This window comes from Cryptomeria japonica, chromosome 11 (assembly GCF_030272615.1).
Source record: "Cryptomeria japonica chromosome 11, Sugi_1.0, whole genome shotgun sequence".
NCBI classification, from domain to species: Eukaryota; Viridiplantae; Streptophyta; class Pinopsida; order Cupressales; family Cupressaceae; genus Cryptomeria; species Cryptomeria japonica.
Window position 1 is genome coordinate 569,151,870 of NC_081415.1, and position 144,179 is coordinate 569,296,048.

Consider the following 144,179-nt stretch of genomic DNA (forward strand, 5'->3'; position numbering starts at 1 on the left):
GTTATTGTACCCATTTGCATGGAGATAAGACAGTCACAAATAAGGAATGCCCCAGTTCACACTAGACTCATAGTGTCCTCATATCCTTGGACAAGTCATAGCATTACTAAGAGACAATCCACAGACATCAGAAGAAGAAGAGGTGACGATACCTCATCCTTGCCTTTCTAGTCAAAGACATCCTAGAGATAGAATCCCTAGTCAGAGACATCCCAAAAAAGCTAAAAGACATGTCACCAAAAAGATAAAATCAAAAGAAAACCAAGACTCGACACCAACATCCATTGTAGTCCTCAAGTTTAGTGTCTCTTGTCACCAGTATAAGTCTCATTTGATTGTGGTCACAATGTTTACTTCCACAAAAAGGATAGATAGCACTAAACCATAATTTTGTCCGAGTCTATTGAAAGATTTGATTTGTTCAAGCCCATTGTTACTGTTGTGTCCCATCTGAAACTGACTGAATCTATGCAACTAATACCGTATTGCGGAGAAGACAAAACTTTATTGCGGATCTATGATGCAAGTGTTTCTTTATTGCGGATTGTGCACGGATAGACAAAAGAAAATTTGGAAGAAATTGTACTCCTCAGAACGTGTGATGTTCTTAGTTCCACACCCATCACTAAACGTAGGATTTGCCTTAGCCATAGATAGGAGCTGATTTATTATGGATAGAAAGGGGTGAAAAGGGAGGTTTATTATGAATGGCTAATCAATCTTAGATAGATCAATAACAAGCCACGATGGGAATGGGTAAGTTTGTTATGAATGAATAGGTCATGATTGTGTGCAAAGTGAAGTGATGAAAGAGAATCCTGAAGGAGGGAGGAGCAATGTCTCTACACATGGCGTTGGTGACCCAGTTTTCACCATGGTACTTGCCCAGGGCGCCACCAAAGTGGTTTTCACCATTGGATGAAATATTTTTTTGTTTTTCAATTTTTATTTTTTTTTTGTCACAAGGCGCCTGTTTGCCAGGTTTTCACCAAGTAACAATATTTTATTTTTTATGATTTTTTTTTTTTTGTCTTTTTGATTTTTTAAAAAAAAAATTTTATATTTTTTGATTAGGATATGCTAAAGAGCTATGTGTAAAACCTGTGAAGATGCATGCTATTGATAGGATCCTCCAAAGGTTCACCCTCTATGGTTGAGAGCTGATATGCACCAGATCCATATACTGTTGTAATGATATAAGGACCATGCCAGTTTGATTCAAACTTGCCCTTCTTCTCTTTGTCTTGCTATTTTTTATGATTTTCTCTGACAAACAAGTCACCTACCTCAAATGTGCGAGGCTTCACTTTATGATTGTAGCTGCGACTCATTCGTTGTTGATAAGCCTTGAGATGATTAAAAGTAGATTGTCTTCGTTCATCCAATAGTTCAAGTTCTTGTAAGCGAGAGACCCTGTAGTCTTCATCACTGATAATGTTTTGCAAACAAACTCGTAAAGAGGGTAACTCGACCTCAATAGGCAAGATAGCTTTAGTGTCGTAGACAAGTGAATAGGGTGTAGCTCCTATAGGTGTGTGGACACTTGTGCAGTAAGCCCAAAGTGCGGGATTAAGTTGGATATGCCAATTACGGCCAGCGTCATCGACTATCTTTTTCAAGATTTTAAGGATTGTTTTATTAGACGCCTCAGCTTGACTGTTACCTTGGGGATAATAAGGTGTGGAAAAATGATGGGTAATATGGAAGTGGTCATAGAGTTCACGAACATCCTGATTTTTGAAGGGACGCCCGTTATCAGTGATGATGGAAACAGGAATACCGTATCGACAAATGATAGAGTTGAGAATGAATGTAACAATTTGTTTTCTAGTGACTTGTGTGAGAGGCACGACTTCGATCCATTTTGTGAAATACTCTATGGCAGTGATGATGAGTTTATGACCGTTGGAAGATGGAGGGTGAATCTTACCTATGAGATCAAGTCCCCACTAACAAAAGGGCCAAGGAGTCGCAATTGGTTGAAGTTCTTGTGTTGGCGCATGGATGAGGTCTCCATGAAGTTGACACTGCTTACATTTCTTAACAAACTGATATGAATCTTTTTCCATATTGGGCTAGTAATATCCAGTCCTGATAAGTTTCTTGGCTAAGGTAGGACCACTAGAATGTGGACCACATATCCCTTCATGTACTTCACGTAACGCAATATGAGCTTCGTCACTTTCTAAACATCTAAGAAGAGTGCCATCTAGACCTTGACAGTATAGGATATTAGCTAAAATGACATATCAAGAAGATTGGCGAATGAAAGTGTAACATTGGTTATTGGATAGGTCAGGAGGAAGGGTATTGTCATGAAGGTATGTGAAAATGGAACCATATAACTGGGACTCAAGACCGACAACACATATCATCTTAGTAGGAGTGATTTTATATGAAGGAGGCAAAAGGTTATCCACCAAGAACTCATAGCGGGTCTCATTCGGTGGTAGATCAATTAGTGAAGCAATTGTAGCCATGGCATCCGTAGCTTGATTTTGCTCTCTAGGTATCTGCTCAAAGTCTATCTTCATGAAATGTTGTTTCAGGTCATCCACCATTCTTTTGTAAGGCATTAATTTATTGTCCTTTGTTTGGTAGTCATTAGTTGCTTGACGAATTACAAGTTGAGAGTCCCCAAAAACACAAAGTTCCTAGATCTTCCACTGAACTGCAATCCATAATCCAGTTGTTAATGCCTCATATTCCGCTATGTTATTAGTGCAGGGAAATGATAATCGATATGATTTTTGTATAGAATCCCCTTGAGGAGTTATGAAGAGGATGCTAGCTCCTACCCCATGCTATGTGTATGAGCCATCAAAGTATAGTTTCCAAGGCTTTGCATGTGACACTGTTAAAATGGATTCATCTGGAAATTCTAAAATGAGAGGAACATCATCTAACATGGGAGCATCTGCTACCTGATCTGCGATAGCTTGTCCTTTTATTGCTTTTCTGTCCACATACTCGATGTCAAATTCACTCAAGAGCATCACCCATTTGGCTAGTCGGCCAGTAATTGTTGCTTTATTGAGAAGGTATTTCAATGGATCGATCCTTGCAACCAACTTAGTCTTATGAGTTAGCATGAAATGTCATAATTTCTACGAAGCAAAGACCACAGCAAGACATGCATGCTCAATTGGTGTGTAGTTTAGCTCATATCCCACCAATGTGTGACTGATATAGTATACTACCTTTTCTTTGCCCTCAACAACTTGTTGTGCTAAGAGTGCCCCCAGTGTTGTTGAAGTAGCTGATATGTATAGTAATAGAGGTTGGTCTGGAACTAGTGGCATCAAAACTGGTGGATTCAGAAGATAATCTTTGAGTGTCTGGAAAGCTCATTGACAATTATCATCCCATTTGAATTTGATGTTTGTATGTAGCAAGTGCTGAAAAAGGATTACACTTATCTGCCAGTTGTGCTATGAATCTTCATATGGACTAGAGTCTCCCTTGCAAAGATCAAAGTTGACTGATATTTCTTGGTGGTTGCATCTCTAGGATGGCCTTGACTTTTGCTGGATCGACTTCGATTCCTCTTTTTGATACAATGAATCCCAGGAGCTTCCCAAAGGTTACTCCAAAGACACATTTTTTGGGGTTTAATCTTACTTTATACTTTTCCAACCGATCGAAAATGACTGAAAGTATGTCCAAATGTGTATCTCTATCTATTGATTTACCCAAGAGGTCATCAACATAATCTTCCATAGTCACGTGCATGAGATCATGAAAGATAGTAGTCATGGCTCTTTGATATGTAGTGCCTACATTTATTAGCCCAAAGGGCATGACATTCCAATAGAAAGTTCCCCGAGGACAAGTGAATGTTGTTTTGTGCTGATCCTCAGATGCGATTTTTATTTGATTATAACCAGAGAATCCATCCATCAAAGATAACATCGCATGACCTGTTGTGAGATCAACAATCAAGTCAATATTTGGTAATGGAAAATCATCCTTAGGACAAGCTTTGTTGATGTCTCTGAAATCTATACATATTCTGATACTATGATTTGGTTTACTGACAAGCACTAAGCTAGAGATCCATTCAGGATAATCAATTGGGCGTATGAATCCGACATCCAATAATTTCTCAAGCTCTGCTTTGACTAATAATGCCACTTGTGGATGCATCTTTCTTAATTTTTGTTTCACTAGTTTTGCCCCCGGTTTAACTGTCAAATGATGCATTACCAAATCTAGATCCAATCCAGGCATATCAGCATATGACCATGCAAAGTTGATTTGTCGTTCTGTGAAGAAACTTATGAATTTTGACCTTTCTGACTCTGTCAAAGATTGAGCCAGGAATATGTTGTGTGAAACTTCTTCTGTGCCAATGTTTGTTTTGATAGTCTACTCTACCAACATGGATGACTTTTCCTCATATGATGCTGGGAGAATGTCGAGCCTTCCATCTTTGGGTGCCTCAGAGAGGTTTTCGCCCTCAGATACGTCCTTTCTTTTTACTTTTTTGGGGTTAGACAGCGCCACAATGTGGTTTTCTCCATAAGACCCTTGGTTATATTTTTGCAACTGGAAGGCTCGACACCCTCACCAAAATATGCCATGCTATTGAGTTCTATAGTGTATCCCGCTTTATGGTCCCTAGGGGGAAGATCATCTCATATGCCAAGATAGTCAATAAAAGCTTCATCATTTTGGAATGTGTCAAACTGTGCAAGTCCTTCTTGGTCCTAGTCAATAAGTTGGTGGTCAACAAGGGGAAGGCCTTTGATGTCTTCGAAGTTAGCGGGGCTAAGAGTGAAGATGCAGTTATATTCAGGTATGTCGAGGTAGTTATCAAGGTCATCATTGGCACTCTCCTCATCAGTCTCAATCGTGAACGAATCCAAATTATCACCACTAGTAGTGCATTCTGGGACAGGTGTTCTCATTCTATGTGATTTCAACCTAGGACCTAGAGGCAAGGACTATATGGGTACCTCCGAGGTTGTTTCTTGACCAACTTTGAATTTTCTATAAAATTCCTCTTCTTTTGTGGGTTCATCTGGTTCGCTGAATGTCTCGGTGAGCTCATAGTCACTGGCGGATTTGTCTGAACCCCATTCCCAGTCATTGAAGTCTGTGGAATAGCGATTCTCTTGTTGAATTTTGGTAGCTTTGATTTGTAATGCTTCTTCTATCCTTTGAGTGTGGACCTTGGAAGTCACAAAACCAAGTCCCTTCGAGCGTTCCTTTTTGAATGTCAATTTAGGTTGTAAAGGTTCAATGATGCCTTCCTTTCTTAAGCCAAGAGGGCTTTTGCCATCATACCCAATTTTTTGTAGGATCTTGAACCCTTTGCCATACTTATCACATGGTATGCTGATGTGATCTTGTGTATCATTTTCAGGGTCTTTGTAAAGAATTTTGTATAAGTCTTCCTCTTCCAGTTCACCCCATCTTTGAAAGATAGTAGAGTCCCATTTGAGTATAATGATAGATACCTGCTTATTAGGATGTGGTCTTCCATATTGTTTTGGTGAACTCATGACTTGTTGTAAGTACATGGTTTGATTCAAAGTGTATTCACCCATGCCCTTGTCCTGGAATTTGCCTTTAAGCTCACCTTGTTTTGAGGTCAAAGGTTTTAATGATTCAGGATCAATGTATGCAGAAGAAGGAACATCTTCCCTATTACTTGAAATGATCATTTCAGTTTTCGGTCTCAAGTTATTGCAGTATATGAATGGATTCGGATCTCCATTAACTATTATTTCAACTCCATTATGAGGAAACTTAATGCATTGGTGGTATGTAGATGGGATTGCCCTCATTTCATGAATCCAAGGACGTCCTAGTAATATATTGTATGTTAGATCTAGGTCTAGGACTTCACAAATCACATCCTTCGTAACTGGCCCAACTCTGAGAGGTAAGGTGACTATGCCCTTGGATGAATGTTCTTCATCATCATATGCTTTGATGGTAATTTTGTTTGTAGAACTCACAACTTTATCAGAATATCCCAATTATTTAATAGTGCTCAATGTACAAATGTTTAGACCTGCTCCTCCATCTATCAGGACTCATTTTATTCAATGTTTGTGTATGAAAGCTTCAATGTGTAAAGGTGCATTATGTGGTTGACGTACAGAGGCATCATTAGCTTCTGTGAATGTAAGGGAGTGTGGAATGGAAAGGTATCCCACCATGGCTTGAAATTGGTCCACGCTCAAATCAGTAGGAACAGCAGTGTCTCTCAAGATTTTATCAAGAATGGCTTTATGTGCGGGGGATATGCATAAGAGCTCAAGGATGGAGATGAGTGCGGGTATCTTCCCTAACTATTCTACAAGGTCATACTCAAGCTTGGTCAATGAGGAAGTGACATTTTTAGCTGGAGCACCTTGGAAAGTGAATTTACCTCAACGAGTTGTAACATTACATTCAGAGGTAGGTTCAGAAGAAGATCCAATGCCTTTTAGGACAATCTTGGGTCTTTGGGTAGAATTCTCAAACGTTTTGTCCTTGATGATAATGGTAGAGACATAATTGTCCATCGAGATGTGATTGATAGTTGAATCATAGTTATAAGATGCTCTGGTATAACTGGTTTGGTCATTTGTGGCTTTAGCTTTTCCCTTGTCATGTTTTGGGAATGGTTCCTTAAACATCTCGTGTTCTTGATTGGATGAGTGTCCTTCAATCTCAATGTCACCTCTATCAATGATATCTTGTATGATATTCTTCAGTCGATGGCAATTTCCTATTTTATGGCCCTTTCTCTTATGAAATTCACAATACTCATCGTCACTCCACCAATTTGGTTTGACCTTTGGCTCATATGGAGGTAGATCTGGAATTGTGATTATTTTGTTTGCCACTAGCTTTTTGAGAACTGACTCAAGTGGTTCTCCCAATGGGGTGTACTTCCTTCGTGACTTTGAAGTTTTTTGAGTATTCACTTGATTGTTTGTAGAGCTTGATCCCAAAAAAATGATTTTGGGTCGCAATGTATTGGCATCAACAACACCATCATTGACTGTGTTCTTGTTTTTATTCCAAAATCTTGGCCTATCTTTTCCTTTAAAGTCATCTTTATTTTCCTTGAATATCTTAATGACTCCTTGTTCAATTAGGATCTTCTCTGTTGCTAAGCCTTTTTCAATTACATCCTTGAAGGTGGACAAACAAGCTTTTCTTAGGTCATAACCAATGTCTTGTTGACATTCTGGGTGAGCATCTCTACCATTTGTTTTTGTGGAATTTCACAAGAGCATTTGCTGGCTAGATTTTTCCATCTTTGCAAAAATGATGAAAAAGATTCTCCATCCTTTTTCTTGGTGTTGCACAAGGTAGTGACTGATATGTCTGTCTCTATGTTGTATGAGAAATGTTGGCTAAATGCCTCTGCTAAGTCATCCCATGACTGAATTCTAGGTGGGAGTTGAGAGAACCATTCCATAGCTTGATCACCTAAGCTTTGTGGGAATAATCTCATCAAATATGTCTCTTCTACTACTACTTCAATGCAAGCTATGAAAAATTGTCTTATGTGTGCCTTAGGATCCCCTTTTCCTTTATACTTATCAAACTTAGGCATCACAAAGTGTGTAGGAAAAGGAGGCATTGGAATGCTTTTGTCAAATGGATAGGGACATATGTCTCTCATTGTGTAAGTTGGCTTCGGTATATTTATGTCCTCCATTTTCTTTTGTAAATCCTTGATTTGCTATTCCAAATTGTTCTTAGGTGGAGATCGACTTCTTGGACCAAACCCCATGCCTGAGGTGCCGGGTGGAGGAGGAGCGTGTTGCATATATGGATGATATTGATCATACACATGTTCATATGGAGGAGGTCTATAATGATGATGCGTATATGGACCACTTGGTATAGAGTCATGGTGAGGAATAGAGTATCTATTTTGTCCATGTATACCATACTCTATAGGAATGTCATGAGTTTGTTCTAGTGTGTTGCCCCCAAATTTGACACGGGGTTTCCTTGTGTCCAAATTTTGAGCATGCCTTTGGATATCCAATTGCTTTGGTGGTTGATCCTTAGAATTGGCATGTGATTGAGTGTATTTTTCTTCATAAGACTTCCATGATGGTCTATGAAGATGAGTATCATATGCTTGACCATGTGTGTATGGGACCTCTAGTTTTTGAAACAAAGATGATGGTGATTCAGGTACCATATGTGGTCCTCTATTGCCTCCACTATTAGGCCTCCTTTGATCCATGTTGGAGTGAGATTGTTGCAAAGGTCGATTTTTCATTATTTGAGACATGTCAAAATCATGAGGGATCTTGGCTCCACTTTGTGCCATCACTTGTAGAAAGTATTGTCTATCTCTCCTCATTATTTCCTCAACCAATCGATTGAAATGGGGATTCATAATGGTGTCTTCAAATTTTGCTGAATGTATGGAAAAATTGTCCATATTGTCATTGTGTGTATCATTGTTATTTGTAGTGTCCATGTTCTCAACATTTGGAATGTTTCTATAGGCATCCGTGTTAGGTAATGTGTTATGATCAGAATTGAAAAAGATATCATTGTCATATTCATAGGAACTGATGTTTGTGGACTCTTGAGCCTCTTTAGCTTCTCTCCTAGATTTTTGGGAACGATTTTCAACCATGAACTAGGTATTGACCAAGAGGTATGAGACTAGATGAAAATGGAAAGAGTATGGAGGACCAAGAGTTGGATGAAATGTAAATGAATCTGAGGTTTACTTGTAATGTCCAAAGTGTAAGACCAAGTATGTATGTAGTAGAGTAGGTGTGGCTTCCAAAGAGATGATAGTTTCTCTTGATGAGGTAAGTTGACCTTGACTCTAAGTAAGACCAAATGAGACCCAAAGGTGATAGACCTTGATAAGGGACCACTTAGCAAAATGTGGTATGTATGTAGTGTGTTGACAAAGTATGATGAGGACAAGCAAGTGACCTTTTTACTCAAGTTTAGACAAATGCAAATGTAATGCAAGATGTAAAGAAATGATGGACTTTGTGAAACCCATAAACAGGTTGAATGCTAGATGAAAACCTGAAGAGATAGCTTAGGAAGCTCAAAAAGTCTGAAATTGACTGTTCTTGTTTGCTAAATTATGAAAGTTTTCAATCCTGAACACAGATGTGCCTGTATACTTCACAGACGCACTTAAATGACACAGACGTCGTTCTGCCAGACACAGATGTGCTTAAATGACACAGATGTGGTTCTGCCAAACACAGATGTGCTTAAATGACACAGAGGTGGTTCTGCCAGACACAGATGCATTTATGAGATGCTACAATGTTGCTCAAAAGACATAGACGCATTTTTGTTCTTCACAGACGCATTTCTGCAAACTTTGTGCAATTTTTCTAATCTAGGAAGCTGTTTTGTTGTGACCAAATCTGAATGTTTGACTATTTTTCATGACAAGAGGACATAGTGTTGATGAGGACTTAATGTTTGCAAGTGTTTAGACTCAAAGACTCCAAGAAAAGTGTGTTGTTTGATGTAAAATTGTTTTGCATACACTTGAAGACACAAAAGACACAATGTTTTAATGTTTTGTCTTGAATGTTGGATTGTTCACAATAAGACAAGCACAATTCTTATGGCTGGCCAAGACAATAGTTGTTGATCCCACATGGAATTTCCCCCGAGGCTATGCTATTCAGAGTAGATACTTAGATGCTTGACCCCACTAGCTCCACCCTCGGCACTCACTTCTTGGGGTAGCCAAGCATCAGTCCCCATGAAAACTCCTCGTGGTGAACTTTGTATCTCTACTAAGAATCGTATGTGTGTGGGCTGCTACCAGAGGTCTGACCTCCTGCCCCAACAACTAGAAGGATTTTGGCTTCTAAAACAAAAAGGTGCTAGTAAGGGCATCCTCTCGTGTGGCCATACATGCATCACTTTCAGCTCTGTAAATAGAGAAGGCTCCTAGCCGGTAGGGGTTATGCCCTACAAATGATCAAATAAATTTGATCAAACGGGTTTATGGGGAGACATAGTATCGGTATGAACTAATCAACACATGTTATCCACAGTTTTCACCATGAATACAATTATTTATAGTGGTTTGGAAGAAGATGGATTTTCTTTTGCTACCACTTGGGTTGTTCTCTCCTCACTAGTAGTCCTAATGACCACACAGGGAGACAAGCCCTCTAAAGATTAAACAAAAAGAGTCTATTGCTCAAGACAAAAGATAATGGTTCAATTTTAGTGCACCAATTGAAGTGTTTGCTAATCTATGAAAATAAGGCACACAATGAAAGATCAAAAACCCTTGCTAAGGTCTTTCAATAAAGATCTATTAGTAGTTTGGATTGTTTGAAATAATCACCCCTTCCTGCAAGCACACAAGTTAGGTAAATTTTAGATCCAAAAGACTTTGTGGCATAGGGGCCTTCAACAAAATGATTTTGCTTTCAAGACAAGCTGCACCAATTGCGTTAGCTAGATCTAAAGATGTTAGCTCAAAATAAACCAAATCTAAAATCTGAATGACGCAAAACCGAATTAAAAAAAAAAACCCAAAATGTAACAAATTCATACAGACGTGGTTATCAGAAATACAAATGCTATAAAATTTCATAGATGCACCTAAAGGCGACACAGACGTGGTTCCAGAACACAGACGTGGCTCCTGGACGCAGACGCACTTGAAAACTCCATAGACGCGACTAAGGCACATAGACATGACTTTCAAAATTTGCAGAAAAATAAAATACTGTCGAGGATGCAGACACAATTCTAGATGTCACAGACACGACAGAAAATCAAAAACGTAATCCGAAAGTACGCAGACGCGAAAATATCAAAATATTGTCGAAAATGTCAGATTTGCAACTTCAAAACACAAAATTTGCAACAAAAGATGTTAAATGCAAAAGGGACAAGAGTCCCACCAGGCATGCCAAAATGTATATGATGAAAATGGATAACAACAATATTGAAAGGCTATAAGGAATTCAACCACAAAACCCTAGTCTAACAACAAGAAAGATCCACCATAACATATGAAGATTACCTAAGACAATGCAAATCAAATGAAATCACAAAGATTATACCATCACATGCCCAATAGGGTTTGGATCTCCATTCTTCCTATCTCCATTGATCTTGCTTGATATATTTGCTCTCAGATTTTATACGTATGCACAAGATCTCAACAAAGAATGGAAATGTGGTTGCAAGTAGGATCACATATGAAAGATTGAATGCTAGGATGCTTGATTAGAGTGTATTTGTCTAGGGGTTGAATGCATAGTGAGTTATTTTGATAATGAAGGAAGCATCTCCGTATATAGAAGACACTATAAGAAATGGAGGGATAAGATTGAGAGGTGTAAAAGAGGTCGGCTATGAAGAGAGTGTAGGTAAAGAAAATAATAAAATAATGAAAGGGTAGGTAGTGTATGAATTAAGAGATAAATGACATGTGTCATGGGTAGAAAAGGTTAATTAATTAATTAAATAAATAAAGATTTATTAATTAATAGAAGAAGTGGGATCAATTAAATAAATAAAATATTTATTTAATTTAGAAAAAGGATAATTTAAATAGATAAATGTATTTATTTAAATGACAAATAAGGCTAGAAGAGGATAAATGAATTAATTAAATAAATAAAGATTCATTTAATTAATAGAAGAATTAGGCTAAAATAATTAAACAAATAAAGATATTTATTTAATTAGACATGACAATTTTAGGTGTCTACACTAACAATCTGTCGATCTTTTGGCATCACTTCTAGTAGGGGAGAAAAGTATTTGCATGTAAACTCCCCTTAGGCTAGAGGCCTCAATCTAATTCCTGGAGGAATTTTCAGCACCAGAATCCAGTGCGGACCCATTTCTAGCATCTGAATCACTCTTCCTTACCCATTTCTTCTTCATTTGATCTCTAACTTCTTCCACAAACACTTTTTATTTTCCGTTATCATCTCTTAACAAATTCTTGTTTTTATCTTCCAAGCCCTTCCTGTTCACATTGTTGCTTCTACAAAATTTTGCAATGTGACTAGATTTGTTGCAATTATAGCACACAACATTTCTTCAATTTGGAAAGTTATTCATCATACTTCAACAGTGAATAGGTCTGAGATTTCCTTGGTTTCCTCTTGATCTACACTGATTAGAAACATGACCAAATCTACCACAAGCATAAAATATGGCATTTATTTGATTTGGAAGGTTATTCGTCATACTTCTACATTCATTTGATTTGTGACCATACTTGTTGCAATTAAAACATTGTCTAGAGTAAGATTGACCATTATGATACATTCTATTTCTGCATTGACTAGCCTTATGACTAAACTTATTGCAGATAAAATAGTTACCATTGAACTATTTATCATTAGGTTTCCTTACCAAAGACCTTTTAGCTTTGTTCTTCTGATGTTCTCACTTAGGATTGCTTTGACCAGATCTAGAGCTTTCACCTTTCTCAAATCCAAGAACTCTTCTATCATCCGCATCTTTCTATCTTTCAAGCATCTCATTAAGTCTGCAATATTCATCAAATTTATCTTTCAATAACTGAGCAAGATTCTCTTCACTTTTTTTCCTTCCTTCAATCTCCTTTGTCAACCCCATCACTATAGATTTCATCTCATGCTTCAAGGCTTCATTTTCTTTTGTAAGTTTCTGACATTCTTCTGATTTATCCTTCAGGGCTTCATTTAGATGATCATCTTCCATGCATTTTATTTCCTTCTCTTTTATCTTGTCACAAAGTTCCTTTCTCTTTTCCCTGGACTTATTCAATTTCTCTTTCAATGACAAAATTATGTTCTCAACATCTTTAAGGTTCCCTTGTTGTTCTCAGACTTCAACTTTGGACTAATCAAGATAATCAAGTGCAACAAGAAGTTGATGTTTAAGACTACAAGAATCCATTGAGACACCTTCCTGAATATTCCTCAAGATGTTAAACTTCTTCTAAGGAACTAGGCTCTGATACCAATTTTTTGAATTAAGGAACACTGAGAGCGGGGGTGAATCAGTTTCTACAATTTTTAACCTTATTAAACTGATCCTTCAAACACTTAATGCAAATAAACAAAAGAGAGATGCAAACACATAAAGTAAATATCCACAACACCATAACACTAAGATCTTTATACGTGGAAACCTGGTTAAGGGAAATACCACGGTGGGGATGAACCCACGATATAAATATACTATATAGAAGAAATATTACATTGGGAATTCACATGCATTCAGGCATAGTACCTATTGCTCACTGCTCAAGATGTCAAGGGATACAACCCAAGGAAGACTCACTGTCTTACAAAAGAATTACAACAGATTACCAAATTACATTAACTGAACAATAGCATCTATAAATATAAAATTATAGTTCTTGTTTAGCATAATAATTGAACTTTCCTCATTTATCTCGCTCTTCTTTGTCCCATTGATCTGCATCAATCTGGAGCACAAATTTCAAATTTTCTTATGTGAAACTACATGCAATCAATTATCAACACCTTTTACATACCCAAAATGATCAATTACATAGACCTTAAATATATGCAACATCAAAACATACTGGCTACATGTAGGCTCAAGAACATTTACCATATTCACCAAATGTGTATCAACAATCAGTTGAATCCAATCTCCAATGCATATGAGAACTAAAAGGAATTGTCTACATGCTTCCCATAAGTTAGCTAAACATCCTTGAACACAAAAACAATCACCAAATTGGCTTCAACAATTCTGCACAATGATCAACAACATAAGTTGGCCATACCACACTATTCAACCCAAAAACCTATACACTGGATCTTCTAACTCACACGACAATTATTACCGAAGGCTAATATTATAGAACAAGGTACTCTAGACATCTAACAATCTTCCTTTAGCTCCACAACACAAAATATTCAACCAAAATGAAATACCAACCAAAATACTACATTATATCAGATGCTTTGTTCTAACTTTTCGGACAATCAAATCTTCACTCTGACTTCTAGTATAAGAAAATCGTTCACTATGGATAAGATCATAGACTTGAGTTGCCTCTAGAAGTCATGCCTTTGATTTTTGCACTTATGTATAATGGGCCATTGGGTTCTTTAATGGTCTCACTAGTATCAAATTTTATGCACAAATCATTACGAGGTTCTTGTTGATTTAGAAGGTTCACCACATTATTAGATTCAAGGCCACGTCATTGGGAGAGAAAGCAAGATGATCAATCTCAATCACATTAGTGGAATGGGATGGTAAAGTACCAGTGAAAACTTGAATATTTTGATTAGGAAGAGCTATGGATTTGTTTCTTTTATCATTCACACCTGCCATAGATATGGTATTGTTATCAATCAATTCTTGAATCTTACTTCTTAAAGAGAAACATTTTTAAGTATCATGACCAGGCTAACAATGGTATTGACAAAAAAATTTAGCATCAAATTAAGGTGAACTTGTTTTATATGTATCAAATGGTTTGATTTGGGGAATTTTTAAAACATTGTATTAACTGAGACATAATATTATGCAAAGATTCATTCAAAGGAGCAAATTCTCTTTTAAAGTATCTAGATAAAGGAGCCACACCTGTAGTGGCTACTAGTTGACTGTTGTTGTTGTCATTGAATTTGATAAATCCTTTGTTTCATTTGAACTTTACAAATTGTTGTTGAGCACTATCACCTTTATCACTTGGAGCCGTGGAAGGAGATTATTGTTTCAATTAACAAATAGTTAGTTGATAATTGTGAAGTACTGTGCACAACTTTGGAAAGGAAGTAAACTTAGATAAGAGAAGTTTATCCCTGATATCTTTTTGTAAATTAGCAATAAAAATATTTTGAATATCTTGATCAAGAAGAGGAAAATAAATCTGAGAATACAAATGCTTATATCTACCAATGAAATCAATTACTTTTTCTTTAACTCCTTGTTTACAATGCATCAAATCAGTCAGAGTAACTTTAGGACCAATTTTATTGTGAAATTGTTAAATAAAAGAATTAACCAGTTGTTGAAAAGATGCAATAGAATAAGGAGGCAAATAACAATAAAATTGCAAAGCTCTATTCTTTAATGTTCTAGTAAAAAAAATTGCTAACATCCTTTGATCATGATCAGAGTCATTACACAAAGTTTGGAATGTTTTAACATGAGTTAAGGGATCACCTTCTCCATTATAAAGTTCCAATTAAGCGACTTATACATGTTTAGGAGGGATGGCTCTAACAATGTCATTGGACAATGTGCTCACTACATCAAATATGGGCACAATATACTTGGATTGATTCATAGAAGCTATTTGTTGATGTAAGGAAGACATTGTTTGGGGCAGACTATTGATTGTAGCTTCGGTAGAAGGATTAAAAGAGGAGTAACATTGTTGAATGATGGAAAAGATTGAGAGTAAGGAGGTGGCACACTATGATAAGTAGGTAATGGAGAAGGTTGGGTAACATATGGAAGACTCATGGGAGGGATAAAGGAATTTTTATTGATGGAGATGCCCCCTTGACTAACATTTATAGGTGGTGAGTGTGAATGGGTAACAAGGTGCATAGTCATGTTAGGAGAAAAGAAAGAACAGGTATTGACCCCATGGCTAACATTTCTAGGTATGAAATTTTGTGTAGAGGTAGCCATGATGTTTGATGTGAAGGTAGGAACACTAGTCATAGGAGTTGTTAAAGGAATGGAATGATTAAATTGACTAGGAAGTTGTGTATAACCTAGGTTTTCAACACAACTCTTCATGGGCATGATATTAGAATCAACAATATGAGAAATACCATGAAATATATCAACACCATGTTTATCACTTAGAATCCATATTTTTAATCCTTCAATCAATGGGAGAGGTTCACTTTCTGGTTATTCTTGACTCATCCATTGTTGAAGATTGTCGAATTGATTGTCCATCTTTGCTAATTCATCAACGAATACCCTAGTTAGTGATTCCTCCACATCATGAGAATTATAAAGAGGATAAATGAGAATATATATAGGATTGGAAGAACCACCAATATCCTCATTGAAAAAGCTAGCCAAATTAGGCTCCATTTCCTCGGTAATGAAACCTTTCGCAACCTTAATTCTACAACGTCTCCTAACGTGGATACTATTGGTAGGACTAATAGGAGTAAAACTCATGCACTAAGGGAGGGAAATCAGATTTATTTAAATTTTAGAACTCAAAATGATTGAAATAATAATGCAATCTCCTAGAAATTTAAAATTTAAAATTAGGGATTTGCAAAAATAACCTCTTAATTTTAATTTGAAATTATTCCTTAGAAGATAGAAATTTTAAAATTAGGGTTGAAAATTACCTCTTAATTTTAAAAATTTGAAAGTAGGGAAGATTAAATTTAAAATTAGTTTTGTGCTAACCTCTTAATTTTAAAATTTAAATTGAAAAGGGAAATGTTGAAATTCAGATTTGTTATTGACCATAGGGTGACCTAAAATCAATAAAATTTCACAAATCTCAATAATTGTGTAGTAAAATATAGTCAAAACAAGCTCTCAAGATTTGAGGAGAAAAAGTTGGGACTAAGTAGGTAGCAACTTGGTTCACTTAATTTTAAAAAATTTTAAAAATTGAACATGTAAATGAAACTTTGAATTGTAAAATTGAAGAGTTCTCAAATCTGAAACAATCAATCAATTTAGACAAACCACAAACTCAATTTTGAATCTAAAAATTAGTGTTTTTATGAATTTAACCTCTAAACTTTTGAAAATTGTAAGGAAATTAAGCTTGTAATTGGAAACTTAAATTTTAAATTGCATACTCTCAAATCTGAAAACAAAAATTAGAATTAAGGGTGTAAGGAGATAGGTTCACCAAAATATAAATTGGAAAATTGGGGGCTTAGCAAATTCTCCACATAGAAGGGAGGATTCACTAAGCTCAATTTTCACTTGAGGGAGACTTTATATTGAAAAGAGGGGGATGAATCTACTAGATCCAATCATGAATGATATAAGGACTGAATACAAAGTAGATTGATTGTGATTGGAATGCAATCGACCCTTTTTTGTAAGTTAATTAATTGAATTAGGACTAAGTGCTCGAAATGAAGACAAAGTATGCGAAATCAATGAGCTATAGATTTGGGATTCAATCCTACACCTAGATCTAAGAATTTTGAGATGATTCGAAGCTACTCTATGAAATATACTAAAAGTTGCAGGGACCATGTGTCCAGACTAGGTCAGACCCAACTTGGTCCTCCAAACTTTCTGCGCGTCGAAAAGGGTCTTTTTGTCTTTGCAAATAAAATTTAATTCTAGAAGTACAATTATGCACCTGGTTTCTGCATATAGAAGGAAAGGGAAATGTGTTGGAAATAGGGGTTTGCCTTTAGGTCAAACCCCAATTTTGGAATTAACCAAGTGATTGAAATAATGTAATTGAATTGGCTAGAAGTAGAAATCCTCCTCTTTGAGGGGATGTTGAATTTCTTGAAAGTGAAATTCTTATACCTCCTTGTGAATTTTTGCTTGTTTCCACATGGAATTATGATTAGAATTATGATCTCCTCTTTAATGCTTCAAATCTTGACTCTATTGCTACTCCAAAGCTTGAAGGAAGACTGAAAATGCTCAATTGCTCTTGATTTCTTGAATGCTTCATCTCTTGAATGCTTGGATACTTGATAATGATTGTGGATTATTATGTCAAATGAGAGGGGAAATCCCTCTAATGCACTTGCCTCTAGGATTAATTGACTGATTTTCTGACTTGAGCCAACATAGAGGGGATTTTCCCACTACAAATTTGAGATAGGTTAGGGGGAGCGGTCCAAGATAGGTCCCCATGAAGGGGGATCAAGGCACCACACCCTAGTCTTGCCCTAATTTAGGGTAGGATCAAGGTGCATGCAGGGTTTATCATTTAATTGCATGGTTTTTTTTATGTGTATGAGTATAATTAGGTCTTTGATCAAGCCAGAGGGTGCAAACACTAAGGCAAAGACCCAAATACAGTCAAAAATTGCAAGGGGGTTAATTTTAGTACATTAAATTTAGCCCCCACTTTAGGGAAAGTATGAGCTTATGCAAATAATTGCGGTAAAGTAGTAGATATTTAGATTGAAATACTTTCACTATGTCAAAGAGGCAAGATTCACAAAGCCCCCAGTGGACTTCAAGATCTTACTACTTCAATGATAAGGTAAAAGGGAAGATCATGAGAGAGAAAGAGAGAACCATGACTACAACTGGTAAGCTTCTCTTACTATGAGTCATGAAAAGAAGATACCAAAAATCACAAGGGAAAGATAAAGTTCACTAAGTAACTTTAAGTATTAATAGAGAGAATTATGAGTGGAGTGTATTCCCCCATGTTAAATCCATTGCACACACCTTTCTGGGAGAAATTTATTTAAGGTAGGATACACCCAAAGAAAATAAACATGTTATTGAAATAATTTAGCCCCCAAGAGAGGATAAATCAAAGAATAATGAACACAAAATATAAAGCATGAGGTGGTTTCATTGACTTTGGAGTTAGTATGCTCTTTACGATAACTCATGTATATCATGTATATATATGCATAGAATCATTATCATCCCCAAAGTAAGGAAGCCACCATGGAAGAAGGGAATACATGTGTCTTTTGAGTCAACATGGGAGAGACCAAAAGAGATCTCAATGCTCTGCAACATCCTCAAGTAGATAAGACTAGGGACAACAAATAGAAGAATAGGGAAAACAAATAGAAGAATATCACAAATAAGCAAGAGAGGAGAGAAAGAGAGAATCTACGATACTAATGAACTTAATCAAGAACCTATTCTCCCCCTGATATTGTTTATCACTATTTTGGGAAGGTATACAACACGTAATAGGAGCTGCATCGATCACAATAGATGGAGCTATCACAAGTTCCAAACAAGGACCATGCTCTAATGATGAGTCACTTTGTTCTTTACTAGGAGCCAGGATTAATTCATTTGAAAATTTTGTAGATAAATCATTCTCAAAATCAACATATTCATATTCATCATCAAAAATATTAGGATCAACCTTTTCATCATTAACAATATTTTCACCTATTTTTTCATCAAGATTTATAAGAATAGGAGCTCTAATGGGAATATAACTTGATCCATCATTTGTTTTAAGCTTTTTGCATCTTGGAGGATTATGTTAAACATCTTGTTTAGGATAAAATGGAATCATGTCAATAGTTGGTATTTTAGGAGAAGAAATGGTTTGGGAAATAACTTCACAAGCTCTAGCATGATGCATTCATTGGTGTTCTCTCGCACAACGGCTTTGTCTAGTTTTGGTTGAAGGTTGACAAGGGTTAGGATCATTAGGTATAGGCTTTGTCTCTTCTTTTATGGAAGGATGAATGGGTTGAGGTATTTTAGGTTGGACAATAGGAGAGGTCGGTCGCTTCTCTCTATAAGATGGAGGAGGAACCCCACCATATAAAGGAGGAATGGGAGGTGTAGGAAGGAGACCACATCCATCATGAGGAGGAGAGATAGGACTAGCCTTAGGAGGAAAAGATTGATTCTTAGGAGGAAACACTTTTCTACCTTTTGGAGGAAGCGTAGAATCATCCATAAGAGAAGGAATATATTCTTTTTTAGGAAAATTAATATCTCTTTTCTTAGGAAAAATGATACTCTTGTCTTTGGGAGAAGGAATAGGTACCTATTTGGGAAGAAGCTTATTTCTTTCCTTAGGAAGAAGAATAATCTTATCCTCAAGAAGGGGTATATGATCATCAAGAGGAATGCTAAGTCTTGGATTTATAGGTTTACTCAATGAAAAAATCATTTCATTTTTCCACTTTTGATATGATCTAAAGAGAGCATCACTTCTAGGTTGAAGAGGCTCGAATCATTCAGACCAAAAGTAATCAAGATGAGCATCTCCATGAATCATTAAAGGTTGAAATATGCTATTATTAATAGTTATGATTTCACCATTATGAGAAAATTTCAAACACTTATGAATAGTGAAGCGGTCATTTTCATGGAAGAGAACCAAAGATGTCCCAACTTCACGCAAAATTTATCTGATGTAGGAATGATAGAAAATTGAACATATAAGAATTTAGTGCCAACGTCAATAACAAGTGTTATAGAACCAATAGCAGGACAAGACAATCCATCAAAAACTTTAACTATCACATCAGTATCATCATAAATCACTTGATACAATTTCAAAGTATAAAGAAATTCTTTAGTTATCCCATTAACCATGCAAAGAGGATCAATAAGAACTCCTCTAGAAGGCATGCCTTTGATTTTCACACTTATTTATAATAGTCCATCGAGTTATTTAATGGTCTCACAAGGATCAAATATTATGCACAAATCCTTAGGAGGTTCTTGTTGATCTACTTAAGGTTCACCACATTATTAGATTCAAGGCCAACATCATTGGAAGAGAAAGCAAGATGACCACTCTCAATCACATTAGTGGAATGGGATGGTAAAGGATCAATGAAAATTTGAAGGATTTTATTAGGAGTAACTATGGATTTGTTTCCTTTATCATTCACACCTGCCACATATATGGTATTGTTATCAATCGATTCTTGAATCTTACTTCTAAATGAAAAATATTTCTCAGTATCATGACCAGGTTGACGATGGTATTGACAAAATATTTTAGCATTAAAGTAAGGTGAAGTTGTTTTAGATGGATCAATGGGTTCGATTTGGGGAATTTTTAACACATTCCTTTGTATTAACTGAGACATAATCCTATGCAAAGATTCATTCAAAGGAGTTAATTCTTTTTATCCTTTAAAGTATCTAGATAAAGGAGGCACACCTGTAGTGGCTACCAATTGACTGTTATTGATGTTGTCATTGAATTTAATGAATCCTTTGTTTGGTTTGAACTTCACAAATGGTTATTGAGCACAATTTCCCTTACCACTCAGAGCCATGGAAGGAATAGTTGTCTCAATTGACTCACAATCAGTTGATAATTGTGAAGTACTACGCACAACTACAAAAAATAAGTAAACTCGCTTAAGAGAAGTTTATCCCTAATATATTTTTGTAAATTATTAATAAAAATATTTTGATTATATTGATCAGGGACAAAATAAGAAATCCGAGAATACAAATGCTTCTATCTACCAATAAAATCAGTCACTTTTTATTTAACTCCTTTTTTACAATGCATCAAATAAATTAAAGTAACTTTAGGACCAATGTTATTATGAAATTGTTGAATAAAAGCATTAGCCAGTTGTTCAAAAGAAGTAATAGAATAAGGAGGAAAAGAACAATACCATTGCAAAGCTCTAGCCCTTAATGTTCTAGTAAACAATTTTGCTAACCACCTTTGATCATGAGAAAATTCACTACACAAAGTTTGGAATGTTGTAACATGAGTTAAGGGATCACCTTTCCATTATAAAGTTCCAATTGAGGGACTTCGAAATGTTTAGGAGGGATGACTCTAATAACATCATTGGACAAAGGGTTCGCTACATCAAATGTGGGCACATTATACTTGGATTGATTCATAGAAACTATTTGTTGTTGTATCAAAGACATTTTTTGGGCTAGACTATTGATTATAGCTTCGATAGAAAGATTAAAATTAGACATGTTGGATTGATAGGGAGGAGTAACATTTTTGAATGAAGGAAGAGATTGTGAATAAGGAGGTGGGACACTATGATAAGTAGGTAATGGAGAAGGTTGGATAACATATGGAAGACTCATAGGAGGGATAAAAGAATTGTGATTGAAGGAGTTTCCCCCTTGACTAACATTTATAAGTGTTGAATGTGATTGGGTAACAAGGGGAACACTCATGGTTAGATAAATGAAATAATAGGTATTTCCCCCATGGCTAACATTTGTAGGTATGACATTTTGTGTAGAGGTATCCATGATATTTGTTGTGAAGGTAGGAAAACTAGTCATAGGAGTTGTTAAAGGAATGGATTGATTAACTTGACTAGGAGGTTGTGTATAACCTAGGTTTTCAGCACAACTCTTCATGGGCAAGATATTAGAATAAATAATGTGAGAAATACCACGTAAGATATCAACAACATGTTTATCACTTTGAATCATTCCTTTTAATCCTTTAATTAATGGGAGAGGTTCACTTTCCTAGTATCCTTGACTCATCCATTGTTGAAGATTATCAAATTCATTTTCCATCTTCGCCAATTGGTCAACAGATACCCTAATTAGTGATTCCTCCACATCATGAGAATTATCAAGAGGATAAATGAGAATATCTATAGGATTGGAAGAACCACCAATATCCTCATTGAAAAAGCTAGCCAAATTAGGCTCTATTTCCTCGGTAATTAAACCTTGGGAGGCCTTAATTCTACAACTTCTCTTAACGAGGATATTATAGGTAGGACTAATAGTAGTAAAACTCATGCACTATGGGAGGGAAATTAGAAATTTAAATTTTAGAATGCAAAATGATTGAAAGAATAATGAAATCTCCTTAAAAAAATAAAAAATTTAAAATTAGGGTTTTGCCAAAATTACCTCTTAATTTTAATTTGAAATTATCCCTTAGAAGATAGAAATTTAAAATTAGGGTTGAAAATGAGCTCTTAATTTTAAAAATTTGAAAGGAGGGAAGATTAAATTTAAAATTAGGGCTGTCCTAACCTCTTAATTTTAAAATTTTAAAATTTTGGAATGTTGAAGAAATCAATTTAAATTCAAAAATTAGGGTATATGTTGGTGCAGGAGCACCTAGAGTTTAGTTGTTATGTCAGTTAGAGGTTTGAGTATTAGATGTTAGGGGTAAAATCATTATGATTCAATAAGGTCTATGGAGACCATTTGTAATGTCATTTCATGTTTTCAAGTCTGTATGTCAGAATTGGAGTCATATTTTGTAAGGTTGAAAAAATTGTCAATTGTTGCTATCGGGATAGTTATGTCGATCAAGTATCATTGCTGTAAAAAGTTGTCAAATGTCATCGGGATAGTTATCCTGATAAAGTGTCGTTGTTGTAAAAAGTTGTCAAAATGGTCATCGGGATAGTTTTCCCAATAGTGCCATTGTTCTAAAAAGTTTTCATCAAGATAAGGTATCTCGATAAAAGTGTCATCGGGATAGGTTTCTCTATCGAGATTGGAAATTACGGTTCAACCAACTTTGGTGGGATATCCCAACAGGTGTTCAATGACTTGTTCAATATAGCTATACTGAAAGGGGGACATTAGAGTAATTTTACCTTATCAGAATTGCACAAAAAGGTTATCCTATCGATATTAGTTATCTCGATGGGTGGAAAAGCCTTCGATGCAGGATTGTTATACCGACGATGGTGTCCAGCAAGGTTTTGTCAGTTCAGAATTATTATCCTGATGTCTATGTTAAATTTTGATTTTTTAAATTTGGTAGTCGAACGGTCATGCAATCCAATGGTCATGGTGGGAAAGTACAAATTTGGTGTTAATTTTATAGCAACAATTTTTTTTGAGAATTTGAATTTCTGAGTCTGATTCTGTAACATATGTTTGAATTTTTTTGTAACCACTGGTATCATATTGAAGGTTCATTTTCCTGAAATTCTTTTTTGTTTCCTATAAATATATGTTGTTGTAGGAATTCAACTTGATTGGACAATAGGAAACTTGAATTTTATCCACGAATCGATAATTCTCCCTCTCTATATTGCATCAAAGTGGTATCAAAGCTTAGGTTTTCATTGAGTTTTTTTTGTGTGTGTAGTCTGATTAAGAAATAGTGATTGAATAGAATGAGAAAGGAAAGATGCCTCCCAAAGGAAGTGAAATCCTCAAAAATGAAGTGAGGTCGGTCAAGGATGGTATGTTGGTCAAGATAGAAGCACTAGGAGAATCTTTGAGGAGAACTCGGGTTGCTAATGTGGATAGCGAATTAGAGTAAGAAGAACTAGGTGAGCAGGGGAATGAAGCTAACCAAAATGTACCTCAAGAAGAATGGTTGGTGTTGGAAGAGAAAATTTTTCTAGCAGTTCTCAAGGTTGTCAAAGGAGACCATTCTGACATGAAATTGGATTTTCCAGTGTATGGTGGCAAGATGGATAATGAGGAGGTACTAGATTGGATAGATGCCCTTGATAATTATTTTGACTTCAAGGTGGTCCCTGAGGACAAAAAGGTGAATTTGGCCAAGACTAAGTTGAAGGGGTCAGTAGTGACTTGGTAGGATTACACTCAGTCGGAGAGATTGAGAAGAGGAAAGCCCAAGATTAACACTTGGGACAAGATGGTAACAAAGGTGAACGCCCAATTTCTACCGGGTGTTAATGATGTTCAAATTTTTAGGAGGTTGTAGAACCTAAAGCAAAAAGAAATGGATGTGACGACATACACATAGGAGTTTCATAAATTGAGCCTCGAGATAGGGCACCATGAAGATGAAGTGGAGAAAATAGCAAGATATATAAATGGGATGAGACATATCATACAATATTAATTGAGTCTAACCACCCCTAGAGTGTAGAAGAATGTTTTCAGTTAGCCACAAGAGTAGAAGAGAAGGTTAAAAGGAGGCAAGAGCAACAGGTCAGGGGTAGAGGAAAGACCAATAGAGGAAGAGGAAACTTGGGAGGAGGTAGAACACAATTCCAAAAGAATCAAGGGGAGACTAGTGGACAACAAGAATAAACCAATGAGAAAAGAGGTGGATTCAGGGGCAAGAGATCTAACACAAGAGGAAGATTTGGAAACCAAGGAAGAGGATCAACTACATTCTCAGGAAAGTGTTTTCAATACGGCCAAATTGGTCACCCTGCTTGCAGATGCTCGAACAAACCAAGTACAAAATCATATGGAGAAGAAAAGGGGACACAAGTTGTTCATGAGGAAGAGGCAAAGAGTGTGAACTCACCATCATTTCTCGCAGAAATTGTGGTGGGGGAAAACTTACTCATGAGAAGGACATTGATCAAGGTCCCAACCATCAAGGAACCACCACAAAGAAAATGTTTGTTTAGGACCACATGTATGGCACAAGGTAAGGTATGTAAAGTGGTAATTGATTCTGGTTCCATTGATAATTTAGTTGCAGTAGAGATGGTAAAAATGTTAAAACTAAAGAGGATCCCTCACCCCACACCATACAAGGTATCTAGGATAAATAAGGGTCAACAAGTAGTTGTCAATCAGCAGTCTTTGGTAGAGTTTAGTATTGGTCCTTATGAGGATAATATTTTGTGTGATATCATTCTCATGGATGTGTGCCACATCCTCTTTGGTAGGTCTTAGCAGTATGATAAGGAAGCCCAATATGATGGAAAGAAGAATGTCTTTATAATCAAGAAGGGGGGAGTATCTTTTACCCTTACCCCACTAAAGGAAGATGAGAGTGTAGTCCATGAAGTACCTAGTGCAATGGTGGTGAAGGAGAAGGAGTTCACGAAGAACCTGGAAGAAGAGGAGTGTGGGTACTCCATTGTGAGGAAACCAATCTTAGAAGCAATAGATAATGACAACAAGGAAGTCCTTAAAATAGTGTAGACCTTACTTGATAAGGATAAAGGTATAGTAGTGAAGGAACTACCTAATTCTTTGTCTCCCATCTATGATGCGAGTCATCATATTGACCTAATTCATGGTGCAAGTATTGCCAACAAGGCATCATACAAAATGATACCTCAACAAAATGAGGAGATCAAGAAGAAAGTCCAAGAATTGCTTGATAAGGGCCTAGTGAGAAAGAGTTTTAGCCCATGTGTTGTGCCAACTATTTTGGCACCCAAAAAAGATGGAGATTGGAGGCTTTGTACAGATTCAAGGGATATCAACAAGATAACCATTAGATATAGATTCCCAATTCCTCAGATAAAAGATCTTATGCACACTCTGGTCAGAGCAAGGTACTTTACTAAAATTTATTTAAAGAGAAGCTATCACCAAATAAGGATCAGAGAGGGGGATGAGTGGAAGATGGCTTTCAAGACTAATGAAGGCTTGTATGAATAGCTTGTCATTCCTTTTGGGCTATCTAATGCCCCAAGTACATTTATGAGACTCATGAATGAGGTCCTAAGAGACCTCATAAATAAGTTTGTGGTAGTATACTTAGATGATATTTTGGTATTTAGCAAGATAAAGGAGGACCATTTTGAACACTTGGATAAGGTGTTAAGAAGGTTGGATGAAGAAAAATTGATGATCAATCTAAAGAAGTGTGAATGGATTAAGGAAGAGTTGGTATATTTGGGGTTTGTGACTTCACAAGGAACTTTCAAGATGGATCCTCAAAAAGTAGAGGCCATACTCAACTGACCAACACCTAAATCAGTTGGGGAACTCATAAGTTTCCATGGTTTAGAAATCTTCTACCGTAAGTTCATCAAGAATTTCAGTCATATTGTGGCACCCATGATAGACACCATCAAATGAGAGAAGAGGAGCAGCTTCCAATGGACCAAGGAGGCTGATTAGAGTTTTGAGTATTTGAAGATAAGGGTAGCACATCAACCTATCCTTACCTTACTAGATTTTAATAAGGTATTTACAATAGAGTGTGATTCCAGTGGCTATGTCACAAGGGTAGTGTTGATTCAAGAGGGGAAGCCAATAGCTTTCTTTACTGAGAAATTGAATGAAGCCAAAAAGAAGTATCCATCGTATGATTTGGAGTTGTATGCCATGGTGCAAGCACTTAAAAAATGGAGACACTGCCTACTACCAAAGGAGTTTGTGGTATACATAGATAACCATGCTTTGAGTTTTCTAAACAATCAAGAGAAGTTGAGTCATCGATACATGAAGTGGGTAGTGCAATTGTAGTCCTATAATTTTAACTATAAAGCACAAGAAAGGGCAGGCTAACAAAGTAGTTGATGCTTTGAGCAGGAGGACAATGATGATACAAGAGGTGCAATTTCAAAGTGTAGGAATTGATACCTTAAGAGGTATGTATCAGAATGATGCAAACTTTCATGAAGAGTTTGTTCTTTATGAGCAGTCACAGGGTTCTTTTCATAGTGAGTATGCAGATTATGTAGTACAAGGTGGTCTTTTGTTTAAGGGGGCTCAATTATGTGTCCCAAAGTGTTCTATAAGAGAAAATTTGATCAAATAGAAGCATAGTGGTAGTCTTGGAGGGAATTTTGGATGTGATAAAGACATTGGATCAAGTCAAAAGGTTTTACTACTAGCCTAAGATGCACCTAGATGTGAAGAAGCTTGTGGAAAGTTGTGGTATATGTCAGAAATAAAAGGGGTAAAGTTCTAATGCAAGGTTGTATCAACCTCTTCCCATACCCAATAGACCATGGGAAGCCATCAGTATGGATTTTGTTTTGGGTCTACCAAGGACCACAAGGTGATATGATAGTGTGTATGTAGTTCCAGACATGTTCAACAAGATGGCTCACTTCATTGCATGCAAAAAAATCAATGATGCCTCCCACATTGCAAACTTATTCTTTAAGGAGATTGTAAGGATCCATGGATTGCCATTATCCATTGTGTCTAATATATATTCAAATTTTATTAGAAATTTTTAGAGAACATTGTGGAGAAAACTAGGAAACAATCTAACTTTTAGTTCTTCCTATCATCCTCAAACAAATGGGCAGACTGAGTTTCTCAACAGGTCATTAGGCAACTTGTTGAGATGTCTAACTAAGGAGCACAATAAGTCATGGGATCTAATCCTACCACATATATAGTATGCATACAATGATTCAATCAAATAGAGCATAGGGAAGAGTCTGTTTGAAGTTGTCTATGGACTACATCCCAGAGGTATCTATGAATTGAGAGATTTGAGTAGAATGGATAGGAGTGCCCAAGGTGAAGACTTTGCAGTAGACATGCATGACATCCACAAATACGTCAAGGAGACACTTGAGGTGAATGTGGAAAAGTATAAGGGGAAGGCAAACTTGAAGAAGAGAGATGTACAATTCAATATGGGTGATCTAGTATTGGCACATTTGAGGAAGGAGAGATTTCCAAAGGGAATGTATACAAAATTGATGATGAAGAAGATAGGGCCATGTAAAGTGGTTCACAAGTATGTCAATAATACTTATGAGATTGAAATCCCACCTGGGGTTGCTATCTCACCTATATTTAATGTAATGAAGTTGTATCCCTATAAGGAATTTGATTTTGCAGGTCAAGGAGAAGAAGGAGTTGAATATGATGATATGGAATGGGTCAAGGACCTTCCATGCTCAGCCTATGTGACTTGAAGTCCTTTTGGACTCAAGAGAAGTGAAGAGGACAAGTAGGAAAGTTTATAAGGAGAACCTAATCAAGTGGCTAAGATTACCAAATGAAGATGCTACCTCAATGTCATAGGAGCATATAGCAAAGCACAGCGTCTCAGTTGCAGATCTCATTTCATCAGGAGCATGAAATGTTTCCTCTTCAGGTGTATGGTGCAAGAGCATCTAGAGTTTAGTTGTTATGTCAATTAGAGTTTTGAGTCTTAGAAGTTAGGGGTCATTCCATTCTGATTCTATAAGGTCTATGGAGACCATTTTTAATGTCATTTCATGTTTTTGGGTCTGTATGATAGAATTGGAGTCATAATTTGCAAGGTTGAAAAAAATGTCAAATGTTTCCATCGGGATAGTTATCCCGATAAAGTATCATTGCTGTAAAATATTGTCAAATGTTGTGATCAGGATAGTTATCTAGATAAAGTGTCATTGTTGTAAAAAGTTGTCAAAATGGTCATAGGGATAGTTGACCTGATAAAGTGTCCCTGTTGGGAAAAATTGTCATCGGGATAAGTTATCTTGTTAAATGTGTCATTGAGATAGGTTTCTCTATCGAGATTGGAAAATCTGGTTCAACTGACTTTGGTGGGCTATCCTGATAAGCATCCAATGCCTTATTCGGTATAGCTATGCCAAAAGGGGGACATCGAGTTAAGTTTACCTTATAGCAATTGCACAAAAAGGTTATCCCACTGATATTAGTTATCCCAATGGGTGGAAAAGTCTTCAGTTCGAGATTGCTATGCTGACAATGGTGTCCAGTAGGGTTTTGTTAGTTTGGGATTGTTATCTCGATGTCTATGTTAAATTTTAATTTTTCAAATCTAGTAGTTGAATAGTCATGCAATCCAATAGTCATGGCAGGAGAGTACAAATTTCCATTATAAATTGTATAGCAATGTTGGAAAACCAGTCGGGAAGTTTATTTTTATGATAATTTGAATTTTTGAGTCTGAGTTTGATTCTGTATAATAGTTTCAAATTCTTTTTCAATCACTAGTATCATATTAAAGATTCATTTTCTTGCAATTATTTTTTCTTTCCTATACATATATGTTGTTGTAGGAATTCAACCTGATTGGACAATAGGCAACTTGTATTTTATCCACGACTCGACAATTCTCCCTCTCTGTATTAATTAGTAATTAACCACTTAATTTAAAATTTAAAATTGAAAAGGGAAATGTTGAAATTCAGATTTATTTTTTGACCTTACGGTGGCCTAAAATCAATAAAATTTCACAAATCTCAAGAGTTGCAATAAAACACATTCAAAACAAGCTCACAAAATTTGAGGAGAAAAATTTAGGACCAATTAGGTAGCAACTTGCTCCGAACACACGGTTCGACCAACTAGTGTAGGGGCACTTAGAAAATTTTGGTAACTTTGTTTCTAGGATGTTGGAATCATGTTTTTAGTTTTGTACTAGGGCTAAGAGGCCATTAAGAGTTTGCTCAAATGATTGTAAGGCCCCTAAGAGTCTTTGTTTGGCCAATGTTGGCATGTGAGCTCTTAAGGGTACAAGGTAGAACACTTAATAGGATAAGTTGTTTTTGGGTTAATGTAGGTTGGTTGATGTTGTTTTAAGGTTATTAAGGTCATATGAGTCATTTTAAGGTGACCAAGTTTGGGTTTGAGCAAAGTTGCAAAAGTTGCTCATAGCAACTTTGCAACATTTTCATACATCAATGGTTAATTGGTTGACACAATCACTTGTGAGCATTTGTAAATACTCCAAGGCCAATCTAAGGCTTGGAAAACACTAATGATAATCAGTTGTCAAAGGTTGTTGAAGATTTGAAGCAAATAAACAAGTTTTGGTTTCCCATTAGTGTATGTTCTACCGAGTTTTTGTTGTTCTTTGCAAGTTTGTAGAACTTGTATAGATCGAGCATCCCAAAAAAAGGACATGGGTTATTATTCTAGTTTCTTAACTTTGTTATCTTTTTGATCTAGAGTCTTGAAGTGTTGTAGTTTGTGAATAAACTCCATTTTGTTGTAGGCGGGTCCAAGAGCCCTAAAAACCAGGGTTTTGAGAGCAAACTGGCTCCATCCTAATGTTCCAAGGTGGATTTCCTCCTTAAAATACTGTGGAAAGCTATGGTGCAATTTATTTTATGTTTTCTTTTTGGCTTTCAGACAGGGGAAATCAAAACAAATATTTGCCGCCATACCCTAATCTTGGCATGTTGAGTTGGCAAGCGTTAGGAATCATTGATAACATGCTCTAATTGGGTGAATCCAGTGGGTGTAGGAGAATTATGATAGGTTTAGAATTCCATATGGAAGAAAAAACCCCAAATTATCATCAATTCACTCAAGCAATCAAACTGGTGAAGGAGTTTTGATCAACCCCTATTTTAAAGGCCTAGAAAGGGGCAATTAGGCCTAGTTAATTGGTAAGGGTTAGATATGATAGTGACCAAACACACATATAGGTTTATATTGTATGTAAACCCCAAAAGGGTGTCCAAAATGTAAAAGAGTTCATAGGGTTGTTTAGGAAGTTTAACTAGTGAATGCAGAATACCTCACTGATAGGGCTACTATAACCGATTAGGCCTAAGTGTGTAGTTTGTTTGTAAGACACCAAACCAGTAAGTGTCAAAAGGTCTTGAGTAAGGAATAGGGCTGGGTATCCACCCAAATTAATCTATCCTAATGTGTGTAGTGTGGGGAATGAAGATCCTATGGTAGAGGGGTTGAACTCTCAGGTTGAGTGTGAAAGGGATTGGGAGAACAAGGTCTCTGAAGCAAGAAAACGGAACTCACAAAACAAAAAGAGCTTATCCTAACCTAAGGACCTTAGGAAGGTCAAATAGGGTAATTCTTGTAGACCCTTGGAGGGTGTGAGGTGTAGAATCATTAGATGGTTCTTGTGTATCTTGGAGGAGATACCTAGACAAGGTAGCACAAACTAGTGAGAGACAATCCATTCTACATAAAATTGGTATCAGAGCCAATTTATTGAACATAGTGGTGTATGTCAGACCTAGAGGTAGAGTTAGAAGTGAGCAGCATGCCACCAAAGGCAATAAGGCAAGAGGCCATCAGGATGTTGGTCCAAGATATGTTTAGTGAATCCCAGGAGCAAGAAACCAAGAAAGGCAAGGGCAAGGTCACTGAATGGGGTGATGAAACTGATGATGAAGATGCAAATGTGATAGGAGTCATAACAGAAAAAAATGAGTTGGACAAAGATTAGCATATATTCTTGGATACCCTCAAGTCACTCGATAAAGACAACATAGAAGGTTTACCTATCTACAGTGGAAGCCTAAATGGAGGAGTTATTGGATTGGATAGAAGCCTTGAACAATAATTTTGAATACAAGGAAGTTGTAGAAGAAAAGAGTGTCGATTTGGCCAGGTCAATACTAAAGGGATCAACCCTAGTGTGGTGGAACATGATGCAAGAATAAAGAGAACAAAATGGGAGAAAGAACATCATCTCTTGGGAGAGAATGAAGATCAGGATTAAAACTCAATTTTTACCTATAGATTATGAGGTGAAGATGCACAAGAAGTTGAAGAATATAAAACAAAGAGAAATGGATGTGAGTACCTATATAGAGGAGTTCAACAAACTTACCCTAAGAGCTAGGAAGCAAGAGGAAGAAGTGGAGAAGGTTGCAAGGTACTTAAATGGCCTTAGACAAAACATTCAAGATGAGATCAACATGATAGTACCTAACAGAGTCCATAAATGCTTTCAAATAGCCTTGAGAGCAGAAGATAAGATCAAAAGGATAGGTGAACATAATCAAAGGGGTAGAGGTGGAAGAGGTTATAGAGGAAGAGGCACCTTTGGAAGGGGCTATAATCCCAACAAGAATGATGAAGGCAATCAATCAGAGAATGGTGGTGATAATCCTAAGAAAGGAGGATAGTTTAGAGGCAACTCTAGAGGGAGAAATAACTATAGAGGCAGATTTGGCAATTCAGGAAGAGGAACCATAGTCTTCACTGGCAAATGCTACCATTATCATCAAGTGGGGCACACCATGAGCCAATGTCTTGAAAAGACTTCAAGCTCTCACATGGGAGATAGGATAAATCAGCTGGTGTGCAAGAAGAGGATTGTCAAAGTGTTACCTCACCAATCAGCAAGGCAGGACCTATCCTAGAAGGAGAGAACCTGATGCTAAGAAGGACCTTGCTGAAGGTACCATAGTCCAAAGAACCTACACAAAGGAAGACACTTTTCAAAACCACCTGTAGATCTCATGGTAATATTTGTAAAGTTATAGTAGATTGAGGGTCTACTAAGAATATTGTAGTAGTTGAGATGGTAGACAAACTAAAATTGAAAAGATTGCCACATACCACCCCCTATAAGGTATCTTGATTGAGTAAGGGTCCTTGTAGATGATAAAGATTGGGTAGATTTTTAAATAGGAGATTAGAAGGATAGTGTGCTATGTGACATATTACCCATGGATACATGTCACTTATTGTTATGATTCCCTTGGTAGTATGATGTCAAATCCATACATGATGGGGAGAAGAATTCCTATGTTATCACTAAGGAGGGTAGCAATTTTTGAATGGGTCTCTTGATTGATCAAGGTGAAGAAAGACATATTGGATAAAGTGCTATGATGCTTGGTGGGAAATATTTCTTAAAATTATTGAAGAATGAAGGGAACCAAGGATTTTCTCTCGTAGTGAAACCCAAAGAAGAGACAAGGACTGAAGCCAAACCGGTGATACTGCAAGAGGTGCAAAACTTACTAGACCAGTACAAAGACATAATTGTCAATGAGATACCAGATGCCTTACCCCCTATGAGAGATGTTAACCATCAAATAGACCTCATACTTGGTTCAACTTTGCTAAACAAAGCTACTTACAAAATGAGGAAATAGCAAAGCAAGTACAGGAATTGCTAGATAAGGGGTTGATAAAGAAGAGTTTAAGTCCATGTGCAGTGCCTACTATTTTGGAACCTAAGAAAGATGGTAAGTGGAGGATGTGCACTGATTCAAGGGCCATAAACAAAATTACAATTAGATATCAGTTTCCAATGTCAAGGATTGAGGATCTAATGGACTACCTCAGTGGAGCTTGCTACTTTTCTAAGGTGGATTTGAAATCAAGCTATCATCAAATTAGGATCAGACCTGGTGATGAATGGAATAAATCCCTTAAAACAAATGAGGGGCTATATGAATGTTTTACAATTCCCTTTGGGCTCATAAATGCACCTAGCACCTTCATGAGACTCACAAATGAGGTTATTATAGAATTCATTGGTAAGTTTGTCATTGCTTATCTTGATGACATTCTGATTGTTAGTAGGTCAAAAGAGGAGCATATCAAACATCTGAATCAAGTTTTGAGGAAGCTACATCAAGAAAAGTTGATGATCAACTTGGATAAATGTGATTTTTTCAAAAATGAATTGGTGTATCTTGGTTTCTGTAGTTTCTCAAGGTTGTTTAAAAATGGATCCATTAAAAGTGGAAGCAATAGTAAATTGGCCTACTCCTAAGTTAGTAGGAGATGTAAGAAGTTTCCATGGTTTAGCTTCGTTTTATAGGAAATTCATTAGAGGTTTTAGCTATGTCTGTGCACCTATCTTGAACACCATCAAAGGTGCGATAAAATGTTAGTCTAAGTGGACTAGTGCAACAGACAAAGGTTTTGAGTTGTTAAAACCAAATTTAGCAGAACTTCCTTAGCTTAGGATCCCTAATTTCAATCATCTCTTCATTGTGGAGTGTGATGCCATCAAGCTGGCTATAGGGGTCGTTTTGAGCCAAGAAGATCACCCGGTTGCATTTTTCTCTGAGAAGCTCAATGAAGCAAAAAAAAAGTATTCTACCTATTATCTAGAGTTATGTGCTATGGTGCAAGCATTCGAGAAGTAGTGGCATTATTTGTTACCTAAAGAGTTCATAGTCTACACTAATAATCATGCACTTAGTTTTTTGAATGGGAAGGAGATATTGAATCAAAGACACCTCAAGTGGGTTGAGTATTTGTAGGCCTACACTTTTTCCATAAAGCACAAGAAAAGAGTCACTAATAAGGTAGCAGATGCCTTAAATACAAGGGTTCTAACCATTCAAGAAGTACAACTACAAAGTGTGGGGTTAAATGACCTCAAAGATCTCTATCAAGGTGACAAATATTTTGGTCAAGCATATCATGTTTGCTCAAAGTTTTCTAATGCTTGTCATGTTGCCTATTCTGATTTTATGTTGTAGAAAGGCTTATTGTTTAAAGGACACCTACTTTGCATACCACAATTCTCTATGAGAGATGACAAGGAGAAGCATCAAGGAAGTCTAAGTGGGCATTTTGGTCTTGACAAGACCTTAGAGCAGGTTGGTAGGTTCTACCATTGGTCTAGACTACAATCAGATTGTAGAAGATTTATGGAGGAATGTTCTATTTGTCAAAGGGCCAAGGGTACCTCTAGAAATACAGGTTTATATCAGCCTCTAGCCATACCAATAAGGCCATGGGAATGTGTCAGTATGGACTTTGTTCTTGGTTTACCTAGCACTCCAAGAGGATATGACAATGTCTATGTCATAGTGGATAGATTCAACAAGATGCCACACTTTGTGCCTTGCAAATGCACTAATGATGCCTCCCACATAGCAGCGTTGTTCTTCAAAGAGATTGTGAGGATCCATAGTTTTCCTCTTAGCATTGTGAGTGATAGAGACACAAAATTTGTGACTCACTTTTGGTGAACCTTGTGGAAGAAACTTGGTACTAACATTTATTTTTCATCTTCATACCATCCATAGTCTTATGGTCAAACTGAAGTAGTAAATAGGTCCTTGGATAATTTATTGATATGTCTCATCAAACAACATGGTCAAGTTTGGGATCTAGTATTGGGACAAACAGAATACGCCTACAATGATTTTGTAAATAGGAGCACAAGCTAGAGTCCATTCAAGATTGTATATGGATGTCATTTTTTGCATTCTGCACTCTTATGAGAATAGTTGATGTTGTAGTTGATGGCAACCAACTGGCAATCATCTGTCAACCCATTAGTGGTTACCGACACCGGTAATAGACTTATACATACACCAACAACAGCAACAATGCATATCGACACTCAAGGCAACATGGAATAAATTTTTTTTTATTGTTTTATAATGTAATTATCTCTTGTATAAGCTGACATGACATATTGTAAAAGACTCATATATGTATGAGATCTTATAGATCATTTTGATATGATATATGGGAGAGAGAGAGAGAGAGAGGATAGATGATATTTTGTATAAGGTGATATAGTTGACAGTGAAGGTTTTGGTTATAGATTGAGCTTAAACCCGTACTGAACCTGGCATAGTTGATACTGAGCTGAAGTAGTACATTGTATTGGATTTTGATAATCTATTTTGTAAGTCAGTGAGACTTCTGTTTTGTAGTTGAGTAGTGAGCTCTATGCCGCTAGCCTTCCTACATGTGTAGGCCCCTCATTGTAAGTAATATTTATTCATTGGCCAATGAGTGAATATTGTGGGTCACAAATCCCGCCGAGGTTTTTCCCACACTAGGTTTCCTCGTTAATATCTTGTGTTATGGTGTGTTCTCTATGTTGTCCCTATTATTCTTATTTGTTGCATTAATTCTTATTTACCGGTACACTATTTTTGCATACAAAGTTCTTAATAAGTTTAAATATTCTACTAACCGGTTAGACACTGATTCAACCCCCCCTCTCAGTGTCTTTGGGACTGTCATTGATTCTAACAATTGGTATTAGAGCATGGTCCTCTATTTTCAAAATCCTAACATCTTGAGGAAGAAAATCTAACATCGGTATAGATGGAGAACTTAAGAAAACAATTGGAAGGAGCTTTTGTAGATTATGCTGCAGAGAAAATCGAAGAATATCAAACTTGAAGATGATCTAAGGACTGCACAGGAATTCATTAAAGGAATTCAAGAGAACTTTGCTATAGCACAAAATAAAAGAAAATAACTTAATGAGAAGATGCAGAAAGATGATGATGAAAAAGAAACTCTTAGAGAACTTGGAAACAAGTTGAGACAAGAAAACAGTAATATGAAGAATGAAATGCAAGATATGACTATGAGGCTATGCAAAGACATTGAAGACGTGAAGAAGAATGCAAAAGACTTGACTAGGAGACTCAATGATGTTGGAAATGAAAATCTAAGTCTTAGTCATGAAAATGATATGTTGAAGACATATCTGATTCACATGCAACATGATAAAACTAAGCTTATGAGACAAAAGGAAATTCGGGAAAATGAGTTGGCTACTGCAAATAAACATAAAGACAAATTCAAGAAAAGTTTAGAGGAGCTTGATGACATGCTGAAAAGTCAGAAACCTAATGGAGATACTAATGGACTTGGATTTGAGGTTGGAGAAAGTTTTGGTACTGCAAAGAATCTAGATCTAAACAAACTAGTAAGACAACCTAATGCTTATAAGTTTACTGGCAAGTGTTTCAATTGCAACAAATATGGTCATAGACAAAATCCATGTAGATGTAGAAACAATCAGAATATTAATGCACCCATCGGTCAATGCTCTAAATGCAACAAAGTTAGTCATAATTCAGAAAATCACAAAATGAATGTGAAATGTTATGTTTGTGGAAGATATGGACACTTATCTAATCAATGCAGAACACAAACCGGCATAGGATATGGAAAGGCTATTCAGAGGAATAATGTGACTTGTTATGATTGTAACAAAATTGGACACATTGCAAAATTTTGTAGAAACAAGACATCACTGAGAAAAAATAAATGATCCAGTTTGAAATGCAAAGAAAAGTTAGATGAGGTAAAGCAAGAACTTTCAAAACAATGGATGAGGAAGAGAGATCAGAAAGTTGATGAAACTATCTCTATACCGGTATAACAAAGTAATCCTCTACCTATTAGGATTCCGAAAGATACTTAGAGGGGGGGGTGAATCAATATCTGATCGGTGATATAATTTTCTTAACTTATAATATGAAAAGCAATTCAAAACTGTGTACCGATAAACCATAATTAATGCAATAAATAAGAATAACAACCACAACATGAAAGACACACCATAACACAATATTTTAACGAGGAAACCCGATGTGGGAAAAACCTTGGTGGGATTTGTGACCCACAATATTCACTTACTGGCCAATAAGAGAATATTACTATTACAATACGGACCTGCACATGCAGGAAGGCCAAGTGCCTAGAGCTCACTGCTCAGTTACAAAAGAAGTCTCACTGACTTACAAAAATGGATTATACAAATCCAATGTCATGTACTGCTTGAGATCAGCATCTGCTATGCCAGATTTAGTACCAATTTAAGCTCTGCAATAATCATAAACCCTTATCCAAATATCTGCCTTACAATTCGCATATTAGGTCTGCAATAATCCTTCCATCTATATATCTCCTAAATGATCTACAAGATCTCATACGTATATGAGTCTTATTACAATCCGCCATGGTGACTTACAAAAATATTTTACAATTAAATACAAAATACAATTAAACAAAATTCTTGTCGGCCATGGTGTCGGTAATCTTTCTTTTCGTTGTCGGTGAACTGTATGCCAGTGTAGAGTCTGTCGGTGTCGGTGCCTGCCAGTATCAAATGATTGTAAGGTTTCCATCAATGACAATACCTTCAATCACCTACAATTTCTCATTGGAGTGTGCATTTTCCAACAATCTCCCCCTTTGGCATTGATGGCAACACTCATGAGAAAAATCCAAAAAGTGTCCAAAAATGATTTCCCAAAATTGTCTTACCAAAACTATGTTATCAAAAATGTGTGCTCCCCGTGAGTTGATGATGTCTTTCTTCTAATCATTTTTCTCATCTCCACTACTCCCCCTTTGGTATCAATGAAAAAAGCTATCATTCACTGCCAGTGGAGTGTGGTTCCTGCCTAGATCCTTGTAACCGGTGGGTTACAATCTGATAGATGTCCACCAATGCAAAATTTTGACTGTCATTGAACCTCTCACTATCCTTATGGAACTAGACAAGAAAATCAAGATTGAGAAATTTATAGCCATTCACCCAGTGAAATCAGTTGAGGAAATTGATGAACTAATCAGTGGGTCCTTTGTTGTTTATCGGCGATGCCTTACTTCTACAAAATTTTGCAATATGTCCAATCTTGTTGCAAGCATAACAAGTCACATTGTTTTTCTGAATAGCTTTCTCATATCCTAAGTCGGTATGTGTTCTGCATTGATTAGACAAGTGTCTAAATCTTCCACAAATATAACATCTTACATTCATTCTGCAATTTTCTGAATTATGACCAACTTTGTTGCATTTATAACATTGACTGATGGGTATATTAGTGTTCTGATAATTTCTAGATCTACATTGATTTGCTCTATGACCATATTTGTTATAGCTAAAGCATTTCCCATTAAATTTGTAGGCATTAGGTTGTCTTACCAGTTTGCTATGATCATCATTGTTTGCAGTACCGAAGCTTTCACCAACTTCAAAGCCAAGGCCATTTGTATCACCATTAGGTTTCTGATTCTTCAGCATGTCATCAAGTTCCTCTGAAATTTTCTTGAATTTCTCCTTGTGTTGATTTGCAGTAGCAAACTCATTTTCCAAGAAATCTTTTTGTCTCATGAGTTCAGTTTTGTCATGTTCTAAGTGAATTAGATCTGTCTTTAACATATCATTCTCATGACTGAGTCTTAGATTTTCATTTGCAGCCTCATTGATTCTTCTAGCCAGGTCATCTTCATTCTTCTTCCGATTTTCTGTCTCTTCACAAAATCTCATAGTCATATCTTTCATCTCATTCTTCATTGTACTATTTTCTTGTCTCAGCTTGTTTACAAGGTCATTAAGAGTTTCTTTTTCATCATCATCACTCTACATCTTTTCACAAAGTTCTCTTCTCTTATTCCTTGCAATAGTGAGATTTTCTTGAAGTCCTCAAATGATATCCTGTGCAGCCTTCAGATCATCTTCAAGTTTGATATTTTTCACTTTTTCTGCATCATAGTCTAAAAGAGCTATTTCCAATTGCTTTCTCAAGTTTTCCATTTCTACCAGTGTTAAGATCTTCCTCAAGTTGTTAGGCTTTTGAAAATAGAGGACCAAGCTCTGATACCAATTGTTAGGATTCCCAAAGATACAGAGAGGGGGGGTTTATCAATATTTGATTGGCGATAGAATTTTCTTAACTTATAATATGAAAAGTAATTCAAAACTGTGTACCGATAAACCAAAATTAATAAAGTAAATAAGAATAACAACCACAACATGAAAGACACACCATAACACAATATTTTAATGAGGAAACCTAGTGTGGGAAAAACCTTGGTGGGATTTGTGACCCACAATATTCGCTTACTGGCCAATAAGAGAATATTACTATTACAATAGAGGTCTACACATGCAGGAAGGCCAAGTTCTTAGAGCTCACTGCTCAGTTACAAAAGAAGTCTCACTGACTTACAAAAATGGATTATACAAATCCAATGTCATGTACTACTTGATATCAACATCTACTATGCCAGATTCAGTACCGATTTAAGCTCTGTAATAATCATAAACCCTTATCCAAATATCTTCCTTACAATTCGCATATTAAGTCTACAATAATCCTTCCATCTATACATCTCCTAAATGATCTACAAGATCTCATACTTATATGAGTCTTATTACAATCTGCCATGGCGACTTACAAAAATATTTAACAATTAAACAAAATTCCTATTGGCCATGGTGTCAGTAATATTTCTTTTCAGTGCCGGTGAACTGTATGCCGGTGTAGAGTCTGTCGGTATCAGTGCCTACCGGTATCATATGATTGTAAGGTTGCCATCAATGACAATACCTTCAATCACCTACAATTTCTCATTGGAGTGTGCATTTGCCAACACCACTGGCAAGAGATTCTTCATCCAGCAAAAAAGTAATCCTTTGGCGGTATTGCAAGAAGTTGAAAATCATGCAAATGACCCTTGGTTGATGGTGAGAAGATAGATTTATTCCTTACCGGTAGATGTGTTAATTTTTCACTTAACTGAATAGCATTTACTACGGTTGGTGAAAGAAATGTCATTATAATTTAGCTAATTTCCCTCATTTTTGACTCACCGAGCATTAAAATTAGCAGAGAGCCCAAAAACTAAGTGAAGGCATTCAAGGCGAAGGTACAAAGTGATTTCTTCAGAATTCAAAATATTTTCAAGCAGTAAAAGGTTTTTTTCAATGGCTTCTTCTTCTACTCTCGATTTTATTCCGAACCCTACCATTGTGGAAAATATGAAATGCCCTAGGCCTGTATTTAAGATAATTCCTAAAATTACTAAGCAAGATGACTCTGTAGGGGCATTTTCAAAAATTCGTAAGGGTGTAGCATCCGTAGAAGACCCTAGGATTTATATACATTACAATATAGAAGAACTAAGTTCTGAAGAATTGATGAAAATATTTACTAAAGTAATTTGTGATGAAAATGGTGCCATTAAACCCGAACACAAAATTATAGAAACTATAGGTTTTGTGGAGATACTGAACATCCCTCAATTTCTAGAGGAAGTAGTAAGAATTGTTTTGAGTAGAGCACATGGAGAATTCTTATGGATGGATTTTATCTACAAAATAACCCGGCAAGCAATTAGGGTAGTAACTGGTTTACCCTCAACTGGTAGCAGACTTGATAAGACTAAGAATATTCCTAACAACAAAGTGATGAGCCTAACCGGAGCAACATGTGACAATAGATCACTAAGACTAAATGATATCAAGGACACAAATGTGAGATTTGTAAGTATGGTGTTAGGGTACAAGACTACACATGCTAACAGGCTAAATTTAGTTTCTATTCTTTGTATAAACAGTGCCTATGAGATAGTTAATAACAATGCAATGATAGATGTGTGTGAATGGCTAAAAGATGAACTCATTGACAATTTGAAAAAGATTAAAGGAGATAAGAAATGGACATTCCGCTTTGCAAATATTTTGGTATGTTTAATGTTGTATTTCACTAAAGAGATTCCCAGTATAGGTCCCAAAGACTTTGGATATGATATACCAGTAGGAAAATAATTACAGGAATCTTTTACCGGCATGGGAACTGCTAGAGACAACAACATAATTGAATACTTCAAAACTTTCCAAGCCAAAATGAGAACTTGAGAAAAGCTACCACAGAGTGTACTAGACAAATATAACAAATAAATCTGTTTTGTTATCAAAAGAGATGAGACATGGATGGAGGCAGTACTTCCTAGGACTATTTGGGTGACTGAAATGGGATATGAAGTAGATCTTACCATTTTGGAGACATGCCAAATCTTTACTGGATGCACCAAGAGAACCATCAGAGAAGGTCTTTGGTAGTGCTGAGACTATTGAAAGTGATGTAAATATGTTGAAGCAAAGAAATAAAAGAGAAAAATATATTAGAGATGCTTCTAAGAAAGTGAAGGAAATTAAAGAAAATGTAATGCACATTAGTGGCATATTGGCTAGTGAACTTGAAGGACTTCAACCGGTGGCACATATCTCACCGTGTGAGGCCCTACCCCGACTCATCCTAGCATTTTAGTGATTTTTATGTTGAGACTATTATGGATGCTTTATTTTTATGCATTATGGATTTAGAACTTATATGATTCCATGATTTGGATAACATTGATGTATATTGATACTTCATTTCTATGCATTATGGATATAGAACTTTAAATGATTCTAGAATAGGATAACTTGGAGATGATGTATGTCATTATTGGATTGCAGGACTTTATTATGATGATAGAAATAGGATGCATATCTTATGAATGGATCAAATTTTGAGGATTATGATAATTGCTTATGTGGATTAATTGAGATATATGAGATATTGATTTGTTAATGTCAATTGTATGTAGAGTGTTTGAGGTGTATTCTTATTCATGTGTTTGATATTATATGAGGTTATTTGGAATTACTAATGTGTAATTGAGATGTGCAAGAAAATTATCCATGTGACCATTGAAATATTATGGAGAACCAAACCTAGACCTATGTATGTTCTAAAACCAGGGGTTGTCTATTTGGAGAGACAACACCCCGTATGTATCATATTTTATTCGTGAAAGTTAATGTTGTATGTGTGTTAAAGTGTATTTATTAATTTGTTTAAATCCAACAAGAGACAATTTCCATGTGTAATTTTGTAATGTATTTTATTGTGTCACTTGACACATGTGTTGATTAGTGTCTTGATTTTGACTTGTCTCTTGGAGGGAGTTTGTTTCAACCAAAGCCCTTTTTCAAACATTTGAGTGTGGTCCCAAATTTGCCTGGGGTAGAGAGTCTTGGGAGTGGTCAACTCAGGTTTGACCCGTAGGTTAACTTCAGATGGGTTTCTAAGAGGTCAAATGGACTCCTAGGGTTAGTTTAAGGGTTTTTCCAAAGGTCCATAGGGTATACCTATAGGTTAGGGGCATTTTTAAACATGTGACTACTCCCATGTGACTGTTTAGTCACCTCAAAAAGTGGTTTTTCCAAGATGAGCGAAAATTCAACTTAGAAGGTTCCTCCTAGGATAGATAACCTTCCTTTCTTGTGTCAGTTTCTCTTCCCCACCTTCTCTTACCTTTTCTCTTTCCAGTTTTAGCAACCTGTAAGAGGTTGGGAAGACCAACCAATGTGAACTCTCACTCTATCCAAGGGGTTGGGAAGAGTGAGAGAAGCCTTCTTAGGCAAGGATTAGGGACTTAGTGAGTAATCACCCACTCTCTATCTTTGGAGATCTTGCATTTTTGAAAAAGAATAGTTTTAGGATATAATTTTGGCTAAGTGTTGGAGGAAAGTATTGTGGAATTGGGCTGCTCTTCCTCAAACAAATTCTAGCAAACCTTTGGGTAGATTGAAGGTTGGTTCATATTCTTCCTTTCATGTTGTATATTTATGTTTAAAGAATTGCTTGTATGTAAAGGTTGTTTTCTTGTGTTTCCTTTGTGAAAGAATATGTGATCTTCCTTTTATTCCTTTTATGCATTTTCTTTTCTTTTGTTGGGAGTATCCAAGGCCTTGTACTCTTGGGAGAGTAGAATGGTCTTGGGGGTGGAAGGTGTTTGATAGCCTTAGAGTGAGAGGCTCTCATTATGAGAGTGATCTCAAGGGTTGTTTATGAGACCCTTGTTGCATAGCCTTGTTTATGCATTCAGGGGTCATAAGGGGAGAAAGTATGACATGTATGCCTTGGGGGGCATAAGGATGTGGGGTTAATGGACTTATGTTGTATTTTTGGGTTTCCATGAGATGGCTTGTGATCTACCATTCTTGCAGTCTCCTCAAGGTATTTGGTCCACTTCCACCCTTGTGAAAGCACCACATTTTTTGGTGAAGTTTAGCCTTGGTTGGGAAAGTGTTTGTTAAGTTTTGTTTTCCTTGCTTGCTTGTGTTTGCTTGAGTGTAACACATCTAGGGCTTGGTTCTCCAAGCTTGGGGGTGGCTTCTAGTAAGCCTAGGTTGGGAGGTGAGCTCTCCATGGTCATAGCCTTAAGATTTGTTGCAGGTTTGCTTGGAAGAGAAGGAAAAGAAAAGCTAGGGAATGCTACCAATATAATTTGTCTTAGTTGTAGATGAAAATGTATTTATTTATTTGAGTCTGCATTTAATAGAAATGAGAGACTAAGTGGGGTTAATCTTCCCCTTTGTAAAAGTTGCTATTTTGGAAATTAAAGTAGTTTCTATTTCATGTTTTATAAAATAAAAACATTTTTCTATTATGTTATTATTGCAAAATGGAATATTCATTTATAGATTAAGTCTCCCATAGTTATTGAAATAATATTTGTTGCTTTATGTTTGTTTGAAAATAAATGACCATTCTATCTCTTAATGCATAATGAAAATAAAAGAAATAAATGGAGTAGGAAAGTATTAAAGTTATTAGGATAGGAATGATCTCTTAGTCCTTTTTATTTATCTCCAAGTGCAAATACAATAAAATAGATTTTAGCATGGACATTAATGTTGCATTTAACTTGGTAAAATAGTTCTAAATGAAATTCTAGCTATATTAATGCTGTTGTAATTTAATTGTTTCTGTCACTTATTTAGAAAAATAATAATGCAGAAAATTGATAGATAAGTAAATTTATTTCAAATAAAGCATGAATGTTTGTTTGTCCCATTTGTGAAATAGTGAAAGTTTAAACTTTGGGCGACAGAAGTTAAAATATTGTTAACCATTGAAAATTTTCACAAGTTGATGGAAGATACTTGCATGCATTTCATGTGGTTTCATTGTCTTCATGCATCTTCAAATGGTCATGATTGTTTCAATTTATTTTGGAGGGTACAATCATTGAAAGAGGGCTATCTTCCATTTTAGTCGAAGCCCTCAGAGTGATCCAAATTTAGGTTTGTTGAGGAAATGTTGGCAAACAAAAGTAATAAATGATATTCATTTTTCATATAAGAAATCACTAATGTTTTGAAAGTATTGACGAAGAAGACTTATGGCATTCTCATGTCGTCACAAACATTGATATTCATTACTATCAATATCAACACTTACTCTGATCACTCGTATTAAACAAACCCAAAGCCATATCATCCACATGAGAGTTCGGCCTATAGCAGCCAAGTGTACAAGTGTAATAGATCATTTGTAGATATCTATGCAAAATGGAATAAAATGATTGCAGGCTTCTCCAAAAATGAATGAATTGAAATTTCAAATCTCTTAAACAATTCCAAATACAGATGTATTAGTCTCGTATGAACTGTGTGATAGAAATGTTGGAGTTCAGAGACTTTCAAGCGAATACAATCTGCAAGTATAAAGCCAAATCCACCTGCCTCTCTCATGACATGCAAACATCCATGAAGCAGGGACGAGTCGAGAGCTCAAGTCATTTAGCTTATGCAAATCGATGACCATGTGTATTGTACTAAAATGACAAAAAGGAAAATCTTGTTAGATGTTGTGTGCACAATAAGGAAGCGTAGACAAGGCATATGACTCGATGTTATTCGAAGCCTTGAAATAGAACATGCACTAAACAAACTTGGTGAAAAGACTTTGAAAACTTTGAATCAGATGCAAATACAAAGTCAAAGGTGTAAAACCATAATGCAACAACCTTCGCCAACATTCTATCTACCCACTTTCTGCTATAGAATAAATATTTGTAAGGTCGGTAATGAAGTGTTAAGCACTCAAAATGGCATTATGATGTTAAAATCGGCAAGTTGGAACAAATTATTAAGTGGCCGATCACATACTCTCGCTCATCAAAGGGTTCATTATTTTAACTTCTTTTTGGTAAAATTGCAAGTGAGTCGCGATACATTCTTTCCTTGGTCATTTGGAAGAAAGACACAACTTGCTGATAATGCCCAAGCATCTGCAAATTGTTCAAGTTGAAGTAGCCGATAGCTCTTTTATCACATTACGTCTTATCAAATTGTTCAAGTTGAACATTGGCCGATACGTATGCTGAGTATTCAATTTGCATTCAAACACGAAGTTCTCTCTCCACTCAAATCAGTAACTGCATCAAACTCACTTATGCATGAGATGATATCGGTAAGTTGACCAAAAGATAAACGAGCCGAAAACAAATATCAGTGACCAACTTTCATATTTAAGTCATGTTTTGATTGTTATCGGCAACTTGGCAAATTTGATCAACATGTTGATACCTCTCTAATTGAAAAATCGCCTAAAACCCCAGTTGGTGGAAGGAACTTACCACGTGGCCATGAAGGAAGGCGGAGTTTGGTTTCTAACTACCTTCACCATTTTATTTGCATGCTAATAAAGATGCATAACGTGCTACCCAACTCCACTTGCAAATGTCAAAGATGAAGTATTATGTTTTGATGTGTATTCTGCAGATTATCGATGATATGCAAGATAGGAGAATGTATGTTGTGCGTGTCTATTTACATATTATTTGCAGCTGAAATAACTATGTGAGCATTGCATGAATCCTCTGACTCGATGGAAGACATAAAATCTAGAGTTAAAGTCTGCTATTCCTCCTCGTGGATGTGGAGAAATGAAAGTCTTGCAGAATGTATCGATGATGCACAAGAAGTACGCAGCAATGTATGGAGTCATCAGATGTTCCAGAGTTTCTCAGAAAGGATACTATCTCATGGATAGCTGTGAATAGAAATATGCCACCTTCCTTAGCGTCCTTACTCCTGCATGTAGATATGAAGGCTTTATAACAGTGCATTGAGGGATTTGTTCAAATATTTCAGAGAAATATGATCATTATTGAGCTAGGTTCTGAGCATGAAAGGCCAATATTCTCTCCACTGGTGCAAAATTCAAGTCTTGGAAGTGGCTATATGAAAGCATAAAGATTAGAGTTTTGATTATAGTCTTGTCAGCCTACCTGTATACAAACTAGACAATATATGGGGTTGGGATAATTTATTGAACACATCACCGAAGCCTTCATGTTGCAATATGTGTAGCATATTTATTTAGTTGGTTTCAAAATCAAGGAAATACAAGTATGGCAGTATAGAGACAAGGTATAGACTGTGTATAGAATGCCATGATTGTGGAAAGTAGGCAAGCGGTTTAGCAGAAGTTTGCAATCAAAATGAAAATGATGTAGAAAATTCTACATACATGAGATTTTCCTTTTGACAGAAAGACTCCAAGAAATGAACATATGAAGGCATAAAACCCTTTTGTACAAAGCATTGTAGTTTGAATTTTGTAGTGTTGTACGCCGAATATAGAAGCATAAAGGTATTCTACCCTGAGAAACCAATTCTCACCTCAGATATTCTTATTTTCTCGTGAACATGCTAATACACTGAAGTATAAAGGCTAAAGGTTGTAAACTTTTTCATATGAAAGAATCTGCACAAATACCATCATGAAGTACAAGGCTCAAGAGTATGAGTACACCCTGATGATCACCACCATGATTCCAGAGGTTCATGATACCAAGATTGGGTATATTAATTTGCAGGAAATCAAAACGTTCTTCATGGAAGGCGACAAATCAAAGTTGTCTTGTAGAGTGGTAGGAAGCGGCTTGATTGAAGCAGCATGTTTTCCCATAGCAATTCAATGTATAGATTTGATGATAGAATGCTCAAAAAGATATAATCTAGATGCAAGAGAGATAAGAGCTGCAGATGGATCCTTAATGGTAAAACTTGATGGAATTTCAATAGCTATTATTCTTCGTTTGCCATATAAGGAAAAGTTCACTCACATCGATAAGCAAAAAGCTTACAATTACTTCAGCGATAATAGAAGCAAATGCCTCAACAATCTAGCTAAAGAATGGATGGTCGCACCATGAGGAGGATAGTCTCAGCTTCCAAAAACACTCCATCCTTCTCTTTTCATCAAAGAGATTTGTTACTTGATTATCTTACTCCATACAGTGACAGGAAGTCCGGATTCCAATGAGTTCGAAATGTGGATGTACCTCTTCATAACAGTCATCTCTGCCGGTAAGCAATTCATTGACTGGGGCCATCTCATCAGCAACTGCATACATGACCAGTTAGTGCACTTCAAAACAAGTCAATGCTTCCATATGATCTCTTACTTGATATATGCTATTGCTAATTTGAGGTCATGGCAAGGGTTAAGTACTAATGGTGTCCTAAATCAAGAAACTCAAGTTTACCATTATTACAAGCAATTGCAACTTGAGGAAAGCTTTGTGTATTTCAGGCGGGTGAATGATGCTTTCACAATGTGGGCAGTAAGGTTATTACAAGGAGACATTGCCACGAGAATATCAAAGGAAGCCACTAAATTGATAAAGAAATATGGGAGTTTCTTCATCCAGCTTCTGAGATTTACCTATCTTCGAGTAGGAGGATTTGAAGGTTATCCACACAAGCTACCCAGATATGTTGATGATAAGCTCATTTTAGTTGAGCTTTGTTGGCAATTGGTTTCAGTTCAAAAGAAATGTAGAGATAGAAAGAATAAAGGGGTAGTCTTTCCCATTTGTCTCGGGCACTATAGATATGAGTCAAGTTCAAGAGCAGATGAGACAGAAAAATCTTTATCCAAGGTCAACTTGTATCCATATCAGATGAGGTTTCCTTTTGATAGTAAGGATTATGTCAAGAACAACTTAAAGTTAGGTCCTGGCTATTTTCATTTTCCTAATCTTGAAGACTTTTGGGAGGATTGTGAAGATGAGTTTGAGGTTAGAAAAAGAGATTGGACAAGGTTGACTTTGAAGCAAATGAATGATTTCAAGATGGATTGGACCATAGAAGGCATTGAAGATGATGGATCTAATTTGATTGATCCTATCTATTTTGAGCAAGTCCAGTCCCAACCACTTCCCAATTTGAATTGGGCAGATCTAGAAGTGAGAGATGTCAGAGAAAGAATGAGTTTTGTAATCAAGAATTCTGAAGCCTGGATTAAGAAGAAGATTACTCAAATGACTGCTACTAGACCAAGAAAGGAAACTCCAAGAAGAAAAGGAAATCAGCTTGAGAGCTCTACTTCGCTACATTCTTCCCATACTCCAGCTAGGGATACTCCTTCTTACCAGAATACTCAAGGAAGTGATGGAGATGAAGACCCTCCAAGGAGGAACAATCTTCAGAACACATGTGGTGATGAACCTCGACAAAAGAGGAAGAAATCCAGAGCAAAAGACATAGAAGAAAATTCTATTGCAAGTTAAGTAAAGGATCAAGTTCCAATGGAAATTCTGGATGACACAAGATTTGATGATGGAATGCATTCCATATCTCCCTCAATTCCTATTGAATCCCTATGACAAGAAGCACAACAAAATACTTTAGTCATGGATTCATCATTTCCAAGTAATCCAAGCCATCAAGTTGAAGAAATCAAAGAGGTGACAACAACACTGGTAGCAAGACAAGAAATCACCCAAGAGTCCACAGAAAATTCTTCTTTCCCATGGTTAGAACAAAGTCTATTGAAGAAGAGGAAGGTAGAAAAGTTGGTGGTACCTGAATTTAGTAGCATATCTAATCTCTTTGGAAGAGCTGAAAAAATGAAGAAACTCAAAGTATCCTCAAGAATAAAGACTGATCCAAATTCAAGGAATATGTGCTTAGAGATTGCTCAACCCATATCTGAGAAGGATACAAATGAGGCCAGCTCTGCGAACTTTGTTGTGACAAAGATTGATATGGGACCTTCTTCTCATGAGTCTGATATTCAGAACTTTAATGTGATGGCAGCCAGAATGGTGGAGAGAAGTGAAAAGGATAAGCAATCCAAGGATCAATTGAAACAACAAGTGCACACTTTGTCTTCTTACTTGAAATCCGTAGTTGATACCTCCACTATGCCACCAAGTGTAGATCGCCAGCCAATTATATTGACACCAGAAGGAGTAATTGAAAGGAATGTTATGGATAATCTTCAAAAGTACCAAGCCTATGGAAAGGTAATTGAAGGTTGGGTAGAAAAGGTCAAAACTCTTGCATGTGATTTCCTAGTCCAAGCAAAATCTATCCATGATGAGGCCTTAATAAAGAAAAATACTATTGAGAAAGACTTGAAGAATGTCAAGAAAGAGGAAACAACTTGGAAGGAAATTGTGAATGATTTCAAACAAATGATAGAAATTGGAATGGACACCCTTGCAACTAAGAAAATCCTGCCTAATAATGAAAAAGATTATCTAGAAATATGGATAGAAAGCATTAACTAGAAACTAGTGATCATAGATCAAGTTTCATTAGAGTTAGAAAAGCTCATGCTTTCATGTGATCAAGTGTGTACCAAACTCCAAGGACAACTCACTGCTCTTTTCCTAGATGTGACATTGATGGAAGATTTGCAGGTGTTACAGAATAGCTTCCAGAACAGGGTAGATCAACAGCTTTTTAATAGGACAAACTTCAATGAAAATACCATGGAAAAATTGATTGATATTTACTCTTCCTTGAGAATCTCTATGTCTCAGATACTTAGCATGGTGATAGAACTAAGTGGCATTCATAGAAACTTGAAGACATGGAAAATGAGGATAGCCAACATCCTAATTCCCAAAGGAAAATCTGTCACTTCAGCCATCCGACTTTTTAGAATCTTTAGAAACAAAGGACCTGGACAACGCAATGTGCCTATAGAAGCAACAGCCTCATCGGTAGCGCAAGGAGTTAGCTTAGAATAAGTGCAGAGTTGCATTTTGTATAGTCTTCATTTTTGTTGTGTTACTCGCATCATGTTTTTGTCTTTCTTTGTAAATAACTCTCATGATAGAGTTTCCTTTCTCTCATCTCTATTTTTGTATTGTAATAAAAGAAAATCTTGGCTCTTTTCATATGAGGTAGTTATCCTAAGTTCTCATTTTGGGTAGTTATTCTAAGTAGTTATTTTTCCCAAAGTTGAGGAAGTTATATTTCAAGTAGTTGAGGAAGTTATAAAGTAGTTATAAAGGTGGTTAGGGTAGTTACCTCAGGTGGTTACCACTTCACCTATATATACCTCATTATTATTCAATGTAGGGATTCCACTTTTTCACAAGCTTTGTATAAGAGACTTGGATAGTGTTATTCAAGCAATTAAGCAATAGAGATCAATTTGGATGTGTGTTCAACTTATTCTCATGGGTTATTATCAATGTTCTTATGTTTAATTGATGATTACCTAATGCTTTCCCTTTAACATTGAATGTGAAGAAGTTTATTTCAAGTTGTGGTATCTCAAACTTGATTATATGGAATTTATTTTAATCTAGATTCATACCTTATATGGCGTTCAATCTTTCTTTATTGTTCATTCTTTAAATTTTTGAAAAATCCAAATACCCCCATTATACGAGGGAGCTGCCCGTCTCAAACGTAGAGAAGAATTACCATTTCTTTGTGATTCTTCAACTGTTGTGAATGCTTTGTTGCTAATTATAGGGCAAAACAGAGTTTTTCAAGAAAGTTTCTTAAAGTAACAAATCTGTTTACCAACAATGTTGTAAGCTAGAAATAACAGTTAGTCCTAGTTATTTGGATTGTTAGAGTAATAGTTTGCATTTTAAATGTTTTTAAGTTATTTCTAGGCCTTTTAAATGTTGCTGTAAATTATTTAAATCTGTCATTTCATTCTTAAAAATATTGCAGAAAATGAATCTAGGATTAATAGTCTATCTCTAAAGTTAGTAACTAAATACTTAAAGAAGAAGGAATAGATTTATTTAAAACTGTCAATCTTAAATAATCTGTTTTAAAGTTCTTAGGAAAAATATGTCTCAAGCCTAAGAAAATGCTTTGCCTTCATAATGCTATGTATATTATGGAAAGAAAATGGTTAGATTTAATGCCCCATATTAATAACAAACAAATATAAAATCTAATAGATGATAGATAGATTTATGTCAAATGATTAACTAAATGATCCTTATGAAATAATTAACATGCTGACCTCTCATTTACTGTCATTATTTTATTAATTTCCTGCAAGCTTTTAAAATATAAATATATATATATATATATATAAATCTATATCAAATATATCCCTAAAATACCCATTGAAATATATTATATATATATATATATACATGTGTATATATATATATATTTTTTCAAAACAAAAAAAAATGGATTACACCCTCGGCCCCTACAAATTGGGCGGCTGGCCCATGCTGTGGGCGATGACCCCCAGCGGCAGCCGCAACCACACTATGGACCGTAACCCACAGTAGGGACGACTTCGGCCATCCCCTATGGGTGGCGCCCCATAGTGGCGGCGGCAGCTGTGCTGCAAGCCACGACCCACAGCGACGGCCAAGGCCACCACTATGGGTCGTGACCCACAGGCACGACTGTGGCCATCCCTGTGGGGAGCCCTCGTGGAGTCCTCCACCACCACCCCTGCTCATAAACCCTCGTGGCCGCTGTGTGAAGTCCATCACCACTTCACCCCAATGCCTCCCCCCAAATCTCCCTCTTCGGCCCTGCAACAAAAATGAATAACTCAGTCAAGCCCTAACCCAAAATTTCGGTTAGGGCAAGATAATAAGATAGGAAGAAAATACGTTAGAGGGTGGGGATATTTTATAATTTTTAGTTAGGTTAGATGGGGATATCTTTAAATAATGTTATGTTTAGAAAATTTAAAAAGGGGGGGAAAACCCATTCGAATTTAGAATAGGCTATTCCCCATTATATTTTAATTTAGTATTATTTGTTAGTTTCCTTTGTTTTAAGGGATAATATATGTGTGTGTGTGTGTGTGTGTGTGTGTGTGTGTGTGTGTGTGTGTATATGTATATATGTATATACACACACATATATATATATACATATATATATACACACACATATATACATACATACATATATACATATATATATACATACATACATATATATATATATATACATACATACATATATATATGTGTATATATACATATATACATATATATATACATATATATATACATACATACATATATATATGTGTGTGTGTGTGTGTGTGTTTTAAATGTATATATGTATGTATATATATAGGTGTATATATGAATGTATAAATCTAACTTTAGATTAATTATACGTTTATATTTTATATGTTTTATAAAAACATATAGGTATATAAATATTCGAATATGATGTTTAAATTTTAATTCTATGGGGGTTACATCTTTTAGGAATTTTATAACGATTTTTGTAAGTTATTTGGCTATAGGGGATTATTTTAGTCCACATAAATTTAGGCTTTTCGAGATTAAACTTTTTAGGGCAATTTTCATCATGGATTTATTTGGCCCTTTAGTCAAATTTTAGACATATTATAATTATTGTTAAAATAAATAATAGGTTTTAAAAATCTAAGTGCTAGAGTTAATTTAATTAATTCCTTCAACAATTAAAAGATTAATTGAGATTAATAATATATCTTGTCAATTTATTTAGGGCTTTTGTTTTAATTAAATTGTTTATTAAGATTGATGAGAAAATAATAGTTTCTTTGGAGAGTTAATATTCCGCATTTAATTTAGATTATCTCCCTTACTTGATTTAGTTGTTTAGATTAACTTTAGTTGATAAGAATTCAAACATAGTTAAGACAAGACTTGTTATTGCATTATTTTAGCAAATTTAGTTTTATTAGGTTATATTTTTTTTAAAAAAATTATTCTGTTTGTGCCCAAAAGTTTGGGCATGACACATCGGTTGGCACATCTTCTAGAACTGACAGTGAGAAGGAAGCTGATTTTAAAAGAGTTGAAAGGAGGAAGAGAAAACCTTCACTAGTATCGTCTGCTTCACCTAAGAGAACAAGGACTTTGAGGAAGAAACAACATTCAATAAGGGGACTGCCCAAGAAACTCAAACCAAAGAAGAAACTACAACCTGTTACCCCTTCTTTGAATGATTTGTTGAATGAGATAACTAATGATGGAAATTTGGCTAATGTACACAAGTTGTATAACACATTTAATGATTCTGATAAGGAAAGCATTAAGAATAGTATAATTTTACATTTGGACATATATAAAAATGTTTTAATTGAAGTTGTGGATGACTTACCTAATGAACTCTATAGGAGATTGGAAGCAAAAAGGATAGCAGTGATGGAATTAGATAAGAAACTAAAAGTTGAAAAACTTCTAGTTGTACATCCTGTAAATTCAAAAGAGGAAATTGATGAATTAATTTTTGAGGCTAACCAATCTGTTTTTGGTAGTGGACATTAGCAAGTAAGTTTAATGATAGGAAGAGTAAAAGAGATTGCAGATGAGAATGCAGATAATTGGGATATATTTTTTGTGAACAAAAAACAAGAGGAAATGAACTGACCAAAAAAGACATTTAAAGTGTATCAGAAGGACAAGGACAAGGACAAAGGAAAAATTGGTGGTATTCCAAACATCAAGATCACTGACAGTCTACCGCCACCTTTGGATATTGCACTGGTACACACACATGATCCACTGGTTATTGACACTGAAGATGTTACACATGATGACATAAATCCTGAATATGAGATACTCTTTACCATGAATGTGGATACTCAAGAAGTAAATATTGTTGTGGATAAGGATAGTTTAGAGGCTAAGGAAGGCAATGTTGACAATGGCAACATGATAGAGAAACCAGTAGAAACTATTGAGGTTGAGATCCCAACCCAAATAGAGCAACCGTCAAATACTAGAAAACCTACTTAAGGTAAAGATGCTGGCACAGGGCCACTAGAGACTAAGATACCGGTAGTTGAAATTTTAGGAAAACAATCTGAGGTAGAGGTACACACTGAAATAGAGAAACCGACAATTACTGAGACATCAAAATAGTCTGATAGGCCCTTGCAAGTTGAGATGAAAACCTAGACTGACCCACCAGAGGAAAACACAAGTAAAATGGTTACAACTGATGGAAGCATAGAGGTAATAAAAGCAATTGGTCATACATCCAACACATTAGCAAGTGAATTCAGACATATCAATGTTACAGAGGTACTTTTGGATTCAATCAAAAAGATAATGGATTGCAATGCATTGGCCTACAAGGCAATTGATAAACACTATACCAATTCTTAAATTGATTGCACCAAATTGTAACATAGATCATATTAAGAATTCTTTAGGTAAATTGGACACATTGTCCAAATTTATTGTGGACAATGTAATAACCATTGATAAAGTGAATGAAGATACAATAAAGGAGAGAGTTGAAAAAGAGAAGGACAAATTCTTTGAAGACACCATAAAGAAGTGTACAGAACACCTACATACATTATTACAAACACTAAACTCTAAAATTTTGGAGTACAAAGAGCTATATAGGGAAACATGCAAACCTCACCTTCTAACAAAAGACATAGATAAGGAGATCAGTAAAACACAAAAATCAATTGATGACATAGATGATAACATAATTGGTTCATCCGGTCACATATCAGTTTTTGAGCAAGAAATGGCAGGTTTTGAGGAAAATTTAGAGAAACCTGAGAAAGAAAAGGAAAAGATAAGGTCTAATGCCCGAGAGCTTAAAAATAAACTTGGTCCCAAGTTGGAGAATCTTATTTCTTAGAGAATAGAAATATCTAAGGCATTACTTCAAGGAGAACGATGACCGGAAGATCACATGCATTATCTCACCAACACGATCCAACATACTGAGGCAACCTTGAATGACAGCAAAATGTTTATGCAGAGTCTAAATCTAGTTTTGGCAGATATCTTTCAGATCTTAACCAACTAGTTACAAACTTTAAGGTTGCACTCGTTTGACTATTTTTGACAACCTTTGTCATTGATGTCAAAGGGGGAGTAGTGGAGAGAAAAATGCTTATTTAGAGGAGATCATTTTCTTAGGGGGAGTACATCTTTTTGGAAACTTTTGGACTTCAGTTTTTAGATTTTTCTCATGAGTGTTGCCATCAATGCCAAAGGGGAAGATTGTTGGCATTCTACACACTTATGAGAATAGTTGATGTTTTCATTGATGGAAACCAACTCGCAATCATCTGTCAACCCATCAGTAGTTACCGACACTCACAATAGACTTCTACGTACACCTAGAGGCACTTCACCAACAGCGGCAACAATGAATACCGACACTCAAGCCAACATGGAATAAACTTTTGTTTATTGTTTTATAATGTAATTATCTCTTGTATAAGATGACATGGCATATTGTAAAAGACTCATATATGTATGAGATCTTATAGGTCATTTTGATATGATATATGGGAGAGAGAGAGGATAGATGATATTTTGTATAAGGTGATATAGTTGACATCGAAGGTTTTGGTTATAGACTGAGCTTAAACTGGTACTAAACCTAGCATAGCTGATGTCGATCTGAAGTAGTACATTGTATTGGATTTTGATAATCCATTTTGTAAGTCAGTGAGACTTCTGTTTTGTAGCTGAGCAGTGAGCTCTAGGCTACTAGCCTTCCTGCATGTGCATGCCCCTCATTGTAAGTAATATTTATTCATTGGCCAATGAGTGAATATTGTGGATCACAAATCCCACCAAGGTTTTTCCCACACCAGGTTTCCTTATTAATATCTTTTGTTATGGTGGGTTCTCTATGTTGTCTCTGTTATTCTTATTTGTTGCATTAATTCTTATTTACCGATACATTGTTTTTGGATATAAATTTCTTAATAAGTTTAGATATTCTGCTAAGCGGTTAGACACTGATTCAGCCCCCCCCCCTCTTAGTGTCTTTGGGACTATCTTTGATTCTAACAGTCATCAAAGGGGTATTTTAGAACTCAGAGACCTCATTTCTATGGACCATAGGAGACCATGAACAAGTCAAGAAAACATTGTAGTAGAACAATGAGAAATACAAGACACAAGAAAATAAAATAAGAAGAGAAGTACACTACAAGGTAGGTGAACTTGTTATGGCCTATCTAAGAAAGGAAAGAAGTCCTAAGGGACAACCTAGGAAACTATGCATGAAGAAGATTGGACCTCTTAAGGTTGTCCATAAGTTTGGCAGCAATGCCTATGAGGTGGAACTAATGAATAATGATGAACTATTAAGGTCCCAACCAGTACTGAGAGGAGGGTGGGGTAAATCAGTACACACAAAAAAACTGCTTCAACACTTTATCATATCAAAACACAACTTACCGGTTATCTTCACCACTCAACTTTACCATAGCTATACTAGTTAAACAAATATACTTCAGATAGGATTCAATAGATCTCAAACCTTGATAACTAATTCACTGATATAATCATACATGAGTTGTACCAATAATACCACAACCATTTAACAATGCATGCATGTCTAACTTAATCAAAACCACACAATCATCACATAAAAATCTCACAACCCATAACACACAAATTTTTCACGTGGAAACCTAAATGCGAAGAACCATGGTGGAAATGAATACCCACAAGTTGTTTGTGAATTCTTTTGAAGTCCACTTTGTTAGGAGCCTAGACTAGTTAAAGACTTCACAATATAGGTCTTGTTAGGAACCGATCCTGTTAGGGATCACCTAGTTAAGGGATGGTTATATACCCTTTTAAAGATTGAAACCCTGTTAGGAGTTACCTCGCTAGAGGATTTAAATAACTCAATAACCTTGAGCCACCTAGTTAGAGGATTTACAACAAATCATGTTAAAGGTACCCGGTCAAGGGATCTACCTTCTAGTTAAATGGTTATAAGACAATAGGTAAAACATCGATATGATAATAACACTTCTTGTTAAGGCAGATCCTTTTCAGTTCCTCTCTTCTGCAATCATACTTTGTAGATTCCTCACTCTAGTTCAGCAAGTATCAAATATCCAACACGCGGGCACAAATACAACTTTTGCCAACCACTGCAATAACAAAACTCATTGACCTTATAGACAACAACTAGGTCAGTAGCATAAACCGTAAACCCTAAATATTTCAAGTTTGCACTTACAAGTGGTCCAACCCTGACCATCCAAACACATTGCATAGAATAAAACAATATAAAACAAATCTCAAGACATTCTGCATCATCCAATCTTTACCGCATCTGAAAATCAATAACCTATCACGCGCCCTTCACACACCGCTAAGAAAAACACTCATTCTCAAGGTAGGCATTCAATGCATTCAATATTCATGCGCAAGAACCATAATGAAATCCTTCACGTGCACACAACTGATGTGGTATCTTGATCCTTATCCTTATTCCTTAACTAACTAGTCACAAAACATCATTGGTTGCACCACACAAGCCAAACTGATAACCCTAGAGTTGAATTGAGACTACCAACTAGTAGTCACACTTATTGAACCTTGACATCGGTCCACTCCATCCCAGTTGACCATAACCACTTCCGATATTCATACCAGTTCATACCATTTCACCTTCTTGAGCACTTATTGGCATCAATGACAACATACATTATCATCGCTTCATCATATGCCAATAATCTCCTCCTTTGGCATTGATGGCAATACTTAGTGTATCATTGCTCAATATCTGCACCATTCTCAATAACATATAGGTTCAACTTAAAAGATCACTACCACCACCTGGACTAGTCAATGTGCACTTTTCTCAATCACTTCTCACACCACTTATTTCATCTCCACTTTGCATATTGACCTTCAAACATATATCTTCTTCCCCTTTGACATCAATGCCAAAGTGGAGGCACAAGCTTCCAGACTCCACTATGTTGCTCCCCCTATGGAGTAGAATCCTTCAACACATCAATCCTATAAGATGTGACATGGTAGTACCTGACTGATGTGGAGCACACATCTTTAATTTACTTCATGAAGGGGCAGAAGCCCTAATGCACCTCTCAAATAAGTAAATGTAGTCTTCAGTAAGGGCTTAGTGAATATGTTTGTAGCTACTCCTTACTGGAAACATGTTCTAACACAACCTCTTTATTATGAACCTTTTCTCTCAAGAAATGATACTTAAGCTTAATATGCTTGGTCTTAGCATGCAATATCAGATTTTTAGAAATATTTATTGCACTAGTATTATCACAAAATATACTCATCGGTTCAGATATAATCACGTCGAAGCCATTCAGTACATGCTTCATCCAGATTGCCTGAGTGCAATTCATAAATGTTGCCACATGCTCCGCTTTAGCTGTAGTCTAGTAAATACAGCTCTGCTTCTTTCTCATCCACGAGACTAGTCTTCCACCAAAGAATAATGCTCCACCAGTTGTGCTCTTTAAGTCATCCACATTACTTGCCCAATCTACATTAGTAAACACTTTGAGATCAAAGTCACTATTGTATGGATACCACAATCCATAATAGACTGTCCCTTTCAGGTATCTAAGAATCCTCTTTACTACAACCAAATGGGATTCTCTTAGACTTTTCTGAAAATGGGCCACTATGCCAACTACATGAGCAATATCTGGTTTGTTGTGAAACACATAGTGCAACTTACTGATCATTGATCGATACTCCTTCTCATCCACCAATGCTATTGTTACCCCTTTTTTTTCTGCTTATAGCCCATCAAAAATAAGGGTCATCATTTTTGCAGAGCTTAAGTCTTCATCAATCGAGTTTCGTACTCATTTGTTGAACCTTTTGTAAAGTTCAAAATTCAGGTTTAAAGGAAATGTGATCCATTAAGTTCTAAGTCTTCATTAGCATAGTCGTTGAACTTGAACTTTGAACCTTTCCGGTTCAAGGTTCAAGGTTCAATCGGTCTTTTGTCTTATGTTTTGTGGCTATCTCTTTAGTACTAGTCTTGTGGTCGCTTTGAACTTGAACCATTGAACCTTTTTTTTGAAATGGTTCAAGGTTCAAGGTTCATTCCCGTGTCATTGAATGTTCCTTTTGTCTCTTTCTACCTGTTCGCAAATGTTGATCTTTTGTCATTGAACTTTGAACCAATGAACTTCATTTAAAATAGTTCAAGGTTCAAAGCAGTGTTTCAAATCAACCTGATGGTGTTTAGGAAGAAAAGACGGCGCGATGGAAATAGAATATTCCTTGTTTTTCGTGTTTTCAAATTGTAATTATGGAAAACAATCATGAGAAAGCATGTCTACTATGTGAAATTGATTTCTAATTAATGAGCATGTCAGAACTATATGAAATCACGAGGGGTTTTACATGGATTAATGAGCTGGGGCACAGCGTGTTTTGGTACTTTTCAGTGTTTTCCATCCTTAAATATGATGCTTCTCAGGTAAGACAATTATTGTTGCCGCTAGCGAAGATTAGAGATGCAGAAGATAATTTAGCTCAGTTTTTCCGAGGGTTTCACAGTTTGATGGTGAAGACAGGTGAGTTCAATTGCTTATTTTCCCCTACACTATTTTAGTTCTAAAATTGGAAAAGTGTAATTCTTTGCCTCAGAGTTGAATGTTGTCTGATTGATGCAATTTTAAGAAAAAATGAGACCGACTCTTCCAAAATTGGGTCAAACATCATGCTTGATTAGTACCCTCCCAGAATCAGATGATACCGCCTTCATTCAAGATGAGTTAGATAATTTTCTAGAAAGGGCTAAGAACCCAAAAGCCAATTCCATGATGGGAAAGATAGTTCACAATGGTCTTGTTGAGGCCGTTGCATTCCCAATTGCTACTCCTTGCCCAGAATTAGTATATGCATGCATGAATGGATATGATGCTAGTAATAGGTGTATTAGAGCCAATAACGGAGACATGCTAGTGCGGATTGACAGAGAAACAATAGTGGATGCAATTGGAATTCCTCACAAAGAGTTGTATGAAGATTGGTCCATAGGAACCTCATACACATTTTTCTCTGAGAAGAAAAGTGTTTATCGAAGCGTCATTGCTAGAAACTGGCTCCTTAAAATACAGAAGGGAGGTTCTAGGTTGCCTAAACCCTTGACAAGAGAGCATTTTATTACAGAAGTAAGAGATATTGTGATTCTTTTGAATAGGCTTAAGGGGAATTCACATGCCTTCTATTGGGAAGATTGGATGTATTTTTACATTCAGGTATTATTATCTGCTAAGAAATACCTTGACTGGGTGCAAGTAATTGTTGAGAGATTGCACTAAGGTTTGAGTAATTTTGTTGGAATAGCTGATTTTCATATGACTTCCTACCTCAATTATATTTTAGCCTATATCAGAGAATGGCCAGGATTATATCCAAAACCTTGGGTTAATGGAATGAAGGTCTATGAGTTCTATCCACATTTGCAGATACAGAGGTACACAGAAAACTTCTTGAGACGGAATGATGTCTTTGTGGGAAGATTAACTTTTGAACTACAGGGAAATTTGAATAATAGAATGTCATCTGAGGCATTAAAGTTGGTCAGTACATATGGGAGTTGTTTTATTCAATTTCCTAGATTTACTTATATTAGAATTGGTGGCTTTGAAGATGAACCTTTCAAATTGCCTAGATATGCTCTTGATAGTTATGTACTCTTAAAAGTTTGTAGACAGTTAGCTCATGTTGATAAGAAATTAGGAATGAAAAGTGAGTCTGAAGCAATTTTCCCAGTTGAACTCGGATATTATAGTTGTAAAATTGTTTCTGATGCATTGAATTTAGAAGTGGAGCTCAAGAAAATGAATATGCACCCTTATGTTGCTCGGCAGGGGTTTGACAACAAAGAATATGCAATGAAACACTTGAATCTAGATATGAACTTTTCACATATACCCTAGTTAGAAGACTATTGGGAAGATTGCCATGATGAATTTGAAGTCCGGAGAAGATTATGGTCAAGGTTCACTATACGACAAATCATTACTTTGAAATTGCCAATGAACATAGCAGAAATACAAGAAGAGGAAGGTGAAGATGTATTGGACCCAAAGTTCAATGAAAGTGTTCAAGAGCAACCTATTCCTAAAATTGACTGGGATAGGAGAGAAGAAGAAAATATTCAATCTAAAACCTTTAATGTTATAAGGAGAATAGAAAAATGGTTAAGAGACCGTAGATCTAGAATAAGATTAACCACTACCTCAGCCGAGAAATCAGTTGAGCAACCTCATGCTATTGTACCAATTTCTTCTTCTAACATTATTGTTAATATTGCAGGTGTCACTGATACATAAAGTGAGAAGGTTCAAAATAGAAAATTGAAAGAACCACTATTTGTCCCCTCAACAGTTCGAGTCACCGGTTCCAGAAGTAAGAAGAAAAGTAAAGAAATTTACGGAAAAAGAAACTATCATAATTCTTGATAGTGAAGAGGCACAGGTGATTATGGGTGAACCAGAAGCAAACATCCCTGTAGCTCAAGATGCAGGTAAAGAAAACGAGCAACTTGAGGAAAGCCCTAGTCAAGTGGCTACTTTGGCTATCATGGATTCATCTAAATATCAAACGCCACTAGCAAAAGAATCTCCAAATGTTTCAAGGTGGTTGGGAGCGTCAATTAGTAAGAAACGTAATGTAGTCCCTATCAGCGTACCAATGGAGGATATGGTGACTAGATGCCTTGGAAAAACACCTAAGTCTAAGAAGCTAAAAGTAGAAGCTATGCTAGAAGTGGATGAGAATACAGGGCATTGGGTAGCTGAAGTGGCTAGGCTGATTTCAGACAAAGATCTAGAGAATGCTACTGAGAAGGATTTTGCTGTTGAAAAGGTTGATTTAGGAACTGCTTCAAGGGCTACTGATGCAAAACACCTAGAGTCCTCCACTAAAAGAATGTTATCTGGAACATGGAAGGATGAGAAGGACAAATGGGAGTTGAAACAGATTGTTAAGCAGATGGCAGAGTACATCAATGCCATACATCATCCTAGTCCATAGCCCCTGTCACAGGTTTCTCAGAGTTTTGATCCTGAATCACCCATGAACCAAAATTTGTTGGATAAGGTTCAGAGGAATTATATGTTGGCCTAAACCTTCGAGGAGTGGCTTGAATCCATAATTTAGCAAGGAACAAAGTATATCACCAATCTGATCAAGGTGTATGAAGATGCTGTAACTGTAACTCAAGAGCTTAAAATAGAGGTGTCGGTGTGGGAGAAGGAAATGAAAAAATGGGCTATAGTATTGATTCAGATGAGATGTGCAGAAATATGGTGTCATGAAATTTCTCACAGAAAAGGCAGTAAATGATTTGGATGACAAGGTACTATATGTGGCCAAGGAAAATATTGAATGGAGAAATTCAATCATAAAGCAAGGTCATGAAGAGTCCATTAAGTTGTTGAAAGAATTGAAAGAACTCATTGTCGTGATGCAGAAAGACTTAAAGTGCATTGATGTACAACTTCTTAAGGAAGATGGATAGACCATCAAGCAGGCAGTAGATATGGTGGAGAGTTTCAAAGGAATGATAAACTTGGTTAAAGAATCAAAATCTTTAACCAGAGATAACTTCACCAGACTAGCTCGAATTGAATCTATGTTAGTTGTCTGTTCAGATCACTTAGAAGTGCACAAAATTAAAGTTATACAAGTGAGTATGGACAAAGAAGTTTGGAAGCAACGCATCCTGCTCATTGGGCTCCCACATTACCAGGTTGTTCATAACTTCTCCGTGGCTCATATGGAGTGGCGAAATATACGTGGCACCACACACACCCTTGAGACAATTTAAGCCATTTTTTGTTCTTATTATTATAGCTCTATTTATGACTTTTGGCCGTTTAGTTAATTTCAGTTATGAACGGTTTGTACTTGAAACTTTGGTTTGAGTTAATGGGTCAGTTTCATTTGCTAAAAAAAGACAATTGAGCCTAGTGGCTATAAATATTAGTTATGGATGTTTTGGCGGGATCCATAAAATTTTGTAAAAAATTAAGAAAGCATACTAGTTTTGACTTGTTAATTTCAGTGAAATACCCATCTTTGAATGGAATGGAATATATGATACAACTTTAGAGAACTTGTGAGTTTGAATATATAAAGATTTCTATTGGAATAATTATGTGTTCATGTATTGGATTCCTTTCTCTAATTTTTCATTTTAAGTCTGTGAATCAATTTGATGAATGAAATTAGCTAAATGCATTTGAATATTCTGATTCCCCTTGTCCTGTGAGACATGAGCGAGTATCAATCAGAATTCAAATATTCTTTTGATCATGCTATGATTTAATCTTTATTTGAAGTTTAATGTCTTGATATGAATTTCATTATCTATCATGAAGCATTCACGTTGTGTTGATAAGTGAATGTTAAAGCCTTGTGTTTGCTTTCTGGTTAAAAGTGAATTACATGATTAAGTTTATTCAAGATTCATTGAATATCATATAGGGAGCTGGACCTTTATGCAGAGGGTAAAATTAATATTATTTTCCCAACTATTGGTTCTCGTTGGTTTTCTATTGGGCAACAGGAGTATTTATTTTGAGAGATCCAATCTGTTAACCAATAGATTTTTGGCGACTCTGCTGGGGAGTTGAATAATGAGATTATTTTTATAGCCATAAGTTATTTTGAATTGGTTCATAGTTTATTTTGAAGTCTATAGGGTGTGAGCACACTGAAGACCAGAAGATATACTAGATCCCAAAGGCGAGAAGGGTTAGTTGATTCAATTTTTGAAGAATTGCAAAATCTAAATTCCTTCCCTTCCTTTACACCTCAAATAAGGGCAAGAAGTAGGCCCCCAAGATCTCCTTCTGTTCCTTCCCAATCTTCTATTTGCCATTCTTTGACTTTACATAGTGTTGTCTTTCCCTCTGTGATTAATCCTATCCCTCTGAATATTATCCTTCCCATGGCTGCAAATAATCCCTAGGGTCTAGCAGTAGGGCCACTTGCCCTCGGAGCAAATTTGAATTCCTTACCTAAAGGTTCTAGAGAGCATTTACCTAAGTTTAATGGTGATGGGAAAATTACAGTTGATGAGCATTTTAATGCTTTTAATGTTGCATGTGGCGTGTTGGCAGTTTAGCATGAAGATGTAGCAATAAGGTTGTTCATCCAGACATTGACTGAAATAGCAGCTGACTGGTTTTATCATTTTCCAAATGGTGTAATAACAAACTGGCAGGACTTGAAAACTAGGTTTGAGGATAGGTTTAAAGTGGTAGAAGATGACCATTCTCTTTTAGCCCAATTAGCTCAACTGAAAAAGGAGATACTTGAATCTATGAGAGACTTTGTGGCAAAGTTTGACAAGATTGTTCATAAGATTCTGGTTAATTGGAGACCTTCTGATGATAATTTGAAATGTTTCTTCATTAATGCAATGCCTACAAAAATAAGTTTCTTTATTTGTAGACAAAGAGTCCAGGATTTAGCTATTGCCAAAACCACTTTAGTAGAATTAGAAGATGATCTGATCAATGCAGGCAAATGGAGGAGAGAAGTACAAGCTGCTAACTCATAGCCATCAACTTCCATAACTTCCTCTGATCCCATAATCCAAATATTGGTTAATGATGTGATCACTCTCAAAAGACAACTCCCCAAGGCTAATACATCATACCCTCAACCTTATCAAGATATTCCAAGATGGCCTAATAATCAGCCTGCCAGAACAGGAAATAAAGCTTTACAATTGCCCCCAACTCAGCAAAGATTAGCCATTGAAGCACCCCCTCCCAGGAGAAATATGTGCATCTTTCACTTAATAGATGACCATGATGGTAACTCTTATCCAGAAATGGTGAGACATGCACAGATGCTTAGCACAGGAGAAGTTCTAAATGAGCCTGACTCGATAGAGGAAATTCATGGACAACCTGGCGACTCTGGAATACACTTCCTTGAATATGAGTCCAAATCAGATAGAGGAGGTGATATATTGGTAACCCTTGAAGATCCCTCTTGTGCTATTCTCACTAGAAACCAACATCAATTTAAAAATGCAAATACTCTATCATCCTATGAAAATTCAACCAAGGGTAAGGAACCTATGAACCGAAATTTAGAAGCAGGTTCAAAGGTTCAAGAGGTTCAAATACTGAAGTGACCTGAGTCTGATATCCCTTTTGATATTGTTGAGTTTTGCAAAACATCAAAAATTTAGATCTTGCCTGCTGAATACCTCAAGCTGAATCCCAAAGAGTTGGAAAAGTTGATTAAATATGTGTGGAGGGAGAACTCTCAGTTGCAGCCTTCTGATTTATTATTGACAAACTTTGAGTCTTTACCATTCAATACGGAAGCTCAATTAATAGGACAAATGAATACTTTTACATCAAAAGTGTTAGTTAATGAACCTGTAGAACCATCACATATGCTTGACCAGAAACCTGAGCCATTCTATGTCTCCTTATTTATCAATGGTTATAAACTTAATAACTGTATTATTGATTCGGGAGCTTCAGATAATATAATGCCTTCCATAGTGGCCAAAGCATTAGGTCTCACACTTACTAAAACCTTTGGCAAATGCTTCTCAATGGATTCTAAATAAATTCCTTTACTTGGTCAAATTAAAGACACTCAAGTTGCTTTAGCAGTTCATCCCAATAAAAGAGTAAAGCTCACAATATTGGTTGTTGATATTCCAGCAAGTTATGGAATTTTGTTGAGTAGAAATTTTTGTAAAGACCTAGGTGGTGAGATTAAAATGGATTGGTCTGAGGCAACGATTCCTATGGGAAAACAAAAGATTACTCTCATGCCAGAACCAAAATCCAAATTTACAGTGTTTCCTTCAGCTGATCCAAAATCACAAATATTGTATTAGGAATGTGAATTTGGTAACTATCTGCTTTTCTCTGATGACATAAAAAATATGTTAGAAGATGTGGTTGATCACGCTGTAGGGTTGTGGACAATGGAATTTGATGGAAGTTGTGCATCTGCTCGATCTGGCACTAAAGTGGTACTTATTTCTCCACTGGGTGAGAAGATTCCTTTTTCATTTAAACTAGAGTTTAAAAATACAAATAATACCGCAGAATATGAAGCATTATTGCTAGGAATTGAACAAGCCAAGAAAAGAGGGATTGAACTATTGTGTGCTAAAGGTGATGCAGAATTGATTGTCAATTATATTCGCAATTGTTATTCTGTGAAAAATGAGAGGCTCAAGCATTATAGAAATAGAGTCTGGGATGAAATTGAGTATTTTGATGCATTTTCAATAGAAGCTATTCCTAGAAGTTAAAATTCTCGCGCAGATTCTCTAGCGGTATCAACATCTTTACTACTTCCACATCCAGATTTTGGTACTAATGTTTATAGAATTGAAGTAATTTATTGTCCAAACATTCTTGATAATTCGGATTTATGGCAAGTGTTTGAAGATGATAAACATATTGATAAGTTCTTACAAAATGCTGCTATGTTTGCTTCTTCTTATTTTGAAGGTTCAGAAAACCAATGTAATGAATTTTGTCCAGATGGGAAGGGAAGCTTTAGAGAGGGAGTATTTCAACTTAAAGGAAATCGAATTCCAAAAGGATTGGTAACTTTAGAGAGCCTGTTTGACTGCAATGACAAGTGTGTAAGAAGAACTAATTCCCACAAAGCTTATACATCAGGTGAATATGAGAAAATTAATATTGGTGATGAAAATAATCCAAAAATGGTTAATTTGGGTAAATATTGCACTCCGAAAGAAAGGCATTTGTTTATTGAACTATTGCAAAGGTTTCTTGATGTTTTTGCTTGGTCTATTGAAGATTTGAAGGATTTTAGAGAAGGTCAATTTCAACATCATATTCCCCTTAAACCAGGAGTGGCTCCTTTCAGGCAGAAGTTAAGGAATTATAACCCAAAAGTTGCAGATGCAATTTTCAGAGAAATAGATAAAATGCTTCAGGAAAGGATAATTTATCCAATTCATCATTCTACATGGGTGGCTAATATTGTTCCGGTTCATAAGAAAAATAGAGAAATAAGAATTTGTGTTGATTTCTGGAATCTGAATCAAGCTAGCCTAAAAGACAATTATCCTTTACTAGCAATGGATCACATTCTCCAAACTATTGCTAGATCTGAAATGATGTCAATGCTTGATGGTTTCTCTAGATATAATTAGGTAAGTGTGGCAAAAGAAGATCAACACAAAACTGCCTTTACAACACCATGGGGAACTTTTTCTTATAACCACATGCCTTTCGGTCTGATAAACGTTGGAGCTACTTTCCAAAGAGAAATGAACCTTTCTTTTGGTCATCTGATTGGTAAGATCATTGTTGTGTATCTAGATGATTTGATAGTTTTCTCCAAGAAAAGGGAAGATCATTTCAAGGATTTAGAAACTGTGTTGCAAAGATGCCGAGATCATGGTATTTCTCTTAACCCAAAGAAATTAGTTTTTTGTGTTACTGAAGGAAAGCTTTTAGGACATATAGTTTCGCGAGATGGTATCATGATTGATCTTGATCGTGTTAAAGATATCCAACAGCTAAGTTTGCCGTCAGACAGGAGTGGTGTCAAATCATTCTTTGGTCAGGTAAGCTTTCTTAGGAGATTTGTGCCAAATTTTGCTGAAATCACTAAACATATTGTAGGAATGATGAGTGAAAAATAGATCTTTAAATGGAAAGAGGAAGCAAAGAAATCTTTTGAAGAAGTTAAAAAGGCCATTTCTCATGCTCCAACATTAATTAATCTTGATTTTAAGAAAAGCTTTATCATTTATTGTTATGCTTCAGAACATACAATGTCCGGTATTCTCCTGCAGAAGAATGAACTCGGTGAAGAGTTCCCCATTGTGTTTATGAGAATTCCACTTAAAAAGCATGAATTAAACTATTCATTGAATGAGAAGTAGGCTTTTGGAGTTGTTAAAGCTGTTAAGCATTTCAGGTATTACATATTGCATTCTCATTCAATTGTTTTTGTGTCAAATTCTGTAGTTAAAAGTATCTTGACTCAGCAAGAGGTGGGTATGAATAATAGAGCAACTTGGGTTTCAAAGGTTCAAGAGTTTGACTTGGATATTAGGCCAACAAAGTTAGTTCATGGATAGGGATTATGTTGTCTAATGGCAGAAAATAAAGAAGAAGAAGAAAGTTTGCCTTTAGCTCTGTTTGTTAACCTACAAGATGAATGGTTCGCAGATGTAGCCTTTTTCCTGACATATGGAGAATGTCCTACACATTTGTCTCCCAAAGAAAAGAGAAACTTGAAGTTAAAAGCAACTAAATATGTTATTTTTAATAACATATTATATAAGAAAGGTCTAGATGGAACTTTCCTGAGGTGTGTGGATAAAGCACAACGTGAGGCCTTGTTGAAATCATTTCATAATGACGCTTGTGGTGGACATTTCTCTTCTACAGTCACTACATACAAAATATTAAGGAACTGCTATTATTGGTCTGGTATGTTTAAAGATGCTTATGCCTGAGTTGCTAAGTGTGATAAATGTAAATTCTTTACAGGGAAACCGCAACTAGCTGCTTTACCTCTCAGGCCAGTGGTTGTGGAAGAACCTTTCAAGCAGTGGGGACTAGATTTCATTGGTCCACTGACACCCTCTTCTAGCACTGGACATACACATATTCTCATGGCTATAGATTATTTTACTAAGTGGGTAGAAGCAATGCCTATTAGGAGAACAACCTCAGAAGTAGTATGTGAGTTCATAAAGGAAAATATTCTGGTTCGCTTTGGGGTACCATTGAAGATAGTGACTGATAATGCTGCAAATTTTTCTTCTACAGAAATATCCATGTTTTGTTATGATCACAGTATTTCTTTGGTGCATTCCTCTGACTATTATCCACAAGGTAATGGTCAGACAGAATCTAGTAACAAAAATCTGATAAATATCATGAAGAAATTGGTTAGTGAAAGTGCTAAAGATTGGCATAAAAGGTTATATGAAGCCCTGTGGCTAGACAGAACATCACCAAAATGAGCAATTCGTATGTCACCTTTTGAACTTGTGTATGGTGTTGGGGCTCAGCTCTCACTTCCTCTTGAATTGGTAGCTTTCAAATTACAGACAGTTATTGAAGATTCACATTTTCAAAATGCACTGGAAAGGAGAATTATGCATCTAGCTAGAATAGAAGAAGAAAGGGAAAAATTGGTTGACCACATTATGGAACATCAGCAGTGGGTTAAATAGATTTTTGATCATAAAGCCAGGCCGAGGAAATTTATGCAGGGAGATCAAGTCCTACTCTAGGACAAAAGAAGGGAGCCGAGGGGAGCACATGGAAAATTTGAGTCCTTGTGGAAGGGTCCATTTTTTATTAATGAAGTTAACGGACCAAATTATTTTAAGCTTGCATATATGGATGGTACTGTTCTTCCCCTGTCTTATAATGGATAGGATATCAAGCTTTAAAAATTGTAAGTAGGCATTCCCCAGCATTCTCTGTATATAGCTCAATTTTGTTGTGTCAGTTTTGTTGCGTCTAGCCGTACTTGTTTTGCATTTTTGTCTTTGTTTTAGTGCAAAACCAGAGATTCTAAGTTCCTTCCTAGTCCTTCAAAGTCCTGGTCCCCAGTCAAAGTCAATTGTTACCCCTTTTTTTTTTCTACTTATAGCCCATCAAAAATAAGGGTCATCATTTTCACAGAGCTTAAGGCTTCATCAATCGAGTTTCGTACTCATTTGTTGAACCTTTTATAAAGTTCAAAATTTGGGTTTAAAGGAAATGTGATCCATTAAGTTCTAAGTCCTCATTAGCATAGTCATTGAACTTGAACTTTGATCCTTTTCGGTTCAAGGTTCAAGGTTTAATCGATATTTTGTCTTGTGTTTTCCAGCTGTCTCTTTAGTACTAGTCTTGTGGTCACTTTGAACTTGAACCATTGAACCTTTTTTTTTAAAATGGTTCAAGGTTCAAGGTTCATTCCCATGTCATTGAATGTTCCTTTTGTCTCTTTCTTCCTATTCGCAAATGTTGATCTTTTGTCATTGAACTTTGAACCAATGAACTTCTTTTAAAATAGTTCAAGGTTCAAAGAGGTGTTTCAAATCAGCCCGATGGTGTTTAGGAAGAAAAGGCGGCACGATGGAAATAGAATATTCCTTGTTTTTCGTGTTTTCAAATTGTAATTATGGAAAACAATCATGAGAAAGCATGTCTACTATGTGAAATTGATTTCTAATTAATGAGCATGTTAGAACTATATCAAATCATGAGGTTCTACATGGATTAATGAGCTGGGGCGAAGCGTGTTTCGGTACTTTTCAGTATTTTCCATCCTTAAATATGATGCTTCTCAGGTAAGACAATTATTTTTGCCGCTGGCGAAGAGTAGAGATGTGGAAGGTAATTTAGCTCAGTTTTTTCTGAGGGTTTCATAGTTTGATGGTGAAGACAGGTGAGTTCAATTGCTTATTTTCCCCTACACTATTTTAGTTCTAAAATTGGAAAATTGTAATTCTTTGCCTTGGAGTTGAATGCTGTCTGATTGATGCAATTTTAAGCAAAAATGAGACTGACTCTTCCAAAATTGGGTTGAACATCATGCTTGATTAATACCCTCCCAGAATTAGATGATACCGCCTTCGTTCAAGATGAGTTAGATAATTTTCTAGAAAGGGCTAAGAACCCAAAAGCCAATTCCATGATGGGAAATATAGTTCACAATGGTCTTGTTGAGGCCGCCACATTCCCAATTGCTGCTCCTTGCCTAGAATTAGTATATGCATGCATGAATAGATATGATGCTAGTAATAGGTGTATTAGAGCCAATAACGGAGACATGCTAGTGCGGATTGACAGAGAAACAATAATGGATGCAATTGGAATTCCTCACAAAGAGTTGTATGAAGATTGCTCCATAGGAACCTCATACACATTTTTCTCTGAGAAGAAAAGTGTTTGTCGAAGCGTCATTGCAAGAAACTGGCTCCTTAAAATATAGAAGGGAGGTTCTAGGTTGCCTAAACCCTTGACAAGAGAGCATTTTATTACAGAAGTAAGAGATATTGTGATTCTTTTGAATAGGCTTAAGGGGAATTCACATGCCTTCTATTGGGAATACTGGATGTATTTTTACATTCAGGTATTATTATCTGGTGAGAAATACCTTGACTGGGCACAAGTAATTGCTGAGAGATTACACAAAGGTTTGAGTAATTTTGTTGGAACAGCTGATTTTCATATGACTTCATACCTGTTTTATATTTTAGCCTATATCAGAGAATGGCCAGGATTATATCAAGAACCTTGGGTTAATGGAATGAAGGTCTATGATTTCTATCCACATTTGCAGATACAGAGGTACACATAAAACTTCGTGAGATGGAATGATGTCTTTGTGGGAAGATTAACTTTTGAACTACAGGGAAATTTGAATAATAGAATTTCACCCGAAGCATTAAAGTTGGTCAGTACATATGGGAGTTGTTGAATTCAATTTCCTAGATTTACTTATATTAGAATTGGTGGCTTTGAAGATGAACATTTCAAATTGCCTAGATATGCTCTCGATAGTTATGTACTCTTAGAAGTTTGCAGACAGTTAGCTCATGTTGATAAGAAATTAGGGATGAAAAGTGAGTCTGAAGCAATTTTCCCAGTTGAACTCGGATATCATAGTTGCAAAACTGTTTCTGATGCATTGAACTTAGAAGTGGAGCTCAAGAAAATGAATTTGCAGCCTTAAGTTGCTCGACAGGGGTTTGACAACAAAGAATATGCAATGAAACACTTGAATCTTGATGTGAACTTTTCACATATACCCTAGTTAGGAGACTATTGGGAAGATTGCCATGATGAATTTGAAGTCCGGAGAAGATCATGGTCAAGGTTCACTATACGGCAAATCATTACTTTGAAATTGCCAATGAACATAGCAGAAATACAAGAAGAGGAAGGTGAAGATGTATTGGACCTAGAGTTCAATGAAAGAGTTCATGAGCAACCTATTCCTAAAATTGACTGGGATATGAGAGAAGAAGAAAATATTCAATCTAAAACCTTTAATGTTATAAGGAGAATAGAAAAATGGTTAAGAGACCGTAGATCTGGAATAAGATTGACCACTACCTCAACCGAGAAATCAGTTGAGCAACCTCATGCTATTCTACCAATTTCTTCTTCTAACATTATTGTTGATATTGCAGGTGTCACTGATACACAAAGTGAGAAGGTTCAAACTAGAAGATTGAAAGAACCACTATTTGGCCCCTCAACAATTCGAGTCACCTGTGCCAAAAGTAAGAAGAAAAGTAAAGAAATTTCAGGAAAAGAAACTATCATAATTCTTGATAGTGAAGAGGTGCAAGTGATTATGGATGAACTAGAAGCAAACATCCCTGCAGCTCAAGATGTAGGTAAAGAAAAGGAGCAACCTAAGGAAAGCCCCAGTCAAGTGGCTACTTTGGCTATCATGGATTCATCTGAATATCAGATGCCGCCAACAAAAGAATCTCCAAATGTTTCAAGGTGGTTGGGAGCATCAATTAGTAAGAAACATAATGTAGTCCCTATCAGCATACCAATGGAGGGTATGGTGAGTAGATGCCTCGGGAAAACACCTAAGTCTAAGAAGCTAAAAGCCTAAGCTATGTGAGAAGTGTATGAGAATATAGGGCATTGGGTAGCTGAAGTGGCTAGGGTGATTTCAGACAAAGATCTAGAGAATGTTACTGAGAAGGATTTTGCTATTGAAAAGGTTAATTTAGGAATTGCTTCAAGGGCTGCTAATGCAAAACACCTAGAGTCCTCCACTAAAATAATGTTATCCAGAACATGGAAGGATGAGAAGGACAAATGGGAGTTGAAACAGATTGTTGAGCAGATGGCAGAGTACATCAATGCCATACATCATCCCAGTCCACAGCCCCTATCATAGGTTTCTCAGAGTTTTGATCCTAAGTCACCCATGAACCAAAATTTGTTGGATAAGGTTCAGAGGAATCATATGTTGGCGAAAACCTTCGAGGAGTGGCTTGAATCCATAATTCAGCAAGGAACAGAGTATATCGCCAATCTGATCAGGGTGTATGAAGATGCTATAACTGTAACTCAAGAGCTTGAAACAGAGGTGTCGGCGTAGGAGAAGGAAAGGGAAAAATGGGCTGCAGTATTGATTTAGATGAGAGATGTGCAGAAATACGGTGTCATGAAATTTCTCACAAAAAAGGCAGTAAATGATTTGGATGACAAGGTACTATATGTGGCTAAGGAAAATATTGAATGAAGAAATTCAATAATAAAGCAAGGTCATGAAGAGTCCATTAAGCTATTGAAAGAATTGAAAGAACCCATTGCTGTGATGTAGAAAGACTTAAAGTGCATTGATATACAACTTCTTAAGGAAGATGGATAGACCACCAAGCAGGCAGTAGATATGGTGGAGAGTTTCAAAGGAGAGATAAACTTGGTTAAAGAATCAAAGTCTTTAACCAGAGATGACTTCACCAGAGTAGCTCAAATTGAATCTATGTAAGTTGTCTGTTCAGATCACTTAGAAGTGCACAAAATTAAAGTTATGCAAGTGAGTATGGACAAAGAAGTTTGGAAGCAACGCATCCTGCTCATTGGGCTCCCACATTTCCAGGTTGTTCATAACTTCTCTATGGCTCATATGGAGTGGCGAAATATACGTGGCACCACACACACCCCTGAGACAATTTAAGCCATTTTCTGTTCTTATCATTATAGCTCTATTTATGACTTTTGGTTGTTTAGTTAATTTTAGTTACGAATGGTTGTTACTTGAAACTTTGGTTTGAGTTAATGGGTCAGTTTCATTTGCTAAAAAAAGACAATTGAGCCTAGTGGCTATAAATATTAGTTATGGATGTTTTGGCGGGATCCATAAAATTTTGTAAAAAATTGAGATAGTAGACTGGTTTTGACTTGTTAATTTCAGTGAAATACCCATGTTTGAATGGAATGGAATATATGATACAACTTTAGAGAACCTGTGAGTTTGAATATATAAAGATTTCTGTTGGAATAATTATGTGTTCATGTATCCGATTCCTTTCTCTAATTTTTCATTTTAAGTCTGTGAATAAATTTGATGAATGAAATTAGCTTAAAGCATTTGAATATTATGATTCCCCTTGTCTTGTGAGACACAAGTGAGTATCAATCAAAATTCAAATATGTTTTTGATCATGCTATGAGTTAATCTTTATTTGAAGTTTAATGTCTTGATATGAATTTCATTATCTATCATGAAGCGTTCATGTTGTGTTGACAAGTGAATGTTAAAGCCTTGTGTTTGCTTTTTGGTTAAAAGTGAATTACATGATTAAGTTTATTCAAGATTCATTTAATATCATATAGGGAGTTGTACCTTTATGCAGAGAGTAAAATAATATTATTTGCCCAATTGTTGGTTCTCATTGGTTTTCTATTGGGCAACAGGAGTATTTATTTTGAGAGATCCAATCTATTAACCAACAGTTGTATCATCCTCCTTTGTTATTTTGCAACCGGTCACCATCAGCATTCCAACCAGTTTTCTCTCCTCCATGCCAAAGGTCTTCAATACCTCTTTGATATACTTGGACTGGATAATGAAGATACCTTCTTTCATCTGCTAAATCTGTAGACCAATGAAAATTTTTATCTCTCTAATCAGACATCTCAAACTCCTTTTTCATCTCATCTGCAAATGCATGACTCATATCATCATCTCCACTAAAGATTATATCATCGACAAATACTTCACATATCAGAATCTAACCACCTTCATATTTCAGGTAGATGTTGTTGTCTTCACTTGTTCTCTAAAATCCTATCTTCACAAGATGAGAGTGTAATAGTTTGTACCATGCCCTTGGTGCTTGTTTTAATCCATATAGGGCCTTGTATAATCTACACACCATGTCACTATCTTCTGACAAAGAAAACCCATCTGGTTTCTCAATATACACTTCTTCCTCCAGGATTCCATTCAAGAAGGAAGACTTCACGTCCATCTAGTATAACTTAAATCCCTTGAATTCTGCAAATGCAAGTAGCATTCTGACATTTTCTAATGTAGCCACTAGGGAAAAGGTTTCTCCATAGTCTTCTCCTTCTTCTTGAGCATATCCCTTGCATACAAGTCTTGCCTTGTTCCTTACCACTGTGCCTTCTTCATTCAGCCTATTCCCGAAGACCCATTTGGTACCTATGACATTCTTGTGTTTCGGTCTAGGTACCAAGGACCATGTTGCATTCTTCTATATTTGGTCTAACTCCTCTTTCATTGCCTTTATCCAATATTTATCGGTAAGTACCTCTCTAGCGGTCTTAGGCTCAAATTCTGAAATCATGCAAGATTTTTCTTTCACCTTTCTCCTTGTAAGTATTCTTGCATCTTTGTCTCCTATGATCTGCTTTGGATCATGATGTAGTCTACATACCTAGGAATGACCGTAGCTGGTTCTACTTTCTTTTCCTCTTCTTTTCCTCTTCATCTTATTCTTCACCCACTGAAGCTTCTACCGGTATAGAAACACTAAGGTCTTTCTAGTGTTTGTCACTTTTTTCTTTCTTAATTGGTTCCGATAAGGCTAAACCTTGTTCATCTTATGTTTGCTTGCTATCGGTTTCCTTAGGCTTCTCAAGGGATTCATCAACCCTGACATTGATACTCTCAACAATCTGTTGAGCCATACTGTTGTAGCACTTGAGAGATTTTCTTTTAGTGGAATATCCCTCAAATATTCCTTCATCACATTTCACATCAAACTTACTCAGGTTCTCACCTCTCCTAATACAGCATTTACTCCCAAACACTTTGAAATAACTCACAGTGGGAGTTCTCCCATTCCAGTACTCATAGGGGGTTTTATCTTTACCTTTCTTAATGAGTACTTGGTTCATGGTATAGACTGCAATGCTCACTGCTTCTCTCCAAAATTTGTGAGTGACATTTACTTGGATCAACATAGTTTTGGCCGCTTCAACCACAGTCATGTTGTTTTTTTCTACTATGTCATTTTTTTGTGGTGTCCTTGGGGCAGACAATTGCCTCTTAAACCTGTTCTCCTCATAGTACTTATTGAATTCATAAGAAGTGAATTCACCTCCCTGATCGGTCCTTAGGCATTTTATCCTTCTACCACTCTCCTTCTCGACCAATGCCCCAAAGGCTTTGTACTTTCCAAATGCCTCAGATTTGTCTTTCAAGAATGTGACCCACATCATCCTTGAGCAATCATCGATAATAATCATGAAGTACCAATCTCCTTGAATGCTTCTAGTTTTCATCAGACCACATAGATCGGTGTGCACTAGATCAAGTAAGTTCTCTGAGGAAAAAGACTTACCTTTGAATGTTGAGGAAGACATCTTCCCAAGTTGGCATTCTTTGTACAAGACATTCTCTGGTTTGTTCAGAAAAGTTAATCCTCTTACTACCTTGATCTTACTAGCCTTTACAATATTGTCAAAATTTATATGACAAAGTATCCTATGCCATATCCAACTGTCATCAAATTTTGCCATCAGGCATTGAGTAATATTGGCATTCGGCTGAAATAGGTTTCCTCTGGTCTGCTTACTGGTGGCAATAAGTTCACCACTCTTTCCAATTATTCTACAGACTCCACCTTTTAATTCTAGTATGATCTCTTTATCATTCAGTTGAGCAACACTCAAAAGATTATGCTTAAGGCCTTCCACCTCATAGACATCATCCGCACTTCTCTTTCCATTTAGTGAGATGGATCCTTTTTCTTTCACCATGCAAGGTGCATCATTGCCAAACTGGACAACACCACCATCATATTATTCAAGAGACATAAACTTTCTCTGGTCACTGGTCATGAAGTGAGAACACTCACTATCAATGATCCACTTGTTAGAGTTGTCCATATGTGATACAAGGGCTTTCTGATAAGACAACTCTTCCTTGGCAGCCACAAACACTATGTCCTCATTCTCTTCATCTTTAGATTCCTCATCGGTAACACCTCCATCCACTACAACAAGACAATTTCTCTTACCTACTCCTTTATACTTCCTAAACCTCTTTGGTTTATCCTTATTGTCATTGTTAGGATAGTTCACAGCTATATGTCCTATCTTATTATAGGAAAAACACTTCAGAGGAAGCTTACCTTTGTATTTTCCAGTGCCTTTTGGAAGTCTCTTGGCAAGAAGAGCTTCAAACTCCATCAGAATCTCCTCATCATCCATATCTCTTCTTGGTCTAGATTCATAACTAGTACTGACCTCTTTTCCTTTCTTGGTTGGTGTGGAGGAAGCAGATGCTCTAAAGGCTGACTTGGTCTTTTGAACATTACCATCATAGTCATTCAATTCATATGTAGTCTACTTTACAATAATAGAGTCTAAAGATACCTTGGTTTTGTCGATAGACCTTAGCTCCTGAATAGCAGCAACCTTGATTGCATAGATCGGTAAAAGTTATCTCATAACTTTACTAGCAAAAGTGGCATCATCAATTATTCCACTAGTGCTCTTGATCTCTCCAACCACTGTCTTGATTCTTATGCCATACTACTGAACGGTCTCTCCTTCAACCATCCTCATATCTTCAAACTTTCCTCTAAGGATTTCTTCCTTAGCCTACTTGACATGTTCATCACTGTCATAAATGGATTCTAGTTTGTCCCATACTTCTTTTGGATTATCCTTATCCCTTACATCAATGAACTCTACATCAAACAAGCTGCTAATATGGGCTTCCATGACTTGCCTATTTTCTTTTATCTCTCTTTTTTGATCATTGGTTAGAGTTCCAGAGGGGATTACATAGGAATTCTCAACATAGTTCCAGTGTTGTGCACCCAAACTCTCAATATATATCTTTATTATGTCCTTCCATATTTTAAAGTTATCCCTGTTGAACTTAGGACCTTCCCTCTTCATCATTAAAACAAGATCTTTTGCCTCAAGTAGTTAAGCTTATATCACTGAGGACCTGGATGTGCTTTGATACCAATTGATGAATATTGATGAACTACTAAGGTCCTAACCGGTACTGAGGGGGGGGATGAATCAATACACACAAAAAAAATGCTTCAACACTATCATATCAAAAGACAGCTGATCGGTTGTCTTCACCACAAAACTTAACCATAGCTATACCGGTTAAACAAAAATACTTCAGACAACATTCAATAGATCTCAAACCTTGATAAATACTTCGATGATATAATCATGCATGAGTTAACCCAATAATACTAGAACCATTTAACAATGCATGCATGTCTAACTTAATCAAAACCACACAATCATCACATGAAAATCTCACAACCCATAACACAGATTTTTCACATGGAAACCCAAATGAGAAAAACCATGGTGGGAATGAATACCCACAAGCTGTTTGTGAACTCTTTTGAATTTTGCTCTGTTAGGAGCCTAGTTCGGTTAAATACTTTACAATAAAGGTCCTGTTAGGAACCGATCCTGTTAAGGATCACCTAGTTAAGGGATGGCTATATACCCTATTAAAGGTTGAAACCCTATTAGGATTTACCTCGCTATAGGATTTAAATAACTCAATAACCTTGAGCCACCTAGTTAGAGGATTTACAACAAAGCCTGTTAAAGCTACCTGGTCAAGGGATTTACCTTTTGTTGAAATGGTTTGAAGACAATAGGTAAAACACCGATATGATAACAACACTTCTTGCTACGGTGGATCCTTTTCAGTTCCTCTCTTCTGCAATCACACTCTATAGATTCCTCACTCTATTTCGGCAAGTATCAAATCTCCAACATGCGAAGACAAATACAACTTTTGCCAACCACTTCAATAACAAAACTCATCGACCTTATAGACAACAACTAGGTCGGTAGCATAAACCCTAAACCCTAAATATTTCAAGTTTACACTTACAAACGGTCCAATCCTGACCGTCCAAACACATTACATAGAATGAAATGATCTAAAATAGATCTCAAGACATTCTACATCATCCAATCTTCACCACATTTGAAAATCAATAACCCATCACGTGCTCTTCACACACCACTAAGAAAAACTCTCATTCCTGAGGTAGGCATACAATGCATTCAATCTTCACGTGCAAGAACCACAAAGAAATACTTCATGTGCACACAACTGATGAGGTATCTCTATCCTTATCCTTATTCCTTAACTAACTGGTCACAAAACATCATCAGTTGCACTGCACAAGCCAAACTGGTAACCCTAGAGCTGAACTGAGACTACCAACTGGTAGTCACACTTAGTGAACTCTGACACTGGTCCACTCCATCCTAGTTGACCATAACCACTTCTGATCTTCATACCGGTTCACCTGCTTGAGCACTTATTGACATCAATGACAACATATATTATCACTACTTCATCATATGCCAATAGGAACTACCACCAAACTTGGGAATATCAGCAATCTTTAATGTATGTGATTTTTTCTAGTATAAAATAACTTATTCTGTTGCAAACCAAGAAGAGACTACTGCTACTGAAGAAGTAGATTGGATACAAGACCTACCCCCAAGCCAACCGGTGACATTGGATTGCATTTTGGATTCCAATATTGTTAAGAGGACTAGGAAAGGAGTCTATAGAGACTACTTGGTTAAATGGACAGGTCTCCCTGAATCTAAAGCTATATGGATGTCTGAAGGAGATATACTACAGCATGGAACCACTATTCAATCCCTATCCACTCAAGGGACTTAAGTTTTTTCCTACCCTGGCAGTATGGTGCAGGGGCACTTAGCAAATTTTGGTAATGTTGTTTCCAAGATGTTGGAATCATGTTTTTAAGTTTTGTAATAAGGCCAAGATGCCATTAAGAGTGTTCTCAAATGATTGTAAGAGCCCTAAGGGTCTTTATTTGGCCAATGTTGGCATGTGAGCTCTTAATGGTGCCAGGTAGAGCACTTAATAAGATAAGTTATTTTTGGGTTACTATAGGTTGGTTGATGTTGTTTTCAGGTTGTTAAGGTCATATGAGTCATTTAAAAGTGACCAAGTTTGGGTTTGAGAAAAGTTGCTCAACTATGAAACAAATTGAAAAAGTTGCAAAAGTTGCTCATAGCAACTTTGCAACATTTTCATACACGAACGGTTAGTTGGTTGAGACAATCAGTTCTGAGCATTTGTACCTACTCCAATACTAGTATAAGGCTTGGAAAAGATTGATTATAATCATTTGTTGAAGGTTGTTGAATATCTGATGCAAATAAACAAGTTTTGGTTTCCCATTTGTTTGTGTTTTGTCAAGTTTTTGTTGTTCTTTCCTAGTTTGTACACCCTGTACGGATCGAGCATCCAAAAATAGGGACATTGATTATTAGTTTGGTGTCTTACCTTCATTTTTTTTTTGATCTAGAGTCTTTAAGTGTTGTAGTTTGGGAATAAACTCCATTTTGTTGCAAGCAGGTCCAAGAGCCCTAAAAACCAGGGTTTTGAGAGCAAAATGGCTCCAACCTAATGTTACAAGGTGGATTTCCTCTCTAAAACCTTTTGGAATGTTAGGTTGCAATATATTCTATGTTTTATTTTTGGCTTTGAGACAAGGGAAGTCAAAGAAAATATTTTCTACCATACCCTAAGCTTGGTATGTTGAGTTGGCAAGCATTAGGAATCATGGATAACGGGCCCTAATTGGGTGAATCCAGCGGGTGGAGGCAAAGTATGATAGGTTTGGAACTAAATATGGAAGCATATACCCCAAACCTGATAGTTCTGATACTTAATATAAGTACAGATCCAATAGCCAACAAGTTGAGAGGGGGGGGTGAATCATACAAACTTAATCATCTATAAAAACATCAGTTTCAACCTCAGTAACATATATATCAGTCATATAACCAAAAACTGTCAAACATGCAAACTCAAAAGCATATGAACAATATAAACCTCATAACACCAAATTTAACATGGAAAGCCAAATAGGGAAAAACCACTGTGGGATTTCGGACCCACTAAGAAATATACTCTTCTAGAGTATGCTCGGTTAAAACCAAATCCTGTTAAAGATTACAAACACATTGCTAGATGTGACTTGGTTAAGGGATCTCCCTCAGATCTGTTAGGATCTTCACTTTCTTAGAAGTGACCTTGTTCAAGAATTTCAAACACTCAATCAGAATATCACCTTGTTAGAGGATCTACATATAAGACTGTTAAGTCCACTCAGTTAAGAGATTTCCTATCACTTTCACAAAATAACAGTAATACAATCTATCTGCAACTTCACATCTAAAATGCTAAAGAAGATTCCTATTTGTTCAATACAATCTAGACATAGAACTAATCTTGTCTATCTGCTGGGCATCAATACTTTGTTATTCTAACAGGTCTTCAATCTTTTGTGCTCGGTAATCACTATATAGCATCCCTGTGCATACACTTGCCCACATGCATTGTTTATCAACAGTTTCCTATTTATAAACAATCTTCTAACTACTTAATCTTCTTGATCACATTTCCCATGATCAATCATAGCCATCAAATCTTCAATCTTGTCTAGGTTCATTGTATTTTTCGATCTGAAAATATTTCACCTCACCTTGGAACTTGTGTTAGGGTAATGCAGTTCAATCTGAGCTATAGATCTTCTTGCCGACTTTCCATTGCCTTAGATTTGTTTAACAAACTTCTTCCACGACTTGCCAATCATTGATCCACTCCATCTCATCAACTTCTTTCATTAAATATCACATGTAAACATTTAATGCATTCTATTATAGCTCGGTTACAACTCGGTGAATACTAAACTTCACTCGGTAGACATTTTGTCTTCATTAACCGACTGTGATAACCTTAGGGTTTACCGACTAGGTTCCTTAGGGTTTACCGACTAGGTTCTTTGCTTGATAACATAGTATAGTATTAACCTTTATATTTTACAACATATTTATGATGTTAAAACAATCTAAAACATCAAGATCTCATCATTGTCTAACTCGGTAGTAGTTTCCCATTGAATAACTTATCCCCTTATTGATCATATTCTTTCATGTGTCTTTACCGACTTCTTTATAATCTTCATATCATATTTCTCAAGATATGGCAACATCATACTGAATTAGAAAATCAATTTCTTGACATCAATGACAAAATAATAATATCAAGATAGTAAAACATCTTTAATCAGTTATGTCCATAATCATCAACAACCTTCTCAATATCCTTATAATGTAATATTGCCAACAATCTCCCCCTTTGGCATTGATGGAAAAACCAATTGATTTGATCTTTAAAAGATTCGGATTGCTGTGATTTTGAAATGTTGAAATGCACTCCCCCATTCATTAGACTTCTCTTCTATTTTCAGTCTTTATTTCAATCTGTAGTCTTTTCTCACTCTTCTCCCCTTTTGTAGGTCTTCTCCCCTTTAGGTCTTCTCCCCCTTTGACAACAATGCCAAAAAGAAAAAGAACTAAAACATAATTTCTTTCTTTAAGAAGTTATTGCCTGCTATTGTGTATCAACTGAGTCTCAGTCACAACATTTGTCTTCAATTCCCATTCTCTGTATCATTCTCTATGTTATCTCAGTATTAATTCCATTACACTTTCAAAAAAACATTCTAAAGTGTATCAATCCAGCATCAACTCCCTGAAAGATATTTAATCGACTCATCAAAGTGATGCTTTCACTGAACTCGGTCAGTGAGTAAAAGATAGGGGTAGGACCCCTAACTTACTTCTGAGATATTCAAAAGTGTCCTTTGGTAGTGGCTTGGTGAAGATATCAGCTATTTGCTCCTTTGTGTTAACATATTCCAACACCACTTTCTTCTCTTGAGATTCTTCTCTAAGATAATGATATTTGATAGATATGTGCTTTGTCTTAGAGTGCATAACAGGGTTCTTTGAAATATTAATGGCACTAGTATTGGCACAGAATATAGTTACTAGCTTGGTAACTTTCTCATTTATACCTTCCAACAATTGTTTGATCCATGCAACGTTGGTACAATTCAGTGCTGCTGCAACATATTCAGCTTTGGCTATTGACTGAGAAACACACCCTTGTTTCTTGCTAAGCCAACTCACTAGTCTTTCTCCTAAGAAGAAAGCTCCTCCACTTGTGCTTTTTCTATCATCAATGTTGCCTGCCCAATCTGCATCAGTATAAACTTTTAGATCAAAATCATTTCCTTTCTTATATACTAAGCCATAATCTTCAGTGCCTTTCAAGTATTTGAAAAATTCTTTTGATTGCTGTCATGTGTATTTCCTTAGGATCTGCAGAGAATCTTGCAACAATACCTATTACATGTGCTATATCTGGCCTGCTGTGAACAACATATTGCAACTTTCCAATCATAGATCGGTAAAGTGTCTCATCAATAGATGCAGATTCATCATTCTTTGATAGTTTACATTTGGTAGTCATAGGAGTACTTACTGGTTTTGAATCCTCCTTTCCAAATTTCTTCAAGATTTCCTTTATGTACTTGGATTAAGTAATGAAAATCTCATTTTTCATTTGCAGTATCTGTAAGCCTATAAAATAATTTATCTCACCGATTAATGACATCTCAAATTCTTTGCTCATTTCATTTCCAAAGTTCTTGCATAAAGAGTCATTTCCACAAAATATAATATCATCAACAAATATGGCTGAGATTAGTATTCCATTTTCATCATTCTTCATGTACATGTTGTTGTTCTCATTTGTCCTTATAAAACCAATCTTAATCAAAAAAGAGTGCAATCTCTCATACCATGCTCTAGGTGCTTGTTTCAGACCATATAAAGCTTTGTTCAATTTACATACCTGATCTTTATTATTGTCTTCAACAAATACTTCAGGTTGTTTAATGAAAACTTCTTCTTCTAATATTCCATTCAGAAATGCAGATTTGACATCCATTTGATATACCTTGAAGTTTTTGAAAGCAGCATATGCCAACAATGTTCTAACTTCTTCAAGTCTAGCAACAGGTGCAAAAGTCTCACCATAATCAATTCCTTCTTCTTAGGCATAACCTTTGCAAACTAATCTTGCTTTGTTCTGAATGACCTCACCTTTTTCATTTAGCTTGTTTCTGAAGATCCACTTTGTACCAATTACATTTTTTTCCTTCAGTCTTGGGACCAGTGTCCATGTGTCATTCTTCTTGATTTGATTAATCTCTTTTGTCATGGCATTTATCCAATCTTCACTGTTAAATGCCTCTTTCATAATTCTCGGTTCAAATTTAGATATCAAACATGTGTTCTATCTCAGTTTGTTCCTTATCATCACTGGATCATCCATATCTCCTATAATCTGACTTGGTGCATGGTGTCTTCTGACATACTTGGCTAATACAGGCTCGGTAGGCTCTGTATGATCTTCTTCATCACTCGGTAACTAGATATTTTCTACATTTTCTTCAACAGTTATCTCGGTAGGACTTCTCGGTTGCACATAGACAAATTCATCATAGTCTTCCGGTTCTTTGGAATTCCCTTCATCAGTTCTTTCTGTAAATTCATCAATTTTCACATTTGCAGTTCTTTCTGTAAATTCATCAATTTTCACATTTGCACTTTCTACTATTTTGTTAGATGATTTGATCAGACATTTAAATGCTTTGCTTCTAGAAGAATATCCTAGAAAAGTTCCTTCTTCATTTTTTTGATCAAACTTGCCATTTCTATCATCTTTATGAACATAGCATTTACTTCCAAAGATCTTAAAATAACTTATATTAGGTTTCTTGCCATATCAGATTTCATAAGGTCTCTTCAAAGTACCTTTCTTCAATTGAACTCAATTCAAGGTGTAAACAGCTGTGCTTATTGCTTTTCTCCAAATTGTTTGTGGAACCTTCTTCTCAATCATCAGTGTTCTAGCACAATCCACAATAGATCTATTTCTTCTTTCAGCTATTCCATTCTGCTGTGGACTTCTCGGTGCAGAGACTTGTCTTTTAATACCATGATCATTGCAAAATAGGTTGAACTCATCAGATGTGAACTCTCCTCCTCTATCTGATCTAAGACATTTTAGTTGTCTTCCTGTTTCATTTTCAACTCTAGCCTTGTACCACTTAAACATTTGAAAAGCTTCTGATTTTTCTTTTAAAAATGTTAGTGACATCATCCTTGAATAGTCATCCACAAATAATATGAAATACTTATCACCATAATAACTTTCAACTTTCATAAGACCACAAAGATCAGTGTGCACAAGATCTAAAATTCCCTTAGAAGTGTAGGAATTTCTTGTAAATCTTGATCTTGTCATTTTACCCATTTGGCATCCTCAGCACATAGCATTCTCAGGTTTTTCAAGACTCGGTAGACCTCTTACTCTGTGCTTCTTACTTATCTTGATTAGATTATCAAAATTGACATGACAAAACCTTTTACGCCATAACCAGGTATTATCAATCTTTGCATGCAAACATTTATTGTGAGTTGAGTCAAGGTGAAATGTATTACCTTTTGTTTGTGTCCCGGTAGTAGCTAACTTTCCATTCTTGTCACGAACTTTGACAATTCCTTTCTAGAATTCTATTTGGTAACCTATGTTGTTTAGCTATGCTACACTCAACAAATTATATTTCAAACCTTCAACCCAATAAACATCATTGCATCTTGCTTTATCAAGAAGTGTTATGGATCCTTTACCTCTTACTGGACATGGTGCATCATTACCAAATCTAACATAGCCTCCATCATAATCTTCTAACATAACAAACTTGTGTTTATCTCCTGTCATATGATGTCAGCATCCACTATCTATAATCCAAGAATCATTAGTGTTTATGTGAGATATTAGGGCTTTTTCTTCATACCTTTCTTCATCTGATCCATCCTTGATAGCCACATAAACAACTTCCTTTGTATCAGTCTCATTTGATTTATCATCTTTAGATTCTTCATCAGCAATTAAGCATGTCTTTCTATCTCTTCTTCTGAAGTCTCGGTGTCCTCTGTAATGATTATCTTTCTGTCTGTCATCTCGGTAATCTCTCTTTCAGTAAAATCTTTGTCAGGACAATTAGAAGCCATATGTCCAATCTTATCACAATTGAAACATTTCAAAGGTAGTTTTCCTTTATACTTACCTTTGCCTCTCGGTAACCTTTTGGCCAATAGTGCTTCAAACTTTTCTTGCTTTCTGATTTCTTCATACAGTTTGTGTACCTCCTCCATGTTCTTCTGAAATCTTTCACTTGCTCCACTGTGATCTCCTTCAGAGTACTTATACTTTCTTTCATTGTAATCATTAGATTCATTTAGATGAAAAGAATTAAATGCAGATTCAACTTTATTTACCAATGACCCACTGTTATCAAAATTACTTAACTCAAATGCATGTAGCTTACCAATAGTAGCATCCAAGGAAACTAACATATTAGGTACAGACCTCAATTCATTGATTGCAAAGACTCGGATTGCATAGGCAGGTAGAAAGGTTCTTAACAATTTACTTGTCACATCCTTTTCTTCAATAGTTCCTCCTGCTCCTTTGATTTGATTTACAATCTCCTTTAGTCTTGTACTGTACTGGGTTATGTTTTCACCTTCATTCATCCTCATAGATTCAAGTTGTCCTCTTAAACTATCAACTTTTGCTTTTTGAACATGTTCATCTCCTCCATATATAGATATGAGCTTAGTCCACATTGCCTTTGCATCATTGTAGCCTTCTAGATCATTAAACTCAAAATCAGTCAATGCAGATGTTATTTCAATCATTGCTTGAATATGTTCTTGCTTCACCTTTATCTCTTCCATAGTAAATGGATAGGTGCTTGGTGCAACAAAATAATTCTCCAGATAGTATATAGCATATTCTCCAACTCCTGATAGATGTAGCTTCATCCTTTTCTACCATGTGGAGAAACTTGACTTATTCAGCTTAGGTGCATCCCTCTTATACATCTTTGGATCTTTAACTCAAGTGCCTTTAAAATTTCCTTCCGGAGTCCAAAGCTCTAATACCAATTGATAGTCCTGATACTTAATATAAATATAGATCCAATAGCCAACAAGATGAGAGGGGGGGGGGTGAATCATACAAACTTAATCATCTATAAAAACATCAGATTCAACCTTGGTAACATATATATCAGTCATATAACCAAAAACTGTCAAACATGCAAACTCAAAAGCATATGAACAATATAAACCTCATAACACCAGATTTAACGTGGAAACCCAAATAGGGAAAAACCACTATGGGATTTCGGACCCACTAAGAAATATACTCTTCTAGAGTATGCTCGGTTAAAACCAAATCCTGTTAAAGATTACAAACACATTGCTAGATGTGACCCGGTTAAGGGATTTCCCTTAGATCTGTTAGGATCTTCACTTTGTTAGAAGTGACCTTTTCAAAGGATTTCAAACACTCAATCAGAATGTCACCTTGTTAGAGGATTTACATATAAGACTGTTAAGTCCACTTGGTTAAGAGATTTCCTATCACTTTCACAAAATAACAGTAATACAATCTATTTGCAACTTCACATCTAAAATGCTAAATCAGATTCCTATTTGTTCAATACAATCTAGACATAGAACTAATCTTGTCTATCTACTGGGCATCAATACTCTATTATTCTAATAGGTCTTCAAGCTTCTATGCTAGGTAATCACTATGTAGCATCCCTGTGCATACACTTGCTTGCATGCATTGTTTATCAGCAGTTTCCTATTTATAAACAATCTTCTAACCGCTTAATCTCGTTGATCACATTTCCCATGATCAATCATAGCCATCAAATCTTCAATCTTGTCCAGGTTCATTGTATCTTTTGATTTGAAAATGTTTTACCCCGCTTTGGAACTTGCACATTCACCTTGGAACTTGTGTTAGGGTAATGCGCTTCAATTTGAGCTGTAGATCTTCTTGCCAACTTTCCATTGCCTTAGATTTGTTTAACAAACTTCTTCCACGGCTTGCCAATCATTGATCCACTCCAGCTCATCATCTTCTTTCATTAAATATCACATGTAAACATTTAATGCATTCTATTATAGCTCGGTTACAACTCGGTGAATACTAAACTTCACTCGGTAGACATTCTATCTTCATTAACTGACTGTGATAACCTTAGGGTTTACCGACTAGGTTCCTTAGGGTTTACTGACTAGGTTCTTTGCTTGATAACATAGTATAGTATTAACCTTTACATTTTACAACATATGTATGATGTTAAAACAATCTAAAACATCAAGATCTCATCATTGTCTAACTCGGTAGTAGTTGCCCATTGAATAACTTATCTCCTTATTCATCATATTCTTTCTTGTGTCTTTACCGACTTCTTTATAATCTTCATATCATATTTCTCAAGATATGGCAACATCATACTGAATTAAAAAATCAATTTCTTGACATCAATAACAAAATAATAATATCAAGATAGTAAAACATATTTAATCAGTTATGTCCATAATCATCAACAACCTTCTCAATATCCTTATAATGTAATATTGCCAACAAAACTATCATCAATTCACTTACACAATCAGACCGGTGAAGGATTTTTTATAAACCCCTATTTTAAAGTTCTCGAAAGGGGCAATTAGGCCTAGTTAACCGGTAAAGGTTAGATATGTTAGTGACTAGAACCACCTCCATTTTTGAGATATTGTATGTAAACCCCAAAAGGGTATCCAAAATGTAAAAGAGTTCATAGGGTTGTTCAGGAAGTTTAACCGGTAAATGCAGAATACCTCGTTGATAGGGCTACTAGAACCGGTTAGGCCTAAAAGTTTAGTTTGTTTTTAAAACACCAAACCCGTAAGTGTCAAAATATTTTGAGTAAGTAATAATGTTGGGTATCCACCCAAATTCATCCATCATAATGTGTGTAGTGTGGAGAATGAAGATCTTTTGGTAGATGGGTTGAACTCTCAAGTTGAGTGTGAAAGAGAGTGGGAAAACAAGGTCTCTAAAGGAAGAAGATGGAACTCACAAAAGAACAAGAGCTTATCCTAACCTAAGGACCTTGGGAAGGTTAGAGAGGGTAAGTCTTGCAGACTCTTAGAGGGTGTGAGGTGTAGAATCATTGGATGATTCTTGTGTACCTTGGAGGAGATACCTAGACAAGGTAGCACAAACCAGTGAGAGACAATCCACTCTACATCACCAACCTTTTACCAAATTTTTGGGGACATGAGATATTGTGATTTTAATGTGAATTCTAGAAGGATATGGGAATTAGATATGTCGATATATGAGAAAATAAGCCTTGAAGGTCGAAATAGGACACACTTAGGATGTTTGATAAAATGATTAATTGAAAGAACAACAAAAAGGGCACACTTAAAAGACCAACTTTTATGATGTTTAGAAGTACAACAAGAGGCTTTAATTTTAACTGGGTCAATCAATTTCTTAAAGGAAAATTTTAATTTGCACAAGATTAATTTAATTTTAAAAATTAGGGTTTGATGCATAAACTGCTAACTTTTTAAAATTTAAATTTGAAAATTTGAATTTTGTAAGGAGGGAAAGTGAATTTTGAAATTAAAGCAAGGACCCAAATTTGAAAATTAATCCAAAATCTATATAATCCATAAGTTCATTTTTAAAATTAAAATTTAGGGTTTTTATTTATTTAACCACTTAATTTTTTAAAAAATGAAAAATTGAACATGTAAATGAAAATTTGAATTGTAAAATTAAAGAGTTCTCATATCTGCAACAATAAATCAATTTAGGCAAATCACAAACTCAATTTTGAATCTAAAAATTAGGTTTTTTGTGAATTTAACCTCTAAACTTTTGAAAAATGCAAGGGATTTAAGTTTGTAATTCAAAATTTGAATTTTAAATTGCATACACTCAAATCTAAAAACAAAAATTAGAATTAAGGGTGTAAGGAGTCAGGTTCACCAAAATATAATGTTGAAAATTGGGGGGTTAGTAAATTCTCCACATAGAAGGGAGGATTCACTAAGCTCAATTTTCACTTGCGGGAGACTTTACATTAAAAAGAGGGGGATGAATCTACTATCTCCAATGCTAAATGATATAAGGACTAAATACTAAGTAGATTGGTTGTTATTGGAATGTAATTGATCCTCTTTTGTAAGTTGATTAATTGAAATAGGACTAAGTGCTTGAAATGAAGAAAAAGTATGTGAAAACAATGAGCTACAGATTCAAGATTCAGTCATGCACCTAGATTTCAGAAGTTTGAGATAATTTGGAGCTACTTTGCAAAATTGGCCGAAAGTTGTAGGGACCATGTGTCCGGAATAGGTCGCCCCCAACTTGGTCCTCCAAAATTTCCGCGTGTCGAAAAGGGTCTTCTGTCTCTACAAATAGAACTTAATTCCAAAAGTACAGTTGTGCACTTGCTTTCTGCACATCAAAGGAAAGGGAATGTGTTTGGAATATGGGTTTTCCTTTAGGTCAAACCCTAGTTTTGGAATTAACCAAGTGATTGAAAAAATGTTTTTTAAATGACTGGGATTAGATATCCTCCTCTTTGAGGGGATGTTGAACTTCTTGAAAATGAAATTCTTACACCTCCTTGTGAATTTTTCCTTGCCTCCACATGGAATTATGATTAGGATGATGATCTCCTCTTCCATGCTTGAAATCTTGAGACTATTGTTGCTCCAAAGCTTGAAGAAAGCCTGGAAATGCTCAATTTCTCTTGAATGCTTGGATGCTTGATCTCTTGAATGCTCAAATGCTTGATAATGATTGTGGATTATTATGTCAAATGAGAGGGGAAATACCTCTTATATACTTTCATGTAGGATTAATTGACTGATTTTCTGACGAGCTGACACATAGGGGATTTTCTCGCTACAAATTTGAGATAGGTCAAGGGGAGGGGTACAAGATAGGTCCCCATTAAAGGGGAATAGGGCACCACACCCTAGTTCTTCCCTAATTTGGCATAGGATCAAGGTGTAGGCATGGTTTATCAATGAATTGCAAGGTGTTTTTGATGTGTATGAGAATAATCAGGTCTGCAATCAGGTTGAGGGGCACAAAAACTAAGATGAAGACCCAAATGCAGTAGAAACTTGCAAGTGGTACAATTTTAGGATGTTACACATACCAATATAACTATTGTACCTATTATTATAGGAAAACTTGACAAGATACAAATGGTCCTCCCAATGAGACTGCTAGTCCATGATATACATGCACAACATATCCTCCAACACCTAGTTCAGCCTCTTAGTTTAACCATCATTCTTGAGGTGGTATGCTAAACGAGAAGTTCAATCGAGACCCTAAGGCATGGTAAAGAGAAGTCCATAATGCTGAAGTGAACATAGAATCTTGATTTAAGATGATTCTATGAGAGATACCTTGCAAACCAACAATATCCTCCATAAACACCTAAGCCACCACACTCATAATATAAGATGACCAAATAGATGAGAGATGTACCACCTTGGTCAACTTGTCTATGGTGACCATGATAGAATTATGTTAGTGTAAAGAGATTAGAAATCCCACTATGAAATCCATCAAAATAATGTCCCACTTCCACTCTAAGACAAGATTCAACTGTAATAAACCTCTACATTCACTCTTTGAAAATCCAAACATCTAGCAATAAAATATGCAATGTCATGCCTCATCCCTAACTAATGGTAAAGCTACTTGAGGTGTAGGTGCATCTTCTTAACACTAGGATGTGCTAAGTAAGGTGCATTATGGTCCTCCAACAAGATCAAATTATGAAGACCCTCAATGGTTGGAACATAAATATGTGTAGGATGAAAATTGAATCGAGTCAATTAAGGCCTAATCCCACTCTCATTCACACATTGAAATACAAAAGGTCCTAAGGAAATGATTCAGTTTTACTTCCTCTTATAGAAGAGAGTTAAGGAATATCTTGAGTATTTCTATTCCTTTGTTTCTTTGAAGGGAAGATGAGCTAAATGGAATTAAATGACAAACTAAGCTATGGAGATATACTAAATTGATAATATGTTTCTAAAATAATAGAAAATGCAGATCTAAAACTAAGAAACAAAATACAAAGAAGTGAATGAAATTCAAATGTGCACCTATCCCTGGAAATTGAGTTGAGTTGAGTTGGACTAGGGTGTTGGATGCTCTGGTCTCTGTCACTGTATTGAGTTGATTTTATGGATTCTGCAACTTGAAGTCTTGAGACACTAAACTATCATAGAAAGCACCAAAATGCAAAGGACTAAGGCATTGGGCACTTTGGTCATAGACTAGCCCATTGGGTTCTTTGATCCCAAGGATCTAAGACATCATTTTCAATCTGGACCCGTGTCTACAAACTCTAGCTTTCTTGAAGATTATGTGTCGATCAAATTCCTATACTTGCACGTGCAACTTGAAAAATGGTGTTTGGGTGGATATATAGGGTTTTGCCTTAGTCAAACCCCTTGTTTGGTGATTTCCACCTCCACAAACAACTAGTAATGTATTGAAATGTGTGTATAAGATTCTAAATGGCTAAAATACAAAAGTTAGAGTTCTACGCTATGATTTGAATATAAACCCTAAATGAACAAAATGTAAATGAGAATTCTTCAAACCACAAGAGCAATAATGGATCAAAATAAATAATGTAGAGGTAAAACTAATTGTTGTGAAACTCATATGAAGACATGAAAATAACATAAAACCATACCAAACCCTAAGGGAGAGGTACAAGCCAATCAATAGTTGATTATCTCCTATTATTATTCAATATCTACAAAGCTTAAATTAATGATGAAAATGGCTGATGTAGACTTGAGGAATGCTTGATTTTCTGATTAAAGACTTCACATAACCTATACTTTCACTTCATAAGAGGCTCCTTCAATTGCTAGAGAATGGATCCTTCACATGAGGAAAGGAAAGACTTTATATATGAAACCTTAACTTTATTTTTTATCAAATGGCAACCTAAAATTGATATAGTTTTGCACGCATTTGAATTTAAACATAATACTGCCAAAACTTAACTCTAAAATTTGGGGAGAAAAAATTGGGACCCGAATGCCACACTTTGGTCTGGCTGACTTTTTCTCAATTTTTTAGAGATGCATGATATTGTTATTACAAAGTCAATTTAAGCTTAGTGCAACAAGTTGAGGTGTTTAGATATGAGAAATCGAGCCTTGAAGGTCCAAATAAGACTGAATCATGGTTTTAATGAATGAATTAATTAAAAGTATGAAATAAAAGGGGTACCCTTAAGATTAAGGGCCCACTTTTATGATGTGTGGTGTGAGAAAAGAGGACTTTAGATTTAATTGAATTAATTAATTAAATTCTTAAAATAAATTTAAATATGCAAAATGCAACACACTAAGGAGGGTCCTAACCTAAGTGTGAAATTGTACCACCCAATTAAGGGTGTACAATTTACGATGCTACATTTAGCCCCCACCTTAGTAGTCATATGACACTACATGTATATGCAAGATAAAGTAGATACAAGTAAACATTTCATGAAAAATGGTATATCCTTAAGGTGTCAAACGAAGCTCCCAATGGTATTTGCAATACACTATTAGGATCCACACTCTACAAAACCACATTGTTAGATAAAATCACAAAATCACCTAAATTCATACTAAGGAAATGATGAAATTCACAGGTAGCTATATGCCCCCCTATTTTGGCTTGCTAATTAGTGAGTTGAAACAGGGTATCATGTTTACCACAATGAATTGTGAAAAGAAGGTTGATGACAAATGTTCACAATAAAGCTTGATACAAGATCTAAGTGCATCATAGAACATTTGGTAAGAAAGAGAATTGAAACGTGATTTTGACATAGTCAATAGTGTAGAAATTAGAGTTCCCTAGCTCAAGATATGAATGATTAAGAAGAAGAAGTAAAATTAGGGTTTACAAAAGTATATACCATTTATATAGTGAAAATGATACTTTCATTTGTCACTTTTACACTTTTATCTCATAGTGTAGGTGAGGGGCCTACATAGCACTAAAAATTCCTTGATGGTGACCTGAGATGCCCACCCATATGGAGATCCTAGGGCATGCTATGATCGAGGATGCCCCACTTGATGAGGTAGGTCCACTCAACTGCATGTTGACTTTTTGTTGGCTTTTTATTTGATCACATTGACTTTTTGCATAGGTAGGAAATCCTAATCTATATGTGCCCCAACCAAGGGCGCCATGGTCCCCCTAGGGCATCCTAGTCTTCCTAGGGTGCCATGGTCCCTCTAGGGCACCTTGGTCTTCCCAAAGCACCTTGGTCCTACTATGGTGCCTTGGTCCCTAACCAGAGGCATGTATAGGATCAGGTGATATTTATGATTCATTTGATTTGGAACTTGGATGGATTACTGATACATGATTGTTGGCTTATAGACATTACTGTACATGTAGGAGAATACTATCAGACTCGCATACCAGAATCTAAGGAGCCAAATTCCACGACTGTCATAGGAGGATTGATAACTTCTAGAGGTAGTGGGCTTGTGGTACATGTGCAATATGCCTTCAATAAAGTTTCATCTGGCGATTCTCATGGAACTAATGGAGAGATGGTATCTGAATTATGCCTCTATCTTACCTATAGGGGAGATGACAGTCACACTAGAGGATATGTACCACATCCTTAGACTCCTTACTACAGGACAAACTATGAGATATTAGACGGATCAAACATTGACAACTTTGAGGAGAGAGTAGATGTATTGTGTAGGCAAACCCATGCATGTAGAGATGAAGGGTTGGATCCTCATTAGCTGGCTACTTCACCCTATTGGTAGAGGTCAACTTATGATGAGATTGATGATAGCTACAGTGGGGCTAGCCATATTCCCTAATGGAGGAGGTGGTCACATGCATGGGGGTCTTACATATTCTATTTGTGCGATGGAGGAGCAATGCACTATAATTTCATGGCGACATAGCGTGATAGCACATCTCTACCATGATTTGGGATATTTTGCATAAGGGGAGCAAATGAGTTTGATGACTTGAACTATTCTATAGGTCTCAATGTTTGAGCATATCACATGTACTAGGCTAGTAGGATTTCTAGTGGATTTGGACATCGATGGGTCTAGGTTGTATGCTTATCCACTCACTAGACCATGACAGAGAGGTGATCATTTTTTTTCAAGAGTGATTCTAGATAGGTTGAGATTAGATGATATTGTTTGAAGGTCGTATAGGAAAATGGCAACCTAGTCAGATCAACATAGACAGCTTTGCCTCATGCAGAGGAATTGCTTCCTAGAGGGTTGCAATAGCTACATTATTGTTTCACTCTACTTCAACCAAGTGAGGTGGCAGTTTGGTTTAGAGTAAAATATACCTTCAGGTGTAAGGATCTTTGTACAAAACTCTTGAGCTGCTATGAGACTAGGAGAAGTCGCTAGGTCTACCACTAATGTGATAGAGCTGATAGATTCAGATGACGAGGATACATACATAGTGGTCCCATTCAATGATGATGTCGAAGTGTCGTGCAGGTACATCACATGGTGCGATAGGAACTACCCCAGAGCCATATTCCTATTAGACTATCCAGGGGGGAATCCCAACCCATGGATGAGAAGACCTGATTTGGCTAGTTATGATCATGATGCCTCCAAGGATCCTAAGGATACTCAGGATTATAAAGATAAGGGAGAGGAGGAGGGAGATCAGGAGGTGGTTGATATCGATGGGGAGGAAGGATAGGAGGGATATGATGATGCAAATGAAAAAGAGGATGAGGAGGATGAGGATGGCAAGGAAGAGGATGATGATGAGGAGGAGGATGATGACGATGAGGAAGAGGATGATGATGATGAGGAGGAGGATTCCCCTAATCACACAAACCCTCACACCATATCCCTCGATCCTTCACCAGTAGAGGAGAGAGAGGAGGATGTAGTGAGAAATGTGGAGGATACAACTCTAGAGAGGCCAATCTCGAGCTTGGATTGGTCATCTTCAATAGGCCTACATCCTGAGGTACTAAGACACTACAAGCATGGAGAGGGGAGTGGCTCCAAACCATAGATGACTATGGCATAGGTCCCTATCATTTCCGACCCACACCTGCAGGAGGGTAACCCAGGTAAATATTTATTGATATTTTAATTTGGAATTTTAAGGCTGACATTTATATGCCTAATCTTATTCTCTCTTCTATAGTCAGCATATAGGGATGGCGAGCTCTTATCCATCATAGATTGTCTTACATTTTCATTGCATCATGTATTCCTCGGTCTTAATAGATCATACATAGAACCTAGAGGAGTGCAGGGCAACATGAGGATCTATTTGATTCAGTGTGGATAGAGCTAGAGCTCAAACAAGGGGAGAGAGAGTAGCTATGACGTGAGCTATCAGAGGCCCAGATGGAGTTATCCATGTATTAGGGCATAGGTATGGACTGAGATTGAAGGAGCTCATCTAGGAATCACTCATAATCCTCTACCCACCACTACACACCTATGAAACCACCATGACAGGGGCTAAAGGGATCGAGTAGCCACCATCCATAGATGGTGATGATGTATAGAGGCCACAATTTGTATCTAGTGGTCGATTTTATGTGTGATGTACCTAAAACTTTTGATGATATATGTATATATATGATGATCTTTCTCTAAAATGTGTTCTTTTAATTACAAAACTATGTGTATAGTGCTTTGATCAAAAGTAACAAATTTGGAAATGTACATGTATGTCTAATTTAATTCCGATGTGATTGATTTCTCAATACTTCATGATTAAATTGATACATGTGTGATTTGAATAAACAACTAAGTGTTTAATTAAATTCAACAAGTGATGATGTGGAAATGTGTTTAAGTTAAACTACATAGCTAATTTGATGTAATTAAGAGCTTAATTAAACACACCGTGATGCACCTTAACTCAAACACATAAATAAATTCGAGTGATGGCTTGCACAACAAAATGTAAATTCCTAAAAATATTACATAATGAATTCAAGACAACCAAAAATTAAAATATGTTTGTCAAGAATGAAGCAATATAGATTAAATAACAATCATTTCATACCAAATTATTTAGCGAAGGCATGATAACACATCATACAATTAAGAGAAGGAAAAGAAGAGAAAAATATTTCTAAGCATAATATCTATGAAGATGCATAGCATTTATGGGTTCCTTAAGAGGCGTACCTTCCATATCTACTATTTTATAAGTACCTAACCTGTAGACCTTAGTGATGATATATGGTCTAAGTTAATTTGGGCTAAACTTCCCTTTTTCTTTAGGTAAAGTATTCACATTGTGCTAATTCTCATAAAGCACTAAATCACCCATAGAGAAGGAACATTGAATAACTTTGTTGTTATAACCTTGTTGCAAGCACTTATGATATTATTTAATATGGTCAAGATAATTTATGCACTTTTTATCGAGAATTTCAAGTTGTTGAAGTGTTGTTCTCGATAAGTGTCATTGTCAACTATCCCTTTAAAAGAGATTCCCAACGAGGGAATCTCTAACTCTAAAGGCATAATTGTGTTTGGACCATTAACAAAGTTGTAAGGAGTATTATATGTGGATATGTGAACACTTGTTCGATAGGCCCAAAGGGCATAAGTCAACTAAGTATGCCAATCCTTATCTTTCTTACTGACAGTCTTACAAATAATTTGTTCAATAATTATATTAAAAGCTTCCTTGACCATTAGATTGAGGATAATAAGGTGTTGAAAAACAATGTTGAATATGATATTTATTGAGGAATTTCTTCACATCTTTGTTCTTGAATGAGGTGCCATTGTCTTAAATCAAAGTGGAGGGTATATAAGATTGAGAAATAATGTTACCTAAGAGGAATTGACAGATTACCTCAATAGTAGTGGATCAAAGAGGCACTGCTTCTACCCACTTCGTAAAATAATCTTTAGTGGTAATGATGAAAGTATGTCCCTAGGATGAAGGAGGGGAAATTTTACCAATAAGATCCAAACCCCATAAGGAAAAGAGCCAAGAGGCCACTTGTGACCTAGGTTCTTGTGTAGGAGCATGGATCAAATTAATATTTTGCCGACATTGATGATAGTTTTTAACTAACACAAAGGAATCATTTTCCATGGTTTTCCAATAATATCCCATTTAGAGCAACCTTTGAACCAAATAGTTACCATGAAAATGCCCCCCACAAGCACCCAAATTTTACTCCTCAAGAGGAATTAGAATCTCAATTTTTTTGAGACAATGAAGGAGAAGACCATTATAACCCCTTCTATAATGAACATTATAAAGAATAATGTATCTTGCAGCTAACTTATAAATCTTAGCTCTAGAATTTTTACTTGTGGAGTTTGGAAAAGTACCATTGATCAAATATCATGAGATATGTGAGTACCATTCATCAAAATCTATCGCACAACAATAAGCCACATCACTAGGATTACTAGTAATAGCTAGGGAAGAAACATTGTGAATAGTGAAGTTTAAGTCTACCAAAGGATTTTTGAGGGATACGAGAGAAGCGACACATGCCATCACATCTGCATGTCAATTATCCTTTTAGGGAACATGCTCCATGGTGTAAAAGGTGAATTTTTATAACAAGGATATGGCCAAGTCACAATATTGTGATAGTTTGTCTTATTTATCTTGATAGGTTCTCGTAACTTGTCTTATAATCAATTGTGAGTCACCATAAATATGTAAATATTGAATATTCAGAGATCAAGCTGCCCTAAGACTAGAAATAAGGGCTTCATACTTAGCGTTGTTGTTAGGAAAAAGGAAGTAAAGATGATAGGATAAAGGGATAGGTTTTCTGGAAGGAGATATTAAAATAACACCAACTCTTGAACCTGTCCTACACTTAGACCCATCAAAGTATAATTCCCAAGTTTTATCAAAATCAATATGAAGAACAAATTCATCAGAAAAGGATCCTTGATTAGGTAATGTGAGAGATGAAGGTATGCCAACTAAATGATCTGTCAATGCTTTTCATTTAATTGTCTTTTGAGAGACAAATTTAAGGTCAAATTTAGTCAATAGACCTCTTAAGAGATAAGTCTTAGAAAATAGACGCTTTAAAGGATCAAACTTGATAATAACATGAACCTTAGATTTCAAAAGATAATGTCTCAACTTCTGAGTTACAAAAACAAGAGTGAGGCATTGTCTTTCTATCACAATATGTTAGACCTCATAATCGAGTAAATTAGGATGTATGTAATAAACTAGGCATTCTTTACTATCACTATTACATTGTACCAATAAAGCTACAAGAGAATGAGAAAAAGCAACTATGTATATAAGAAAAGGTTGGGTAGGAATATTAGGTTGCAAGACAAAAGGATTAGCCAAATAAGTTTCCAAATTCTCAATGGCTTGGTGGCAATCCTCATTCCATTGAAAGGTGATTTTTTTCTTAAGCAATTGAGTAAAGGCGAAAGTTTGAACCGCAAGTTTTGAAACAAACCTACGAATGGCTTGAATTTTTCCTTGCAAGATATTTTAGGGATGTGGCATGCTAACTATGGAATCTATTTTCTTTGTATCCACCTCAATACCATGGAGCGAGACTATGAACCCTAATATTTTTCCACTATCCACACCAAAAAAATATTTTTGGGGGTTCAAGTGCATGTTGTATTTACAAATTCTTTCAAAGACTTGACAAAGGATGTTAACATGGTCTTGACTAAGTATAGACCTATCTAAGATGTAATCAATGAAATATTTAAAGGTTTTATGCATGTAGTGATGAAAAATGAGTCATAGCATGTTGATAGGTATCGCCTACGTTCTTCAACTCAAAATCCATCATAACCCAACATAACGTACTCCAAGTAGTTTTAAAAGTAGTTTTGAATTGATCTTGAGGATTAATAAAAATTCAATTATATCCTGAGAAAGAATCCATAAAGGATAATGAAGCACGACCAATAGTAGAATCTACTCTCATATCAATGTTTGGAAGCATAAATCATCTTTCAAAGAAGCCTTATTAAGATCTTAAAAATCAGTGCACATCCTAATTTTGTTATCAAATTTGGCAATAGAAACAATATTTAAAATCCTAGGGGAATAATTAATAGGGAAAATAAATCCTACATCTAAGAGCTTTTGAATTAGAACTTTGATAAGCAAGGCTATTTTAGGATTCATCTTCCTAAATTTCTACTTTTTAGATTTAGCATCAGAAATTAAGACAATGTTACGAGTGACAATTTTAAGATAATTGCTAGGAATGTCAGTGTAGATCAAAGAAAAGATCTCAAGAAATTCATGTATTAATTTAGAGTATTCTTTGTTCTCTTCATTAGTTAAATATTTCCTAATCTTTATGATCTTCTCTTCATTACAAGGATCCATCTTGACATCAACAATGTCCCTTATAAGAAGGTTAATTTGTTGAGGAACATCTATTGGTTTAGGGAATTCTTTAATCATGTCATCACTATATTTAGTTAATTCAATGTCTTTCCCAAAGTATGCTTTTGTATTCAAACAATAAGGAAATCCATAATTATGGTGATATCAAGGAAGGCTATCATAGGCTCCTAAAAACTCAGCCAATGAATTATTAGTAGAGAAAACATCGAATGAAGGTTAATGATAATTAGAATCAATGTATTTAGGATGTTTTAGGGAAAGAAAATTAGGAGAAGAGAAAATGACATTGACATTAAGAGTGGTTTCTTGGAGGCTCTGGTGGGTTTGAAGAGATTATATCCAAGTCCAAAACATGTTTCTGAAGAATGATTTTGTAAAGGAACTTTTGTCCCTTGTTCTTTAGCACCACAACCATTGCCATTAAATTCACTCTTAGCTAGGATGTGGAAACCAAGATCATAAAGAGAAGCCATTTTTGTAAGGGAAGGTGGAGCCTTATATGTCCGAATATAATAATTTGTTGAAGTAGAGGCAGATGGAGGTGTAGTTTTTGAAGTAGCCACAAAGTTGTTAATTGCTTAGAAAAAGTGGGTTGCTTTTTAGGTTCATCCATATGTTTCTCCTTTTAAATCTCAGGTTCTCTTGGGGGAACTTTATATTCTCCTACAAAAGTAGGGGTAAAGTCTGAAGACCCCAAATCATCACCTAAGAGTACCTCTTTAGGAGAAAAAGTTTCTTTGGGAGAATATCCGGATTGAGTAGAATCATTTTCAAGAGCATTGGAATCACTTGGAGAAATAGCAGTATTTGTAGTAGAAGGGATGTTTGAAGAAGCATCAGAAATAGTCAAGGAAGAATTAGTCGAAGAAAATTTGGAAGAGAACATTTTCAAACAAGCTTGTAAATTGGTATCGATTGTTGAAATTCTACACTCTTATGAGAATAGTTGATGTTGTCATTGATGGCAACCAACTGGAAAGTCATCGACAATTGGTTTCTACATGCCCGACATCACAAACTTCATACACCGACATACACTGGCACCGACAGGAACTTACACCGACATTTAGATTACATCGGCAATAAAGCATACCGGCACTCTAGCCAACATGGGATAAACTTTTGTTTATTGTAATATAATTATCTTTTGTAAGCCGACATGGTATATTGTAAAAGACTCATATATGTATGAGATCTTATAAGTCATTTTGCTGTGTGTGATGAGACATTTTTATTGTATAACATGATATAGTTGACGATGAAGGTTTTGGTTATTGATTGGGGTTAAACCGATACTCAACCTGGCATTAGAGATGTTGTTTTGAGAAGTAAATTGTATTGGATTTGATAATCCACTTTTGTAGTCAGTGTGACTCTTTATTGAGCAGTGAGCTCTAGGTTGTTGGCCTCCCTGCATGTGCAGGCCCCTTATTGTAAATAGTATTTATTCATTTGCCAGTGAGTAGATATTGTGGGTCACAAATCCCACCAAGGTTTTTCCCACACCGGGTTTCCTCGTTAATTATCTTTTGTTATGGTGTGTTTCTATGTTGTCTCTATTATTTTTGTTTACTGCATTAATTCTTATTTATCAGTACACCATTTTGGGTTGCAAAGTTATAAATAAGTTTAAATATTCTACTAACCGGTTAGACACTGATTCACCCCCCCTCTCAGTGTCTTTGGGACTGTCACTGAATCCAACAATTAGTATCAGAGCCTAGTCCTATATTTACAAAAGCCTAATAGCTTGAGGGAGATTCTGACATTGGTACAGATGGAGAACTTAAGAAATTAGTTGGAAGGAGCTCTTGAAGATTTTGATGCAGAAAAATTGAAGAATATCAAAATTGAAGATGATCTAAGGACTGCTAAGGAATTCATTAAAGGACTTCAATAAAATCTGGTTATAGCACAAAATAAGAGAAAGGAACTTCATGAAGAGATGCAGAATGCTGATGATGATGAAAAAGAGACTCTTAGAGACATTGCAAATAAGTTGAGATAAGAAAATAGTAATATGAAGAATGAAATGCAAGATATGACTATGAGGTTATGTAAGGATATTGAAGACAAGAAGAAGAATGAAGAAGACTTGACTAGGAGACTTAATGATGCTGGAAATGAAAATCTGAGACTTGGTCATGAAAATGATATGCTAAAGACAGACTTGATTCACATGCAACATGATAAAGTTGAGCTTATGAGACAAGTTGGAATTCTAGAAAATGAGTTGGTTACTACAAACAAACAGAAAGACAAATTTAAGAAAGGTTTAGAAGAACTTGATGACATGCTTAAAAGATAGAAACTTGATGGAGATACAAATGGACTTGGATTTGAATTTAAAGAAATTTTCAGTACTGCAAATAATCAAGATCAGAACAAACCAATAAGACAACCTAATTCTTATAAATTTAATGGGAAATGTTTTAATTGCAACAAATATGGTCACGAAGAAAATCAATGTAGATTTAGAAATAATCAAAATATAAACTCACCCACTGGTCAATGTTCCAAATGAAACAAAGTTGGTCACAATTCAGAAAATTGCAAAATGAATGTAAAATGCTATGTTTGTGGAAGATTTGGGCATTTATCTAATCAATGCAAATCACAAACCAATCAAGGATATGGAAAGGCTATTAAAAGGAATAATGTAACTTGTTATGTATGCAATAATATTGGACATATTGCAAAATTCTATAGAAGCAAGAATGCACTGGCAAACAATAAAGGATCTAGTTTGAAGAGCAAAGAAAAGGTAGATGAAGTAAAGCAATAATTTTCAAAACAATGGATTAAGAAGAGTGATCAAAAAATGGATGAAACTATCTCTACACCACTAGAACAGAGTAATCCTCCACCGAAAGAAGATTCTTGATCTAATTGAGGAATAATCCTTAGGGGATATTGCAGCAAGTTGAAGATCACACATTCTACCCTCGATTGATGGTGAGAAAATACATTTCTTCTTTATCGACAGATGTGTTAAGTTTTAACTTAATCAGCGAGCATTTAATGCAGTTTAAAGAACCTTTTTGTCTATAAAGAACTAGGAAACCCTCATTTGAACTGATCGAGCATTCAAACAATTAGAGAGCACAAAACTAAGCAAGGGCATTCTAAGGCAAAGCTGCAAAGTAATTTTCAAGCATTCAAAATTTTGATTAAGAGGTATTTATCTTTGAAATGGCTTCCTCATCTTCTGTTCTAGAGTTTATTGCAAAACCTATTATTGTGGAAAATGTCAAACGCCCTAGACCCATATTTAAGATTATCCCCAAGATTGCAAAATAGGATGATTCTGTCGGATCATAGAAAACCCTAGAAAACCTAGAATCTACACACATTGCAACATAGAAAACCTAGGGACTGAGGATCTAAAAAAGATATTCAATGAGGTTATTACTAATGGAAATGGTGTGATCAAACCTGAACATAAGATTGTGCAAGACTTAGGTTTGGTAGAGATTTTGATCATTCTCAAATTTCCAAAGGAAGTTGTTAGACTTGTATTGAGAAGAGTCCATGGTGAATTCATGTGGTTAGAGTTAGTTTACAAGATAACTAAGGAAGAAATTAAGGCAATTACTGGTTTACCTTCAACTGGTAGTAGGCCTGATAAAACCAAGAAGATACCTAATAGGGGAGTTATGGATTTAACCAGAGCCACATATGATAGAAGGTCACTTAGAGTGAATGATGTTAAGGATATCAATGTGAGATATGTAAGTATGGTACTAGGATACAAAGAAACTCATGCAAATAGACTGAATTCTGTTTCTAGCCTATGTATTCACAGTGCATATGAGATGGTGAACAATAATGCTTTAAGATTAATGTGTGTGAGATACTCTTTACCATGAATATAGATACTCAAGAGGTAAACATTGTTGTGGATAAAGATACTTCAAAGGTTAAGGCAGACAATGTTGAGGACAACAAGATTTCAGAGAAACTAGCACAAACTATTGACTCTTAGGAAAATGAGATACCAGCTCAAATAGAGCAACCAGAGACTAAGAAACAAACAAAGGATAAGATAGCTAGCACATGGCCACCAAAATCTAAGTAATCGACAGTGGTACAAATAGAAAAATAATCTGAGGCAAAGGTTCATGTTGAGTCTGTAACACTGGTAGTTGTAGAGAAGCCTAATCAGACTTAGAAACTAGTAAAGGTAGAAGTACAGACACAAACTTATCCACCGAAGGAAAATACAAGGAAAGTGGATGCATCTGATGGAAACAAAGAGGATATAGTTAATGTGATTGGTCAGACATTTGTTGAGAAGAAACCTACAACATAACCAAGCACATCTACAGGTGAATTCAGACCTAATAATATCACAGAGGTACTTTTGGATTCAATTAAAAGGATTATTGATTGCAATGCCTTAGTATTTAAGGAAATTGATAACACATTACCTATTCTAAAGATGATTGCACCCAATTTTAAGATAGATCACATTAATGATTCTTTAGGGAAATTGAACACATTGTCCAAATTTATTGCTGATAATGTAATAGCTATAGATAAGATGAATGAGGATACCATAAAGGAGAGAGTTGAAAAAGAGAAGAATACATTCTTTGAAAACAACATAAAGAAATGTACCGATCATTTGGATACACTTTTACCGATACTTAATTCGACACTTTTGGAGTATAAGGAGTTATATAGGGAAGCATGTAAACCTCACTGTTTGACTAAGGACATTGATGAGGAGATCAAAAAAACACAAAAGGAAATTGATGACATTGCAGACAATATAATAGGTTCATCCAGACTTATATCAGTTTTGAGAAGGAAATGGTAGTTTTTGAGGAGAGGTTATAAAAACTTGAGAAAGAGAAGGCAAGAATAAGGTCTAATGCCCGGGAACTAAAGGATAAACTTGGTCCAAGGCTAGATAATCTTATTACTCAAAGAGGTGAAATATCTAAGGCAACAATTCAAGGAGAACAATCATCGGAGCAACAAATGCACTGGTATGATCCAGCAGACAGAGGCAACTTTAAATTATGGTAACAAGTTTATGCAGAGTTTGAATATGATTTTGGTAGACATATTTCAAATTGTAACCAACCGGTTACAAATCTTGAGGTAGCATTTTGTACTCTTTTGATTATTTATGACATCCTTTGTCATTGATGTCAAAGGGGGAGTAGTGGTGAGAAAAATGCATGTACAAAGGAGATCACTTGCTCAGGGGGAGCACACCTTTTGGGATTTCAGTTTTTGGATAATAGTCTTGATTTTTCTCATGAGTGTTGCCATCAATGCCAAAGGGGAAAATTGTTGGCATTCTACACTCTTATGAGAATAGTTGATGTTGTCATTGATGGCAACCAACTGGCAAGTCACCGGCAATTGGTTTCTACATGCCTGACATCACAAACTTCATACACCGGCATACACCGGCACTGACAGAAACTTACACCAGCATTTAGATTACATCGGCAATAAAGTGTACCGGCACTCCAGCCAACATGGGATAAACTTTTGTTTATTGTAATATAATTATCTTTTGTAAGCCGACATGGTATATTGTAAAAGACTCATATATGTATGAGATCTTATAAGTCATTTTGTTGTGTGTGATGAGACATTTTTATTGTATAAGGTGATATAGTTGACGACGAAGGTTTTGGTTATTGACTGGGGTTAAACCGACACTCAACCTGGCATTAGAGATGTTGTTTTGAGAAGTACATTGTATTGGCTTTGATAATCCACTTTTGCAGTCAGTGTGACTCTTTATTAAGCAGTGAGCTCTAGGTTGTTGGCCTCCCTACATGTGCAAACCCCTTATTGTAAGTAGTATTTATTCATTGGCCAGTGAGTAAATATTGTGGGTCACAAATCCCACCAAGGTTTTTCCCACACCAGGTTTCCTGATTAAATATCTTGTGTTATGGTGTGTTTCTATGCCATCTCTATTATTTTTGTTTACTGCATTAATTCTTATTTACCCGTACACCATTTTGGGTTGCAAGGTTATAAATAAGTTTAAATATTTTTCTAACTAGTTAGACAGTGATTCACCAACCCCCCCCCCCCTCTCAATGTCTTTGGGACTATCATTGAATCTAACATCGATAAACACAATATACATCTTATTTTTGTAAATGAACTTAACTTGCACGTTTAAGTTCACATGAGCTAAGTGTGTATACACAAAAAATTACACATTTACTCATGCTCCCCCTTATTGCATACATCATACAAAATTATCAAAAACACACATACATATTTCTACTCCCCCTTTGACAACAATTCCAAATTGAAAAATTAATATATATATATATATATATATATATAGAAAATTTGTATCAAAGTGTTCAGCATATACAACAATAATTTAAAAGTTCATGCATTAGCTAATCTCATAAAAATATCATTGTAGCTATTCTTCATCTGTGACAAAGCATTTTCCCATGATTCCAATATGTTCTTAGTATAATCAAATGTAGACATCAGTTGTGAATGAACTTCTTCCATTGAGTCCAGTGTGTAGGTTTAAGGGGTTGCAAGAATAGCATCTACATTGGAGTGGGCTCTCTGAAGTATGTCTATCTATGATGTGAGCTGAATTTTGAGTTATTTAAGATATCGGAGTCTCTTTGCCTTCTCATTATCATAGATGTTCAGTCTGTTATGCAAATCATCTACAAATTTGCTAAAGACAAGTATAGAGTCCTGGAGTGGGACAAATGCCTTGCATATCCTTCCCAGTTCTTTCTCTATTTCAATTTGACTTTTTGAAATGTCAAAATAAAAGAAAGTAACATTGGAGGTAGAAGAAAGATAATTTCCTCCTATTTCAATAACTTTACTCAATAGACTTTTATTGTGTGATAGAGCCATTTTGCCACTATCAATATCCTTTGCCAATTTTTCTCCATATTTCTTCTTCTCTTTTCAGCATATAGTTGAGCACCATCTTCTAGTGATGTGATTTGATTAGATGCATCTACAACTAACTGACCAAGTTTGCTAATAGGTGTAGATAGATGTGCTGTAGATGTTTCTGGTAGTAGACCAGATGAAAATCTATTGCGGTCTGAATTGTTTCAGCTTCAACCCTTTGCTCTTGCAATCTCTTCTTATGCGCTCTAGATTGCATGACATCTGGAATCTTCATCATTTCTGATGCACTCAAATTGTTCATATCAATAGGTCTTGAGATACTTAGAGAATCATCATCATCTTCATCAAGTTGTTTCTACTTTGCTGGTTCAGAGGATACAACCTTGGTGATTGCTTTCTTTGTATTCTTCTTCGTTTCCTTTTCAGACGACTGCGTGACAACAATTTCAGTAGGATCCTTCTGAATAACTTGAATGACTAGTGGATATTGGGTTTTCTCCAATTGTTATGTTGCTAGTGGATTGTCCACTTTTAGTTGAGTTGCTAGTTGCTTAACTAAGATAACCTGTACATCAACATTTGCAGGAGGCTTCATATTTGGTGCAATGTTATCTCCAGATAGGTCATCTATGTCCTAAACATCATCAATAACATAAATAATGGAGTCATCCTTTTTCTTGAGAGGATAGACCTCACCAGGTTGAATAATCTCTTCTTTATCTATTTCTGGTCGACTAACAACATCAGCAACATTATTCTCATTCATAGAGGATTGGATGAGTTCTTCCATTTTTCTTATTTCACAAGCTATTTGATGGGTCTCAGTTTCAACAATTGCCTTCTTTCCTCTGAGTAACTTCAGTCTTCTTGCTTTGAATGTAAACTGAGATTTGTATCGAGCAACTAAGGCACTAATATCATCTTTATAAAATTTAGAGAAATATTGTACAAATATCTCATCAATGATTTCTTTTTCTAATTTAATAGCTTCCTCCAATTTATTCAAAAGAATAGTATACAAAGAATTTGAGATATCCTTTTCTAGTTCATGTGGATATCTACTGTAATGAAATAGATGAGTGATTACCTATTGAATCACTTGCTCTTTCTCATTTTCAGTGAAGGAATCAAAATGCTCTTTTACATTGTCAAACCTTGATGGGGTTCACCTAGCTTGCTCACACTTCACCTAGTTGATGTTGCTCAATTCCACCAACTCTCTAGGCCTAGCTATGCTCTAAGACCTCCAAGTCCTTCTCAATCTCTTCTAGGGCTTGCTTCTTGTCAATTTCAAGGTGTTTTCTTCTAGTGTTTAACTAAGAACCCTACCAATTCACAATGTTTCCCATGTGCTCATTATGGTTGTCTTGGCTTCAACTTGTCAATTTGACCTCCTACTATTGTGAGTTGATATAGAGGTGTGGAGGTGCCTTCTAACATAATTTGAATAGATTTTGGGTCCAATTGAGGTTTGTATCCATTAACTTTCTTACCGATTTCACCATTTTTGCCTAGAAAAGGGCTACAAGGAATGAGCCCCTATTAGGCCTCGAAAATCCGGTTTTCTAGGGATTAGAGGAAAACTGTCCAACACACCCTGCAACAAGGTTTCATTGATGAATAATAAGAAGGGGGGGTAAATTAGTATACCAAAAAATACTGAACTCAAACACTTAAACAGTTTAGCAGTAAATCAGTATAACACATTTACTAACAAACTGGTTAAAACAAATGCAAACCAAACAGTAAATAAAGCATTCACCCACAAGAGCACAATCACCATAACACAAGAGGTTTTGACATGGAAACCCAAATAGGAAAAACCACGGTGAGATGAAACTCACACGTAACTATCTATAGAATAGAAACCAGATCGATTAAGGTCATACCGGTTAAGGTCATACAATGTTCTTCACCAGAAAAGATCCTATTAGGAATCTCAATCTCTGTTAGGAGATAAGTCTGATTAAAGACTACCTTGTGGGAGGATTTCAGATCCATAGTTGTGAACCACCTTGTTAGAGGATTTACAAAGGATTTTCTAAGCCTACCCGGTTAAGGGTTTCAGACTTGCTGAAGATGTGAGTAATCAACAAGTGAGTGATCTAGCAAATAGCACAGTCTACTTGGTTAGATCCTTGATAGCTCATTGCTAATGCATTTCAGCATTACTTCAATCTTCAATATCTCCGCACTCTTCTTCTTCATACAGACCTGATCTTCTCTTCTATGATCACACATACAAAAACCTCATCAACCACCTAAAACCCTTACTCATTTCTAAAACCCTAGACATGATGTCCTTATAAAGGAATCTAATTTCATGTCGGTCCAATAGGATTACATTGCAAGTTCCTAGGTTCAATGCATCTAGACACATTTGGTAACATGACACAGAGTCACCACCAAAGTGTCGGTGGATGACAAATCATCACAAAAATATCGGTTGGTAACTCATCATAGAGTAATATTGGTTCATACATTTAATCAATTACCAATTCATACATTTTACCAATTACCGGTTTGTCAAAATGAAGACTGGGACAAGTGATAACAACCGCTTTGTTCCTTCGTACCACTTTAGGATCCTCAAACCGCTTGTGGTCTTCGTACCACTTTGGGTCTTTATACCGCTTGAGATCGGTAAACACTTTCTACAAAACACCGATAGTCTAAAGACTATAATTCATAATACCAGTTGGTACAAATACTAGTTGAGCATAACTCATACATACAAAAAGTGATCTCAAATCAAGTGTGTGTCCATCAATGACAATCACAACATAATCATAAAAAATGCCAATAATCTCCCCCTTTAGCATTGATGGCAACACTTAGGAAATTTTTTGACATCTAAGTGTTTTACAACAAAAATATGCCATTATCAAAATTACTCCCCCTAAGCATATACACTATCGCTTTTGCAGAAAATACAATGTATACTATTCCCTTAAAGAGATAACATGAAAGTATACATAACATTCACCAAAATTTTAAATACAAAATACTACTCCCCCTTTTCCAACATTGATATTATTCAATGATACACCTATTTCCAAGAGATTTCAGTGCTTTTGGTTTCTCAACCCACCATACAATGCCCTAACCCAAAAATGAGGGTTTTGAAGGGTTTCTAGGCCTCCTAACCGGTAGTGACTGGTCAAGTTTGTGTTTGGGCATCAAATGGTCTTTTCAAGGCTTCTCCTTGCATTGGAAACTCTGTATGAACTTTATAGACCCCTCCAAAAGGTTAGATTGTGGTTTTGCATTCACCCTTGCACTTTACACTCCAAATTCACTCTATCTCCTCTAGCCGGGTTACTCTTGGACACACCTAGAACAAGGTGATAGTCATATCAAAATTCATATTCAAAACTTTCCCCTACTTATGTACATTGTACAAGTGGTTTCCTTCCATGTCCCAATAGGCTGTTATGGTAGCACGAAGGGATTTCATGGGGCAACCATTTTACACAAAAGTGTTATTTGTAAGCCAAAACTAGCTGTTTGGAAACAAAGCAATGAAAATGCTAACACAACCTAACTACAAAGATTGAAATACAAATAATAACTCTAAAATGCACCAAAGAAACTCAATCCATTACTGAAGCAATGGATTCAATCAATTTGTATTCACAATATGAGCAAAATAAGCCAAAATAGTGTCAAACCGTCTGAAAATGAGTAGTTTCAGATTGTTGATCTTACAAAAACAAAACTCCAATCTTGTTAATTGTGCAAGAGAATGTTTTTATAGTCTTCCCCATGTGTGGAGGAATTCTAGGGCATTGTTCTATCCCTAACTCCATCACTAAGCATTTTAGGACAAAAATTGTCATGAGAACTTTCAAAAGTTGTCATGACAACTTTTGTGACTTTGCACCTTTTGTACTTTTTTCTTTTATAATCCATGAAACCTATTCTAAGTCATTACTCATGACTTTTAAATAATTCCTAAGACTATTTTAATCCTCCCTAGTTCTTATACCAACTTTTACCACTTTTGACCATCAAGAAGGTCAATTTCCTACTCAAACCACTACTTATGCACAAAATACAAATCTAAGAAGAACTAACTCAATCTAGGCCTACATTTTACTCATTACACTCACTCTTGGACTCTCCTAGAGTCCTCATTGAGCATCTAACTTGGCTAAGGTCAGTACAAGACAAAATTGAGAAAAGACATAGCCTAAGTCCTAGGTGCTCCTGCACCATTCTCCCAAACAAAAGAAAACTAAGTCACCTTCTTGGGAATCGGATTCTGATCAATTCCTATCTTCTTAAACTTTGTCTCAAGCACCCATGTAGCTTCAACATCTTCCATACCCTGCCATTTGATTAGGTTCTCCCAATAGATTTGATGCCTTGTGTTCTTGGCGATCCTTAAACTCAACACCTTCTCAGCCTTTGGATTTGGTTTGGCTGGTAGTTGAAGGTTGTTTACATCATCTGATACCTCTAAGGGACTACAATATTAACCTTGGATTTGTTATTTGTAGGCAACTGAGTGTGCTATGTTGAAAACCGGTTACAATCCTATGTCACTAGGTAGGTCCACCTTGTATACATTTTCTCCATACTTGGCTAGAATGGCACATGGACCCAACCTTCTCATTTGTAACTTGTTAGGAACTCCTTGTTGTAGCCTTTCTTTGTTTAGGTGCACCATGACAAGATCTCCCACTTGAAATTGGAGGTTCTTCCTTCTTTCATCAACTTTTTGCTTGATTTTGTTTGTGTTCTCCATCAATGCTTGCTTGACTAATTCATGTACCTCCTTCATTGGATGAGAAAAGTTTTCTGCCTATCCACTTCTTGCTGCTGCATTATCCAAGTCTCTCAACTCCAAAATACCCATTGGGTGAACACCATAGACCACTTCAAAAGGGCTCTTGTCGGTGGTCCTATTTATTGTGTCATTATATGCATATTCATCTTGTGGAAGCACTTCATCCCATGTCTGACCATACTCTTTAGTAAGGCACCTCAATAAATTCCCTAAGCTCCTATTCACCACTTCAGTCTGCCCATGTGTTTGAGGATGCTAGGCTGATCCAAAAGATAGGTTGGTGCCAAGCTTTTGCCAAAGTGTCTTCCAAAAATGACTCATAAACTTTGATTCCCCATCTGAAACAATTCTCATGGGTAAACCATGTATCCTTATCACTTCTTTGAAGAACAAATGAGTTATTTGGCATGCATCATGAGTAGTCTTGCAAGGTAGAAAGTGGGCCATCTTACTAAATCTGTCCACAATGACATAAATGCTGTCAAATACCTTCTTTGTCCTTGGTAAACCTACTACAAATTCCATACTAATGCACTCCCAAGGTTTATTTGGTATGGGAAGAGGTTGGTATAAACCGGCATTTGAAGAAGTACACTTGGCCTTTTGGCAAACTATGCAAGTCTCCACATACTTTTTCACATCTTGATTCATCTTTGGCCAATAGTAGTACCTATGAACCAACCCTTGAGTCTTATTGACTCCAAAATGTCCACTAATGCTGCCATTATGCTTCTCTTGAATGAGATTTTCTCTCATTGACCCTCTAGGCACACAAAGCTTCCCACCTCTAAACAATAGTCCATCTTACAAAGTAAATTTAGAATACTCATTATGGAAGTGATTTTGATACTCCTTACACACCTTGTAGGCATTCAAGAAGTATTCATCCTTTGGGTATAGGTCTCTAAAACTGTCAACTCCTATGCTCCTCAATTGAATTTCTTGGACTGTCAAAAGTGTCATGCTTAATGCATCAGTAACTTGGTTTAACTGTCATTTCTTGTGCTTGATTGTGAATGTGTAGTCTTGCATGTACTCCACCCATTTCATGTGTCTATGATTGATTTTGTCTTGTGAGTTTAGAAAGCTCAATGCCTGGTTTTCCATATAGACTACAAATTCCTTAGGAAGGAGATAGTGTCTCCACTTCCTCAAAGCCTACACTAAAGCATATAGTTCCAAGTCATAAGAGGAGTACTTCCTCTTTGCATCACTTAGCTTCTCACTATGGAAAGCTACTGGTCTTTCTTCTTGGCTTAGGAAAACACCTACTACAACATTGCTTGCATCTGTTAGGCCCAATATGGAAAGCTAATGTACTTAGACGGGAGGGGTGAATCAGTACTTCAAAACTTTTCTTCAACAATATCTTTACTGTTATGCATAAACCAAAAACTGTTGTAACATAACATAAAGCTAAAACAAATAAATAACAATCATACATAATTCACTCGATAACACATATATTTTGGTTATGCAGAAACTCTTGGTTAGAGAGAAAAATTGCAGTGGGGATGGCACCCACAACTTCACTATTGCAATAATAAAGAGTGCTTGGTTAGAGCTACATGTTTAGCTATTTTTGATAGCTTACCCTGTTAGGAGTATCAAGATCATTAGATCTACCTTGCTAAAGGATTTTACAACACTTATTCTAAATGTTGCACCTGGTTAAAGGCTTTACAATTTATAGACTTTGTTAGTCTTTTACCCTGTTAAAGGTTTCTCTTACAACTCAATATATTACAGTAAAATCTTTACAATTATCTTCAACTTTACATCTGGAATGTTATAGCAGATTCTATGTGCTCAAAATGAGATTACCTTGCTTATAGCATACCTTGGTAACCCATAAAATAACTCGATAAACCCTTCTGTTTACTCTGTTCTTTGACTATTCTCTGAAATCCTTCTCGGTGACCTCTATGTCTCTAACAATCACAATACTCAGTGCTTTCCCATGATTTTTCTTTTCACATATGTTTGTCTTCACACTCATACACACATACCTCTATATCTCTATTTGATCCCAATCTATGTTGTATAAATAGATCTCTTATGTCGGTGATCTGGTTCATCGCTTCGATCTTACAAACATGATTTATCGAACAAATAGCTATACAAAATATTTCTTTGGATAGATGACCTCAAAATCATACACAATCTACAAGTGCAATTTCCAATGTGGTAATGGTTCTTTGTTCCTCGATCTTGTAACACATTTCCATACATGTGTCTAGGTTCAATGAATCTGGTAAAATGTTTCACTCGGTGTATATCAACTCAGTGTAACATTATTGCTTCTCGGTAGACATAGAGTGTTACTCAGTAGATAGCTCGGTGTATACTAGACTTTGTGACTACTTTCTTCTATAACTGACTGCCCTGTGCTTACCGACTGAATATTTTGGTAGTAGTAACCGACTAGAGTATATAGAATGACTTTGGACATAAAACTAATGGCAACTTAATAAGTAGTAACAATCTCCCCTTTTGACATTAGTTGAGATGTTTGACAAAACTTCTTTCAAAGTCATAACTCAAAAATCTATACTTACAATATTTGACTAAACTGACAGTATATACATTTGTCAATAAAATAGTATATTCAGATATACTTCCCTTATCAATATACTGTACATAACTCTAATTTTGCATGCTCAGTGATCAATGTCCTATATTAACTGCTTGGTTCACTGGTTGGTGTTGTGCATCTGGATACTCTGTTCTACTTGGTATACTCCCCCTATATACTACACTCCCCCTTTGATACTTTAAAACTATACTCACTCCCCCTTTTTGACAAACATCAAACCTTAGTTACCATTTAGTGGAGGCAACTGGTCAAAAATGGATTTGTACTTTGTCCTTGCATCGGTAAGAGCGATAGAGAGGGTATCCTTGACACTGTCCATGAGTGAATTCTGAGTTGTAATGTTAGCTAACAGTAAAATTAGTCCATCTAAGGTGCTTCCCTCTTGTTGAGTGGATAGGGAGGTAGCCTTGTTGATCTATTCTTGGACGGATGAAAGATGAGGAATGAATAATGTTTGAAGAGTCATTATGTCCATCCTTACCTTGTGCTCTTCATTCCTGAGTTCCAATTGTTGAGCCATGAGCTTTTGTAACTTTGTATAAAAATGCTGAATAGAATTTGGCTCAGTGGTCAACTTATTTGAGAGATCGGTGATCTCTTTCTCAATCACTTCTATTTTATTTTTTATATCCTTAATGAATAAAGAAAATGTATAGAGTTTCTGAAATAGATAAAGAATGTGCTTGAGTTGAGGGGACAACTCAACAATAAGTTTGACAAGTTTTACTTTGCCAATAGCAATAGCTTTGTGTACCTCTTCAATCATTTTAGCAGTGAGCTCTTTGTCCTTTAACTTGCTCAAGTATTCAGATGCATCTACTCCAGATGTCTCAATTTTAGTTAGTAGTTCATCCAGTTGAATATGGATGGCTGCATCTGTTGTCACTGTAGCTTTAGGTAGCATATCTATTAATAGTGCTTTCACCTTCTAAAGTTCTTTGTTTTTCTTTTGAATAGCCATTTGTTTTTCCTGTTCTACTTTGGCTTTGCATAGTTCACCGAATTCAATGAGTGCTTGCCCTTTTAATTTGGATATGTCTACATTCGGCAACACTATAGGTTTTGACAAATCTAATTTGAAACTATGCTTTTTAATCTTCTTTTCTTTACCTTTCACTAGTTGAACTAATACAATGGCTTGTGAGGCTTGTTGACCCTTGGTAGGTTGGTTGATAGAGGCAACACTTTTATCAATTTCTTGAACCTCTGATGTAGCCTTTGTTGTGTCCTTTGGTGCTTCTGTGCTTGGGGTCTTAGATGTAACATTTTCATTGCTAGAAGGAGCTTGAGAAGTAGTTTCTCCTTCTGTAGATTTGTGACCTTCTATTCCTTATTTAGTATCTTAAGGGGCCTTAGTTGAAATGGGCTGAGTGACCAGAGGATAGAGCTGAACTTGCTCCCAAATTGACTCACTAGATACCAGTTTGGCATATGCATTCCCTTCTATCATTTCCTGTTCTTATGCCTCAGTGTCCATGATATCCTCATAAACTTGTATAGTGTCAGCAAGGTCTTGCTTAGTGATATCAAGATCTTGCTCGATGACATCAACTATTTCAACTTTAGCTTGCTCACCAGCATTCTTGATTCAAAAGATTTCCTACCATTTTTCTTTGGTCTCATTCTCTACATCCAAGTAAAGGCCATTCATTAATTTCAAGGCTCTTTGCTTGACTAGGAAGTTTGTGTGGCAGTTTTTCAGATGTTCAGTGATCTCATCTATCGACATGTTTGGAAAAAGATGTACCAAACTTCTTTCTCTCATCTATTTCTCTAAGTCCATAGCATACTTCCACCTGTTATCAATATGCAAATATAATTCATTTGGAAGAGATTTAGATACTTCCAATGAGACCAATCGGAATTTTAGAAGTGTGCAGATGACAACTTCTTCTATTTGTCTCTTTTCATCAATAGATCTGGATTCATACTTAACATACCTGAATGCTCCAAATCCACCATATTGCTTCAGATTAGTACAAAAATTTTCAACACTATGTACATCTACCTTTTTACTCTTGACAATCTGAAATTTGCTTGCATCTTTAGATTCGGTGTCACTGGTCTCTTTAGTCAAAATGAGTCTCTGAGTAGATTTCTTGTAATTTTTTGTTACCTTTGGTGTGGCAACATTCTTTGGTTTCTTACTCGGTGACACTGCAGATGATCTTGTGTTTGGGCGCTTTACTAAAGGAGTCGGTGATACCTGTGATGTATCCTGTTTCTTTCTTTTCAAAACTTTTCCTTTAGGCAACTTGGTGCTCAGTGTTATAGCTACCTCTTCGACTTCAAATTCCTCCTTGGTGATTACTAGAGTGCCTTTGACAGGTGTGGAGGAAGAACCTTCTCCAAATTTCTCCATTATTGCCTTGATCATTTTTGTTGCTTTCCTTGTAGCCTTGGGTACTATAATACTCATCTTTAGTTTCTCTTTAACTTCTTCATAGGTTCCATACGTCATCTCGGTAGCATGCCTTGGTAATGTAAGAAAAACATCTATCTACTATTGTGTGATGTCAAAATCAATCTCATAACCCATAGGTGGCAAAGATTGAGTTCTCGGTTCCACAACATTAACATAGTAGTAGTTGGTGTCCACTTCAAAACATATGTCATCCTTGTATTTCTCTACTAATTGGGGTGGAATTCTATACTTATTATGCATCTTTTCCTGAAACTTGCTAAAGTAATCATCCATAATATCATTAAAATTATCACCTAGCTTCTTGATGAAGTCATTGATTTGATGGGTGATTGGTCGGTGTAGCTCCCAAACTACATTATCGACTGATGGAAAGAATTTCTCAAAATAGAAAAACATGCATACCAGAAGTGATCCAAACTTTAGTGAATTAGCCGAGTTGTTCTTCTTCAGCTTCCTTATGGTGTTTAGATTCTCAAACAGGTTTTTTAACAATACTTCACAAAGATCAATTTTCATTCCTTTCTTCACAATTTTATATGCTAAATCGACTGTTGCACAGGGTACATTGTTTTCCCTTACTGATTGGAAGAAACAATAACCTATTACTCTAATGGAAAACTTCAGCTCTGCATCTGTCACATTGTTTAGTTTTAGTCCTTTGCAATCCAATTCAACTCCAGTCAGAGTGATCAATTCATTCTGTGATATTATTTTCTAGGCTCGAGCATGATAAAAAATAGGGTAACCGGTGATCAAATGAATAATTTCCTTGGTGATTTTGAATGATTTCTCTGCTAACCACATGAAATCATCATGAACTCTGCTCAGAACAAACTTGACCCATTGGGGTTTGAAGACATGGAGTTAGGTTAGGGCTTCGGTCAATCCCTTGATTTTAATGTGTTCATACTTGCTATCCAATTTCCCATCGGTACACAATTCATCATATGTGTCCTTGATTTCAACATGACCTAGTTCCTCAACATGACACTTAGTGAAGAATCTGACATCCTCAACTAGTAAAACCTTATCTGGAATGAGTGAAAATGTAATTTTATCATCCGGTTTAGATGTTACTTTGGGAGTTAGAGACTATTTCAGTGAGGGCTTTTCAATGTTCTCAACAACAACAGGCTTTTGGATCTTAGGTGCCATAGCAAATTTTGGATAATCACTAACAAAAGATCCTTAGGGTTTGAAAACTTTAAAATGGCAGACGTTTTCCACTTAGCAAATATAAAATAGATTATCACAATGATATTTCTCAGTAGCTAGCTCTTAGAAATGCTTGAGATCGATGTGTAAATATCTTGAATTTCGCTTTGAAGGAGGTTTGATCACCTTTGAATCACTTTGCTCTGCTCTCTGAAAACTTTGTAAGTGTAAAATGACCACACAAAAGCTTTAAGTACACAATATTTCTTATTGGGCTTTGTGCAGCTAGGTCAAAAGACATTAAATGCACTTGGTACCATTTCCTTTTTATGCTTTTACCGAGTAGCTAGTCTTCATGTATTTACCAACTAGACTAGTGCTTAAAAAGACTTGATAAAATTTCAAACTCACTAATGCATCTTTAGCTATGCAAATTTTGGAATTAAGTACATGATAAAATAGGAACTGTTAAGATTTAACTTTTGAGAGAATGCAGTCCCTTCATACCTTTACCAATTAATTTGGAATAGGTGCACCTAACTTGGTAGGTAAGGTGCTTTCTTCATTTGACAAAATTTCCTTCTTTTTCCAAATCATCTTTAATTTGCCTTTTATTTCTTCAGTGTCTCCTCTAGGTTGATCTTTGTAATCTCTAGCCAACTGTCCAACTTTGTGACAATGAAAACATGCCATACCAGGATTTCTCCATGATCTACGGTTGTTCATTCCAAACCTTATAAAGCAGTTGGCACTTATATTTCCATATCTTCCACATCATTCACACCATATCCTTGTATTGTAATCCCATGGTACTGCAAAATACTATTGGTTAGGACCTATGTGAGTTCGGTAACCTCTAGCATTTGCTCGGTGTACAGACCACATATAGTTCTTTTGCTTAAACCAACACTTCTCGATACTATGTCCATATCTATTGTAGTTTTTACAAAACTCTTTGAATTTTTCCTTCTGATAATTGCTAACAGACTTTGTCCTATAATGGTTAGATGTGTGACCATACTTATTGCAATTGTGACAATAACCACTAGACCTAGTGACATTCGGTTGCTTACCTTTTCTGATTTGGTGCATATTAGCAGTATGTCCTTGTTTTCCACAGTAGTTGCAAATAGGCTTCTTTCCTTTGATATTCTTCTCATTTCCAGCTTGCTTTGATGATTCTCCTTTCTCAGTAGTGTGGATTCCTTTCTTGATAGAGTATTTTCCTTTGCAACCAAGTCAACCAACTTTGTTGGGTCTCTTTGTATTCAATTGCTCATCCAACATCTTTGATGCTTCTTAACTCTTCTTTAGTGTTTCTTTGGATTTCTTCTTTGTTTCAAGTTCATCGGTCAACCTTGATACTTCAAGTTTCAATGCTTGATTCTCATCATCTTTTAGATTTGCTTCGTGATGTGCATAACCCAATTGATCTGACAGATTACTTTGAATTCTAGTCAACCTTGTGATTTCATCATTCTTTTTAGATACTAATGCTTCAAGCTATTGTTTTTCTCTTTCTAGATCTCTTACTTTATCCTCAGCTATCCTTAATGCATCAAGATTCTCAGTCATCTTTCTGCTGAAATGTTCATGTCCTCTTTTCATTACTTTTAGTTGATCAGTCAGTGCTTTGTTCTTTTCTTTCAGTTCTTCAATCATTTCTTCAGTCTCTTCAGATATATTGTTCTCAGATGATGTTTCAATTTGTTCCACCAGCTCTTGGGAGTCCTGCAAATCATCAAACATTCTTCTTCTAACTTTCAATGATTTTTGCATTTGTCTTTGCATGTCTGCAATCACTTGATTAGCATGATCCAACTCTTCTTGCAAATACACAATTCTCCAAGATTGTTTATAGCCTTCCATTGATAAGATCCTTTTCTTTAGGTTGTTAAACCCTTTTCCAAGATTGAAGATCTAATACCAATTGTTAGGCCCAATATGGAAAGCTAATGTACTAAGAGGGGACGGGTGAATCAGTACTTCAAAACTTTTCTTCAACAATATCTTTACTATTATGCATAAACCAAAAACTGCTATAACATAACATAAAGTTAAAACAAATAAATAACAATCATACATGATTCACTCCATAACACATATATTTTGGTTACGCAAAAACTCTTGGTTAGAGAGAAAAACTGTGGTGGGGATGGCACCCACAACTTCACTACTGCAATAATAAAGAGTGCTCAGTTAGAGCTACATGTTTAGCTATTTCTGATAGCTTATCCTATTAGGAGTATCAAGATCGTTAGATCTACCTTGCTAAAGGATTTTACAACACTTATTCTAAATGTTGCACCTAGTTAAAGGCTTTACAATTTATAGACTCTGTTAGAGTCTTTTACCCTATTAAAGGTTTCTCTTACAACTCAAAATATTACAATAAAATCTTTACAAATATCTGCAACTTTACATCTGGAATGTTATAGAAGATTCTATGTGCTCAAAATGAGATTACCTTGCTGATAGCATACCTTCGTAACCCATAAAATAACTTAGTAAACCCTTCTGTTTACTCTATTCTTTGACTGTTCTCTAAAATCCTTCTCGGTGACCTCTGTGTCTTTGACAGTCACAATACTTAGTGCTTTCCCATGATTTTTCTTTTCACATATGTTTGTCTTCACACTCATACACACATACCTCTATATCTGTATCTGATTCTAATCCATGTTGTATAAATAGATCTCTTATGTCGGTGATCTGGTTCATTACTTCGATCTTACAAACATGATTTATCGAACGAATAACTATACAAAATATTTCATTGGATAGATGACCTCAAAATCATACAAAATCTAGAAGTGCAATTTCCAATGTGATAATGGTTCTTTGTTCCTCAATCTTGTGACACGTTTCCACACATGTCTCTAGGTTCAATGAATCTGGTAGAATGTTTCACTTGGTCTATATCAACTCGGTGTAACATTATTGCTGCTTGGTAGACAGCTCGGTGTATACTAGGCTCTGTGACTACTTTCTTCTAGAACCAACTGCCTTGTGCTTACCGACTAAATATTTTGATAGTAGTAACTGACTAGAGTATATAGAATGACTTTGGACATAAAACTGATGGTAGCTTAATAAGTAGTAACAACATCACATTCCAATATGAAAAGTTTCTCAAAACTAGGAAATACCAACATCGGTTGAGTAGCTATCTTCTCCTTCAAGGTTCCAAAACCTCTATTTTCTTATTCACTCCACTAAAAATTTTCCTTCATTCCACGTCTAATGGTGTCTAACATTGGTGCACATATAGCACTGAATTTCCTAATGAACTTCCTGTAGTACTGAGCTACTCCATGGAAGCTTCTCACCTCTGTTGCTAACTAAGGAGTAGGCCAATTTACTATGGCTTCAACCTTGTTGGGATCCATCTTGAGGTTTCCTTGAGACATCTTGCAAATGATTAATATGATATTCCCTATCCTTACTAAAAATGAGAATATCATCTAGATATACCACCAAAAATTTACCTATGAAGTCCTTCATCACCTCATTCATGAGTCTCATGAAGGTGCTTGGAGCATTGGATAAGCCAAATAGCATTACAAGCCATTCATAAAGACCCTCTGTAGTATTAAATGCAGTCATCACCCTCCTTAATCCTAATTTGGTGGTATCCACTTTTAAGGTCAATCTTGGTAAAGTACTTAGCTTCCCCTAAACAATCCATTAGGTCTTCTATTCAAGGAATTGGAAACTTATATCTGATGGTGAGCCTATTTATAGCTCTAGAGTCAGTACACAATCTACCACCTTTTTTGGGGGCTAACACGGTAGGGACAACACAAGGGCTAATGCTATTCCTATTAAGGCCTTGGTCTAAGAGCTCTTGGATTTGCTTGGTAATCTCAACATTTTGTTGGGGAGTCATTTTGTAAGCTGCCTTGTTAGGTAAGGATGCTCTAGGAATGAAGTCTATTTGAGGACTTATGGTTCTTTTAGGAGGTAAGGTGGCTGGCTGTCCATCACTCACTATGCCTTTGAACTTCTTCAATAGGTCTTGAACCTAAATTGGAAAATCTGACTACTCTTTCTTGTCTTCCTCTTTAGGCTTCATTACTAGTGCAAACCCTATACCTTCACCTTCCTCAAGTGTCTTCAAGAACTGTTCTTCACTCACCAAAAGAACATTAGGATCTACTGCCCTCTTTTCACTTTCCTCAAGGATAGACTGAATCTTGAATGTGATTCCATCTTTCTTGGATGAGTATGCATTCTTGGCTCCATCATGAATAGCTTGTCTATCAAATTTCCATGGTCTTCCTAATAGAAGATGGCAGGCATCCATGGGTAGGACATCACATAACACTTTGTCCTTATACCTTCCAATGGTAAAATCCACCCATGCTTGCTCATTGACTAGGACATGTTGGCCTTTGTTCAACCAGGTGACTCTAAATGGGTTGTTGTGAGGTATCCTTTGCAATTTGAGCTTATTCACTACCTCTTCTGACACAATGTTGTCTGTTGACCCTAAATCAATGATCACTTTGCAAATTTTGTCCATAATCTTGCATTTGATCCTAAATAAGGACCTTCTTTGGCTTGGCTCTTCTCTGACCGGTTCTTTGATCAAAGTTCTCCTTATCATCAAGTTGTCACCTACCTCTGATTCTAAGGCAACCTCTGAAGTCTTGCTGCTTGAAGACTCTTATTGAAGATAGTTGAGTCTTCTTTCATTACCTTGTGATGATGATCCCTTCTCTAGACACCTATATGTTGGATGACCAAGTTGGTTACAATGGTAACACTTCATTGTTGCAAAATATGAGGAAACTCTACCTTGTCCACTAGATCTTCCTCGAAAACCTCTATTTGATCCCCTTCCTTTATTGAATCATCCTTTGCTAGTGCCACTCTTTTGCTGCTCAGTGAGTTTAGACTCACCTTTTGTTCTTTGCTCAAAAATTCTTCCTCCAAAGCCTCCCCTATGGCCTCTATTGTCTTTTTCTCTACCTCTACCCCTATTGCTACTTGATTCATGTCTTCTTTTCAGGTTTTCTTCCACTTTAAGGACAAGTTGATAGGTTTGATGAGCTATCTTTGGACTCATTAAACTGATTTCTTCTTGGATGTTCCACCATGGACCATTTAGGTACCTAGAAACTTTGAGACTCTCTTCTTCCACTACATGAGGTCTAAGGCTAAGTTTATGGAGTTCCTCTGTATAACTACTGACATCAAGTTCTTTTTGTCTTAAGTTTTGTCTCTTCCTATGAATTTGCACTTCATAGTCATCAAGGAGATAGACTTCTTTGATTTTGACTAAGATCCCTTTCCAAGAAGAGATGGGTGCTTTGCCCATTTTATTTCTCTCATCTTGCACAAATTTCCACCATGTGAGAGCAGCTCCTCTCATCCTTGACTTGGCCACTTTAACTCTTTGGGCTTCAGTTATGCCTTCACATTCAAAATGGCTCTCCATGCCTTCTATCCATTCTAGGACCACTTCTCCTTCCATCTTACCTGTGAACAATGGCAATCCTTCTAGTGATTTACCACTTAAGGCCTTCAGTGCATTTAGGAAAGGTTCTTATTCTAAAATAGGATCAAGTTCAGGCACCTTGTCTATCTCTAACACTTCTTTACCCTTTTCTCCTACTCCTTCAACCTTTACCAACACTTCATCTACCTTGGTTTCAATCTCACCGAGCTTACTTTCCAATTCAATCAACTTCTCCTTTAGGAGTCTATTTTCTTCCTCCTAATCATTCACTTTCTTTGCCAACTCTACATTAGTCACCATGCTATTGTCTCCTATAGATTCCACTTAGGACATCTACTCACCTAGCCCAAATCTTATAGGCTCTGATACCAATTTGATGGGGTTCACCTAGCTTGCTCACACTTCACCTAGTTGGTGTTGCTCAATTCCACCAACTCTCTAGGCCTATCTATGCTATAAGACCTCCAATACCTTTTCAATCTCTTCTAGGGCTTTCTTCTTGTCAATTTCAAGCTATTTGCTTCCAGTGTATAACTAGGAACCTTACCAATTCACTATGTTTCCCATGTGCTCATTATGGTTGTCTTGGCTTCAACTTGTCAATATGACCTCCTACTATTATGAGTTGATACAAAGGTGTGGAGGTTGATTCTAACAAGATTTTAATACCTTTTGGGTCCAATCGAAGTTTGCATCCTTTAACTTTCTTACCGATTTCACCATTTTTGCCTAGAAAAGGGCTACAACGAATGAGCCCCTATTAGGCCTCCAAAATTCGGTTTTCTAGGGCTTAGAGGAAAATGGTCCAAAAGACCCTATAACAAGGTTCAATATTACTCAATGATACACCTATCTCCAAGAGATTTCAGTGGTTTTGGTTACCCAACCCATCGTACAATGCCCTAACCCAAAAATGAGGGTTTTGAAGGGTTTCTAGGCCTCCTAACCGGCAACGACTGGTCACGTTTGTGTTTGGGAATCAAATGGTCTTGTCAAGGATTATCCTTCCATTTCAAACTTTGTATGAACTTCAAGGACCCCTCCAAAAGGTTAGATTGTGGTTTTACATTCACCCCTACACTTTACACTCCAAATTCACTCTATCTCCTCTAGTCGGGTTACTCCTGGACTCGCGTAGAACAAGGTGACAGCCATATCAAACTTAATATTCAGAACTTGTCCCTACATATGTACACTATACAAGTGGTTTACTTCCATTTCCCAATAGGCCGTGATGGTAGCACAAAGGGATTTCATGGGGCAACCATTTTACACAAAAGTGCTATTTACAAGCCAAAACTAGTTGTTTGCAAACAAAGCAATGAAAACACTAACGCAACCTAACTAAAAATCTTGAAATGAAACTAATAACTCTAAAACACACAAAATAAACTCAATCCATTATTGGATCAATGGATTCAATCCATTTGTATTCACAATATGAGCAAAATAAGCCAAAATAGTGTCAAACAATCCGAAAATGAGTAGTTTCAGATTGTTGATCTTACAAAAATAAAAATCCAACCTTGGTAACCATGAAAGATAAGGTTTTTATAGTCTTCCCCATGTGTGGAGGAATTATAGGGCATTGGGCTATCCCTAAGTCCATCGCTAGGCATTTTAGGACAAAAATTGTCATGACAACTTTCAAAAGTTGTCATGACAACTTTTGCAACTTTACACCTTTTGCACTTTTTCTTTTCTAATCCATGAAACCTACTATAAGTCATTACTCATGACTTTTAAATAATTCCTAAGACTATTTTAACCCTCCCTAATACTTATACCAAGTTTTACCACTTTTGACGATCAAGAGGGTCAATTTCCTACTCAAACCACTACTTATGCACAAAATGTAAACCTAAGAAGAACTAACTCAATATAGGCCTACATTTTACTCATGACACTCACTCTTGGACCCTCCTAGAGTCCTTATTGAGCATCTAACTTGGCTAAGGTTAGTAAAAGCCAAAATTGAGAAAAGACTAATAGCCTAAGTCCTAGGTGCTCCTGCACCAAACCTATTCCTCCTTAGTGTCTTCATTGTTCTTTCAAAATGGGTTTTTGGCTTGAAAGATGCTATATAAATAGGCACAGTTGCGTTTGGCACTTGCTTAACCTTCTTGGATATTATGTCGCTTGTTTTTGCCTTTTTTGGTTCTTCATCAGAATCTGTTCCCTCAAACTCTGGTTGTAAAATTAATTTTTTGCCTCTCTTCTTTGTCTCCTTCTTAATATATACTTTGGGTTCTGGTTCCTTTTTGGTTAGGATGCTCTGGGTAACCCTAGTACTCTTTATTGCTAGAGATGCTTCATCATATTTTTTATTCTTTCCTCTTGCACTTTTAAAAGGTAAAGTATTGGTTTGTCTAGGTGCATCTTGGACTGCCACAATGTCCAATTTTGCATTCTTTTTGTCTTTAGGTGATGCTAATAGGGTATTAGCATAACCAACCAGTAGATCATAGTTCACCTCATAACTCATGTCTTCCATTTCTTCCTCTCTTGGCTCAATTGCTTGCATCAGGAAAAAATCAGTGGTAACATTGAAGATTATATCATTTTCAAAGTGCTTTACCACTTCTTCTAGTATTCTCATTCTCATGCTCATTTTCTTTTGGAACTCGTTAAAATAATTATTCATGGCAGCAGGGAAAGTATTCTTTATAGCCTTGATGCTGTTCTTAATTTGTGCTGAGACTGGTGAGTCCTTTGACCACTCAATGTCTCCAATTTCTGGTAGAAAGTTCTAAAAAATAAAAGAATAGTCCAACTAATAGTTGACCAAACTTGAATTTCAAACTGCTATCCTTCTTGATAGATTGCAAATTCAAAAACAACTAACTCCTAATAGCTTCATAGAGATCATAATTTGCATTATCAACAATCATTCTATGAGTTGTATAAACTGCTGCTGAAGGGACACTATTAATTCTACTAGAGTAAAATACTTAGTAGCCTATTACCATTGCTGCTAGTTTTACTGCAGGGTCTTTAATGTTATTAATGGAAACAACATGCCTATCAGATGTAGAACCAGTTAAGTTGAAGACAGTATCCTTAGAAATTCTCCTTAACTCAGGTACTTCACTGATTGAGAAATAGCCAGTCACAGCCTGAACGACTTCCTTTGTAATTATGTGAGTTATTTCTAAATACATGTTTTCTCCATGAACTCAACTCAAAATGATTCTGCGATGCGCTTCTTTGAAATCATCAAGAAAATAAGCGGCATTATGAAAACCCTTTTCAAAAACCCTATCATACTTTGTCTTAATCTTACCGTTCTCATCACAAAGTGATTTTAACTGTATGTAGATGTATAGAGATCCTAAATCTTCTATCTTGTAGTCATTGCAACTAGACAAATGACCTTTGACCAAAAATCCACTCTAAACTTGTGACAATGCATTATATGACACAATTTGTTCTACCTTTACAACTTTCATAGGCTCAGAAGTAATCATTAACCTCTCTACAATCGTTGAAGTTGATGCCATTTCAGAAGAACAATATTCGAAGTAGTATGTTCAAAACAATACCTTGTTTCACGCACATTGCCCCATTTGCCAGTTGAAATTCCCAAGTGCACACCAGTTCGGCCTTCTACAACCTTCAATTCAGCTTAATTTCACAAATGATAAAACAATTCGGCAATTAACAACAAAACAATCTTTTTTTTCTTAGCAAGCGCTCCAAATTTCTTTCTTGAATGTGTTAGGGTAAAAATGGAAAAGTAAAACTCGCTTTCATCCTTTTTACCTACTGCATTAAATGCTCGCCCATTAGGGTTACAAACCCTAATTTCACTGCTCAAGGGGAAAACCAGTTGATTGTTGGCATTCTACACTCTTATGAGAATGGATGGTGTTGTCATTCATGGCAACCTTCTGGCAACCATCTGGCAATCTTCTGGCACTCATCTGGTAAAGCCACCGGCAGTCACCGACACCAACATAGACATCTACATACACCAGCAGACACTTGACTGACAGCGGCACTAATGCATACCGACACCCCAGCCGACATGGAATAAACTTTTGTTTATTGTATTTAATTGTAATTATCATTTGAAAAGCTGACAAGGCATATTGTAAAAGACTCATATATATGTATGAGATCTTATAGGTCATTTTGTGAAAGATGAGAGTTGTGAATTATGTATAAGGTGATATAGTTGACAGTGAAGGTTTTGGTTATAGAATGAGCTTAAACCAGTATTGAACCTGGCAAATTTGATGCTGATTTGAAGCAATACATTATATTGGATTTCATAATCCACTTTTGTAGTCAGTGTGACTCTTATTGAGTAGTGAGCTCTAGGCAATTGGCCTTCCTGCATGTGCAGGCCCCTCATTGTAAGTAATATTTATTCATTGAGCATTGAGTGAATATTGTGGGTCACAAATCCCACTGAGGTTTTTCCCACACCATGTTTTCCTCGTTAAACATCTTGTGTTATGGTGTGTTTTCTATGATGTCTTTATTGTTTCTATTTACTGCATTAATTCTTATTTACCGGTACATTGTTTTGGAATGCAAAGTTCTTAATAAGGTTAAATATTCTGCTAACCGGTTAGATACTAATTCAGCTCCCCCCCTTCTTAGTATCTTTGGGACTATCATTAATCCTAACAATTGGTATCGGAGACTGGTCCTCTATTTTCAAAATCCTAACAGCTTGAGGAAGATTTTGATACTGATATAGATGGAGAACTTAAGAAAACAATTGGAAGGAGCTCTTTTAGACTATGATGTAGAAAAGTTAAAGAATATCAAACTTGAAGATGATCTAAGGCCTGCATAGGAATTCATTCAAGGACTTCAAGAGAATCTTACTATAGCTAGAAATAAAAGAAAAGAACTTCATGAGAAGATGCAAAATGATAATGATGAAAAGGAAACTCTTAATGAACTTGTGAACAAGTTGAGACAAGAAAACGGTACTATGAGGAATGAAATGCAAGATATGACTATGAGATTTTGTAAAGACATTGAAGATAGAAATAAGAATGAAGATGACTTGACTAGGAGACTCAATGATGCTAGAAATGAAAATCTAAGACTCAGTCATGAAAATGATATGTTGAAGACAGATCTGATTCACATGCAACATGATAAAACTAAACTCTTGAGACAAATGGGAATTATGGAAAATGAGTTGGCTACTGCAAATCAATACAAAGAGAAATTCAAGAAAAGTTTAGAGTAATTTGATAACATGCTGAAAAGTCAGAAACCTAATGGAGATACAAATGGACTTGGATTTGAAGTTCGAGAAAGTTCTGGTATTGCAAACAATCATGGTCACAGTAAATCGGTAAGACAACCTAATGCTTACAAATTTAATCAGAAATTATTTAATTGTAACAAGTATGGTCATAGAGAAAAGCAATGTAGATTAAGAAACAATCAGAACATTAATGCACCCACCGGTCAATGTTCCAAATGCAACAAAATTGGTCATAATTCAGAAAACTGCAGAATGAATGTGAAATGTTATGTTTGTGGAAGATTTGGGCACTTATCTAATCAATGCAGAACACAAACTGGCATAGGATATGGAAAGGCTATTCAAAAGAATAATGTTACTTGTTATGCTTGAAAAAAAATTGGACATATTGCAAAAAAATTTAGAAACAGGACTTCACCGGCGAATAATAAAGGACCCAGTTTGAAAGGCAAATAAAAGGTAGATGAGGTAAAGCAAAAATTTTCAAAACAATGGATTAGGAAGACAAATCAAAATGTTGATGAGACTATTTCTTCATCGGTAGAATAGAGTATTACTCCACCAACAAGAGATTCTTCATCCAATTGAGAAGTAACCATTGGGGGTATTGCAACAAGTTGAATACCATGCAAATTACCCTTGGTTGATGGTGAGAAGATAGATTTCTTCTCTACCGAGAGATGTGTTAAGTTTTCATTTAACCGGCGAGCATTTAATGCAGTTGTTAAAGGAAAAGTCATTATATATCATCATTTTTCCCTCATTTTTTATTCACCAAGCATTCAAATTAGCAAAGAGTGCAAAATCCGAGCAAAGGAATTCAAGGCGAAGGTGTGAAGCAATTTCTTTCAAGTATTTAGACATTATCAGGAAGATAAAGGTATTTTTCAAATGGCTTCTTCTTCTGCTCCTGAATTTATTACAAAACCTACTATCATGGAAAATGTAAAATGTCTTAGGCCCATATTCAAAATTATTCCTGAAGTAGCTAAGCAAGATGATTTCATAGGTGCATTTTCAAAGATTCCTAAAGGTGTAGCTTATGCTGAAGACCCTAGGATATATATTCACTACAACATTGAGGTATTAGGTTCTAAGGAGTTGCTAAAAATTTTTAGAACCATAATTTGTGGTGAAAATGGCACTGTCAAACCTGAGCAGAAGATTCTTGAGACTTTAGGTTTTGTGGAAATTTTGATCATCCCTGAATTTTCAGAGGAAGTAGTGAGAATTGTCCTAAGTAGGGCACATGGAGAATTTCTTTAGTTAGACTCTCTCTGCAAATTCACCTGGCAAGCAATTAGGGCAGTAACAGGTTTACCCTCAACCAATAGCAGACCAAACAAAACCAAGAAGGTTCCTAACAATAAAGTCATGACACTAACCAAAGCAAAATCTAATAGTAGATCTCTAAGAGTAAATGACATCAAGGACATTAATGTGAGATTCATAAGTATAATTTTAGGTTACAAGACTACACATGCAAACAAACTTAATTTAGTTTCTAGTCTTTGCATTAATAGTGCTTATGAAATGGTCAACAATAATGCAAAAAATGATGTGTGTGAATGGCTAAAGGATGAACTCATAGATAACTTGAAAAAGATAAAAGGGGACAAGAAAGGAACATTTCATTTTGGTAATCTCTTAGTATGCTTAATGTTGTATTTCACAAAGGAGATCCCCGGTATAGGATAAAAAGAATCTAGATATGACATACTGGTAGGCAAACAATTGCAAAAATCTTTCACTGGCATGGGTACTGCTAAGGAAAACAATATAACTGAATATTTCAAAGCTTTCCAAACCAAAATCAAAACTAGAGAAAGACTACCACAAAGTGTAGTGGATAAATATGATAAAGAAAGTTGTTTTGTAATCAAGAAGGATGAAACATTGATGGAAGTTGTATTACCTAGAAATGAATGGGTAATAGAAATGGGTTATGATGTAGATCTCAACATAATTGAGACTTATGCAAAAGCCTTATTAGATGCACCTAGAGATCCAACATAAGAAGTTTTTGGTAGTGCTAAAATAATTGAAAGTAATGTGAAAAAAATTAAGCAAAGGAAGAAAAGAGAAAAATATATAAGAGATGCTTCTAAGCAGGTAAAGGAAATCAAAGAAAATGTTATGAACATTAGTGGTATAAAGGCTAGTGAGCTAGAAGGATTGCACCCAGAGGCACACATCTTACCGGTTGGCACATCCTCTGATAGTGAGATACCAACTGAACTCAAAAGAGTTAAAAGGAAGAGAAAACCTTCACTGGTACCCTCTCCTCCACCCAAGAGAACAAGGAGTTTAAGGAAGAAACAATAGGCAGTAAGGCAACCGACAAAGAAACTGACTCCCAAGAAGAAATAGAAACATGTTATACCACTATTGGATAATTTGCTAAATGAAATAGTTGATGATGGTAATTTGGATAATGTGAGAAAATTGTATAACATGTTCAAGGATTCAAGAAAAGAAAGAATTTAAAATAGTATAATCTTACATCTGGATATATATAAGAAAGTCTTAATTGAAGTTGTGGATGACTTGCCTAATCAATTATATAGAAGGTTAGATGCAAAGAGGATTGCGGTAATGGAATTAGACAAGAAACTTAAGGTTGAAAAACTTCTAGGTGTACATCCAGTTAACTCAAAGGAAGAGATTGATGACTTTATTTGTGAAGCTAACAGATCCATTTTTGCTAGTGGTCACCGGCAAGTGAGTTTGATCGTAGGTAGAGTAAATGAGATTACAGAGGAAACTGCTGATAAATGGGATATTTTTTTTGTTGAAAAAGAAAAACAAGAAGAATTGAACAGGCCGAAGAAAAAATTCAAGGTATATCAGAAGGATAAGGACAACGGGAAAGGTAAAGTTGGTGGAATACCAAACATCAAAATAATTGGCAACTTACCACCACCCTTGGATACTGCACCGGTACATACTGATGATCCACCGGTTACTGATAGTATAGGTATCACACATGATGACACTAATCCTGATTTTGAAATTTTATTCACCATGAATGTGGATACCCAGGAAATGAACATTGTTGTGGATAAGGATAATACAGAGGTCAAGGATAACATTGTTGACAGTGGAAACATTGTTGAGCAACTAACAAAGACTATTGAAGTTAAAATCCAAATAGAGAAAATAGAGCAACCATTACATACTAAGAAACCATTGGATACTAGAATAAATACTAATGGTATATATGCTAACACAAAAGAACCTACTGAGATAGAGATACCGATAGTTGAGCACAGAGAGAAACCCACAAAGAAACCAACAAAGAAACCTATAGAGGCACAGGTACATATTAAGGTAGTGAAACCAGTAATCATTGAGAAACCCAAACCATTGCTAGTTGAAATGCAAACTCAGATTGATCCATCGGAGGATAATACAAGAAAAATGGTTACAAATGTTGGAAGCAAAGAGGTAATCAAGGTATTTGGTTAGACATTCAGTACTTCATTAAGTGAATTTAGACCTACTAATGTGATAGAGGTACTCCTGGACTCTATCAAGAAGATAACTGACTGTAATGCATTGGCTTACAAAGCAATTGATAACACAATACCAATACTTAAGCTAATTAAACCGAAATGTAATATAGGTCATGCAAAGGATTCTTCAAGTCAATTGGACACATTGTCCAAATTCATTACCGAAAATGTAACAACAGTTGATAAGGTGAATGAAGACACATTAAAAGAGAAAATTGAGAAGGAAAAGGATAAATTCTTTGAGGACAGAATAAAGAAGTGCATAGAACATATAAACACACTTTTATCAACACTAAATACTAAAATTTTGGAATATAAAGAGCTGTACAGAGAAACATGCAAGCCACATCTGTTGACAAACCACATAGAAAAGGAAATAAGCAGACTACAGAAGGAGATAGATGACATAGTTGATAACATAATTGGTTCATCTGAACCTATATCAATTATTGAGAAAGAAATAGCAGGTTTTGAGGAAAAGTTGGAGAAATTTGAGAAAGAGAAGCAAAGGATTAAGACTAATGCCACAGAGCTTAAATACAAACTTGGTCCCAAGCTGGACAATCTTATCTCTTTGAGGAATGAGATCTCTAAGGCATTACTTCAAGGAGAAAGATCACTGGAAGAGCATATGCATCATCTCACTAGCATGATCCAATAGACTCAAGCAACCTTGAAAGACAACAATAGATTCATGCAAAGTTTAAATTTGTTTTGGGCAAACATATTTCGAATTGTAACCAACCGGTTACAAACTTTGAGGTGAAATTTTTGCACTCGTTTAACAATTTTTGACAACTTGTTTCATTGATGTCAAAGGAGGAGTAGTGGACAGAGAAAAATGTTTAATCAGAGGAGATCATCTGCTCGGGGGGAGGTTTCCATCAATGCCAAAGGGGGAGATTGTTGGCATTCTACACTCTTATGAGAATGGATGGTGTTGTCATTGATGACAACCTTCTAGCAACCATCTAGCAATCTTCTGGCACTCATCTGGTAAAGCCACCGAAAGGCATCGACACTGACACTTCACCAATAGCGGCAATAATGCATACTGGCACCCCAGCCGACAGGGAATAAACTTTTGTTTATTGTATTTAATTGTAATTATCTTTTGTAAAGCTAACAAGGCATATTGTAAAAGACTCATATATATGTATTAGATCTGATAGGTCATTTTGTGAAAGATGAGAGTTGTGAATTATGTATAAGGTGATATAGTTGACAATGAAGGTTTTGGTTATAGAATGAGCTTAAACCGGTACTGAACTTGGCATAGTTAATGCTGATTTGAAGTAGTACATTGTATTGGATTTCATAATCCACTTTTGTAGTTAGTGTGACTCTTATTGAGCAGTGAGCTCTAGGCAGTTGGCCTTCCTGCATGTGTAGGCCCCTCATTGTAAGTAATAGTTATTCATTGGCCAGTGAGTGAATATTGTGGGTCACAAATCCCACCAAGGTTTATCCCACACTGGGTTTTCCTCGTTAAACATTTTGTGTTATGGTGTGTTTTCTATATTGTCTTTATTGTTCCTATTTACTGCATTAATTCTTATTTACCGGTACACTATTTTGGAATGCAAAGTTATTAATAAGGTAAATTATTCTTCTAATTGGCTAGATAACGATTCACCCCCCCACTCTCAGTATCTTTGGGACTATCATTAATCCTAACATTGATAGCATATTGACAAAAAGTTACCAAAATTTGATGTTTAAAAATTCTTTTCTCGTTCATTTTTCACAAGGGGTCCGGAGGTATTTTAACTGTTAAGCTCCCCTTAGCCATATTGGCTTAAGTCACCGATGCAGGGTTCTCTTCACTAGGTGAAGGAACAATTTCTTCTCTAGGTTAGTCATCACTTTTCTTCTTCCAAATCAGATTCATTTCCTCTCTGGATTCTTCAACATTAACTTTCTGCTTTCCTTTCTGATCCTTAGAAGAATTGACTAGTTTGCTATATCTCAATCTACAAAATTTTCCTAAGTGCCCCAATTTGCTACAGTGATAACAGGCCATTCTAGATGATCTCCAAGGTCCTACATTTAGTCTTCCTATTCTTCTTCTGTAGTTCATAGCCACATGACCAAAGTTACTATAGATGGTGCAAATAACATTTGTTACCTTTTCCATCTTAAATGAACTAAATCGATTGTCGTAGGGTCTTTTCCAGTTCAGGTTTACCCAGTTGTCAGAGTTCCTCATCCGGTCACCATTTGGTCTTGGATGCATGTGTGGTACATGATTGTTTACTTCATATCTGCACTCAACAAATCTATGTCCATACATTCCACATGTCAAGCAATGACCTTCAAATTTCTTGGATACATACCTAGCATTAGTATTGTAACTTGCATTTCTATTAGGTTTGTCTCTACAAATATTTACAGTGTGACCAGGTTTATGACAAACAAAACAAACAGGTTTAAAGACCTTCTTTCCGGTAGGCTTATGGATCTTAGGAGCAGATTTGTTCTTAGGATTGTTGCTCTTTGTACCAGAGGATTCACTTTTTTTAGTTGTGTGAAAACCAAGTCCATAGATATCACCCTTCATTCTTTTTGATTGAATTTGTTCTTCCAACATGGTAGAACTTTTGATAAACTTCTCCAATTTCTCATTGGCTTTAATAAACTGTTTGCTGTGATCTTCATTATGCTTTGACAGGTTCTCTCTAAGAGATGATGCCAGTTCAAGATCTAGTTGCAGGTTCTCCTTTTCTACTCTTTCAAAAATCAAATACTCATGCATAGTGAAAATTTCTTGTTTGATCTTTGTAATCTCTTGATCTCTTTCCTTGATAAGATCTTCTGGCTTCTTGTTGTTGACTCATGCGAATAGTATGACCTTATAGCTCTCTCCTCAGATTCAATTTCTCACTATTTAACTTTTCAACTTCCTCTGTTAAAGAATCAATATTGGCTTCATTTGAACAACTATTATCATATATCTCTAATAGTTGTTCAATTATCTCTCTCCTTTTGACTTGTGAAGCTTTTATTTTGACCCTAAGGGTTTCAAGTTCATTTCTGCTAGCTTCTAGCTCTCTAGCCATCTCGAAGTAGCTCATGTCCCCCATGGTGGTTTCAAGGCTCCTTTATAAGTGATTAGGCTTCAAAGAAGTTAGGCTCTGATACCAATTGATGGACTTGAAAAGCACTAAGAGGGGGGGGTGAATCAGTGACACCAAAAATAAACTACTTCAAACACTAACCAATAGATGAACTTAACAAAGATATTAAACACAATGCATGCAATCCAAAATGATATAACAACATCCACAAAAAATAAAGCACCCAACATAACACAAGTGTTTGTATGTGGAAAACCCAAATAGGTAAAAACCACAGTGAGATGGAACTCACAAGTTAACTATCTACAATAATAGAAAACTGACCGGCTAAGGTCTACAAAGTGCTCTGCTAGGAGAGAATATTGTTAGAGATCCCAAAGCTTTATTAGAATCATATGCCTTGTTAAAGGTAGTACCCTGTTAGGAGTAACCTCGGTGGAGGATTTCTGAATCCAAACTAACGGATCACCCTATTAAAGGATTTATACATTGAAGCTTGTTAGAGCTTACCCAGTTAGGGGATTTGATTCTACTGTAATGGTTAGAAAACAACAAGAATGGTTTGATTTGTTCTGAGTAGCACAATACTTTCTTAATCAGATCCTTCTAAACATATTCAACACGGCTCTTCTACATACTTTGCAGCTTAACTCTTTTTCCTTTCACACATAACATAACACTTTTCACTATATCAAATAATTCATTGTGATGTCAATATATAGACCTTATGATTTCATGTCGGCCTTAAGAAATCATAACACAATTTACTAGGTGTAGTGTATCTGGACAAGTGATCATAACTCATCACAAAAATTGCCACCAAGCAGTTGGTGCAAGTAACTCATCACGAAACGTGGTAACTCATCACAAAATTACCAAATACCGGTTGGAACAATCAAATACCAGTTTGAATAAAACATATGAACCATTGTCCTTAAATCTTTGCTTGATCTCCATCTTGATCTTCATCTTGATGCCGACTTAGTATAATCACAGACTATCTCTTATGCAAATGTCAGTTCACACAAAGTACCAGTTAGAGATAAACCTTCTAGTATAACCTCTAACATACCGGTTCATAGAGTAAACAATTGAACTTACACCGGTAGTCAATATAATCATATGGGTGTGTGTGTGAGTGTTTCATTAATGACAAAAAATTATGAATACATTACAATCATCATCAAGCCAACATTTAAAGCATCTTGTAACATTCCATGATGCATGGATGAAGTTTTAATTAGACCCCAAAGAGATATCTTGGTAGGAGTAGCTTTAAGTTTCTCAATGAGATCATACTCCTTACCAGGAGTTTATGAGATATGAGGTATTGGTGGAAGAATAGGTTGATAAGTAAGAAGTAAATAGGGAACAACCAAAGGAGGATTAGGTTTCCTATTGTTGCTTGTATTGTATGTATGAGAAACTGAATTATAAGTGTCTCTATTAAATTTTTTAGCGTACTCATAAGGAATCTTAGTGGGATATCTTCCTTGCACAGTAATAATAATTTGTTGGGAGTGCAAAAGGGATAATTGCTATAACCACCTTGAACCACAAAGAGAGTCTTACTAGAAGGTGTTTTAAAGTTACATTAATTCACATTTATTTTGTTAATTAACCTCTTAGATGTGTGATAATTGTTTGAAGAAGTTGTGATAGACATGAAATCATTAAGAGCATCATCCAAAATAGCTTGGTTATGTTCATTGAATGGTTTGTGTTTGGATTCAAAATGAGACAAATTATCATAAATATGAATGTTATAAACCACCATGTTACTAAATTTGGAGGATGACTTGATAGGAATGACTTCATGGGAATAATCATTCAACTTATCTTCATCATCACTATGAAATGGCATAGTAACAAGGTTGATTAATCTTTTGCACAATGATGATTTAGAAGGCTTAGGGTAAAGAAAATCTTCAAGAGCCTCATCAAGTTCTTCCTTAATAAACTCATAATTTTCATAAGAAAATGCATCATCATATAAATAAAAATATTGCAAATAAAGATCCGACATATTTGAAATGAATAATACATACAAGACCTAAAACAGACAATGTATACAATATTTTTTGAATTTTATGTTTTTTAGTGAAAAGGAACATGCAATAACTAGATCTAATCAAGAAATACAAGTATAAGAAGGTTAGATTCACATCAGATTCACAAAAATGTGTAGGATGAAAATGAAATTGAGTGAATTAAGGCCTAATCCTAGTCTCATTCACACATCATAATATAAAGATCCTAAGGAGATGATTCACTTTGATTTCCTCTTATGAAAGAGATTCAAACAATATCTTTAGGGTTTCTATTCCATTTTTGTTATGAAGAGGAGATGAGATAAATGCAAGTAAACGAAAAACTAAGCAATGGAGATGTACCAAATTGATAATATAAATTGAAATAATAGAAAATGCAGATCTTAAATTGAGACACAGATTACAGAGTAGGGAATAAATTCTAGATGTGAACCTATCGTCATAATTTAATTTGAATGAGTCAAAAAAGGGCTTTGGGTTCTCTGGTTTCTGTCACTGTACTAAGCTAATTTTTTGGATATTGCAACTTGCAATCCTGAGACACTGAACTACCACATATTATTATTGTTCTTCAAGATCAGTATGATGATTCTAGTAATTTGAGTTCGTGCAAATGTTTTTTCAGTAATCCATGATGTTTGTGGATGTTCCTAGATTGTGTGTTATTAGTGTTGGTGGTCCGCATTGATTGATGAGCACGTTATTTATGATTTTACTTAATCTAGTGGTGTTCTTCATGTCCTTGACTGAGATGATGCTTGTAGCATGTTGTGGATGCTTGATACATAATTCTTGAAGGTGTTACATATTTGAAGTGGTGATCTAGGTCCATGATATGTCTTAGCCAACATTGTTCTGGTCCACATATGATATTGTAGTATATATGGTTATATTTTTGTAATTAGGGGATATGTGTTAAGCCGACCTTGATGATATTGATCCAAGGTTGATGTCATCTATAAAAAATGTAATAATAATTGTAAGATGTGTGTGGTATGTAAACAATGTATTAATCATTTGAAAGCAAGAAAAAATGTGAAGAAGTGTGAGACATGTTATGTACTTAATTTGAATTGTAACTAGGCATTAGGAGATGCTATTTTCTCAGTTCATCATCCTTCAGATGTAATTTGAATCAATTTGTAAGGGAGTGAGCCTTCCTAGGATTGTAGCCTTTTGTTGTGTTTTAGCAGTGAGCTCTAGGCAATGTGCCTAAATGTATTTGCATTTCCCATCATAATATTTCATATACTTCTAAAAGGGTATCATCATATTGTGGGTAGGTTCCCACCGTGCCTTTTCCCTTGACTGGGCTTTCTACATCAAAAATATTGGTGTTATGTGTGCTCATGTTGTGTTGTTGATTTATTCTTTCACTGTTAATTATTAGGTCTAAGATTAAAGTAACTTGTTGTAAAATTTGGTGACAATTGATTCACCCCCCCTCTTAGTTATCTATTGGATATCAAGTCATTTCATCAATTGGTGTCAAATAAGGTTCCTGCAAAGAAGCTTAACAACTTGAGGTGATCTTGGATGGTGACTTACAAGAAGGAGAGTCTAAGATCTGATGGAACAAATTATTCTCTATGGAAGAACTAGATGGAGTGTCACTTGAGATGCATTGGTGAAGATAACTGGAAAGTTAGTAAAGACAAATATACTTCTTGCAAATTATCCTTCAACTCTAGATCAGATTAAGGAAGCAAAACACAATATGAGGGCTAAGGAAGCATTATTGAGTGCTCTGATTGATTTGAAAATGCTAAATGTGATGGAATTGCAAACTTCTCATGAGATCTAGAAGAAATTGGAAATGCTATATGAAGGAGATATCTATGTGAATATTTCTAAATTGCAAATCCTGAAAGGAAAGTATGAGATGTTGCAGATGGGCAAAGATGAGAACTTTACTTCTTTTATGCAGAAGGTGAATGAATTGGTGTGCAATATTAGATGTGCCAATGGAATGTTGGAAGGATGAAAGATAGTTGCTAAAGTGTTCAGATCCTTTCCTGCATCCTATAAACAAAAAGTTCTTGTTATTGAGGAGATCAAAATGACATGTTGATTAGTAAGCTATTAGCCTTTGAATTGAGTGAGTTTGGTGATTCCCTTCCTAAGATAGAAGCTGCATTCAAAGCCACTATTTTTGAAAAGGATAAGTAGAGATAAGATCCAGGAGAAAGTTATTGAAGGAGGATATCTAAATATGAGAAAGAGATGAAGAAAATTTAAGAAGAAGGGTGAGAGCTTGAGGAGATCGAAGCATTGATTGCCAAGTGATTACCTAAGGGAGCTAGTAAGTATGAAGGAAAGTTTCCTCTTAAATATTTTTCATGCAATAAGATAGGACATTTTTCTTCAAGGTGTCCGAAAAGAGTTCCTTAGAAAACTTACAAGCCTAAATTTCTGAAGAGATGTTATTATGCTATTGTTGAAGGTGTGATAGATAATGATTCTGATAGAGGAAATTCAAGTGATAATGAATGGGTATTTATTGCTATCAAGGAAGATGATATAATACTTATGAATTCTACTAGCTGCATTAACGAGGAAAGAGTTTTGCTTGCACAAGTTAAAGAAAAATATGAATGGGTGATTGACAGGAGATGCTCTCATCATATGACAGGTGATAAGAAAATGCTTATGAGCTTGGAGAAGTATGATGGTGGTGTTGTTAATTTTGGTGATGACAAAGATGGTATAGTTCGTGGTAGAGGTTCTATTTCTCTTGATGGTAAGCATAATACTGATGATGTCTTGTATGTATAAGGCCTAAAGCATAATCTTTGAAGTGTTGGACAAATGGTTGATAAGGGATATGATCTTCAATTCAAGAATGGGTAGTGTATAATCTTGAGTAATTCTGAAAATGAGATTGCATTAGGTACAAAGACAAAAGGTAATATCTTTCACTTGAATGCTGTTGGTAAAAGTTTTTGATTGCTTAGATTGATGGAAGTTGGTTATCGTATAGAAGGATGTGTCATGTAAATTTTGAATCATGATTAAGATAAGTTCTATTTGGGAAGTAAGAGATCTTCCTAAATTGATCAAGCCTACTAAATCTATATGCAAAGAATGTCAATTGGGGAAGCAAACCAGAGTTTCTTTCAAAAGTAAAAAGTATTTTTCGATGGATTATTGGATCTTGTGCATACTTATTTGTGTGGTCCCTCTAGAGTCAGAAGTTTGCAAGGAGATAGATATTTCATGTTGCTGACTGATGACTATTCAAGGATGATGTGTGTTACTTTCTTAAGGAAAAAGTCTAAAGCTTTAGAGAAATACAAGATTTTCATAGCCATGGTTGCGATTGAGATAGGATTGAAGCTGAACCATTTGAGATTTGATAGAGGTGGTGAATTAATCTTTGGTAAGTTTAATACATTTTATGAATAACATGGGATAAGAAGACAATTATCTGCTATGAGAACCCCTCAACAAAATGGAGTAGTGGAAAAAAAGAATAGAACCATTTAGGAAGTTACTAGAACAGTGATGATTGAAGTAAATGTTCTGCATGTTTATTGGAGAGAAGCTATGAGTACTACTATTTAGACTCTTACCATGGTGCATATCAATGCTGATATTGCTAAGAATCCTTATGAATTATGGTTTGGTCATGCTCCTATTGTTAGATATTTCAATTTTTTTGGAAACAAATGTTGTATTCAAAGAGATGAAGATTTAGGGAGGTTTGATGCTAGATGTGATGAAGGAATATTTCTTGGTTATTCTAATAAAATCAAGGCATAGTAGTGCTATAATAAGAGATTGACGAAGATAGTTGAGAGTGCTAATGTCAAAGTTGATTAAGCTATGGAAATATATCCCACATCCTCCGAATATGATTCAAATGATCAGAATGATAGTTCTGATAAAGGTAAGAACGTTTAGACCCAGAACCAAGTTCAAATTGTTCTGGTGAATCTAGTGACTCAAGATGAAGGAAATAGTGCAAGTGCAGAAGAAAGAAAACAAGAGTCTGAATATCAAGAAAATTCTAAGACTCCTAGGTATGGAAGATTAAATCATTTAGAAAATTACATTATAGGTGATAAAAATAAAGGTGTCCAAACTAGGAGAAGAATTGTAGAAGATCAAGTTGAGTATTGTTTGATTTCTAAGATTGAACCTAAGAATGTGGATGAAGCATTTAAGGATGAACATTGGGTGAAAGCGATGGAAGAAGAATTGAATTAGATTGAAAAGAATAATACATGGATCCTTATTCCCAAACTGAAAGACAAAAATATAATTGGAACTAAATGGGTCTTCTAGAATAAACTGAATGTGGAAGGTGAAGTTGTTAGAAATAAATAAAGACTTGTTTGTAAAGGATATTCATAGATGGAAGGAATTGATTTTGAGGAGACCTTTGTTGTAGTGGCAATAATTGAAGATGTAAGATTATTTCTTTCTTATGTTGATTATAGGGATTTAAAAGTCTATCATATGGATGTCAAGTTAGCATTTCTAAATGGTGAGTTGGAAGAAGAGGTGTACATAGAGCAACTAGATGGATTTCAATTGATAGATCAACGGGATATGGTGTGCTGATTGAAGAAAACATTGTATGGACTGAATTAAGTGCCAAGGGCATGGTATTCTTGATTGGATAAGTATTTGTTGAAGATTAGATTTAACAAAGGTACTATTGATAGTAACCTCTATTTCAAGATTGATCATGATAACATTTTAATTGTTGAAGTTTTTGTTGATGACATTATTTTTTGAGGAAATGATAGTTTGTGCAAAAAGGTTGCTAATGAGATGAAAAATGAATTTGAAATGTTTATGATTGGTGAGATGAAATTATTTTTGGGATTGAAAATCACTCAGTTAGATAAAGGTATCTTCGTATCTCAATCAAAGTATGTGAAGGAATTGTTGAAGAAGTTTGGATTAGATGGTTCAAAGCTAGTTGGTACCCCTATGGTCACCAGATGTAAATTGACTAAGGATGATGATTCCCCTAAAGCAAATTAGACCAGATACAGATCTATGATTGGTGGATTGCTATATTTGATTAAGACTAGACCAGATATCATGAATGTTGTTTATCTTGTTGCTAGATTTCAAGCTGATCCTAAGGAATCTCATGTTGTTTCTATTAAAAGAATCTTTAGATATCTGAAATGAACTATTGCGTTTGGTTTATGGTACCCTAAAGATGATGATTTTACTTTGATTGCCTTTACTGATGCTGATTGGGAAGGATATGTTGATGATCGGAAGAGTACTAGTGGTGGTGCATTTTTATTGGGTAATAGATTGGTTTCATGGCAGAGTAAGAAGCATAATTTTATTTCTTTTTCTATTATAGAGGTAGAGTATATTGTTGTTGCTAACAATTGTACTCAAGTGGTTTCGATGAAGCAAATGTTAAAAGACATAGGAATTGTGTATGGTGAGCCTATTGCTTCTTATTTTGATAATTCAAGTGACATTAACATTTCTAAGAATTCAGAGTTGCATTCATGGACTACGCATATATCTATCAAGTTTCATTTTTTGAGAGAGAAGGTAAATGAGAAAGAAATCAGGTTGGAATATGCATCCACAAAGGAACAAATTGTAGATATTTTCACAAAGCCTTTGCCTAAGGATAATTTTGAGTATCTCTGACAGAAGTTAGGAGTGATTTCCCCACCTGATCAGACTTAAGGTGCATTGGTATGCATCAATTTTGTGCATTTCATAGTCATATCTTGTGATCTGGATTGATGAGGCCGCGATGCTACTTAGGGGGAGTAGTCATATTTTCAGATTTATGAGATTATGTGTTTGCAAATATGTGTCTTTGTCATTGATGTTAAAGGGGGATAGATTCGTGAGAAAAAAACATATAGTAATTTTAGGGGTAGGGATTACTTATGCAGAGGGAGAGAGTTATCTGATAGATTTGTTGATTTATTTGACATTGATTGTTTTTCACATCATATGTTGCCATCAATGACAAAGGGGGAGATTGTTGGATATTGTTGTTGGTATGCTGCAAATATGTGCTTATGAGATATGTTTGAGTGTTTGAGAGATGTGTTGTCATTGATGTCAACATATTGTCTCTATCTAGTGCAGTGATGCAATGAAGTTAAGTTAGTTGGTTTATGCTGTATATTGATTGTATACACATAAAAATGGTTATGAGCAATTAAATAAATATTTAATATATATTTAATAATTATTATTCTATTAAATAGTTAATTTATTTAATTCATTTCGTGTCTTTCTATTGATTAATTTAATTGATATATTTTATTAATTAATTCCTCTATCCTATTCCTCTAAATTAATTAAATATATAAATATTTAATTATTCTTCTAATCAGTTAATTAAATATCTAATTTTTAATTATTTCTCCAATCATTTGAATATCTAATATCTAATGGTTATTCTTCTATCCTATAGTCTCAAATATTAAATAATTCTTAATTATTTAATCTCTTTTCCAATTCATTCTTCTATCTCCA